The sequence below is a fragment of the Triplophysa rosa genome, linkage group LG21 (assembly GCF_024868665.1).
Source record: "Triplophysa rosa linkage group LG21, Trosa_1v2, whole genome shotgun sequence".
In the NCBI taxonomy this organism is placed as follows: Eukaryota; Metazoa; Chordata; class Actinopteri; order Cypriniformes; family Nemacheilidae; genus Triplophysa; species Triplophysa rosa.
Genome location: NC_079910.1, coordinates 13,736,862 through 13,881,040, shown reverse-complemented (window position 1 = coordinate 13,881,040; position 144,179 = coordinate 13,736,862). Strand labels below are relative to the sequence as shown.

General features: G+C 37.8%; 5 protein-coding genes across 10 annotated transcripts; 4 read left to right on the top strand and 1 right to left on the bottom strand.

Moving 5' to 3' along the window:
• The first annotated feature begins 38,991 nt into the window (after positions 1-38,991).
• On the top strand, positions 38,992-46,713 carry gata5 (GATA binding protein 5). The gene is made up of 7 exons (XM_057319636.1): positions 38,992-39,953; positions 40,525-41,208; positions 43,034-43,203; positions 44,644-44,772; positions 45,068-45,152; positions 45,477-45,604; positions 45,978-46,713. The coding sequence occupies exons 2-7, from the start codon at positions 40,689-40,691 to the stop codon at positions 46,095-46,097; spliced, it is 1,152 nt and encodes a 383-aa protein (XP_057175619.1). The 5' UTR covers positions 38,992-39,953; positions 40,525-40,688; the 3' UTR covers positions 46,098-46,713.
• Positions 46,714-69,358: 22,645 nt separating this feature from the next.
• On the top strand, positions 69,359-77,979 carry rbbp8l (retinoblastoma binding protein 8-like). 5 transcript variants are annotated; one of them, XM_057320153.1, is made up of 16 exons: positions 69,359-69,541; positions 69,707-69,749; positions 71,499-71,611; positions 72,790-72,824; positions 72,941-73,036; positions 73,104-73,216; positions 73,384-73,459; positions 73,570-73,754; positions 74,556-74,608; positions 74,724-74,761; positions 74,847-75,561; positions 75,696-75,849; positions 75,938-75,972; positions 76,062-76,164; positions 76,250-76,337; positions 76,442-77,979. In XM_057320153.1, the coding sequence occupies exons 3-15, from the start codon at positions 71,594-71,596 to the stop codon at positions 76,333-76,335; spliced, it is 1,707 nt and encodes a 568-aa protein (XP_057176136.1). In that variant the 5' UTR covers positions 69,359-69,541; positions 69,707-69,749; positions 71,499-71,593; the 3' UTR covers positions 76,336-76,337; positions 76,442-77,979. The 5 variants fall into 5 exon arrangements, with proteins under 5 accessions (XP_057176136.1, XP_057176132.1, XP_057176135.1 ...); XM_057320149.1 differs by having other exon boundaries at positions 72,782-72,824; XM_057320152.1 differs by lacking the exon at positions 69,707-69,749.
• Positions 77,980-78,948: 969 nt separating this feature from the next.
• hck (HCK proto-oncogene, Src family tyrosine kinase) lies at positions 78,949-86,640 on the top strand. Of its 2 annotated transcripts, none has more exons than XM_057319778.1 (13): positions 78,949-79,730; positions 80,806-80,930; positions 81,753-81,777; positions 82,358-82,472; positions 82,544-82,639; positions 82,815-82,918; positions 83,083-83,232; positions 83,383-83,535; positions 83,981-84,163; positions 84,237-84,313; positions 85,040-85,193; positions 85,289-85,420; positions 85,756-86,640. In XM_057319778.1, the coding sequence occupies exons 1-13, from the start codon at positions 79,574-79,576 to the stop codon at positions 85,956-85,958; spliced, it is 1,674 nt and encodes a 557-aa protein (XP_057175761.1). In that variant the 5' UTR covers positions 78,949-79,573; the 3' UTR covers positions 85,959-86,640. The 2 variants fall into 2 exon arrangements, with proteins under 2 accessions (XP_057175761.1, XP_057175762.1); XM_057319779.1 differs by having other exon boundaries at positions 78,950-79,730; positions 82,376-82,472.
• A 307-nt stretch (positions 86,641-86,947) lies between these two features.
• Positions 86,948-95,237, top strand: tm9sf4 (transmembrane 9 superfamily protein member 4). Its single transcript, XM_057319133.1, has 18 exons — positions 86,948-87,009; positions 87,933-88,040; positions 88,607-88,706; positions 88,823-88,991; positions 89,116-89,248; positions 90,905-91,028; positions 91,392-91,510; positions 91,606-91,717; positions 91,804-91,874; positions 91,958-92,090; positions 92,210-92,291; positions 92,378-92,453; positions 92,574-92,657; positions 92,774-92,949; positions 93,040-93,103; positions 93,367-93,486; positions 94,171-94,260; positions 94,402-95,237. Exons 1-18 carry the CDS (start codon positions 86,977-86,979, stop codon positions 94,549-94,551), a joined length of 1,944 nt encoding a protein of 647 aa, XP_057175116.1. The 5' UTR covers positions 86,948-86,976; the 3' UTR covers positions 94,552-95,237.
• A 130-nt stretch (positions 95,238-95,367) lies between these two features.
• On the bottom strand, positions 95,368-141,171 carry plagl2 (pleiomorphic adenoma gene-like 2). Its single transcript, XM_057319134.1, has 4 exons — positions 141,007-141,171; positions 105,410-105,486; positions 104,812-105,224; positions 95,368-104,330 (listed from the first exon to the last, which is right to left on the bottom strand). The coding sequence occupies exons 3-4, from the start codon at positions 105,105-105,107 to the stop codon at positions 102,863-102,865; spliced, it is 1,764 nt and encodes a 587-aa protein (XP_057175117.1). The 5' UTR covers positions 105,108-105,224; positions 105,410-105,486; positions 141,007-141,171; the 3' UTR covers positions 95,368-102,862.
• Positions 141,172-144,179: the final 3,008 nt, after the last annotated feature.

Genomic DNA, 144,179 nt, shown 5'->3' with positions numbered 1-144,179 from the left:
AAGTCTATTTGAAGGTGTTTATCACGGAGTAGAGCTTGTAAATAACAGCAGAGAAAACAAACAGTGATGTTTCTCACTCTCAGTCAGGAGCTGACATAAAGGTCTCTGTGAGGAGAGCTCTGGTGCGCTTTCCACTGAGTTTACAGTCAAAGAGCAACTCCTGCATTGCAGTAAACAGACAGTAGAGAAGATACACACGAGAGTGATCACACCCGCCCACCAACACACACACATTAAGCTGTGCCGTATTCATACACTGAACTCTCTTGATTTTAGAAGGACACATTATGAAAAAATGATACATTTGTAGTTTACTGTAATTACAGAACAATAATAATATGATGCTGGCTTGGCTTCTGTCAAGCTATGTAAGAGAGTTTTATTGCCCGTTATTACATCTTATTACATCATTTCAATTAAAAAAGTTATACGATTTTTTATTAGAATGCTGTTATATTATTTTAATAATATTGTGCTTTTTGTGCATAAAACCCACACTTTCTGTTAAGATATGATTTTCTTATAACATAACTGCCATATTTTACATTTGGTAAAGTGACAATTGACTCATTAATCTCATTTATTTGATAACATTAATGCATTAGTTAACATGAACTAACAATGAACAATACTTTATACAGCACTTATTAATCTTAGTTTATGGTAATTATGACTACAGAATCTGCTGATCTTGTAGCAGCAGGCAGATCATTCCACAAATGTGGAACCGATCCAGAGAAGGTTTGTGAGAGCGACTTTTTTACCTTTTTGGGATGGCACCACAAGACGTTGTTCATTTGCAGAGCGTAAGGATCTGGCGGGTACATAAGTCAGTCTGCATTATTGAATGAAGATAAGGGGGTGCCAAACCAGTGGTGGTCTTGTAGGCCAGGAGCAGAGTCTTGAATTTGATGCGAGCGACTATAGGGAGCCAATGTAGCTTAATGAAGAGAGGGGTGACGTGTGCTCTCTTCGGTTCATTGAAGACCACTCCTGCCGCTGCATTCTGGATCATCTGTAGAGGTTTGTTGTGCAAGCAGGAAGTCCAGCTAGTAGCGCATTGCAATAGTCCAGTCTGGACAGGACAAGAGCCTGGACTAGGACCAGCATAGCATGCTCGGATAGGAAAAGTCTAATTTTCCTGAAATTGTAGAGGATGAATCTACAGGACCGAGTGGTGCTGGCAACCTGATCTATGAAGTTTAGCTGATCATCGATCACCACTTCCAGGTTTCTGGCCGTTCTGGCAGATGTGATGGTTGATGAGCCCAGTTGAATGGAGAAGTTGTGATGGATCTTAGGTTCGGACGGGATTACAAGCAGTTCTGTTTTAGCAAGGTTCAGCTGCAGGTGATGGTCCTTCATCCAGAACGAAATGTCGCTCAGGCATGCTGAAATGCGTGCAGAAACAGTCGGATCGTCAGGCTGAAATGACAGGTGGAGTTGTGTATCATCAGCAAAGCAGTGGTAGGAAAAGCCATGTTTCGAATGACAGAGCACAGGGATGTCATGAATACGAAAAAGAGCAACCGCCCAAGCACTGAGCCCTGATGCACCCCTGTATCGAGATGTTGGGACTCAGAGACCTCACCTCTCCAGGATACTCTAAATGACCTACCTGAGAGGTAAGACCTGAACCATTGTAGCACCATTCTGGAGACACCCATAGCCTTCAGGGTCGACAGGAGGATGTGGTGGTTAACGGTGTCAAAGGCGGCAGATAAATCCAGTAGGATGAGTACAGATGAATTAGAGGCTGCTCTTGCCAGTCTCAAGGCTTCAATGACAGAGAGCAGCGCAGTCTCAGTGGAATGACCGCTCTTGGAACCTGACTGGTTGCCGTCCAGGATGTTGTTTTGCGTGAGAAAGGAGGAGAGCTGGTTACATACAACACGCATAAGAGTTTTAGCAATGAAGGGGAGAAGAGATACCGGTCTGTAGTCATCTAACAGTGCAGGGTTAAGAGTGGGTTTCTTCAGTAGCGGGGTAATACGGGCTTCTTTGAAGACTGTGGGAAATGTACCAGTGGTGAGAGACGAGTTGATAATGTGGGTCAGAGTGGGTACAACCAATGGAGAGATTGCCTGGAGGAGATGAGTGGGATGGGATCTAGCGGGCAGGTCGTTGGGTGGTTCGAAGACATGACCTTGGAAACATCATCTTCAGATAGGAGGGAGAAAGAGGGGAGCGAGCATGTGTCGGGGGTTTGGGCGTGATCAAGAGGCGGCGGCGCAGAGAACTGACTGCTGATGGTGGTAGTTTTCTTTACGAAGAAAGATGCAAAATCATCAGCTGTTAAGTCCGATGCAGGTGAGGGGGAAGTCGGGCAAAGAAGAGCGGAGAAGGTTTTAAAGAGAGTACGCGAGTCAGGCGAGTTGTTGATTTTAGCGTGGAAGTACTGAGTTTTCGCAAACAAAACATCAGCAGAGAAAGAAGAGAGGAGAGACTGATAGAGACCGAGGTCAGAGGGTTCTTTAGATTTTCAGCACTTTCTCTCAGCAGACCTGAGCGTGGTGCGATGCTCACGGAGAACATCAGATAACCAGGGAGCAGAAGGGGATGCACGAGATGGCCTAGATGTAAGGGGGCATAAGCTGTCTAAGAAGGAGGTAAGTGTGGAGCAAAGAGTGACGGTGGCACTGTTAGTATCCAAGAGAGAGAGCTGTTAAGAGGGAGGGAGCGTGGCAGAGACCGCAGAGGATAAGCGGGAGGGAGAGAGTGTACGTAGGTTGCGTCGGAATGTGACCTGTGGGGAGGCATGTGTAGTGTCTGGAGAAGTTAGGTCGAGATCAAGAGTGATGAGGAAATGATCCGACATGTGCAGCGGGGTGACCTGGTAGTGAAGAGTGGAGCAGTAGCGTGTGTAGATAAGATCTAGTTGATTACCAGACTTATGAGTTGCTGAAGTGGGAACTCGCTTGAGGTCAAACGATGCAGTCAGGTTGTTGAAGTCGGCAGCCTGCGGTTTTTCAAGGTGGATGTTGAAGTCTCCAAGTACCACCAGAGGAGTACCATCCTCGGGGAAGGATGACAGAAGCGTATCCAACTCCTCCAAGAAATGTCCAAGCTGACCTGGGGGACGATAGATAACCACAACATGAGTTTTAACAGGGTAGATTACAGTAACAGCATGTGACTCAAATGAGATGTTGTCACATGAGGGTGCCAGCTGTTTAAATTTCCAGTGGTTAGGGATAAGTAGACCGGTTCCTTCACCCCTCCCTGATATGTGTGGGCTGTGGGAGAAAGTGTAGTTATTGGAGAGGGCAGCCGGTGTGGCACGGTCCTCTGGCTTGATCCAGGTTTCAGTAAGTGCTAAAAGAGAAAGACCAGAATGTTTAGCAATAGCTGTGATGAAATCTGCTTTGTTTACAGCAGATTGGCAGTTCCATGAACCAATGGGAAATGTAATTGAGGTAGTTGTGGCTGCTGAAAGAGTGAACAGATTATTAGCATTGCGTTGCTTTCTACGTGATACAGGAGATTTACGAGGTGTAGTGACAGTAGAAATTTGAAAATCCATGGTAAAAAGCGGGGAACAAGGAATATACAAAACAAATGACAAGAAGAGACTAAAAAATATGGTGCAATTGTCGAAGCGCAAAAATGTAATACTCAAGTGCCTTGTCAGTGTCCTTGCTCGGTGGAGTCGCACAGGTAGAGTTGATGGTCTTTATGCTCTTCGGTCTTCACGCGATGAAGGCTGCACGCGGTGGTTAATCGCACTTAAATACCCGTTTTAATCACGCAATTGAATTCAGCAGGACATGCCTTCAAAATCTCACAATAACAAGCGAAACCAGCACGAGAACAAACGCAACTTCGACACGTGACACGGCGGAAGTAAACAAAGCAACGACACTGCATTTAAACTTAATAAGACAATATTAATCAATTACACTTACGCTCTTCTGTTGACTTCTGCTGCAAAATGCTTCTCACTTAATTAATTTACTAAAGGTAACAAAAGTGTTGCTGAATTCTTTCTATTACAGTATTGTGCACACTCTTTATGTGTGTGTGTGTGTGTGCGTGTGTGTGCGTGCGTGTGTGTGTGTGTGTGTGTGTGTGTGTGTGTGTGTGTGTGTGTGTGTGTGTGTGTGTGTGTGTGTGTGGTGTGTGTGGTGTGTGTGTGTGTGTGTGTGGTGTGTGTGTGTGTGTGTGCGTGTGTGTGCGTGTCTGGGTGTGTGTGTTTGTGTAAGCAGAGTCTGTATTTGTCATATGAGGGGTTTTCCCTTTAAAATGCATTTACTGCAGTAGTTTAAATATCAGGGGCTGTGCTGGCGTGGGGCTATTACTCATGTTCAAAGAGGCAGGGTTGGAAGTTTAGGGGAGCTGTCAGTAACTTCAACTGTCCTGAAATCGCTTCATTAATCCGGACGATTTTCATTCATCTCTTCAGTCGCAGTGCTCCAGCCTGAGGAAGGGCCCTGGAATCCGCTACTGCACCAAAACAGTCCAGTGAGCAGACGCTGAATGAAAACAACTATGCCAGAAGCTGTTTGCTAAAGAAAACATAATTAATGGTAAGAAACATTGAGGAATAGTCCAAACTATTGACTGATAGGAACCGACAGAAAATAAATATTGTATATAGTGATAAAGAGATCATATCTGGCAGGGGAGTGGAAATAAAGCAGGATTCGGTCACCTGACCTTTTTCTGACTTTATAATTAGCTGGTTGTCCCTGAGGATTTGCCCCGTTGCATATTCACTATGCCAGGTTTCACGTATCCCACAATCCTCCACTCCTTTGGCTCTCCTCTGGAGCTGTCTTTAGTTTTCTTTCTAGGGGTTAGCAAGCAGCTTTCCTTTCTTTGCCATTGTGATGCCGCAGTAAAGTGCCAGCTGTTTCTCTTTGTCGTCCTGTTACGCTGTGTTCTTTCTTCGCCTCTGTCCTCCAGACGTCGGTGATGAACTGCTACAACTGCCACCCTCCCGCAATCTCTCTCTCTTTAAACTAATTCCTGTGAGTTTTAGTAAGGATTTCAATGCATTCTCATTTAGAGCTACAGTCAGGGTTTTGGCATCAGACACTTTTAGAAATCATAGTTAATGCCCTTGACATCAGACGATTATCTGACTGCTAATTGAAAGAGGGGTTACTTTACGAGCTTGAATGCCCCCTGAGATTCAGTATGTTTTTGGTGTATTTGAATCTACTGCCCAGGATTTAATGTGACAAAATGACTAATGATTTATAGAAAAAGAGCGAAACAAAAGTCAATAGTGATTTTCATCTTGCAGGTAATTGAACCATTTGGAGCACCGCAAAATTAGGGCAGAGGTACATCATAAAACTCCATGAAAAGATCAACAGATTTAAAGAGATCAACCAAAGATTAAAATGCTGTCATTATTTATTCATCCTTTATTCAAAACCTTTATATGACTCTTTCTTTCGTGCAACACAAACGATATTTTGAGAAATGTCTCCGTTGTTTTGTGTCCATACAATGGAAGTCAATGGGATCTGTTGTTTGGTTACCAACATTCATCAAAAAATATATATTTTGTGTTCTGCAGAAGAAAGTCATACAGATCTGGAATGACATGAGAGTGAGTAAATGATAAAAGAAGTTTCATTTTGGGGTGAACTATCCCCTTAACACTCATTCTTATTCTTTTCTACATGAAACCTCTCACTTATTTGCTTGTTCACCATTCATAACAGAGAATGCCGCAAAAAAATTGTTGAAATATGATCTTAACATTCTAACTGAAAAGAATTTCTACACAGACGTATGGATGTGAGGGATGGATTTGAGGTCAATGGCCAGTGTGGTGCCATCAAACGGTACATTGTTGCCTTTTTAGTTATTTTGACCATCCCATCCTCCCACCAGTGTTTGTTCCTAGAGCATTAGATGAAATGAGATGTGCTAAAGAAAATGAGTTTGATGTCACTTACTGATGAGCAGCGGCTCTGCTGATGTGAGTGTGTGTGTTTGTGTGTGCGTGCGTGTGTGTGTGTGTGTGTGTGTGTGTGTGCGTGTGTGTGTGTGTGTGTGTGTGTGTGTGTGTGTGTGTAACAGCGTCCCACTGGGAAGAATGAAAATGTCATGTTATCTTCATTTCCTGTTCAAAAGCAGGATGCAGAATACTAATAGGTTCTTTTAATGTTGAAGCAGTTGTCCACGAGGAGAGCCGTGACAACTGTCTGTCTCGAAAGTCTGTTTAATAAAGCACACAGAACTGTGACATTGGAAGCAAAACTGTATTAGCGGATAGTTTTATTTGTGTGAATATCATGAGCATACGTTGCATATTTCTGTTTGTGTTAAACCTATACATTCGGGATATTCAAGACCATGTGTTTTGTTAAGTATTTTTATTCATGATTTCTGTGAAAATAACTAAAAATCCAAGTTATATTGTTGTGAGGTAAAGATAAACATTTTGTTACATATCTAATGAAATGTATCTTGTTTTATACATGTTTAGATATTTTTTATTGGAAAACACATCTTTCTTAATTGCCTTTTGAATTTTCTTTTATTTCCTCTTCCTTTGTGTTTCCTATCATTCTCTCTCTTTGCAATAAGTTAGTTGTAAAATAACATTTTTAAGATAGTTGGCTGGGGCAGAGGCTCAAGTCATTAAAGCCTCTTTCTCGTCTTCTATTCTCACTGGGTTCAGCAATATTGATACCATGCATGCCAAGTAAGTACGAAGAAGGGACGGCAAAAAAGTTTCCTACGCTTAGAAATGTCATATGGTCCAAATTTATGAGTCTGGCATATCAGCTCCTTTTTAAAGTTCACATGCTGCTGTTTTATACAGGGCTTTTACGCGTGTTCTTGAGCGCTTTAAAGCTGCTCTCTGCCACTTTAAAAAATTCAATAGGGTTTGATGTAGCAGATTTATAATGCATTACCTGATTGTAACACTGAGATGTGTGTGCGGTGATAACCCGTCTGACTGCCGCTGCCCTTCATTACAGTTCAGTACATTTCACGTACTGGATCGCTCGGCAGTGTTGTTTTATGTGTAATAGCTGAATCAGTTTGCTGGACATGAAAAGGTGACTGTTTACAGTCTTATTGAGAAATACCTGGTATATTTACAACCGCAGACCTGTTCCATTAGGTTTCACTCAAAGGAATTTTCTGGGTTAAACTGGATGCTCTATAGACAGCATCTGTGGCAAAATGTCAAAGCAAAACAAAACTTGTAACAACAGAAAAGAGTGCTGTGTCACATCTTTTTGAAAGTTTTAACCATTGCGCCACCTACAGAATATATGCCCGTGTTAAAAGGGTCATTTGGATATTACTACTCAAATATTGAAAAATATTATTAGTGCTCGGGTAAATTGAAAAAAATTTTTAATTAAAGATACATTTTCAAGCTCCACCCCTAAAGTGTGTATAGTAAACTTTTTTCCTACAAACAGAGGAAAATTATTTTCTATATGACATAATGTTTGTGTAAAATTACCCTTTCCAGCACATTAGACTCGTTTTTGTATTTAATCAATTATATTTTCGTTTTGTCAATGCTTTTTTGTAACTTTGTCGTTTTACAACACTGAAGGTATAAAGGCAATAACAAATAGGCCCAGTGCCAAAAAGTTAATAGAGTTTTCTTTAACAGTGTTTGTCTTTTTTCATTATTCAAGAAACATCTGCAGTTTATATTTTTATTGTTTATTTTGCAGTAAAGAAAAACCTTTCATTATTCAACTTGCGTAAACTGAAAGAAAAGGCAGTTAATGTATTTACAGCATTTTTTCCAATAAAAACCATAACTCCAAATAATGTTTTCTATCCATTATTCAACAGTATTATGTGCCAACATCTGGCAACAACACTGATTACCATTCATAGAAAGACAATCGGACTAACTTACATGTAAAAAAGAGAACACAGCAAGATTTGAGATATTACACATAACAATGGAAATATTCTGTTGAACCAAGGCATAAGAGTTATGACATAAATTATTTTTTGTTCATTTAATTAAATTTTTGTTCTGTTAAGCCAATCATTTCCTGCACTAAAGACGTTGTCGGTGTTATCCATGTTCATTCTCTATTGCAAGGCCTACACAACCTTTGAAGGCAACAAAAAAATCTGTTTTCTATCTATTTATTTTGCTACCCGCACAATTATACTGTTGTATTAACACTATTTTACAACTCCTGTCCTGAACAGACCCTCTGGTTGAGGACTATTTCTCTTTCATCACCTTAGTTCCACTTTAAATTAGAGAGATTTTTATATTAAATGGGGTATGGGAGTTTCCAATGAAACTGTAATGATGAGATTGACAATGAGTCAACTCTACTGCGTGCTCCTCAACCCCTGATTTGTTACTCTTTTTTTTAACTTCTATTCTATCAGCTAATTTCCCCCGTTCTCTTTCTCCCTCTCTCGCTCTCTTTCCCTAATTTATGTTTAAGCACCTAAAAACTTCCGCATTTTTTAAGAGCATACTATCTGTAATTTGGCCACCGTCCAATTTGTCTTTTTGGTGGTCTCATATTGATTTAAGTTCCAGCGTAACCGTGCGTTAATCAGAGGAGATCGCTGACACCCCAGTGTGTTCCTCTGCCAAATCTTTTCCATTCCAAATGCTTGCTTTCATTTTTTAATCTCCCTCTCTTTTTTATACGCCTGGGGAGAGCGCTGAGGCTCATAATGAATGTCAGAAGTACAGCGTTAATAAATTAGCCATGCGTGTATTTCTGCTTATTAATGGCTGCAGTGGCAAACCCAAGCCACTTTAATGCGTTTCACTTAGTGTTGCTTATGAGTGCGTTTCATAAAACATGGCAGACTTGTACATGCTTGTTCCTGTTCGAGATTTATCTCCCCCCGCCCCCTTTTTTTTAAACAGACACACACTCTTTCCCTAGATGCCTCAGTGAAAACCCATAGAGAAGGCCATATACTCTATGAGTTTGTATGTAATTCGATACGCAGAACACAAAAGAAGATATTTTGAAGAATGTTGGTAACCGAATAACAGCGGTACCCATTGACTTCTATTTTACAGACACAAAACCAATGCAAGTCAATAAGTACCCCATATAGTTTTGATTTTAGTTTTATTAATAATTTAAATGAGCTTTTAGTTTTAGTTTTTTATGTTAATTTTAGTTAGTTTTAGCAATTTTGGTGTATGCTTTTGTCATTTTGTAATTTATATGTTTATTTTGTATGTTACTTTATAAGATTAAATCAGTTGTATTTTATTTTTTGTTTATTATTATAAATTTAGTGCTTTAAACTTATTTCAGTGTATTTTTGAGGCAACATTTCAATTTTCCATTAGTTAAAGTTTTTCCAATAATTTTTAGATCAATATTTTATTTGATTTCAATGAAAAGAAACGATTTCAAAAATGTTATTTTAGTAAACTAAAACTGACAAGAGGGTAAGTAAACAATAACAGTATTTTAATTTTTGGGTGAACTATCCCTTTAACAAAAGCATATTTTTAACCTCCGTTGCGCAACTACTACTCCTATTTTTGGTTTCTCTGTGATAAATTGCTTGTACTTTCCCTCATTTGTAAGTCACTGTGGATAAAGGCGTCTGCTAAATGATTAAATATAAATGTAAATTGGAATAGATATCTGGGGAAGCTGGCGTGTACATGTTCGTGTGTGCCTTCATTAGTTTAATGCCTTATTAATGTTAGTCTTCGTAATTAGTTACCCATGGGCAAAGTCCTAGGTAATATTTTATTTACAAATGAAGTCGCGGTTTGTTGTGTTACCCCAGTTATCCATATGCTGAAAATCCCTTATGATACCAGCCCTGTCTTACAGACACACAAGGAGCACTTTATGAAGCAGGAGCACAGTGTGACGTCCTGGTCAGTTGAATGCCTTTGTGAGGACAGACGTGACATCTGTATAGATTTTTCTATACATTTTTTTATCGTATTTTGTCTTTGGTTCATCCTTAGGTCATCTCTCTTACGTGGAGGTCATAAAGCTACAGGCAAAGGTTAAAGAGGAGAAATGAAGAAAAGAAGTAAAGAAAGAGGCGAGGGCAGCAGATCAAATAAGCCGTTGTTGATTCTCTGTGACCTGCGCCCTACCATTTGTGTAAAGCCATTTCTTGCAGCTGCCAATGGCCACCCTCTCTTCTCTTTCTCTTCCTGTAGCCCTTCGTCTAGCCCCGCCTCCTTTTCTCACCCCTGAAGGTCAGTGACTGAATCGTTGCTTATGTTCTGCTGACTCTGCCAAACTCTGACCAAAGAGAGAGAACACAGGAATTGGGTGCAGGGGGGCCAGAAAAAAAACGGAGAAGCCCAGCGACCCAGCTGCCCACTGACTTCTATATAACAAACACAAAATGACAGGTGTCACCCAATTTCCTCCCCTTCCATCACTCCTTTTCCTTCTTTGTGCCACACGCCTGGATGCCGTTTGATAGTTTATTGTTCCGTGTCGCATTTCAAGGTCGCTCTTAACACGGCCAAACTAGGCTCATGAGGAATGTAGCATGGCATGTCTGCCAGTGAGACTGACTGCTGCTGGCAGCGCTGTCTTAACAGGGAACCCTCCAGCTGGGGAAGAGTCTAAATCCAGCCTGCGGCCTGCTGAGGCCTCTGTGGTCTACATACGACATAGCAATGACCTGATGCAGCGTTACTATTAAAGACGGAAATATTAACCAGGTAGAGACAGACTTTATAAAGGAAGTTCTGCTATTTACCACTCAGCATTTTTTGTCATTTTTATTTATACAGCTGCGGGGAAAATTTAGAGGCCATTCCAAATTGTATCTGCAGCAATGTGCAAGACTGACAGCATGACAAGACACATTAAAACTGTGAGAAAAATGGAGGTAATTACATAAAATAATAAAAGAACTACACAGGAATCAGGAAAGCAAACAACCAAAACTACAAACTAAAAGTCCAAAAGACAGGGGAACACAGACTGAATCGTGACAGTATGTAAGAAAAGGTAAAAGTAAGAAAGAAAAAAGACTCCAAGTTGTTTTCCTGCATGTGTGCTGTAGTTTAAAAATGTATTTGATTTATTTGTCATTCTTTGTGGTACATCTCATTCGTTTCCATTAATTAAGCTTATGAGACCATTGAGGTGGTTGTTGTTATGATTCCCATTATCATTCATCAATGTCAGATGAATATGTCTTGCTGATTAATGTTATAGGAAGGGGTTAAATTGTAGGTTACATGACCGTCACATTTTTGACAGACGACTGAAAGGATTTCATTAAGTCAGTGTTACTTGTGATCTGGATTTTATCCAGCCTGATCTTATGAGAATTACTACTGTATTTTACAAAGTGGCTATATGAATGCATATGAAGTAAATCATACAAAAACATACATGAATAGAAAAAATTACAACGAAGCCCTACACCAACCCTAGCTGTCAGATTGTACCAAAATCTACAAGAGATGATAGAATTTAGCCACCTCGTAAAATAGTTTCGAATTGCATGAGACTTTGTTTTAGCATTATACCAGACAATATACGTAGATTTGGATTTTTATGGATGCTTATTGTAACAGTCCACAGATGATGGTGACACGGAACGGATGGTGAGTTCAAAAGTGTGAACAGGAACAAAACTGGATAATCCAATAAACACAACATACACGGAACAAGAAGAGCAAAAACATACACGGAACAAGGGGTAATCCACAAGAGCAACACATGAACCAAGCAACATTGCATTAATAATCGACAATGAACTGAACTAAGGGGAGAACTTAAATAGAACAGATAACAAGGGCTAAACAGGTGATGGGGATGAACTATGATGGGGTGCAGGTGCAAAAGTCAATGAGGGACTCGTGAGGGAGCGTGGGAAAAGGACATCCTAGCAGCAAAACGGGGAAAACAAGACTAGGGACCAACGGGAGCGTCACACTTATATGGTAAGTATAATGCTTGTATAAATATAATTTATCATTTGTTTTGGTGCTTTACACACCGTTTGACTGATTCAGTGTAAAGGAACTAGATTTAGTGAACTAGATTTTAAAAACGTAAAGTGCTTTGGAATCACTCAGTCCGATCAGTCCGTATAGTGTCGTATTAAATAGAACAAACGTATAATGAATGAAATATTTTTAGCCTCTTGTTTTAAAATATCAAATACTTTTACTCCAACATAAGGAAAAGTTGGAATATATAAGGACCCTCTCTGTACCTAACTTCCATGATGTTTATGAGCGCTTTTCGCCATTGTGCTGTACTGCACGGTCTGGAACGGTTACAGTTATGTTTCCACGTGAGCCTGGTTCGACACGGCACGATTACAAACTGTTCTCGGCTCAGAATTTTTGAATAGAATTGTGCTAATAGAATGTGTACAGAGACGTTTTGTCTTGCGTTACCAAGGCAGCGCGTGACGCATTTGTGTTTACATTCTAAAGATTTCCGTTATCAGCACTGCGGTGGAAAATGAAATCATTTACGATAGGCACGAGGTGGAACGATTAAGCAACGAGAACGATTTGGCGCGATGGTGGAAAATCGCTTCATGTTTCAGGCCTGCACTGTAGAAAAATCTAATTTTCCAATGCATTTCAGTTGGCGCAGTTAAATGTTTGTAAATTTAAGGAACAGTCTGTGATAATTGATAATTGTGACAGCTGTTGCCATCTGACACCAGTGAGTATCATAAACAAGAGAATTTCATACGGTTATTAGAAAGAATAATGAAAGTGTGAATAGAGAAGCAAATTGAGTGAGAGATTTCACGAAAATGTGTAATGTGCTGCATATCCTTATAGATTACATAGTTTTATATATGACCCATAGCAATTCCCTGTATTCCATGATACAAATTAAATGATTATCAACAATGATAATTCAATTTTTGTAACAAAGATTGCAATGATTTGACTTAAAAAATTATGTCAAGGCAAAAATGACAAAGACCGTATAGACTGTAGTCAGAGTGGAAAGGATCCATCAACACATCACATCAAACTAGACGACAGCCAAATACACATAACCTGGACAGAAGCTATCATGGATTTCTCTGAGGGGGAGACACTTTCATTTCCTCTCTCTTTTTTTCTCATTAGCTTGCAGTTTAGCTTTATTTATGTCGCTTGTTTCAATTTAAAAGACATGTGGGTGTGCATATAGTGTGTGTATCTCAGAATGTATAGGCTCTGTGTGTGTATACATGAGAGGAATTTAGAAACAAAAGCGTCCTTTAAAGCAATAGCTCATCCAGATATGAAAATTCACCCTCATGTCATTCCAAACCTGTTAGATGTTTTTTGTAGAACACAAAAGATATTTTGAAGAACACTGGTTGCAAAATAACCCCCCATTGACTTCCATGAACGCAAAACCACAGAGACGTTTCTAAAAATATCATATTTTGTGTCATATACAGATTTGAAAAAAACATAAAGGTGAATAAATTGTGACAGAATTTTTACTTTTGGGTGAACTATCACTTTATAAGAGTGAGCTAAATCTGACAAACACTTCATGTTGGGGATGTCCTCATAGAGATGCTATAGAGCAAACATTTTAGTCGCCAAAGCACCATTTAGTCAGAGGTTCTTATTGGAACCATGTCTGTCTTTTTTCAATCTCTTCTCTATTAATAAATGTCCTTAGTCTTATTGTTTCTGCTACAGAAGGGACACATTTCAACATTTGAATTCCTAATGGATCTGAGAATACATATGTTTACTGCGCTGTGATGCCGGTACTCTGTGTGCTGCCTGTACTCATTTAGCACAAACAAACAAGAATGTTGCGTCGGGTTCTCCTTTTAGTCTCTCATCTTCCTCTCTCCTAACCGCTGTCCCCCTCCCATCGGCTGAAATTTGCGTGTGAGTCTGTGGTCTTACCTGCAAGTCCTGTCTGAGTTTTCCAGGTCACTCAGTCGCTGAAGATAACGTGCTCTCCCCTTCTGCTCTCTCTCCTGTCCCTGCTGACTTTACATTTTCTGTCCACTGTTTTACACGGTTGCATAAACATTTTGGCCCATGTTCGCCACATATTGTGCTGTTAAAATGTAATATCACTCAACCATAAGCACTGCAAAATGCTTTTATGTCTAGTTGTTGGGCAACTTTTGCATAAAAACACGTTGATACATCACAAAAAATGCAACTGATCAAAGACAACAACCTCTTATGTTTTACAAATTTCTGACTGATTTTCAAGTAATTTCTTCCACACAGTGGAACTGTTCAGAGCGAACACACCTCAGAGAGCCTGTAACCTTCACCAGCAGTCGCCACAGAACCAACGGCATCGTGCATGGTGGAGGAGGGCCCGTAGCCCGGGGTTTATTTAGGGGACATTCTAAATTTATGCCTGTTTGATGGAGCATGTCAGGCTCTCTCTGCATGCAAAGCGGAGAGATTATAGGAGCAGCGCGGGAGGGACTGGAGGGCAACCCAAATGTCAGGGGCAGCCCAATTGAATGCTAAAGCAGCCTGTAAGATGAACTCATTGGAGCGTGAGTTATTGACTTTTTGTACAGCGCTTTGTTTTACAGACAAATGTCAAGCGACTGTTTTAGTTCGGCATGTGTTTGTTTTAGTTGTTTCAGCTGCATTACTGAACGGTCTTGTAATCTTATTTAGATTTAGAATTTTTTGTATTTGTTTGCAGACAACATGAACCCAGTATAATTAAATCAGCGGGTATGTTTTGTGTGGCCACATGTGCATTTAGGACATCCAGGTATTGATGGAGCCTTTAGAAATCCGCCGAGAGTAGCAATAGGGTGTTCGATGTATAATCATTCAGGTGGCTATTGAAAAGGTCAGGGGTCAAAGCGCCAAGCCTGATCCTCTGCCCAAAGGGACCATCTAATGAATGACTTTACACAGCGCTCCCTCAAATTCCCCTGAGTAAACAGAGAATAAGCTTTATTTATCACAGCGAGCTTTTAATAAATTATTTCCCAACTGTTTCTGCCTCGGAAAGAATCAATCGTCAATCAGAGAATGGACAAACTCTCTTGAATGTGTATCTCCTTTGATATTTACTGTTATTGAATTAGCACAGTAAATTTGGTTATAGAGAACACCAATATTTAATTGCTTGTCTACTAAACCTAATTAGGTTTCTTGTTGATATGTATTGATTGTAATTGTTTAATGTTGCACGACGGGTTTATTTATACTGTAAATCTGCAGGACATTAACCTCCGGAAATTATAAGCCCATCTCATCTTTCCCTGTATCGTTGGACAGACAGAAACACACATTCTGATCGAGACAGCGGGTTGCGTGGGGCAAATACCATTTACATTTTACCTGGATCCACCACTTCTCACTCTCTCTCCCGAAGCTCTTCAGCCTTGAGCTTAAGCAATCAATGCAGTAATTAAGAAAGGAGGAGATGTAGATGTGTGTGCGTGTTAAAGAGAGAGATTGAGAGAGAGAGAGAACGAACGGGAAGGCCTCCACTTGGCTTGAGTCAGCACTCTATTTCTCATTCCTCCACAGCATCACCCTCTTTCCTGCGGGACTCTCTGTACCTCGTCCCTCTTTTCTTATTTTTTGGTTCCTTTTTCCATTTCATCCATTCATTCGATTACACTTCTCTGAGTTAATTACGCATCTTTTGAATCGTCCCCTCTTCATCTCACTTTATGCAGTTGTTAGTGAATGCAAGGTGGCATTTGCGTTCATTCAAAGGGTGCAGAATTTTCTACAGTAAAAGGCATCTGTTTGAAATGTGTTCAATTGTGTGGAAAGCCAATATACCTGTAAGACATCATGACTAGATAATTACAATGGATTAAATGTGGGCGAATCCGCAGCGCCGTATCCCCTTTAAAAGAGGTTTGAGGTTGATGCTGGTCTCCCTCTGCTGGCCACCAATTGACATTGAAAGTTTAACATAATTGGAAGACACTCATTAGATGTCAGAGATCTTGAGGTCTGCCAGAGGTATATCTGGTGACATCCTATATCTATGAACAGATGCAAACCGAGAATGAACCGAGATGAGTTAAATAGTATGGTAGGCCTTTATAAAAAAAGCATATCCTGTAAAGCGCATAGATCTTCAGTTTGCATGTGAGGTTGTGCGTGTCCTTGTGTGTGCATGTAAGTGTGTCAGTGTGCATTTGGATCTCATTTACCAGCACTGTGCACTGGATGAAGGGTTTTATATTAGAGAGAAACGATATATACATCACAGGAGGGTGTATCTTGCTGCATTGGGAGTGGAACGTCTGCATTAAAGACTTTTCACAACAGTATGGAGAACACTGCAGTAAAACTCCTTTAGACTGGAGCTCCGCAATACACCACACCACATGATGATGTCACTCATGCCTCTGTGAATGCTGTTAACCTGCTTACATGGACAAAATGCCCTTGCATTGGTCACAATAAATGAAAATCAGTTCATGAAATGTACATTTATTTATTTATTTTTTAAATCTAAAGAAATTTTATTAAACGTTTAGAAATGTAATACAAGTGGATATTTTGAATATTACAATTTAAGTAATCTTTTTATCATTACAAGATTATTGCTTCCAGATAATCCGCTGTACATCTCTTCGATTATCACAATTACATAGCACAAAATGACAGTGTCTAACTTTTTTCACTATATCAATATATTTTATTAAAAGTTTCACATTGGAAGAGATAAAGAATGAAAGTGAATAATAATTACAAAAAGCTGTTGTATATCATTCAGTTATCTATTTCAAAACTACACCAAGCATATGATGCACATGCTATGGCATATAAGTCTTTTTTTTACTTCCATCAGGTTTTTTCATCAAGTTTTTATCAGGTTCTTTTTCTTGTGTCGTTAGATAGGTTTGTCGTCTTTTATAATGTGCATTGTCACGGCATCCAAACTCACAAGTAAAAATCATCATCTTGGTGTTAAAGCAAACGACACTCACGTCCCACCGCATTGATCTTGTAATATAAACCAAGTCACCCCAGAGAGCTATAGGCATTTTGGCCATCTGGCCAATGTAAACGAATGTAACCAGTGCTAAACAGCTTGCACCATGTTGTATGTAATGCATGTTATTTATATTGTTAATATTTTATATTGTTTATATGGCACTATTAATATTACACATTTCTGCTTTTTGCTTTATAGACCATTTTGCAAAATGTAAACAACACTGGTCCAGGAGCATTTCCATTTTAAGATTTGTAACACTACACAATTTTTACATTTGTTTCTCCAGTTTTCATTTTCTGCAAATAAAATCAATATTTTAATTTGAAATTTTGTAAAAAATATTGTTAGTAGTTATAACAGATTTAAACAAAAATTATCGTTATACCGTAAACACATAAAGAGTAAATTTTGAAATCAGAAAAACTGATTTTGAAATGGTCTCTTTATTTTTTACCGCGGCTGTATGTGAAATAAAAAAACATCTGTCTAACTAAAAATGGAGTGTTTTTGGACCAGTGTTGTTGGTCTGTAGATTTTATTGTTTTCCTGACACTGTTAAAAAGGTTTGAGCGAAGTCAGTCTAGATATTGTCTCACCCTTAATTCTAATCCATGATGTCGTCTTGACAACAGTCAAACAAAGATTTAAATGTCAATAAAAGTTTGTTGACGGCAACGAAATACCGTTTTAATACAAATAAAGTCGATTGGACACTGTATTTAAACAACAATGTAATAAAAAAGAATAAAAAAGAATATTTATCAAACAGTACCTTTCGTGGGCTTTGTATTCACTTCTGGGATGGTCTCTTGCTAAATATGGTTTGACATTGTCTGTATATGATACAGTAAAGCCTATGCACTTTTAAAGCATGTTTTTACCTTGAAACACATCATGTAAGTGACAGTAAAAAAAAAAGACAGTAAAAAAAAGACAGTTGACATTCACAATCTGAATCTAATAGCTATGTAAAAAACTGGATAGAAAGTTTTATCTTAGCTCTTTGTGATGTCAGTTGAAGCTTTGACTGAATGGAAACGTGAATCTGCACTGACCAGTTTACCAGGTTAAACTGAGCTCTCACAGCATTAGAGACCTGAGACCTCAGCAGCGGAGGTGTGTCTCGCTGAAGCAGGCCTACTTACAGCAGAGAAAGACCAGAAGAGGACTGAAAATAGAAATGAGACCAGCAGAGCTGTGAAAACAAGAGCAAAGGAAGCCAGAGAGGCTGTGTAGAGAGCATGGGGCACAGAGTAAAGTGACCACAAAAAAATGTTTTTTGGTGAAACCTGGTGAAAGGTTTGAGGGTTTCAGTGACTTTGATATCAACTCCCTGTTTATATGAGCAGAATTTATCACTAATGGACATTAAGAGGACTTCATAGGTATTCAATAAGAATGACATCAGTCCCTGGTCTCAAGTGCTGAGCCTGCTGTTTTTTTTGGCTGGCATTGACCATGGTTTGACTGAAGGACAACAGGCGCTGTGTTTGGAATGCTAAGGGTGCTGATAGCAACTTATGATCTCATCACTGTGATATACACATTCAAATCTATACCGCATCATTATTATCTTTTAAAATCAATGCAGCCATAAAAATGGGTCATACAGACCTTAACACCACACAAGGGTTAAAGGCATAGTTAACCCAAAAAAATAGTCCCCTTTGACTTTCCATAGTAGGAATAAAAATTACTATAGTCAAGTCAAGAAGGACCATTTTTGGGTGAACTACACCAAAGATGATGTAATTTGCTGAGTTAAAAGACTTTCTTTTGATCCAGCTGAATTTAAAGAGACTTTTGGATCTATTAGTAAGGTATTTCTAAGTTGATTTAGGAGGCTTTCACACTTGAAGTTGTGAGTTTAGTTCGGAATGGGACACGGTTCACGTGAAAAATCACTAATGTGAAAGCTGTCAAGCGAACTCTGGTGCGCACTGAGGTACCGAACCCGAGACTACCTGAAGGAGATGGTCTGACGCCCCGTTCAGACCGCCAGCCGACAAAGCGAGGCGATGTGATTCATTTCAGTGGAGAGCCGGCGACACAAGCGACAGTGACCGTTGTGACAGGAAGTGGGCGTGTCTAGCGACGCGACAAAGTTGATTTGCTCAACTTTATGCAAATGATGAGTGACTTTCTGGAGCCAATATTCGCCAATAGTTGCTGGTGGTTTGAACGCAGCTTGAGTCCAGTTGCACTTGAACTGTGACAAGATTCGTGTGAATGTGAAAGCAACACGGACCCGTGTGCGCACTTGTTCGCACTTGCGCACTTGCATGTGATTTAGCCGATTATGATGTATTTACTTCAATAAAACACATGTAAGAGATAATAGCGTTGATGTTTCACCTTGGATTTTGAGCGAGAGTGAGCCTGCATTATATTTGTGTGTAGCGAGTGCAGTCAGAGCGGCAAATGAATGGCGATACACTGTTTCCCAAAAAAATTCTGTTTGCAAGCAGCAGAAAGCCGTCTGCATGCAACGTACATAAAGTAAACCGAAGTTCACATAATAGCACCAAATGAATAAAAAAACATAAATTATTGACCCGTGTTGTGTTTTCTATCATGCGCCATGCACGTTTGTGATGACGTAAGATGAACGCAAATGCACCAGGGTTCGATAGAATCAATCTTGAGTGTGAAACCAAACCTATGCTGTGGGAGGTTCCGGGAACAAGCGCGATTGCGTTTGGGCCCCAGCAAACGTGCCCAGTCTGAGAACGCCCTTAGTTAAAGGAATAGTTCACTCAAAAAATGGTCCCTATTGACTTTCAATAGTAGGAATAAAAATTACTATGGTCAAGTCAACGGGGACCATTTTTGGGTGAACTATTCCTTTAAAAAGTATAAACACAGGTCTATAAAACAATGTATGCATCAAAACTAGCTCCACAGTACCATTAACTTACCCAATAGCATGAGTTTAAAGGTGTGATGAACTGGGCTTGTTTTATACTGTTGTCTGAGATCTACTTATGACGTTCGTGTGGTTTTTACATTCAAAAACATCAAAATCAATAAGTAATAGGCTATTTTCTACCCGGGTTTTGAGGCTGGCTCTACAAACGCTCGGTTTTAATGGGCGTTCTGCCATGAAGGCATGGAAGTAAACGCCCACTGCTATGATTGGATAGCAGTTTGCATAGTAAACTTAGTTGGAGCCTTCTGTGAATTTGGTTAGAGACGTAACGTTAGGTTACACATTCGCCCTATTCGCACGAGATTAGCATTATCTTGGGACCTCGTGTGATTTATAAATTACCTCCCCACATCAGTATTTCATGTGACACATTCGCACGGGATAAATGAAGCCTGTGATTTATTTCCCGGATGTGATGGCAAGGCTTTGCGTATAGTTTGTATAGCCTATAGTTGTATGGTGTTTAATGATATCCGTACCTGTCAGCATTTGAGACCCGTGATCGTGAACCGGACAGAAGATCACAGCAATGGCGGGTCTCAAATGTTACGAGAGTTCCCATGATAAATAAACAAATGGGAGACTCCCGGTAATTTTTAGATATGACCCAGCACCCGAAATAATTCCAACCACACTTCAAAACACCTCTTCACAAATGGTGGATAAAACCTTGAAAAATTATATATGAGCCCGCCAAATCACAGAGATGCCGATTCCCACGGGACTAATATTATCACAGGACGTTGGTGTTTGTCAAATATGGTAGGTAAATTGTGGGGGAATTTTTACTTTACAAATTACCGACATGGCCAATTCACACGGGATTAAGATCACAGACAACCTCTGCAATTATTACAAATGACTAGAGTTACCCGGGTAATACTAATCCCGTGCGAATAGGGCTCAGGGCATATCAAGCGATCTCTAACAAAGCAATAGTGACGCATAGTACAAAAATGTTTTACTCACATAAGATTGCTGCGCCATTCCTATCTGATCCAATATTGACGGCACAGCGCTGCTTTTTAATTTTAGTCTCCACAAATCCAGCGTCAACCTCTGCCTTGTTCACAAAGGAATCCGCGGTAATGTTTTACCCATGTGAGCTGGAACGTCTTTAAAAATAAACTTCAACCACGCATTACTAATGTCAGAATCCGAAGGAAGGTTATGCAGTGACTGTGTTCTTCCACAACCAGGCACTGCACAATGTTTTGCGATCTTTAACGGCATGTTTATTGCTTGCTCGCTCTATCTGGTTCCGCGCCACTTATGTTACTTCAGTACTATCATGCGCGAACCAGTGGGCGGGGCTAGAGAAGTAGTCGTTGATATTCTTCTGTGGAGACGGTGTTCGGGTGCATTCCAGAACCTGCCGTTTGCTGGGCCTGGTGTCAATAACAGATGTAATCTCAGTAACAAGGGCGTTTTCAGTTCTGACACTTACAGGATGTTCGCGTGAATACGATTCCCTCTTATACAACAAAAGCTCGGGTTAAAATTGTGGTTTTAATTCATGGCACCTTTAAGATTTTGTTTGCGCACCCAAAGGCTGTTCGGAGGTGTATACAGGAAAGTTTTTGCATTTCCATCACATACACATACATTACATACTGTATAGTGTGTGGAAGAATCCAGAATCCATGTGAAAAGTAATGCACCCTCAGTAGTTGTCACGCACCCTTTGCCTTGATATAGAAAATTCCAAATAAGAGACATACGAAATGAAGTGTTGTGTACTGGCACCTGACCAGAGTATCATTAAGACTAAACATGTCTTTGAAACCTATAAAACCCAAATGTTGTCTGGAATACAGAGGGATATCCGAACGCACGGCGCTCTATCCACCTTGGGATAGAAAGAGAGGGCCTGTGACTGCAGAGAAACTAAACTGCAGAGCAGCATTTTTTTACCCTTGGATTGCCCTAATTATACAGTGCATTGATTTTACAATGCATCCATGGATTGATTAGCCATGCCTCTGTCTCTCTGTACACCCTCCACCTCCTACAGGAAGTACTGTGCATGCTGGTACTTTCTGATCTAGTGCAATCTCTCCCAGGGGTGACTGACCTCTCTTGTTTCGCTGCCTCTTTTCTCGTTTCCTCTCGGCTGACGGTCTCTAGGTTTGTCCTCTCGGTGGCGGCAAAAAGGATAGAGAGCGTGTAAGTAGAAGAGAGGGTGATAATGAAAAGGAGAGCAAAATTCCTCTTTATCAGACTCTTTATCCTCTTCTTTATGAAGTGGAGGGTAGGGAGGAGAACAGGCGCAGAGAGATCAATTGCTCTGGGTGGGGAAACAGGAAAGGCGAACGAGATGAAGAATGCATTTAAAAATCAATTACACAGTAAATATGACACAAGTCAGCCATGACGGCCTCAGGGGAGGATGGGAAAATAAGGTTCTTGCCTGTACTTTGGTAAATTCATTCTCAATGAATAAATTATTATTTTGATGTGGAGGGCATTAAAAAGAGAATACACACGGTGCCTGTGTTAACACAATGTTATTCCCTGATGACAGCGGGTTATTAATTTCTTCTATATGTTTTTGCTTACAATCCTCTTTTAAAAGGCTTAAATGCAAGGTAGTACCGGAGAGAGCCTTGCGTGCGCGCGCACACACACACACTCACGCATATCCTGAGCACGCGCTCTAAAATGAAATTCTTTATTTTCCCCACCACAATTCAGATACTACTGAAGAAGAAAAGTTCTAGTTTAAACTCCTCAACTAATTTTTAAAGACTAATGCGCTGTCACATTTGTGTTACGCCGCACTGACAAAACGAGGCAATCATAAAAATGAATGAATGGCTCTGCATTCCTCGATATCTTTTTAAAAAGCCATTTCACCGCAAACAGCTTTGGGCGATCCTGTATTTTAAGCATTTATTTAGAGAGGAACGGCACACAAGGTAATGAGGGCATCGATCCCGGTTGCTTTATTAACGGGACAGACCTCTGAAGCTCTAATAGGACCAAAGCCGCTTATTCTGTGGAGGTTTAATTAGCCTCGCGCGGAAAATGTGCTTACGGCGCGCGCTGCCACTCTGCCGTCACCTCGCGCTCATTTCACGGGCCGCTGGGACCGGGATGAACACAGCGATCCCTTTCTTCATTCATCTATAGCGTTCATTAAAGAGACGCTTAGTTTGTTCCTGTGTGTGGGCTATATAGAGCGTCCTTCTGTCCATCTATTCGTCCGCGCACTGACACTGGATGCTGATTCTTCGTTATTGGTAACAACTGTCGCGAGAATTGGCTTGCTTTTATTTAGTGGGGCAATTCCGTGAAAATGTCAACCTTACCACGAAAAAATTAAGTTTTTACCAGCGGTTTTTACTATGGTAACAGTACAGATTTTAACATTTGGTGGTTCAAATAACCATGTGAGATCTCTCTTCAAATTTGTAAAGCATTTGTTTTATTTTTAGTGCATGATTTTTCATAGTCAGGTAAGTGCCATTTTCAGGATTGTCACATCCATAACGCTACATATTCCTCATAAATGGACACATGAAAATGAATATAAAGTAACTATTTTATGTTCTATAAAGAGGCATCCCTTCTCCATTCATTGGGTATTATTGCTTCAGGATTGTGCATTTTATTTTATAGAAATCCTACAAAATCCTCCCCAGTGGCCAAAGGCGATGTCCAAATTTGATGAATTAATGTCTTTTTAACACTACAGCACATAGGGGGAAACCGGGGGCAATAGTAAAACATTTAACATTTTCCTTCATAACTCACAGACTACTTGAAATACACTAGTCATCCTTTGATACAAGAAAGAAATACAGGTGCTCTAGATAATAAAACAATTTTATATTTTCACTAATAAGGACAAGACTTTAATATTAAACTAAATGCAAGAAGTCAGAGTGTTACAATAGCCCCCAGTGTTTGGGGCAATTGTAACACTGAAATATTAGTCAAATGAACCCAATGTATGTCAAATAAAAGCCTACCTCAAAGTAATAACTTTACTGCTGTAGTATTTAATAACATTATTTAATTTTTTTGTGTATGATTCAAATGACAGAGAAAGTTCTGCCACGAAACTCTAGATGGCGCAGTCCTATAGTCTAACCCAATCTGACATAATTTTACCACACAGCGCAACTGATTGGTTCCTTCTGTATCAGCAGCCAATGAGCTTGCTGCTAAATGTTTAAATCTTGGCTGGGTATTGTCGCAGCAGTGCAGCGGGATTCAGAAACCCACCTCCTTCCCCAGCTCCACCTGTGCTACAAGGTGATCATGTACGCTATACGGGGGTTATTCATATATGTTATATGTGCAGCAGCAGCAGCATTCCTTACATGCACAAAGCAGCATGTTGTGGATGTATTGGTGGTAGCAAGTCAAGTAATACATTTATATGTCATGTACACTACCATGCTAAACCCGCCGAGAGAATATTGCTACAGGAGAGGATTAACAAATATTAGTAAAATTTACTAAAAAGACCCTTTTTTTGATGATATGCTGCTTGCCAAATCATTTTGTTTAATAAATACAGTTAAAATTTAGTGTTTTGTGAGTGTTTCGTCCATTTCGTAACATACACCCCATATTTTAATAGTTTAATTTCACCTAAGAGGCATAGGGCTGTGCAGTTAATTGAATATTAAAGGTGCAGTTTGTAAAAACAATGATCAAAACAGCAACAATGCCATAGCTTGATGATGCTGTGAAGGAGCGTGGAATGATGGGGTCTGTTGTCTACAACTCCACCGCTGATGGCTATCAATCAGACGGGAACGAGAAATCATGTTAGCGGATGAGCCTTAAAGTTTTCCGCTATATTTATTTGATTTACTTTTGAAATTTAACCGTTGCTCAGCTTCCGTGGCATCATGGGATAGATAAGTGTCCATCCGATCCACACTCACGAATCTCGGAGGAAGTAGTAGACCATCCGGGTATTTCTCGCCTACTGTTTTTTGCATACTGAGGTTTCGGACATACTACTCCTGACTCATACTCATTTTCGCCTATACTGTATAGTAGCAGTAGGCAGTTTCGGACGCAGCCCGTGTCACTGTTTAGAATGGCGACTTTCTCACGATTTACATGTAGTTGGAAACATTTGAGATATTGTAAGTACTCAGCTGAACAAAATATATAACACTAGCCTAGTGGTTTTTAGATATTTTACTGCAAAATTGTTACAAACTGCACCTTTAAGCGTAATAGTCCATGTTGGCCTCCAACTATACAAAAACAAAATAATCGAGGTAAATAGATTATTATGCTGCCTTTCATTTTGCAAGGACCTCTCTGTGATAAATCCACAGCGCACCCCTTTCTTTAACAGCGGTGTTGCTGTGCTATTTCTTTACATTAAATTTTTAGATGAATTTACAGTTTAATGTTTTTAACACAGTTTTTAAGTGTTTTCGGAGTTCTACATTGTTTCAATAGTATATGAGTAATCATGTTAAATATTTGTGATTACAATATTGGCCTAAATAATCGTGATTATAATTTTGTCACTAAACATTTTATGAAAAATAAATCCTATTGAAATTGAACCTAAAACACTCTAAATAAAGTTGCTTTTCTAAAGGGATAGTTCACCCAAAAATGAAAATTCTCTCATCATTTACTCACCATCATGTTATTTCAAACCTGTGTGACTTCCTTCTGCAGGACACCAATTAAGTTATTTTAAAGAATGTTTTGGTAACTGAACAACGGTGATACCCATCGACTTGCATTGGTTTTGTGTCCATACAATAGAAGTCAATGGGAACCATCATTTTTCGGTTACCAACATTCTTCAAAATATCTTCTTTTGTGTGACTGCGGAGGAAAGAAAGTCATACAGTTTTGAAATGACATAAGGGTGAGTAAAAGTGGTGTAAAGTATTGGAGTTAATGTAATTAGTTACTATACTTCAGTATCTTTTTGGCTACTTCGTAGTTGTACTGAGTTTTAAAGATATCAGCAACTTTTACTCTCAACTTGACTACATTTTTAAATAAGCATATGTACTCTTTAATCCACTACATTTGTAATGACTAATGCAATTACACATGACATTTTGCATGGCACCTAACCTTATCTGCAGCAGTTTGTTTCTACTACAGAAGAAGCAATATTACCATTTACAGGGCATTGAAGGTACTATATCTTGTGCATTTTGCCCTTACTAACTGAAACTTGTCAACATGGCTTCTTTATGCGAATGCGGGTGCATTATCAGGTACTGTACTTGACACCATTGGTGTCTTATTTGGGAAGAGGACATGACTACAGCCGGCGATAAGGCCAAAACCAGCATGTCCAGTACAATAAGGCTTCGACTTTTGTAATTTTACTTAACATTATTTTATTTATCCCTTTCACCGAAGAGACCTTTTTGAAGGATATTGGTTTCCTTATGAGCACTTGAGCTTAACTGAGACTTGGGTGTTTGTAATAGACATAGGCTATGGTGTCGACCTTGATTTGTTGCAATTTTGAGGTGTTCAGTTGGATGCGATTGCTCTCCTCACGAATAAACTGATTCTTGTTTTTCACTAACATGTCTCCTAAGTGTTGAGGACTAGTGTTGCTTTGAGCCTACATTCAGTATGAGTAAAATACTCAAGTACTGTTCAAATCAGAAGTCGTTTTGGAATTTGTGACTAGTAACTTGTACAGTTACAGTAACTTTTATAGTAACAGTTAACTAAGCGTCCTTATTTAAAAAACACAATTTTCTTCTTTTATATTACACATGAGCATGTAGCTACAATCCTGTGGTACTCCAAACACTGATCCCTTCATTATTCAGATCAAAAAGGGCCCTTCTCACGTATTGATTATTTGATGACTTCTTCCAGGAAACGGCCCGTCTTCTGCTTTTGACTTTAAGTGATTTCTGAAGCAGCTGATTGGATTGTGTCATTAATCACGAAGAATTTAAGTAACAATGGGTATATTTAATGTGAGGTTAATGCGTGTACGAGTTAGTGATTTATGTTGTCTCAGTCAGGCCAGTTGTCACATTAATTTCTTCTCGTGTCCACCAATCAAAGGTGGCACCGGAGTCATCAGATTCCTGTTGTGAATATTCTTCTCTGAGTGAGGTTATGTACAGCTGACCCCTTACTGACCTGAGACATCAGGTCTGCAGCAGTGCCGTTTTTCAATCTCAGACTACCGCGTGTGTTTCTCGTCCACACTTTCTCATAGAAAACCATTGTTTATTACCATGGAAACAACAGAAACTCCTACTTAAAATAGTTTGTATTACGAGACTGGCATGTTTCTACAGCCCAAGTGTAGCGATACAGTGCTTACTAAGTAAGAAGATGTGTGTCTGTTTGTGAGAAAGACAGTTTGTGTGATGTGTCTCTGCAGACTCAGATGTGCTTACTAAGGTGCTGTCCCAAAATAGATAGACAGAGAGAACTCCCTCAACACACACACACACACACACACACACACACACACACACACCAGTGGTCTGATGAAGACCATCAGGATCTCTGACAAACTGCAAACGTACCTATTTTGTGTTTCTCATGTGGACACTCGTCCAGCTTGGACATATAGCTCTCTTATAATCTGCATTTCAAATCTGCATTTGAAAATGTGTCACCGTGGCAACAGGGATATGTTATGGAATGTGTGTTGTTTGTTGAGCAAAACCATATGCTCAATCCCAATAGGAATCTCAACTTCAAGATAAAAACTTCCATTTTTAAATTAGTATTGGATTGTTTGTCGTGTTTTTAATTTTAACTTTCAATTACCGAAAACCTGAGACTATATATCAGAATATGTACTGTATTTGTTCTGTGGAAGTTATGTTGCACAAGACATTAAAGGGTTGACGGGTCTAAATAACTTTACTTCTTAATTTTGTGCATTGCTTTCTGGGGTACCATGACTGCTTGCAGCTGTTTCTGATAGTGTCCGGGTCACTGGTTTGTCCTGGGTAGTGCCCGTTGTTCTTGAGAGGAGACCTGCAATGCACTTTGAATGCACTGCGCCTCTGCGTTTGTGTGTGTGTGTGTGTGTAGTTGGCTTAAAGGTATATGTACTATGACGATGGAAATCAATTGAACTCTTATACATCTTTTCCACCCTCCCTGTTTGATGAGGTTTCTGAGGTCCATTATGTGTTGGTGGTGATTTGCTCGCTCTAGGTTATCTGGTGAAGTGCTGGCTAATATGATTACAGAGCATTTGCTAAGCACCCTGTTCTCCTGTCTCAGCTCTTCACACGCACAACCATTTAATCAGTCTCCTATGACCAGAGAGAGAGAGAGAGAGAGAAAAAGGATAGATGGTGACACTAAAGGCTTATGACTTTCACTCATCTTAGCACTTGCTTTTTCTTTTTTCTGCCAATAGACCAAGGAGCAGAGCGCAATGATGAAATGAAAATAACTTTCTTTTACTCTCATTGTTGACAGATGGTCCTTCTAAACTAAACCTTTTGCAGCCACATCACCAATATTAAAACTATTAAAATTAATAATAAGGAAATTATAATTAATAATTATAAAAATATCATTATTATGCTTATAATAGTTTTTTTTTTATCTTATTTAGTCTGTGTTTTAAATGTAAGCTGTTACCGTTAACTAACCTTATCACACCTACAGTTCGAATTTATTGCTTTAGAATAAAAATACTCATTCGTTGTTGGCTACAATGAAAGCTATTCAGTGTAGTGTAATGTGATCATGTCATTCCTGTAGTGCAGAGTGAGCCCAAGACTGCGTCATCATTTCTGCGGTAAATACTGTGAAAGCGCGTCACCTGCTGCTAAGATAAGGAAATGATCTGCTTCATAACGCTGAAATGCAGAGCCAACTAGACCACTAAACACCTAATGCTATTTCAAATATAGATATTAAAATAAACTATCCAACCAAACTATTTTATTGGAAGAATGTCACATTAATATGTTGTTATTGATCAGTAGCTATTTACAAAATAGCCCAATAGGCACTCTTGCTAAAAGTTGTCAATATTTACGTTTTTATTATTAAAAAGTTTAAGAAGTATAATGAATGGGAAAAGTAAACGTGTGGTTAAGAGACTGTTTGAAGAAGGATGACGAAGTGAGGCGCTGCGTCGATAAGCGCACGTGACCGAAGAATAACCTGCGCAAGGACACGAGAGACCATCATAAATGAAACACGAAATTTTAATAAACGTACATTTACATTTACATACTCACATTTTTTTCTTGAATCCGAAAATAGATAATGTAATTAGGCTAAATAAGATTATTTTTTATTTTAAAAAATGATGACATTGTCCGGCGTAAAGTAATAGCCCTATTTATTTAAAAAGAAGAACATTTTAAAACTTTGTGGGCCTATGACATTTAATAGTAATTCTTAGTAAACATAAAATAATTGTTAGTTACTAATTAGTTAATAGGCCTATACTGTTGATGACATGTTTTGTTTGGCATGTTGTTAAACAAAACTAGGCAGATACATAGATGATTAAAAATCCTGCGTGGACACACTAGTGGCACAAAGTATATATTTAATAAAAATACTAAATCTAATCTATGTATATTTTTAAATGTTCTTTGTTTATAATGTTATAATAAATATTTTAAATAATGTTTATAATGTAAATTCAGTCAGATACAATGTTTTGGGAGCAGTCTCTTGAATGGCATAGGTGCAGGGACCAAATCTCAGAAAATATACACATCACTTGAGCATAAACTACCAAGAATATGTACTGTGCGTGCGCGTGCATGATAAAGAATGTAAATCCTCAGCAGAATACCGCAGTAGTCACAATAAAGGGGCAGTGACACTTGCATAACTCCTCTTGCTTCTCATTGGATTGATTTACAGTAACAAATCAAGTAAACTCCTCCTCTGCCTCACTCACACCCTCTGTGAGAAGACAATAACTACACACACGAGTTACATGGGGTTCTTTATAGTGTGAATTGTAACTAGCAATAGAGGGTATGCACGTGTCGTCACTTTCCCACGTGAACACGCCAGAACGCGCCTGCTTGAGTGGTAAAACACTGGGCAAAATGAATGGTTACAGTATCGTTAAATGCAATTCCGCGCAACATTTCAGTGTCTAAGAACACTTGATTCCATTGTAATTCATAAGGTAGTCGTAAGGATCACCGTCGAGTCCAGCTGCTTGTAGTTTCAGCAAATAATTGCGTGTTTTTTGTTCCTCCTACTAATGAATGCAGCCATTTTGCCTTAGTTTTACCACTCAAGGGAGCGTGTCCCGGCGTGTTCACGTGGGAAAGTGACGTCAACGCATACCCTCTATTATACATAAACCTCTTTATTTCAGTCAAACATGACCTCTCTTTTTCTCTGTCTCTCTCTTTCTCTTTCTAAGGGGGCATGGATGGGAAAGTAAACAGACGTGGGGATATTTAAAGCACCAGTGGGGAAGGACATCATTCTACCTCCATTCAATGCAAATTCACTTCTCTCTCTATCAATGAGTTACTATTGTCACTTTAATTAAGCAGAAGGACTAGCAAAGCCTGAGAAGTGTGAACTTTAACATTTTGTCTTTTGTAGTGAGACGTTTACACACAGTTTATTTTCTTAATGAAAGGTTACCTCTTGGACCCTTTCATATAATTAAAGACAACAGAGTCAAAGGTAATATAACCTTTGACCTTAAAGGGATAGATCACCCAAAAATGAAAATTCTGTCATCCTTTACTCACCCTCATTGTTCCAAACCTGTATACATTTCATTGTTCTGCTCAACACAAAGGAAGATATTTGGAAGAATGTCAGTAACCAAACAGATGTCATCCCCCATTGACTCCCAGTGTATTTATTTTCCCTACTATGGTAGTATAAATTACTTGGCTTGGCTTAAATTAAATTAATATTATTTTTTAAAAGAATCTCTTCATTTCAGTGCTTTATTGAAATGACTTGTACATTTGTATTGCCACAAACACATGCTTTATACCTGATCTACATAATAATAATCCTGATCTTATTTTCTGTTGTTTATGTTGTATATATATTTATATCTTTTTAAAGTCTTGTTTTCTAACTGTATGCACCAGCCTAGGCAAATTCCTCGTACCTGTGAACTCATTGTACTTGGCAATAAATGATTCTGATAAAAAAAATGTCCATCAGTAACAGTGCAAAACAATATAAAATAAGGACAATGTATATTTGACAGGTAAGGTATGAAGAATAGGCCTACATAATTATTTTTAAATGTAAATGTAATTGTAGGTTTTAATGTAATCTGACTATATACTTTATATCAAGGTGGCTAAATTTTAACATTTTTTTCTATAAATAGCATATTACAACTCTCATCATGGTTAACAACTGATGGATATATAAACTTGTGAGATTTGTTATGTCAGTATGAGTTGAAGTGTATTGACAGCACTCACTCAGGGGGGGCAGTACAGAGTAAAGATGATGCTGAGCCTGTTGGGAATGGAACAGATCTGGGCATTTCTTTCTTATCAGAATCTGACTCTAAATTGAAGATAGTGCTTAGAGCTGTTCAATATAGATGTTTAATGCAATGAGTGTTTGTTATGTGCATTGGTCACATATACAGGTACTCTGTGCTTGCATTCTTCTGTAACTGATCTGGTAAAGTTCCCGTTTGCGTAGTTTACAGTACATACAGACCTCCTCTATGTGATCTGTCTGTCTGTTTTATTCCTAACAATAATGAACACATATTGTACATCGCTCTCTTTCAATTTCTCTCCTACAGATGTACACAGAAATGTGAATGCATTAATGTGGAAAAAACCTGGAAACGGTTTATAGCAGCAACATATCAAAAACATCAAAGGCCATTTAATGGTCAGTTACAACTCTTAAAATGTCATTTTATTAAAGTTTTGAATTATGTTTAAATATCTGAGCAGTATTGTCTGAGCTTTTAAATGGGTTTTACCTTTAGGATGTCTACAGGTCACACAAGTTCATGGAATTTCTTTTATCAAGTAAAATGTTTGTGTGTTATTAAAATAAAATTGTGAATATGGAATATAACCCCAAAATCATTGTGCCATTCTCCAGAAAATCACTCAAGTAATGCTTTACCATTTTTATTGCATTCTATTTCAGTTCTGAATAGTGCACATGAGCATTGCCAATCTGAGATCTGAGACTTCTTTAGATAGATATAACATGACCTCAAATCATCTCACAGGTACACTCTTAAAAATAAAAGTGCTTTAAAAGTAAATTAAAACTAAATTCATCCATCAGGCTGCCAGATGGTGAACCGAACAGGTTCATTGGTATGGACGATTCTTGTGCCAGTTTTGTCATGAGAGAGTTAGAGCAGTGGTTCTCAAACGTTTTCGTTATAAGGCCCCCTTTGTGTAGAGTGCATCGCTTTGCGGCCCCCCAAATATAGACTTATAATCTTAAATTTAACATTTTTATTTAAACAAAAACATATTCGGTTATACAATGCTGAAACATCAATTCTTATTTTTTCTGATGTTTGATTGCATAAAATCTATGATCAATTTCTATATTTCATAAAATGCCACAAAATCTGTGGCCCCCTGGATACATCTCGGGGTCTCCCCAAGGGCCACGGCCCCCAGTTTGAGAACTACTGAGTTAGAGTATGCATCTTTTAGCAAAAAACCCTTGAACTGGTAGATTTTCTGTGTATTGTCATACATTAAGTTGTTGGCCTTTTGACAGCTGGTCCTGTAGGCTGGTGTGTGCTGGTGGTTAGGTTAAATGGTGTGTATAAGTTGTTTTTTATGGTACCACAGGGGGAGATATTTCACACCCTATTTAACCGTTCATTACAGCCGGTCACTTTACTAGAGAAAATGCTTCATCTTTGGACAATTATGCAATCAAGTAATAATGACAAAGGGCTTTTAAACTGCAGAGAATAAAAATGAACAAAGAAGGTTCTTTAACTGATTACTGGGTAAATGAGCTTAACAGTTTAGACTGCTCAACTTAATTTTTCCCCATTATGAGACACACCGTATGTGCAACAACCTTGCAAGAATGTTTTGTTTACAGCTCCCTCTCTATGGTGTGTTTAAGTAGTTTAGCTGTTCAGTTCTAGAGAGAGACACTTCTGACCTCAAAGTCAAACGCTATTATTAGTGACCTCATTGTTAAAAGTCCTCTTACCTCATTGCTGAAGTAGACTCCATCTTTCTTTCTGTGTGCTGGGGTCTGTTTTCCTTCTTGTCATTGAGTTGCGCAAGATAACTCGAGTTATCTAGTGTACGCTCAGAGAACGGAAACCTCAAAAGGTTCTCACAGCGTTTAAGCAATGTTTAACACTTTCTCTGTTGCTGAATGTCTCATCTAACGTGTCGTTTCGCTGTCACAGTTTTAATCACATATAATTTTGGTAAGGGAAATTTTTGAAACCATAACACTAAGATTTTTACACTAGTTTATAAAAATGTCCAAAACAGACATTATTGAAAACATGAACAAATTGGGTTGCCTTTAAAGAAACTGTATGGGACATTGATTGATATCTAGAGGCTGAGCTTGGTATCGCAGTCTAAAATCCAAATATTGGACAGACAAGTTTAACTGTTTCTCTTGGTTTCTTTTGCTTGTTATCAGAATTAATCTACAGACACTATTATTTGTGAATGTGTACCGGAATTTACGGGCATACGAAGTAACGTTTGTTTATGTGTTGCTTTGAAATCGTCTATGATAACCTCCAAAAAAGGGACTATACTACTTTTTATACTGTAGAACAACAGCTATGTTTTGTACAGTAGTGAATGGTTGATAAATTATGCCTGGTTACATGGACTTTAGGAGCTCAGTTGTATTTAAGAGAGACCACATATTTCATAGTTCTTAATAAGTATATCTATTCAGTTCAATGTCTAATACACATCAGGTGTTTCAGAAAGAATGAATGAGTCAATGAAAGAATGAGTGTTTGTGTTTTTCCCCAGACAAGCAGACCAGGTGAAACAAGAAGTAATATTAGATTCCTGACGATTGAATGCCATGCATGACTCTTTTACCTTGCACACTCGATACTACAAATACAACATATGTACTTAAAGTCACGCACAGATACTTACAAATGACATTCTTTGGCTGGGAAATGCCTGCTCAGCTAACCTATATCCCAGTGACCCCCGTGGTACCTGAGCTCTGACTCACCCAATCACAAGCTCCATACCTGTCTCACCAAGTGCTGACCTCGTTTCTGGCTGGCCCGACAAACAGCACATTCACAACACTTCTACCTCCCTCACACCCAAAGGAGTAGCCTCAGTCATTGTGGCTGTCAGTTACACACATTTCTAATTGTTTAGAAAGGCAGAGGAACTTCCTCTACACATAGACCACTCTGCGATTCTTAATCCTATTGAGCCGCTTAAACAATCTGCCTTGATGTTGTGCCAATACGCTATTGCAAAAACTGCCCATTAACACATGTTCCCTTGATCTGAATTAAAAAAAATGGTATGGCATTTGTTAGTTGATGTACCGGTCTCCCTTATTGGAGTAAGGTTAGTAAAAATCTCAGTTTGTGCAGAATTTTCTCTTGTCTTGTGTTGTTGCAGTTGCATTTGCATTTGGAGTTGATGACTGTCTATCCATCATGGCTGTACGGCTTTAAATTCTGTTACCTGGTCTCTAAGGTGTACAGATTTGACATTAACTTGTGGTAACTTTGACCCATGGAGTCTACAGATAATGACAGGTAAGGTCCCCACCACCTTCCTTAATCGTTTGCAAAACATAAGGAGGTTCCAAAAGTCCACATTGGAAATCAGTGTGTTCTTATTTCATTTAAACCTGAACAGAAATATTTAGCATTTTAAAACCTGCGAACAATAAGGTGATTCTGCCCTGTATTTCTTAATTGTTCTGCGTAATAATTAAAGGTAAACAAATTTGTTAGGCATGTTTACTTTATAGTTACTTTCTGATTTCACTGAAACACAAAATGCCCTTTGGAACATTATGCTGAGACGATGTGAATCAGATATTTTAGAAAACAAATGCTTAGAAATGATCATATCGCTGCTGTCCTTCTTGAAACCTTGTATCTCCATATTTCGTGATTTTTTTGTTGTTGCCATAAATCATTATTATTCGTCACCCTTTATGTGTATCACTTGGTTTTGCAAATATCTAACCAATAAAAAGCATTAAAAAGTGCTTGTCAACTTTGACAATACAGTATTTAATCATTTTAAATGTGTTTTTTTGTATTTCCTGAAAAAAATGGACATCCAAGGATTGGAAGGACAGCGACGATATGTAATATTTTGAATTAAACACTTTACTGCAATATGTCATTAAAGGCTTGACATTGAATTTCACAAAACTCTAAAATAAAGTATTTTAATAGTGGTCCCCAATATACATCCGATCTTATCCTGCTTTTAGACAGGCTCAGTGAATTTTCGATAGTCGTGAAAGGTGTTGTTTTCAACACATTAATGGCAAGGCAATAAGCCCTGTCTCTGTGCGTGATTATATACACATTGTGTTGCCTTCTACTGCTTGCGTATTGGGTATTTTAATGATATTTTAAAATATCCTTTTTTTAAATCATGTTTTTTTTGTGCATTCCAATTAATATCAATCAAACTGCAGTTGGTTTGTTTTGATTTAAGCCATAATAACTAAATACAGCTAACTAAAACACAATAAAAACATGATAACATAATAAAAAACATGATTTTTTTTAAACTGCGTTATCTCATTTTGGAACCAAACTCTTCATATGTTTCTCTGGAAGTCTGTGAGTCTCATATAGCAGTGATGATCTGGATTTGTTTGTGTATGTATACACATAGTCCCTAGCCCTGTGGAGGCAGAATCTCATGCTGTGCCCCAGCACTGCAGTAGAGATAGGGAGTGAGGGTGTGAACTGAGACGCACAGATAGGGCCATAGCAGACAGGCAGACAGGAGCCAGCCTCTCTGCTCTCACAGATTAGCCTGACTCCAGCTCTACATTCCCCAGTTCGCCTGCATCATACCAAACCGCACACCAGCAAAGCCAATACACCAGCCATACACACTCACAGGCCATGGCAGTTTATATTCTATAGCATTAACACACAGCAATGTAAAGAAAGAAAGCCCAGTAACAAATATAAAAAATGACAGATAACACACATTTGATTCGTGATTTGTTCTATCAGTTCCCAAATCAGAACATTTAATTTCATAACGCAGCTGTTTGGTCTAATTCTATATGTCACACAATATCTTTTGATTTTTGTCAAGGTAAAACACATTAACCCAGCACAGGCAAACAATCTTAGAGACACACAAGCGTCAAATTAAAATCTGTGGGATCTTCCAATCTCAAAGAAAACTAAAACATAGCCCTCATAATCTTTGTGGCAAAACCATGCTGTCACAACACAAGCCATAACTGGCCCACACTGTGTCATAAACTTTGATTAATGGCTGTATTGTCTTAATGTGATCATGCATTATTATCTAAAAACCACAATAAAGATGAACACACATCATTTTGATCAAGGCCAGTATTTCATTTAATCCACATATTGCTTGATAAATGAAATAACACCAAAACAAGGAGAACTTTATTTACGTCACACATCAGATAAAAGGAATTAATTAGGCCACATGTAATGGTTAAAGTTAAAAATCAGATTAAGAATTAAAGTAATACAAATATTTAGTTTAATATATTATCAACTTTTAAAACATATTTATAAAAACAATCAAGTTTATATTAAAAAATAATAAGCCACGTATAAAAATTGTATGATAGGAGAGTGACATGAGGCTTTAAAACTTGTTTATTGAAAGATGATGTAATCCTTTATCTGTAATTTAAAAGAAGAAAAGAATTTAGAAAAACCAGAAGCACAGATTATAGAAATTCCTAACATAAATAAATTCCTATGCAAACATACGTTTTAAAGTGCCATATATGCAGAAAATACTTCAAGGCATTCTTGAGTTATCTCTCACACTGTTTAGTCGCATAAATTCCGTTTGCCTCAAAAGGATGCACTCTGTATACAAATAAAGTTTGGGGTTATGGTCAAAATATTCTTGTATGAATGACGAAAATAAATGTGCGGAGGATTTATTAATTTAAATGTTTTTTTTAAATCGAGAACACCTGGTTGTGTCCTTACAAAAAATGCACAAATAAAACTGAATGGAAAAGAAACAACAAAAAATAGCCGAATACTATTTTACAACTATTAGCTACTGCTGTCATCAAGATTAAAATGATAGAAAATGCCTTAAGATAAATCACCAAATGAACACTGTTTGAATGAGATCCCTTGTCAATTGATTATTTAATCGTAAATACTAACTTTAGGCAAAACAATGGGTACAGCTATAATTGTATGTATTTACATAACCAGAGACTGACCGGGGGAAGCGCGCTCTGGCGTGATGGACAGGTAATGAGGCTCGCGCGAAGAGGCCCTCACTAGACACCTCATTCATAAGCGCGCGGTATCAGCCGTCCCCTCGTGAGAGACAAGCATTAAATCGAGCCTTAACCCCCAGAGTTTGGTAGCCGCTGAAACGCTGAGGTTATGAAGGCACGCACTAAACCTGTTGCAAATCATGAATGGCTCAACGTGATATTAATAATGCTTAAAGCGTATTTATGACGATGCGTAGACACACTTAATAGTACGGTTCAATTGTGCCTCGTAGGGATACTTTTATTATTACACAAATCTCACTTTAGGATTAACACTATAAATGTTTGTATTACATAGGTTTGGTATAGGCCTAAGTGTACAGGTTTCGATAATTATATAGTGCAAAATAATTATTAAAATGTAAAAAATATGTCAAATTTCAAATGAAATTAAACCAAATTAAAAGTACAAAAAATCAGATATAAATTAACCTGAAAATTTGCTGATGTTATTTTCCAAAATAAGTCTTTCAGACAGATCTAAATGACCCAATGAAGGTAAAATTAGGCTTGGTGTCCTGAAAGATAAAATGCTAAATCAATTAGGCTAGTAGCCATTCGGCAGTTAATAAAAGTAATTAGTCTGGTCGATTCATAACTGAAGTTCCTTCTCCTTCTGAACTTGATCTGAAGTCACCATCAGCTCCAACGTTTGACGTTATTCAGAGAATTTCTGACAGTTCGACCTAACTTTATTGCAGTATCTTAACAAAATATTATTACACATTATTTTTGTAAAAAAGCATTCGGTATATATAGGCCTATACATTTTGTCTATTTGTTGTTTTCATTACTTTTAAATTGGGCTGGTCATCTGTTTAATTTAGTTACAGGCAAAATGATGCCCTTCAGTCTGAGTAATATAATAAAACACATTAATTAAATAGCCATTTCGATGGCGGGGGCAGCAAATCAAAAGACACTTATTTTATAAAATAAATATATGTTTGCAATTGCCTATTAAGACCCCCCATGAACCACCCCCACCACCAATAACACAAACAAACAAACAAACACCTGAAACACTCGACATTGCCTGTGGTCGTTCATGCAGAACAGAATTTACAGTTCTCTGCGTCATTAAGTCGTTGCTTTGCATGTCTGACACTGTAGCTCTGTGTTGCAGTGTGATGTTTTTCTTTCAGAATCCCGTTGAGTGTAAATAAAATTCAAAGTAGAAGCAAAAAGCAACCTCTTATTTCATTTCATTGTATTTTCTAATAATAAATACTGTGGGTTTGGTTTAGCCACCAGACATTAATGTTTGACCATTTTATTTAGTATCCACATGCCAGACGTTGAAGCAAAGAGAGACTTTGATTAAAAGAAACGTCTTAGAATTTCTTGCGGGTTCTGCAGTGATCAAACAGTCTCTGCTTTGCTCGATGCAGACAGGGTGTGCGTTCAATTGTCCTTTCCACGCGCTTGTGGCGCGAGTTCACAGGTCTCAACATCACTTATTAATCTCATTATCAGCGGCCTGTCGAGGAGACGAATTGGCGACCACCTTTCTGAAATATAAGAGAATCAGACAGAAAATAAATTTGAGCTAGAACTATTTACCATTAATGATCAGAATGGTGAAAATGTATCTTTAAGATCTTTGCGTCGTGTAGAGAAATATTTCGTTAAAGTTCTAATTGAATCCCATGATTAGGCAAAATGAAAATGAAAGTTCATATGAAGCATTTTTATAAACTCCTACTATTATTTTATGCGATTATTATGTATTTTTTAATATATTGCGTCATAATGATAATCGATTTATTTACATGTTTAAAAAGTTAATATCTATTTTTATCCCAAAAAAGGGAGGGGTGATAACTCAAACAATACCGCTAAAATAACAATATTTCCAACTGAGTATAATGAGTGTGATTATTGTTGTATCATCATACTAAGCTGTCGCTCGTATCTCTTATCTCTCGTCAGCTTTTATAGAGAACACATCCAGATTTATCGGGCCATAAAATTTAGCTTTACATTCTCGCACAGACCCAGAGATTAGTTTACTGTGACATTTATATTTTACAAGAAAGTACAATCTAAACTAAAGCCACTACTGTAGGACACATCCAATGTAGACGGTATGGAAAAATATGACGTTGGCTTCTGACGTTAATGCACTGATTTTATATACGGGGATCCTTACGTTTTACAGCTACTTAAACATGTGCAGGCTTTCTCAATTGTCTATATACGTGTATCCTAAATATTTGCCCTGGTCACAGAGATTTTCCAAATCTTTAAAGTGTCTCTTAAAAGTTACCTTTTATTGACCAAAAACAATCATTTAAAATACAGCGGACTCAGCAAATATAGATCTTACAGGTTGAAGCACACCCCCTCCTCCGCAACACACACACACGACTTAGCTTATCCCTCTCATTCTTCTCCTCCTCCATGGGTCCTACCTTTGGAGCGCGTCACGTGGTTCTGCTCTTACAAATAACTCGCACTAAAGTAGAGAACAAATCAGAGAACAGTTATATTAGGCATTATCTGGCGCAGCAGCTATCTTCAGATACAGACAAGGCACGGTGACAAGTCGCAACGCAGAGAGGACAACTGCAACTTTTGGCGTTTTGTATAGAAGTGTGGAAGTTTGAATTCTTACAGATTGAGTTCGTTGGGATAAAACCAGGACAGACAGAAGAGAGGGGACCATCAGCAGCGATATTCAATCAACTCGCTTGGAAAAGAGGCTTCCAGACTTTATCGCTTACCGTCCTTATCTGGTGAGATAATACAACGAGAGCTCTTGGATGAAAATGTATAAGTCCCTTGCTTACAGCTATCAACGTTTTTATGTGATCTGTGTTTTCGATGATAAAATATTGATGTTACAGAGATTACAGTGCGGCTATCTGTTGTGTTGTGTTGCTTGATTTGATCGTCGCAGCTATGATTTAATAGTTATGGTTGAAGGATATCTCAGACTGCTGCTGATAATAATTTATATCTCCAGGCAAAGATACGAAAAGTCATTAATGTCATTTTAGTCTATTAAATTACAACCCGAAGATCTTGACAGTTTTAACAATTTGACTAAAATGACTGTGGCTACTCTATGCATTTTACATTACAAAAAAGTGCGTTTAAAAACGCTCGACTGTTATTGCGAGGATTCTTTCAATTATTTTAATTAAATCTACGTCACACAATTTATATGAAATAACTGTATTTAGACCTATGGACTTTTGCACAAATAGCATCGAAAATAATAATAATTTTATTATGATTATAAACCTAACTAATATATTTGTCTGTCTGTTTATTAATCAGATTTATTTTTTCGTCTGTCATCAGGAGTGCATTCCCTTTTTCGCGGCCGCTGCTCAAGAATCCTTTGGATTGGAAATTTTGGACGTTATCGAGACTTTTACTCCAAGCAGCTCAAACACTGGTGTTTTTGTTACTAGGCCATTTTTTTTTTTAAGATCTGAAAGGAAGGCTTAGTCGTTGGATACAGCATGTATTCGAGTCTGGCTTTATCTTCCAACCCGTCCCCCTACGCACACGACTCCGGGAACTACATCCATCCGTCCGCCAGCTCACCTGTTTATGTGCCCACCACCCGCGTACCTGGCATGCTGCAGACCTTGCCCTACCTACAGACGTGTGAGTCCACCCATCAATCCCACGGGCTTGCCAATCACCATGCCTGGCCACAGACTGGCACGGAAAACGGCACTTTCAACCCCGGCAGCCCTCATCCTCCTCCCGGTTTCTCCTATTCGCACAGCCCGCCGGTGAGCAGCAGCACGGGTAGAGATGCATCGTACCAGAATCCGTTGGTGCTGAGTAATGGTGGTCGGGTAGATCAGTATGGAAGTGCCCTGGTGCGTTCTGTGGGTGGCTCCTACTCCAGCCCGTACGCGGCCTACATGAGCCCGGAGATGGCATCCTCATGGACGCCAGGGCCCTTCGATGGCGGCATGATCGGTCTTCAGGGACGGCATGGAACTCTAACTGGAAGGAGGTCTAGTTTAGGTAAACCTGTTAATCTCACATTTTAGGATACTAATAAAATAATCACAGTGGTTTTTCATTTATGACTATTTATGGAATGAATTATTCATATGAACGTTCTGTGGTGGCACATAAGTGTGCGTTCGGTAACCCTGATAGCAAAGACAATTTATTTAATGTCGAATTAATGTTAAAAATACTCGATTTAGCATAGTTTTAACATTAAATAAATAATCTTTGCTATCTGAGGAAATACAAAGATTGAAAATGTGTTTTAAATTGTGATAAACATTTGTATATGCAATATGTAGCACATATCTAGCATATATCAAAATATTTATTTTGTAAAGACAAAAACTTTTAGTTGGAATTTGAGTTGTTGTGCATATAGACTGTAAGTTATGTCATGTTTAAAGTTTGAAGTTGCTATATTTCATTTGAGTCGTTAGTTTGGCAATAGTTTAAAATCCATCTTTCAAGTCAACAGGCAAAAATGGTTGGAATGGAGGGGGTTTCGTTTGATGCTGTGATCTCACAATTTATAGCAGGGTTGTAAGGGTTATTAAATGGTGCCTTGGTGTTTATGTAAGACACGTATCGTTGTTAAAAGGCACCAGTCAGTTTGTGGGAGTCTATACAGGCTTTAGCAACTAAGCAAAACCTAACAAAACAAAAACAGCTGATCTTATTCTACTAATACACATCCTTTAATGGGAAATGCTCTTAAATCACTTTAATTTAAATGTTAATTTAATTCCCAACTATTGTCTGTGCACATGTGGATTGATGAAAGGGTTCTAGGCACACCCCATAATTGTGAGAACTGTCACCTTGATCAAACTTTTCTAAAAAGACCGTTACTGTCCGATACACATTTCGCGCCTCTTTGAGGGGCTTTGGCTGACAAGTGTTTAGGTACTATAATAGTCGTCAGATCTCGTTCAAGAAAATATGGACTTTTCTACTTTTGTTTGTTCAGGCATGTATAAAGTACTTTGATATTGCGCATCTGCGTGTTTTTATGTTATAATAAACCTGCATTTGCAGTGCATGCATCAGAGAAACACAACCATTTGAGTCTTAATAAACGGGCAACATCATGATCAAATTAATAACACTCACGGCGTATTTTAAGTGAATTGTTGGAGGCCGTCGCATGTCAGAATCGTGATTAATTGGTGACCCCTGGATCTTTAACACTGATAAGAGACCCATTGACATTCCGCGCGCCTAAGGCTCTCGTGCCTCGCCAGTCGCCCTATAGACACCCCAGTGACCCTGAATATGCTCGCATTAATTCATTCTTCATTCCGTCTAGAGTTTTTGTCACATTCCGTACCAATGATGCCCGGTAAAATCAAGGCCTCAGTCTATTTGCGCTAAACTAAAATATTGTCAAAACATGCAAACGCACAGTAAAATCGCCAGTGTTAAAAAGGGTCAAATTAACTCTCACAGTGTTTATATAATCCACACTTTGAGAGTGTGGATTATATATACACCGTGAGTGTTAATTTGACCTTTTTTAACACGGGCGCGTTTACACATTATAATTTTTTATTCAGTTAGTGGGTCAGAGAAACATTCGAGTTATTCTTGAGTTTCTAACTTGATTTTATGTAGGTTCAAACTGACCTGGAAATCCCGAAAAAGCCAAGATACACCTTAAAAATACTTAATGACACGGCTCGCTCTTAATTTGAATTTTACGTTCATTCTTTCTTGCGCTGGTTTCATTGTTAGGAGCATTTTTTTATTGTATTTTATTTGATGCATTGTGCTGTCATAATCACCTGGAACCCCTGGAAAATGAAGTGAAAAGTAATATATTTGTCTGTGCTTTCAGACATGCTGGAGGAGCTGCCATGTGAAGGGCGGGAGTGTGTTAACTGCGGCTCTATCTCAACCCCGCTGTGGAGGAGAGACGGTACGGGCCATTACCTGTGCAATGCGTGCGGCCTATACCACAAGATTAACGGGATCAATCGACCTCTCATCAAACCCCAGAAACGTCTGGTAATTGCCCATTTGTTAATCAATTTAAATGATTTTTAAATGCTTTAGGTGTTGGCTTTCATGTGGCTTTTCAAACAGTGAAACCTGCAGTTGATCTTTGTTATTTTCTACCCGACTTGACCATTAAAATGTGTCTAATTGGTGCAAAATCTTGTCAATTTAACTCTGTAATATTAAATAACGTTTTTGGCTCTCATTTTCAGTGATTTTTAGAGTAAATCATAAAAATAATGTTTAATCTAACAGGTACTTGTGATAATTACTTGAACACTATTTGTTTTGTTGAAAAGAGCTTAAAAGCTCACTTTTAATTGTAAAGTGAGTTTAATTCAAGTTAGAAACGTTCAAAAGAAAATGAGAAAGTTCCGTCGAGCTTTAATGTCATTCTGATGACATAAATACCAAAGGCACAAAAATGGAAAAAATATAACCAGCTGAAAGTAATCCATATATTTGAATAGGCCTAAATAATTTACATATACATAAAACATCTGCTGCAAACTCAATTAGTATAGTCAAAAATATTACAAATGATTTTTAATTCATTAATCAGTTTCCCAACAAATTCTTTTATATTTTATAATATTTATACTTTGTTCTTGTAAGAGGTAGAGGTATGATGCAGGGCTGGCACTGAAGAAGGTCGTTGCAAGGCAGAAACTGCATAAAGCCTTCACTGCTGTCTTGTTTCCCAGGCGTTAGTTATCTCTGTCACACATGCTCTCTCTCTCTTTTTCTCTCTCACATACACAAACTCTGGCTCTCTCGCTCTTCTCTACCTCTCTGTTTTCATTTGTGCCTTAGTTGACCTTGTCCTTGGGTTCGTCTGTTTTTAGCACAAGCAGCTCAAAACTCAAAACAACGCCAAACTGTGCATTTGGGCTGAGAAGTTTCACTCTTACTCTAGTAGATTATTTATGACGCCTTTGTTGTAAAATCCCTCTCTGAATTCATAAAACAATGACTGGGTTGCACAGGCCTACGTTTTGCCGTAGTCAGAGTTCATTCACTCAAGCCTAAAATAATAAACGGTTTATTATGTTTTTAAGCGTGACACATTTATTCAAATATATAGAACATATCCATGCACAAATAAAAATTAAAAGGTACAACAAATAGCACCACCTTAGTGGACCCCCATTACCAACATGCACCCTCATCATGGAAAAACCTTCCCATCGTTTTAGTATAGAACTCCTTTGCATCTTATCTTCTCAGGCTCTTTTCTAGCAGCTCAGGCTGCAATCCCCACCTTTCCTCGTGTTTGGTATATTGAATGTCTCCGTTTCTCTCATTCCCTCTCTCATAACCGTGCCTTTGGCTCCATTTACACCCGTACAGTCAACAGTTTTGTCATTCAGATTAATGATTATGACAGCGTTAAGAGTGCCAGATGAATCACCTCCCCATATTTCTCTCTCTTTCTGTTTGTCTCTGCAGCAGAGCACGTCTCGGCGAGCGGGTCTGTGTTGCACTAACTGTCATACCAGTACCACCACGTTGTGGAGGAGAAACGCAGAGGGCGAGCCTGTCTGCAATGCCTGCGGCCTGTACATGAAACTGCACGGGGTGAGTGCGTGATTCGGTGCAGATCTCATCCTGAGGATTGTGCGTGTGTAAATGTGTATAAATGTGCATAGGTGTGTTTTATCTGAATTTATTCCGTAAATTCAAAAAAACAAGATCATCACATTTTTAGGCATTACTTGTATTGTATTTTACAACTTATACGCCCTTATCTCACTTCAATCACCATCATTCGTTTTTTATCACCAAAATAAATTGTTAATCAAATTGAACATCTAACGTCGCTAAGACAACTGCCACAAGTGTAACTTTGCTGTTTGCTTTGTCTTGGCTTTAGGTACCAAGGCCATTAGCAATGAAGAAAGAAAGCATTCAAACAAGGAAACGCAAACCAAAGATGCCCAAGACAAAGGTATCCTCAGGTAAGAGTGGAGAAAATAATTTTAAAACAGATCTTAAAAAAACATTTCTTTAAGAAAGTGGAGATGAGTGATTTTGATGAAAGTGTGGGAGTGGGCGAGTCAGAGAATGTGTGGAGAGAAATATGGGGTGAGTGAGAGAGGAAAGGGGAGGGGATGGGAGTGAAAGAGAGAGAGAACAGTGACATCATTTTCTCTTCTTTCGGTAGACTCGAGGCACCGACAAAAATATGAACAAATGTCTGACACTATTAATTATTTGCAAAGAGTGCATTCAATTTTAGCGGTTAATCCCAATTTGTCAACTAATATTCTCTTTGTCTTCAGGGTCAATAGTGTCTGGTGCTAGATCTCCCCCTTCCTTGCCTGTGTCAGAGAACGCCTCTACAATAAAAAGTGAACCCAACATCGCAGCTTCTCCATATGCTGGTCAAACTGTTGTCTCAATCACACAGGTATACACTTCTGAACCCACGATATGATTGGTGGATGAGCTTATCAACCAATCAGCGCCTCCCTGGTGCTTAGAAGAACAGCCCAGCCTATCCTAAAAGCGTAATTATATTAGCGAATAAATCATAGTTAGTTCAAAAGTGGAAAATATTCCACACATGTGTCAGTAGTAAACAAAGCAATCTTCCTGTTGTCTAAGTGTTTTTTTCATATATATAGCTAAAAATATATTTTAGATGGCTTAAATCTGGCCTTTGACTTAATAAAACGTACCACGTATTTGTACTGTAGATATTACATGAAATGCAATGATTTTGGTGACATTCTTGATTTAAGGATGATAATAACAAATGACTCTGGTTTTTATATTTTAAGGCATCAACACAGCTAGACAGCGCCAGCGCAGGGCACGTGGACATCAAATACGAGGACTACACGTACACACCTACATCAATCACCCCACAGAACTCCTGGTGCGCTCTGTCTCAAGCATGATGTGATCTGAGACATGAGACCTCCACTGTGCGTGGGAGAAAAGACTTTTAACAAGATCTACCTAATTGAACTCAACTCTACATATAGACGGACGGAGCTTAGGAATGCAAGAGATCGACTGTATTTGTGCTACTTCGCCCTGTTCGTTTATCACGGCATATGTGACATGACGGCCAGTTCATGCTGTTTCGCCGAAACACGGTGGCCGAGAAGCAGAGACCCAGCAAGCAGATTTCAAGATCTATAAGCGACGTTCGGAAGGACAAAAAAACCTTGTTTTTTATGGCTTTTGAACATGTTTCATGGCTTAGATGTTAATGATTCACTTTTAAGATACATTATTTATGCTAAGATAAGAATGGTAGAGGCACAAGTGTCTCCCATAATCTTCCTTATCCTTCAGGGAATTTGTGTCTTTATGGTCACTATGACTTTGGATCACATACTTTCCATGGATGAGGTTTTAAAAAGTTTCCTTGTTGTCTTTGCTGATTCCAGACAATGTTAATGCTGTATTGTATTCATGCAATGATCTGAAGTGCAATGACCCCCTCACTTTTCAGCAATTTTTGAAAAGGGAAACGTTTATTTTAATTGTTGAAAATTTTGTGTTTTGTTTTGTCGGAATATGTTAACCTAAATTTATTTGCTGTATTTTGTTGATATATATTGGAATTATATCTTTGTTTTATTGCATATAAAATTGCCTAAAAATTGTATTGTCTCCGAACTTGTTTGTGGATATATTTTTTTATAAAATTTACTATAACATTTGTATTAAAAAACAACAAATTTTACGTATTACACAGTAATATTTAAAGAAATGGCACACAATGATAAACAAAAAACAAAACAAACAAAAGACAGATTTCTTTTAGGCAAAACAAAAATATGTTATATCTTATATCTATCGTAATTTGCTATGCAGGTCATACATTTTCTCTTATAATTAGATGCATTTTCTTATTATTAGCATCCACAAATAGCCCAGAAATCATTACATTTTAATCATTAAATTATTTTTTTTATTGTCTTCATGCGCTCTTACAATATTTTGTATGACTGTACTTCACACAATTTAAACAAAAAGCTTAAATCTTTCTGTCCCACTTGTTTCTTTTTCAAAAACATGTGTAATGCCCTGACTTTATAATGCGAGACCATTTAGGCCATATGAAGTTTATATGAATGCTTTGATGTTTATGGCTTTATGTAATTGTTTTGTGTAACCTGTATCTTCATAGGTGTTGCTGAGTGTTGAATGAATGACTCTCCGTGTCTGTGCGTACCTCTCTCCGAACGCTGTTGGCGATCAAAGGTTACACTCCAGCTTGGCTTTATGGTGCTGAGGTTTTGGGTTGGGCTTGCACATGTTGGCTCTGGGCGGGCGCGTCAGCATGCAGCCCACCCGCTTTACAGCCCCATGGCGACAGAGAGGCACCGCCATCCACCTTTATTGCTATTGGCCAAATTAGCTTGTTATCTGTTGTGTCATAGTTTTCGTCGCCCAGGTGATGGATGCCTGGTCAAGAAACATGAAGTTCATAACCTCAGCCTCACAGGTAATGCTTTACCAGCAGTATTTCATTCCCTTTTGCTATAATGTGCAATCATGTTTTATATAGTGAAAAAATATCAAAAGAATAGGATTATATAAAATTATGCTTTTACACAGTGCATCTCTTCCTCAGGGTATCTATTTAAAAGCGTAACAATTATCATTATGGTGTTTTTGTTATTATTTTGCCTAGTTTCTATTTTTTTGTCATCCCATTTTACCCCTTTTCCTATTTTCCGTTTGAGTTTTAAGACAAAAATGCATTTTTCCCAGGGTCATCACCCTCCTTCATTCAGTGCAAAACAGGATATTGTAGTGCAAAAGTTCTGACCATGATGGAGTAATGATGGAGGTAACAATTTATCTTTCTGAGAGACAGCTGAAGGGTTGTTGTTGCGTGACTTTGCTGATGTGTGTCTTACTATGTTTTACCTTGCATTTGCAACTGTAACCACTTAAGACATACTGCTGAAACAGCCAGAATCCCAGCTGAGAAATTCTAGGATTCACAGGGAGGAGAAAGACCAAACATGGTAGATAAACTCAGGCTTTATCACAAACTCCTTATAACAACCGCTCAGCCAAACCCAGTCCTACCGGCATGAGAATCCACGTGTGCGCACACACACCCAGAACTACTGTATGCAAGATAATATTCATTTTGCTACAATGTTACTGTTATATGATTACAATTACAACTGTAAATTATTTCAATGGATGCATGAACGAGAACAGCATTCAGGACTTGAAGTGTTTCATAAAAATAAAGACTATAAGAATGCATTTCTTGAACACGAAGCAGTGCGTGCATTTTTTATTTACTTTGTGCGTGTGAGTTTGGTGTGTGTGCATTTTCAGGCCAGATCGTGTCGGGGATTTCCTCAGAAGTAATCAGATAATGAAATGCTGCCAGTGCTTGTACGCTGTAGTAAACTGTAGTGTGTTCTTATATAACCCCACTATTAGGCCCCGGCTAGAGAGCAAGCCAACCGCGGGGGAGTCTGACAGACTACAGCTGGAAAAAAGAACTGACAATACTGCAACAAGAATAATGAGTCTTGCTTTAAGGAATATGCAGGTAAATGTCCTCATTCAAATACGCTCGAGTTGAGAAATGTTCTTGCAGGATCATAGAAACGAATGAGATAATTAAAGCAACCTTATTCTCCTTTCTTATACTTTTTTGGCTGTGTCAACACTTCTGCCAGTCTGCAGTGCTTAGAGAACACAAGGCCACTGGCTTTCAGAACACACTATCAGTGAAATGACCTCAGAGTTGCCCTATGTAAGCAACAGCATTTGTGAAAAGTTAAATCTTTCCAAGTCTCAAAGAGGCAGAGACATAATAATGCATATGTGCACAGCCTCCGTTTAGCCAAGATAACACACTACAATTAAAAGTCTCTTGCACTTGTGAGTTACTTCGATACAAAACCCAATAGGAAAATGCTGATTTATATGACATATTTGATGATGAGAAATTTATTGACCTTTTTAAAAAGCACTTAAAATTGTCAATCCCTCTCTCTCTCTCTCTCTCTCTGTCTGTCTCTCTCTCTCTCTCGCTCTCTCTTCACAGTACTACACCGGCTGACTGTCTTATTGACCCCCTGCTACTAAAAAAACAGCCCCACATTCTCTAAAGACGCACTCTTACTGGCACTAGTGTGTTTGTGTTGGTAGCTCTTGGGGGTTCACCACAGGACTCCAATTATATTGTAATTGAGTACTCTGTTCTTGAATATGACCCCCACCTTTCACATTCTGAGGTTAGAACGAAGAGAGTAACTGCGACAAATGGTGCAATTTAGAAAGGTCAACTGAATCTATTCTTCATGAGGCAACATCGATTTTAATGGCATGTTAATTTGATGTTTAACGATTTATGATTTAGTTTTTATCATCCCAAATTGTAGATTAATTTAAATAAAGTAATATTCACGTTATCACTTGATACTATAATAAAGTGCTGTCCATTCAATTTCAATTGTCAGTTTTGGTGTGCTTTATTTTATGCAGTTGTAATGTGAAAAGAATGCCGACATGGATCTGTATGTTGGGAGACAATTGTGCATTTCAATTTTAGTAGTGCAAAAAAATAATAATAAAGTAACATAAAAGTGCATGACAATTTCTAAGCAATTATCCAATTTAAAAGAACAATGTTTTTAAAAAAGAATATTCCAATAAACAATCATCAAGACGAATAAACTAAAGACATAGAATCAAACTAAATGTCCAGTCTCTTTGAATGTGTCCTAAATGATGGTGATTAAAAGCGTGTGTGTTCCTATACCCTGTGCACTCGCAAAAACTAAAACAAAGAGCGTGACCCCACCAATCCAAAGGTCAAGGTGCGCACGGGCCAAAGGTTGTGTTACAACCAAAACCCCATAAAACAAAGTGCATCTCTGCACATAATTATCACAGAATGGCACATGCACCAGACAAATCCAGTACAAATGCAAGCACACAGACATACATGTACTGCAACACACACACGTACATTGTAGGGCAGGTGTTCTGTGCCGGTGTTTGCAGACACACCTGTCCAACACTCTGCTTCATTAGACACATACAACACAAAACCCACTGTGTGTTACACCAACACAGTCAACAGGGAGTTACACATTAACATGTTTAAAATCATAAAACCACAGTATTTATGAGTTATTATGAGTTACAATGAGTTCAGAAATTAATTGTTGTGAGTTAAGAAAATGTGATGTATACTGACATGATGCATTTCTTTTTAACATACACTAAACCAGATATTCCCCCAGCAGATTTCAATACAGTTTATTGTGAAGGACACATCTGTGTTCATTTTTCCATTCATATCACCTGCAATGCTCTGACCATTTAGCACTTATGTCCACAAGCAGGAGTAAATGTTTAACTAACTTCGACGACCTCGTCTTAAATCGAAGACAATTGTGCGTGTGTGTTTGTGTGTGCGTTTTTCCTGTTATGGGTTGCCTATTATTAGAGTAGCCATTACTATACTTAGCTTCATTCTCTGAATTATTCATTCTCTAAGTTCTCTAAAAAAGAAACGGCAACAAATAACAAAATTTGACATTTGAAAATGTCAAAATAAGAAGGAAAATAGCATTGTAAACCACGAAACGGAGACGTTTGAGAGCGATGGCTTCCGTGGCCGGGAGCGAGATTGTTTCCTTGCTGTGGAGAAAGAGCCGGAAAGGAAAATAAAGAGTTTAAGGGTAGCCTAGGTGTGCGGAAAAAGGGGGGAAATCTCGATCTATGTCTAGAATCAATGCAGCTCCCGCCATCTCTCTGAATGTCATTTACGACCACGCTGAATAAAAGCCGCTTCGCAGCAGCGCGCGCGGTTGAATATCGGCCGCTCGTTTTGAGCAGGTATAATATATACAAGTCTCATGTAAGTCCTATTTATTGTGTACTGGCACGGAAACCTGGCGTGGGAAATAAAATAGTAGAGCGCCTGGGAGAGAGATTCATTACCCTTAAGACAAATAACCACGGTTTTATTATAGTAACCGTGTAATAACAATGGCTTTTTGGCATATTGATACCGTTAATGTTTAATATTATGGTTAGTGTGGAAGTAACGCATAGTATTTCTGGGTATGGTTTTACCTCACATAAAACAAAAAATAGTAACTACAGTAACCATGGGTAATTTTTTTTTAATTGTTAAAGAGTCTTTATTGTGTAATTTACTGCAATGGACATCTTTTTTTTTTATTAAATGTTTTTATCATTTGCATGTGGTTGAGTTTTTTACAGCTCTTTATATGCATAGCATCACCTCCACTTCAACTTTGAACCCTAAAAAAAGTTATTGGCTGAGCTTCTGTGCCACATGCCAAAAGAGACAAACTGAATCTCCTATAGCAAGACAATAAGAGAAACATTAAAAAGTGCACATTTATGAACATCTTCAAAGCTGCAGAATTATGCGTGTGTGTGTTTGTGAGCCTTGTGTACGCATACGTTACGTGTGTGTGTTTGTCTATTCATCTGTCATCAGGGAGGCTTGGTGAGGAGACTCGGTGGAGCCCAGAACTCAGGGGTCAAGTCCAGGTTTTCCCAGCCCCCAGCAAGCCGCCCGCTCTCCTCCGCTCTTAGAGAGATGGACAGAATCAGGGAGAGGCGTGAAGGGATGGGGAGGAGAGGACATGAGCCCGGAGTGATAGATTGACGCTGAGGACGAGGAACAGTGGGAACGGATATTATGGACGAAAAACAGTTTACTTTTTCATCTAGCAGCCAATGTGTTTGGCTTCTACACGGGTTAGTTGAATGATTATGTTTTTGCAAGTCTTGATTTACCATGTCACCGCTTAAGTTAAAGTCTGTGAATTTAAAGTGTATCTTCACGTTTCCACTCGCCAATCATTTGGATTTTTATGTGTTTATTAACTTAATTGATGTAAGCTGAGACCCTATGCCACCCTGTGACCTTATAGTATGACCCTATTGTCCCCCATGCCACTCTATCTGTCTCTCTCCCTCTCTTTCTTTCTGTCTCTCACTCTGGGTGAAGTGTGGAGTGATGCAACCAGGGCGGCTCTTTCTCTCACCCTCTCGTCTCCAGAGCGCCCTGCGGTTCAGAGACACTGCTGAGCTGTGTGTTATTCTTTATGTCGACCTCCTGCGAGGAGCAGCAGTCAGCACAGCTAGTTACATACACAGCACCTTCGGCCTGTCAATCAATTCATGTCAGATAATCACAAGCCCTTTGGTTTCAAACACATGCACACACACACTTAGAAATACATGGTATGCGGCTATATATGGTGGACCTAGAACGAATGTGAATGTAAGTTCATAAAAAAAATTAAGCTCACCTTTCAAGCATTACATTTCACCAAAACAAGTTTAGTTTGGTTTTAAATGTTGCCCTAGAAACAGCTGATTTCATTGTAACTTCACCCCGTGTGTGCACTTTATATGACTAAACTACAGCTATTGCATTCCTGTCTTTATTTAACAGCAATAATCCATGTGTAGATAACAATTATTAGGGCAATCAATGACTGAGGAGACACTCTTAATAATAAAGGTGCTTAAAAGTTTATTCACGTTGATTCCATAGAAGAACTTTTTTGTCTCAATGGTTCCATAAAGAACCTTTAACATCTGAAGAATCTTTCTGTTTCACAAAAAGTTCTTTGCAGTGAAAAAGGTTCTTCAGATTATAAGAGATGATTCTTTAAAGGAGTAGTTCACCTTCAAAATGAAAATTCTGTCATCATTTACTCCCCTTCTTGTCATTTCAAACCTGTATGACTTTCTTCCGCAGAACACAAAAGAAGATATTTTGAAGAATGTTGTTAACAGCCCCCCATTCACTTGCATTGGTTACAATAGAAGTAAATGGGGGACTGTGCTGTTCTGTTACCAACATTTTTCAAAATATCTTCTTTTGTGTTCTGCTGAAAAAAAGAAAGTCATACAGGTTTTTACAGGTATAACTTTAATTGTTTTGCTTATAGTCAATATGTCTCATGTACAGCTGCTTTGTAACGATGAAAATTGTAAAAAGCGCTATATAAATAAAGTTGAGTTGAGTTGAGGTTTGAAATGACAAGAGTAAATGATGACAGAATTTTCATTTTGAAGGTGAACTACTCCTTTAAAGAGGCTTTGACTGAATGGTTCTTTGTGGAACCAAAAATGGTTCTTCTACGGCGTCGCTGTGAAGAACCTTTTAACCACCTTTATTTTTAATAGTGTTCTTTGAAGAACCATCTCTTTCTTACCTTGTTATAATTGGAAGAACCTTTTTCGCCACAAGAACTTTTGTGAAACAGAAAGGTCCTTCGGATGTTAAAGGATCTTTATGGAACCATTTAGACGAAAAAGGTTCTTCTATGGCATCGTGAAACACATTTATTTTTAAGAATGGACTGCATGCTTTAGGGATGTATTGTTTTAGGCCAAACCACACTGGTTCCCTCAACAACAAAAAAACTTGAATCTAAAAAATTTGCTTGTACGTTTATGTGACTCTGACATCAAAACCACCACCAACCAGCTTTCGACAGCTCTTTAAAACTTTATTAAAAACATGTTCCCTGATAAGTAACTACTCCGTGGATGAATCTCGATCCGTGCTCTTTTGAGATTTGTACCCATGGTGCATTATCTTTGAGATTTTGTTTTGATTGATGATGTTTAATCTCCTTGACAACGTCTGTTAGCAGCTTGTTAGCGACAAGTAAATGCTTTTAAAAATCAGAAGTGGGGCATTATTGGTATGTTTTATGTCATAGAATAATACATAAAGTACATAGAGCTTTTCTTAACCACAAACCTTCAGACATTTGACCAAAAACCCTTACAAAGAAACCCACTGACTTCAAGACTACAAAAATCTATTATACCTTCCGCACTCTATCCACAATATTTGGGTAATTGTGAAACATATGGACATTTTGTTTCAGCCAAGGCAGATTTTTGCTTGGTCACATTCCATTAGAAACTTCTTCGTGAGTGGAATGAACTTTGACCCTGCCCCGGTCAGCTGAACTCTAGCCCACTCATTAATTTATAGACTCTGTGCCATCTGATTGGTCGTGCACTGATGATGTCAGCCCCGAAACAGCAGCACTAAATTATAATCATAGCCGTCGTAAAGACAAGGGCCTGCTGCACATGTGGAATTCTTTTCTCTCTCTCTCTCTCTCTCTCTCTCTCTCTCTCTCTCTCTTTCGCCTTCTCTTTCATTATCTCCCCCCTCTCCCCACTCCATCGTCTCCTTGCAGGATTTCCTCATTTTCCTGTCTCTCTATCTATTTCTTTTTCTTTTTGTCTGTCTGTGTCTCATGTTCCTACGTTCAGTTAATCTCTCATCTCGTTGTGTTGTTCTCTCTCTCTTTTCTCTTTGCTTCTGAACATGCACTTTAGATAACCCTGGTTGAAGACCCTTCGCTGCACTTTGCAGATAGATGCAGTCTATTTGTTTTACTGTAAGAATAAGGCAGATGTAGAGAGCCAGAGAGGGAGAGAGAAAGACATACGTTCTGGTGGGTGAAATCCAAAAGAAGCGGTCTGAGAGTGTGTGTGCGTGTGTTAATGTCTGCCGACTGCATTTTCAAGAGAGCCTTCTAGATTTATAGAAGTGGCTCAAGACCTTGAAATATTTTTAATCGTGATTTGTTTGATTATGTGGGGGAGTCAAGAGAGCTGGAAGTACTTTAATACAACATTCTCTCTCTCTGTCTCACACTATGCCCCCCTCCTTACCCCTAACACACAGACACCATCCCTCTTTTTCTTACATATTCAAGCTCCAGCAGTTCTCTGAATTCTCTGAATCATCGTTTTCTCTGAGTTAATCACAGACATTGATTACTCTGGTCTTTAAAGGGATAGTTCGTTTTTCTTCAATATATCTTCTTTTGTGTTCTGCAGAAGAAAAGAAAGTCATCATACAGGTTTGAAGGGACAAGAGGATGAGTAAATGATGGCAGAATTTTCATTTTTGGGTGAACTATCCCTTTAAATCCTCCTGGGATGTTTGTAGTTACAAGTTTGGAAATTGTAATCACAACTTGATGCGCTTGCGTAAAATAAACTGCAATATTCTTGCTCTTCTTTACTCATTCTTTTTGCAAGCCATTTTCCATCAACAGCACATTAAATGTGCTTTGAATTGAAATCATATTCAATTTAATTTTACGTTGTTCAATCGGCATGCCTCTGCCAGGGGTCGTGACTCCGTTTGACACACCGCAAGGAGAGAAATATTTCACTGCCTAAAAAATGGCTTCTCTCTCTCACTGTAAGGGGTTTGATAAGCTCCTCTCTGATGGCCTCCTGGCCTGATGATGTGGACACAGAGACAAAGGCCGACAGCAGCATTCTTCTGAAACAGGAGTTTAACACACGCTCAGATAACAGAGAGGTATTTACAGCACACTTCACTGTTTCCTTCTCCTCTCCGTTACCTCTGAGCACATAAACGAATATTGCATAGAGCCCTTTCAAAGACTATTGTGTGGAAAATATTTCAGATGCTAGTATAGATTGGATGAGGCGGTACCATCTGCCCTTTACTGTTCCTGAGTAAGAAGAGGAGATGAGATGAAAGGAGATGAAATGAGAGGATGAGAGTTGGGAAAGTTGGGTTTAGACAGCGTGAGGCTGGTGAGCGGGAGTTATTGCTGTAATGTGATTTGAATGTGTGGAGATTAGGCTGCAGTCAGTTTGACTGTGTGTATCAGTGACAGGCCTGTCCATCTGAAGTCCCACTGGGATTCCTCTAGCTGTGTCTCATTGTGCTGGGTCCTGTAAGACAAAGGGTTAAGTAAATGTTTGGGGAAGATAAGGCCACTCACACTGACAGCATGCAGACTTCACTGACTGGGCTCCACTGCGGCCAAATTACGCATTCACGCACTCCTCCTCCTCACTGTTAATTTTTTTTCAGTTTTCTCTTTGCTTCCGCCTGTTTCAGTTTGAATTAGACTTTTGTGGGACGGTTTGTGTGTCTCGGCCATGTGAATGCAGGCAATGTGTTTACATTACTTGTTTGATTTAACTGATTTGATCCCAATTAATTACCTCATAATCATGTGTGATTCTCTTCTGTCATATATTTATTTTTATAGTGGATGAATTATAGAAAATAAATATTTTCGATAAATAATGTTAGTAATTTATTGCGACATAAGAACTGTGATTTTGTCATTTCAAGGTTGGGGTTAAGGGGTGGCTTAGGTTATGAACAATATTTCAAACAAAATGTGTTTCAATTCTTTATCAATTTTTCTAAGTTCTAAATATCACCTTTCATTCTGTGAATCTATGCGTGACATCTGTTTAAAAATGTCTTAATGTTGTGTTTTTCTCAAACATTTTGTCCTGTTTGATAAAATGACACAAGGCATTTCCGTACATTCATTTGGTAATATTAAAACTTTAAAAGACATTAAAGGGAAAGTTCACCATAAACAAAACTGTCATTATTCACCCTCATGTCCTTGGGACTCTTTCCTCTGTGGAACACAAAAGAAGATATTTTTAGAAATGTCTCAGTGGTTTTGTGTCCATACAGTCAAATGAGTCAATGTGTTACCATGTTGTTCTGTTACCAAAATTCTTCAAAATATTTTATGTTCTGTAGAACAAGAAAGTCATACAGGTTTGTAATGACATGAGGGCAAGTAAATGATGAAATTCTAATTTTGGGGTGAAAATCTCTTTAAAGCCCAAATATTACTATACAATGGGTAACTTCAGCTTTTAAGGTTATTGACTTGTACCAAGAGATAAACTGCAAAGCAGGAATTACTCATTCATACAGTGAACAATATGTGATGCTTCTTTGTGCGTGTGTGCGTGTGTTCATGTTTGTATATCCCGGTGGGGACCTAAACCTGAATACACACCAACACATGGGGACTCGTGTCACCGTGGGGACCAAAATTGAGGTCCCCATGGGCAAAAAAGCTTATAAATTGTACAGAACAATATTTTTTTAAATCTAAAAATGCAAAAAGTGTTCTATGATCTTTAGGTTTAGGGATAGGGTTAGGGATAGGGGATAAAATATACAGTTTGTACAGTATAAAAAACATTACGCCTATGGACTGTCCCCACGGAGATAGTAAACCAGACATGTGTGTGTGTGTGTGTGCGTGTGTGTGTGTGTGTGTGTGTGTGTGCGTGCGTGCGTAAGTGGGTGAAACTGCATGTAAAACTGTATTGGCATCCGGTCAAATAGTAATGAAACACTTTGTCATGTTGGAAAGCATTGTCAAGGTGTCATTTAATGCCAGGTTGTGAAATAAAGGTGGGTCTACACATAAGTTTAAATTTATTTGGCATGTATCCATATGATGGCGACAAAATGTAAAATAAAGTAAAATAAAATAAAATAAAATAAATAAAACAAATATATTGATGATATACAGATATATTGATGCATCTCTAAAAATGTATATAAAATTGGAATATATAAAGCCACTATAAAAATTAAGAGATCATTTTAAAGACCATTTTCAGTTTTTCTGAATTTACTATTTATAGGTATGTGTTTAGATAAAATGCTCATTTTTGTTTCATTCTGTGAACTAACAATATTTCTTCCAAATTTAAAATTAAAATATTGTTCCTTTTTGCATTTATTTGAGTAAAATGAAACAGGTCAAAGTAACAGAAAAGATGCTCCGTATTTTTTTCAGACCTCAAATACTGCAAAGAAAACAAGTTCATATTCACTTTTAAGCAATACAACATTTGTACATATAGGAATTTTTTTTTTAAGGTGATAACCTCGATTTTTATCACAGTTTTCATGTGTCTTGTCATGCTGTCAGTCTTTCACATTGCTGTTGGATGAGTTGATGTCACTCCTGAGGTTGGATTTTGTTGAAATTTAACAGACACTGAACTAGAATGACCACAATACATCAAGAAATGCTGATTAAATGAACATTTGGAATAGTCTCTTAATTTTACCGGAGCTGTTTAGTGCCGTTGTAATGCTGTGGTTTTTCCAAAATGCACCATGGTAATACCATGTTTAATACTTTACATGAACATGGCAACCTTTCAGAAACAGTGTATCCCATCACAGGCTCACTAAACCAGTTTCAAAACAGTAAAAATCGGCCCTGAAAACACATAAACCACCCTCTTTCCGTTTACCCCTTACTTTCACACATATTAAAATTATAGCCCACTTTTACACAAATAGGAGCACATAAATTAAACCACAGATGTCAAACTACACAAAGATGTGTTGCCATTGATGTGTCGTTGCCATACACAAACAGTGAGCGCTCACTGTACACGGTTAGACGTTTTGTTTTTCTCCAGAATTGCCCTATAGAATAAACACAGAGGTTAGGTTATGGAGCAAAGATGTCAGATAGTTTACGCAGACTTCCTTCATGTACGGTCAAGTGTGATTCAGCCAACAGCTAATAAGTACGACAAACATCCAGTCACATTGTCAAATTGTCGTCCACTGTGGCTCGGTTAACCATACACAGTCTGTGATTTGTGCGAATAGTAATGACAGATACTTGTTAGCATGTATATCAAACGATGCATCACCTGCTGTCTCAGTTACAACGCGGCAAAAATGGGAGAAAAGAGTAAAGTTTGTTTAAAAGTTTTCTTGGATCAATATGAATCATAACACATGAGGGGGGGGTTAAGGGGTTAAGGTGGGTATCGTCTCTCAGCCAGAAAAGATTTAGGTGGACATCTGTTTGAATCAGGGGAATGGATTCATGAACCTTTAAATTAGCTGGTGCTCTTTGGATAATCTACACCTTCGGGAGGACTGGGAATCTAAAAACACACTCCCATCCTTCCTTCACTCCCTCTTTCTCTCTCCATCACACACACACACACACACACACTTACACAAACACATTCAGACTTTCTTTATATTTCTTTTTCCATTCTCTGTACCCACTGCCCCTCCTTGCCCATTACCATGACCCTTGTGTCTTCTCTCTTACTTTCTCTCCATTCTCTCCCTCTGTCTCTCGCCCTCCCTCCTGCTAGTTTTATCAGTGGTCCTGCTCAGTGTCCTACTGTCATGTCTTGATGTGATTTATGTCATGGGCTGTGAAGTTTACTTATCTCCTCCCCTTACACACACACAAACATAAGATCTGGCTCCCTCTTTCTAGGGCTCAGCCAGCCTGGCTCCTCCGCTGACCAGCACCCGGATCGGGACAAAATTAGTGGGCTGGATGGGGTGTGTGTATACATATTTGAGTAAGCAATGAGTTTAAGGTCCTGAAATGAGTTTTGGTGCCATCCTTGTAAAGACGCTTTTACATCAATAAAAACTGATACTTATAAGTATTCTATCATATCTTATCCTGTCTTGTACCGTCCTGTCCCGTTGCATCCCTATCTCATCCTGCCCTGTCGTATCCTCTTTTCCAAATTTCCTTCTCATCTGTTCATTCCAGGCCACAAGTCTGATTTTTCACCCCCGACTTTCTGTTTACGCTGACCAGAATCATCCAGCACCATATTTGTCATTCCCTCCATCTAGTGACTTATAGCGACTCCGGCTCCATTTATATGTCACCATTCCGTCCGTAATTTTGAAATACCTTCATCCATGTGTCTAATACATATGCGTGTGATATTTGTGAGGTGCATATGTGATTTGTGTATGTGCGTGTGCGCATTGGAGAGGTCGTCTACATCTCTCCACATGGCTCTTAGCGTGGAGCCTTTGATGTGCTTTTAGAATGGCCGTACAGCTCTCTGCTTTACCTCTCGCTTGACAATTGTTTATTAGTTTTGAAACGGCTTTAGTGGACATCAGGCTCTCTGGGATGGCGAGTTTTAGAAGAGGACAACTCACAATTCACCACGACTCCTCCTCTGGTGCAGGAACCTGGACGGAGGCTCGTGGAGACCATTGGAGGGCCAAGGGAGACTCTGGGACGGATGAGGTAGGGGTTTTGAGGGATGGTGCTTTAGTTAGTGCAGGGTTAGGCATCATTCAGAATTTAAAAACTGGATTCCTTTTGTTTCATGAATTGGAATTTGAATTGGCATGCCCCAGGATGCTGAAGTGAATTGGAATGACAGGAAGTGGAATTTAATCAATTGAAATTGGAAGGAATGGAAGATATGCTATATCACAATAAATTAATTGAATTAGTTCAATTGAATTATTAAAATAACATAATCAAAATGATAAAATAATAAAATGTTAAATGTATAAATAATAATTCTTAATTCAATTTAAATTTATTTTTTCTTTTCTTTTATTTAATTTTTTATTTGAAAATTTATTTTAAAATAAAATGTAAATGAAACAGTTTTTTTAATAATTAAATTTTTTCCAACTTCAGCAATTAGAATTCAATTTTGTTTCTAATTTTGGATTCTATTACATAATAATATAAAACATACAAATACATAAAGTGGCATTTTATTAAAATCAACTAATGTTTCTAAAAATACCATGTGTTTTTTTAATATGCTTTCTTAAATTCCAATTTTGCATCCTCTTTACCACCTTATTTATAATTGAAAAGCACACAGTCCTGTTGGAGTGAGTTAGCATTTGAGACGGTCACAGAAGTGAGTGTTCGAGAAGACAGAGAAAAGAGAGAGGACCACCCCTGTGCTTAAGAGCTCATTGTGTGTGAGATTTATAGCAATGGTTACTGGTTGTGAGAGGTCTTTGAGAGTCCTGTGGAAGTGCTGAGAGAGCTCTGTATAAACGCCTCAAGAGCATTATTTAAGGGTCGTAAATGAATAGGGACTCAGCGACAAAGTATAGTGAGAGGATTGGTTAAATTATTTGAGTGTTATGAGTATAGTGTGCAAAAGCATAGACCTAATGTTTATTTTACATGAATCAAAATGAGTCTCTTTGGGATAGATGTTATCGTAATGCCTAATTTTTACAACATACAGTATAATGATTGCATGATCTTCATGCTATCTGAGGCTGAACCATGAGAGGTTCAGCCTTGCAATCCCATGATTGGACAGGTAAAGCCCCTTTTAAATTCGTGTTTAAAAAAGATAATTTAATGATCGTTGTTTTTGACATATATGAGGTGATTATTTTTGTCCACTTGTCATGTGATTTTTGTCATGTGGTTCTGTATAGTTGTTTTAAAAACACAAGTAGTTTTGTAGTTTCATGTCATGTCATTTGTAGTGGTAGGTAAAAGTAGTTTTTGTGTGTGTGTGTGTGGACATGTTTTTTATATCCCGGTGGGGACCTAAACCTGAATACACACCAACACATGGGGACTCGTGTCACCGTGGGGACCAAAACTGAGGTCCCCATGGGCAAAAAAGCTTATAAATTGTACAGAACAATATTTTTTTTAAATCTAAAAATGCAAAAAGTTGCTATGATCTTTAGGTTTAGGGGTAGGGGACAAAATATACAGTTTGTACAGTATACAACTCATTACGCCTATGGACTGTCCCCACGGAGATAATAAAACATACGTGTGTGTGTGTGTGTGTGTGTGCGCGCGCGTGCGCGTGCGCGTGTGCGTGTGCGTGTGTGTGTGAGAGAGAGAGAGAGAGAGAGAGAGAGAGAGAGAGAGCCTGTGTGCGTGCGTGTGTGTGTGCGTTTGGGTGTGACAAAGGGAGATAACTGTAAGAAAAGGTCACTAATTTATTTGGCTATTTTTGTTTGTTTACCCAATGCAAATTTCCTGATTTTACCTCTGAGACCATCATATTCCAAGTTTTCTCCATGTATTTCTTTATTGGTAAAAAAAAAAAACATTGTTCAATTTTGACTCTGTATAATCATTTAATTTTTTCTGGTTAAATCAGTCCGAATACAAGAAAAAGCAATAATTATTTTGGTTTAAATTGCTATTTTTAAAACTGTAAAACTGTAACTAGTATTTTTGTATGTATTTTCAGGAAATATCAAAACTGTATACCGCAGCAGCTTCCATTGAGAATGAATTAATTTTAAATGTTTATAACATAATACAACAATTCTTTCTTTCTGATTCTCGAATCTGATTGGCTGAGAGCCATGCGATATTCCACCAGTATCATCACGGAAACCACTTTAACGTTTGTATCACTCCGCTACTTAGCTAAGTTAGACTGATTAAACACTCCTACTTGAGCGATATTGCAATAATAAAACTGAATATAATAAGTTAAATGTAATAACTATCTGTACTTTCTGAGGTTAAAAATATAATCATTTTTTAAGCATGGTTTTTCACTGAAGTCACACATTAACCCATCACAACAGTTTCTACAGTCTGAAGCCATGGATACTGTACATGTAAATTACAGAAAAATATGCAAATAACCAACCAAATGTAGTATACGGATAAAGTGCAGTCCAAACATATGGGAGTTTATCAAAATCTAATTTTAACATGAAACTAAACAGAAAATGTTAGCATTATAAAATCTTATGAAATCTACATGAAAGCTAAATAATTAAAATGTTGCCAGTAAGCCAATAAGCATATTACATTGACCATGTTATTGCCTTTGTATTAAAGCTCAGGTTTCCTTGTTTCCAGTGAAGCGCACAAGACCCAACAAGGAACAACATGAATCATCTGGTTTCTTTCTATGAAAAATATCACACTTTGTTAAGATATTTTATATGTTTTAAGCATTTCAATGGCATTCTGTGAAGTGATGTAAGGGATCAGTCTGTCTCAAGATAAACAGTGTTCTATATTGGTTTTAGATTAATAATCCAGATACAGCAATTCTCCAGAGCCAGTTTTCACTTAATTTTTCACATCTCAGTCCCAAGAGTCCAAGAGTTACTGAGAGTTCAATTCATTCGTCTTCTCTCAAATAAAGAGAGACTCCTTACAAACAAGTCTAATCTGCTCTTCTCATAACTATCACTTTTCCCTCACTGCTTGCGACGTGATTCAGTCTCTCTGTCAGCTCGCGTCTTATCGCTGTATATAAAGGCTAGGAAAACACTGTGATGTTTGGTTTCTAATAGGTCTGTGCGGTGTAATTGGCTAATTGCTTTATTTTTCTCTCAAGGGTTCTGTGTTTTGTCATACAGGCAGTAGACCATAAACACACATGAGCATCTTTCTCACTGTCAAGGCATCCTGGGCTGTGATTGGTTGAGGGCTGTACTGGCACCCCAGTCTATTGGCTGGGCTGAGGATGAATGGCTGTGCTGACAGCCAATGGGGCCAAACGAGGGTGAGCTGAGTGAGATATGGACGTCCACATTCTTGAGCACTAATCAAATCTTATGAGCTTTCACTGATGCTTGTGTGTTATGTTTGTTGATTTCCCATCATTAGTCTCACGATGTGCTACGGATCACGCGCGTGCGTGCATGCGTGTGCGTGCGTGTGTGTGGGAAGGGTAAACCCTACAGTATGGGGACAAAATGTCCCCACATAGATGGCAATATCCAAAATCCTTGTCCTTGTGGGGACATTTTTTTGTCCCCATGAGGAAACAAGCTTATAAATCATACAGTAATATTTTTTTTGAAAATCTAAAAGAGCAGACAGTTGTGTGTGATTGTTAGGTTTAGGGGGTGGGTTAGGGGTAGGGATAAAAACCATTGCGTCTATGGAATGTCCCCATAAAACATGTAAACCCAACGCGTGTGTGTGTGTGTGTGTGTGTGTGTGCGTGCGTGTGTGCGTGCGTGCGTGTGCGTGTGTGTGTGTGCGTGTGTGTGACTGACTGACTGAGAGGGAGAGATGAATCATATTCATAGACATCTGTATAAATCCTCATTGTGTAAGTACAGAGGGGGGGATTTTAGCCTGAGAGTAAATCACCCTGTTTCTGGAGTTCAAATGCAGGAGGAACCCAGACATGCCTCAGCGAAACGCTTCAAACACACACATTGTTGAAAATGTGCTCCTCACAAGTCAGGCTAAACCTGCATGTATACACGCACACACATTTTGTTGCAAGCTAATAAAGTTGATATTGAAGAGGTTCCGGGGTCAAAGGTCACACACTGCCCTCTGCTCAGCCTCCCCTAACCACTCCATCTACTGCTCCAACAGGACTGCCGAAAAATCCTGTGATGGACGCAGATCTGAGCCTTACCCTCATTGCCTCCCCCTCCCTCTCTCTCTCTCTCTCTCTCTGTCTCTCTCCATCTCGCTTTCTCTGCTCTTCAGACCGTCTCTCGTCATCCCTATTAGTCCAGATGAAGATAGATATGAGCAGTCAGTTATTTATGGATGAGGGCGGAGCTCTGGACCTCTCTTACAATTCTTTAATGTCCTAACTGAGACCTGAGCATGTTTCACATTACCTGTTGAAGTATTATTCATGTCCACAATGGAAATTGTTATTTTTCTACAGCTCTTTTATCTTTGTCTTTTTTATTAAGGTTTAAGATTTACAGTGAAATATACATTTCGTTACTCATTCAAATGGCAATATGTTTCAGTAAAAACAGATTGTGTAAAATGCAAAGCCCTTTTTCCACAATAATGTCTAATGTTCACTCAAAGCTACGTAGAACAAGTAGAATATATTTCAAAAGCTACATGAACCACTTTTATGTCGTTTTTGTTTTGTTGTCTAATGGATCATGTTTATTATGTTTTTTTTATGAAAAAGCAGCATTTAGCAAATAGACCTTTAGCAAAATTTAGAGCAAAAAGCTGTGGAAAATGTTTTCGCTCAAATGTTGCGTCTTCATAGCTCAGGTTGTGTTTCATTCAAGTGTCAAATTATTTAGAGGTTTCTCCTAAAATTGCTGAAAAAAAACAGAAACAAAAATTGTTCAAATTCATGAAGAGTATAGACGTGTTTAATTGATTATACAGATAAAAAGATCTGGCTTTTGGTAAATTGAACGAGAATTATTTGAGTTGGTATTGAGATCTTCAATATTATTAACTTTCTGAAACGTTTCCCTACACTTTCCGTTTAATCTTATTGACGTCTGGGAAATAATTGAGATAGTAAAGAGATCTTTTTGATGTCTGATTTCTCTTTCGTCTGGAAGACTCTGCACTTTTTATAATGTCATTTCTACATCTAAACACATTAAAAGAATCAAAACATGGCCGTAATCTAGCTCACTCAAAAATGTCCTTATTTACTTCACGTCGTCATCATTTCCTTCTTTTGTAAAACATAAAATTTGCCCTAAGAGAAGTCGAAAAAATACTTTGGAGTGTAGTATTTCTTCATTCAACATTTGAATGCCTTCACGTTCTGTAAAATACTCTTTCAGACACACGTGCTTACAGAAAGACGACGTGTCTGGAGGTCTGTTGGGCGGAGGTGGACAGATATGTCTGTCGTGTGTAAGGCAGACACACAGCGTGGGACACAGGAATCAAGAGGGGGGTTTGTGTGCTCTGTTTGAGTCAACTTCCTCTCTGTGCCACAGAACTTCCTGTTCTGTTAAATACAGACCCGCCAGCTTCCCACCACTGCCCCTGAGCCGGAACAAATGTGTATGTGTGCACGTGCGCACAGGTGCCCATCTAACATGTCTTATGGCCTCCATACTGTTTCTTTACACCTTGCACCATGTCAGTGTTTGTCTAGGGGGTGTAACTCTTATTAATGTGTCCACTTGAACGTGTTAGACTCTGAAACTAGAGACAGAGGTTAGGGTACCAATACATTGCAAGCTGGGTAAACATTTATCACACATACATGCATTCATACAGCCACCCACGCTTAACACTTAAGAAAAGCTTTTGCCACTTAGACTGAAGGGCAAACAGAGACTGTCTGGAACAGTGAGGTCACCTGACCTGACTTGAGCCAAAGCTTGTGACAGATTAAAAGATTTTAAATCTATTGCATGACCAAACAAACTCTCATATGATTTAGAATATGGGCTTACATTTGAAATACACACATAATGAAATATGTCTATTTATGCTGTGGCCATTTTCCATCATTAGACTTGAATCTCGATTCAAGATTACAATATTCTTTGGGGAATGGAAACCAAAGCTGTTTCCAGACCCTGGTTCTGTATCTCTCTCTCTCTCTCTCTCTCTCTCTCTCTCTCTCTCTCTCTCTCTCTCTCTCTCATTTGATGTCGCTGTAACTGGAATCTTTGGGTGGGCTTGGACAGTATCAGGTCCTCCACTGACCAACTGCTCCATCATGTTTTCTGGCAGCACTACAGACGAACGATGATCATTCTTTTGCTCCATAGTGGAACACAGAGCGATCTGGCGATCCTGTTCAACAGAAAGGACCCTGGTTTCCATCCCAGCAGCATCAGGGTTGAGGACACATGTTGAGCTCATCAAAAGTAGTTTTATGTGAAATAATTTATGGCTGCCTATGATGAATACATGTGTGTGGGCCTGGTAAACTAAACACAAGGAAGATTTGACCGGAATGTGAGGAAGGAAGCCTGACTCCGGACAGGTGAACTACTATGGAGTTAAAATCTATAGTGCCCTCTATTGACTGACTTTAAAACTGCAGAGCACCTTACCTACTATAAAGTGAGCTTTTGGCTGTTTTGTGCATGTGTGTTTTGCTTTTTAATATTCTTAGATCAGATGGCAAGAAAACAACATTTTAAGTATCAAAGCCCTCCATGCTCCACAAGTCCTGCAGTGAATAAACTACACATTTTGAATCCATTTTATAACCAAAATAACATGCTATTTTCGAGAAAAGCACAGGTGACCCCATTGTCCTTCATGTGAGTTACAGTTTTATGGGGCCAGGCTTGTTACTACAGTGTTAGACATCTTTCAAATTATATCAACATTTATGCAGCAGTATTTTGTAAAGGGGGGTTCTCTGTGACTTGTAAATCTGTCTTATACTTTGAAGTCTTATCTCTTTCCTGACATTGATCCTGATGCTTAAGTTATCCAATGGAATCCCAGTCCTCTAAAAGGGTGCGTGCGTGCCTGTGTTCCCACAGAATTAATTTGCACCACAAAACTCTTATTATTAATAATAACCTGTCTAGTCATGCAACATTTTTCGACTGTAAATTAATGTATATAAATTAATAATTTGACCTTGACTCTCTACATTTTTTTAATTAATAGAATATGTACAGAACTTGTTCAAACAACAAAAAACAAAAAAAAGAAAGTTTCAGCGGCAACAAGATGACAAACAAACATTATGTGGCCCAAACTTAACATCCGGCAGACCTCTGCGAAGAATCTGTAACTGTTAAGTAGTTTTAATTTAATTGTATATACAAAAAAATGTACAAATTAATTTTAACATAGATGAAATATAAAATAAATTGTTATATTATAACCAAACACAGACCGGAAAGTAACTTCGCGCCTGCATGCGTCAGAAGAAACTGTCTATACAGGCCTATGAGAGACAAAACAATTTATGCCAGGGGTAAAATATTTATGTAAACAAATGAAAGTAACATAACTCTTTTCCCCTTTTGTTTGTGCTATTTACACAAGCCACATTTTACAAGAAATGTTTTTTTGTTTTTTTTACAAGCCTGTGAATTTGATGAGATTATAAGAGATGTAGGCTACTGGAAGATGAATTACTTTTTACATGTTTGCAACTTCCATTTTTCCAACTGCTACTATATCAACCCGTTTATGTTTAAAAGATGTTAGTTAATAAAAGAAAATGTGCAACACACTCTACCGCTACAGAAACAACCTTTCTAAGTTAAACTTTGATTCCATTAATGCAGGTAAACAGCTGGACTGGATTGGGCAATCTCTTATGAATGAAAGATAATTGCACATACATTCCTACTTGTGATGTATGCTACAACTGCTATAGGGTATATAGTAGACCGCTTAAATTATTAAATAAATAATTAAGTATATTTTTTATTATTTTATAAAATAAATTACTTAAGTCTGTTAATAATTGTAGCTCATTTTTTCATAATTCGTCGTCGTTTTCTGGTTCCCTCTAGTGGCATTATTTGTTTTATTGCATAAGTACGGTACATAATTCACAGTCATGCAACATTAAAGCATGCGATTACTGCCCCCAGTGGAGCAGAAGTGAACCACATCACTAAACTTTCAAATTAGATACATGATTTTGTGCTTAGCTTCATGAACCCAGAGAAACCAGTTTTCACAGATCTGTCATCATTTATGCTCTAACAGTGTTGTATACTCTTTTTGGCCATCAGGCCCATATATGGTCCATTAGGCTTTTATCTATTACATAAAGACACGTTTTGAGTTTCTATTATTATTATCATTAGTTTACTATCATCTTCAAAATGATATGTGTTTTTTTACCAATTCGATTCCATTTTATTTATATAGTGCTTTTTACTATTTTAATTGTTGCAGTGCAGCTTTACATGCATTGAAAGACCTAGTTTATATTCAATAGTCAGTAAGTGATGAATACTGTAAAATGCAGAGCAGTCTGAACATCTTCTGTCTGTCCGCAGTGGGGTGTGGAGAAAAAGCTGTTTAACCTGGTCTGTCTAGTTCTGCAGAATCAGGAACCTAATCGACTGACAGATATAATCGTAATCTGCTCTGCACATTCCTGGTGTCTAAGATCTATTACATGTTTTTGTATGGCTCTGACAAAAGTTTTGCCAGAGCTCTGCCCTGTCTGATCATACATAGGCCTTCCTATCATATACTGTATGTGTCATAGTGGATACATGATGATGAGGTTTTTGCAACCTGTTACTTGATGGCAGGTGGAATTACAGGGAGGGGCTTTCTTATTCTATAGTGAGAATCTGATTGGTCGAAAACAACAAAAAGTCATCACTATTTTAGGTCCAGAAAATAAAATCTTAAATGCATATATAAGGCTATATATGCCAAAGGTTTGTTTTATTATAATAAAAAGATGGTTTCAAATCTAATAAAACTGAACAAAAGGCCACAAAATTTCAAAATGACATACCTAAAAACTGTAATGACAGACACTTTAAAAATATAACATCCTAATAGAGTTCAATGAACAAAATATTGCTAATGTTATCATGAAAGATAACAACATATCTAAAAGGCACCTCACAATGTTTTTCACACGGCAGTGAATTTCAATGTCAATACAATAAAGTGGATACATTTGTTTCCTTTAGATTAAAAGAGCAAATCAATGCCAAATAAAGCGGCTTTGTGTGTCTAAAGGATCTCTATTTCCACTGAGAATGTTTTTTTTATTTGTGGCTGGGCAGGTTCAGTGGGATTTCAGCAGGACCGGTTTATCCAGGAGAGAACTGGTGTTTGTGTGTTACAGCGAGAAACCGCTCAAACCTGTTCTCCTCGTAGGGAGAAGAAGGAGGGGGTGCTGGGCCAGGAGGAGGAGGAGAGGAGCACAGGGCGTACAAACACTCTTTCGTTCCCAATCTTTTCCCATCCAATGTGCCTCTTTGGGGGACTCAGAAGGAAAGCTTTTTGATATAGAGACAGAGTGAGTGGCAGGTCGTGAGTGGTGACTCGGCTGGGGGCGTCCGCTGTCCACGAGGTGGCACGGGGTGAGTGAGGCAATAGTTTGGACTGTGAGAATAAATTGACGTTCGTATCAGCAGAACTGTTGATCTGATGTGGCTGTCCCATCATTCTTACATTGGATTGTATGGTGGGATGTATTGAACTTTCGGTCATTATATTTTAATGCATTTTCTTCTGTTCATATGCAGATGAAACACCATCGATCATCATTCAAGCTATTTCAGATCAAGGGTGTGGTGGCATATTTGTCTTCATATTATTTTATGCTCTGATCTACCTTTATAGTCTATAGTCCTTTTAATGTTACAACAGCAGCAATCTGTGCAGTTTTAAATGCGCATTGTTTCCCTGTTGTGTTGTTTCTTGATTATGGAAATATGGAGAATGTTAATTTCAAAATTGCCAATGTTTTTGTGCAAACTACGTTTCTAAGCAAAACTAAAAAAAAAACAAGTAATTAATCTTTAAGGACGAATTTTATCAGCCAAATTAGGTGCATCCTGAAATAATGCAACTTCCTCTTTCTATCTCCCTCTCTCTCTCCCTTGTTGGCTTTTTGTCCTTCTCCAATTTTACTTGATTTCCATGCCCGTGGTAAGACCCTGTAGTCATCAAGCAAGATTTTAACACGTAATACAACTCTCATAAAGCATTCAAAACAAGGCTCAACTGCCTTAAAACAGAAACCTAACAAAATCATTGAAAGTAATTGCGCAACAGCAGATGCATACTTTCCCATGTATTTGACTAATTCCAAAAGCCTGCGTTAAGACTCTATGTCTGTCTGTCCAGCAAATATTGTGTTTTACTAACTGAAGTCATGCAGGTCTGCAGCATGAGACCTCAACGAACCTATGAGAACACAATGTTTGAACTCTGACCCCAGACGTCAAGGTCAGAGATCAGATCCATATGCTCGTATCCTAAATCTATAAAGTGCGTTAATGAACAATGTTTATGAATGAAACGTACAATTGTTAAGTACATATGCAAAGTCAGCACAACCGTACGGGTTTCCAGCAAGTGTGCGTGTGATGTGTGAAAGTGTATTTTGCTGTTCTGACAGACAGGTTCCCTCTTGCTCTCGTCGCTGCAACGTTAGCTAACATATCCCGACATGCACAGAGAGTTCGGCAGCAGGCGAAAATCACACAGATCAAAATGCAAAAAAAGATTGGGGGGGTGAAGATAGACCGCACCCTCAGCAGCACGCTATATCTCTTCTTGCAGACAGCCTTGATCTTCAAATATCTGATCTGTTAACTATAATGAAGTGTTACGACCAGATGTTCCTTCATTACCTCTTTAAGACACACAAACGTTCTTCCTGGAAATTGTGTTAATTGTATTGGCAGGTAAAAGTTACAAGTTTAACAGTTGTAGGCCTACAGTACATGGAAACGTTTGTTCAACATTTTTATCAGCATGTTGCATGGTATGCCAAAAACTAAACTAAGTTCTCATTTTGTCTTACACGTATCGGCATACAATGCAGTTCCAGGTCTTTACAATCACGTATAAGAAAAAAGCAAGACTCTAAAACACAGGTCACTGAACTTGTTTCATCATATTCAGAAATTGACCCATGTGAGATTGTTTGTCCTGACATTGAGATCATATTGTAATGGTCAGAAATGAACTTCCTGATCCTGTTTTAAGTGCAAGCACACAATGTTGTCTCTCCTTATTTAATACTCTCTGTCTTTCAAGCGCGCACACACACACAATCACGTGCAATACACAAATAAAGTTAGGCCTGCGGTGCTCACCTTGCAGAACCAGTATGGCAAGGCAAGGTTTTAATAGCTTTGTTGTATATGAGCGCAGAAATTCAGGCTCATATTGTGGTAGGTTAAACATGGGCAACAGCAGAATGAAAGCTGCTGTACCATAACATTTATTGAACATGTATCGCTTATGTCTTTTCATTTTTCCTTTCTGTTCCCATCTCTCTCATTCTCTCTCTCCCGCTGTGCTTAGGTTAGGAAGAAGACAAATCAAGTAGCAGGTGTAGAAGAATAGCAGCATGGCTGTGGAAAGCTTCTCTGAGCTTTTGCAGAAACTGCGGGACGTCCATGAACACGAGTCAGAAGGTAAGAAGCCTGTCAGAAGTCATTCAGTTTTTGTTTTTAGCGCTTACACAAGAGTTGTGATGTAGTGTGCATCTACACTACAGTGGAAGTCTGAAAGGGAATGTCTTGTAACTATCCGCAAGGTATTTTTAAATGGGGTTAACTCCGCCCACAAGATTTGTGTGGTAACACGTAACCGGAAATTTATGAGCTTAGCACAGCGGTTCTTAAGATTTAGAAATGTAAGACTTTATGTCTTCACTGTAAAAAATGGTTGGTTCAACTTAAAAAATAAGTTACCTGGTTGCCTTAAAATTAAGAGAAGGACTAGTTCACCTTCAAAACGAAAATCCTGTCATTATTTACACTCCCTTTTGTCATTTCAAACTTGTATGACTTTCTTCTGCAGAACACAAAAGAAGATATTTTGAAAAATGTCGGTAACAGATAACCGTTGGTCCCCATTGACTTGAATTGGTTTTGTGTCAATACAATAGAAGTCAATGTGGACCAACGGCTTTTGGGTACCAACATTTTTCAAAATGAAAGAAAATCACACAGATTTCAAATGACAACAGGGTGAGTAAATGAGGATTTTTTTTCCTTTTGAAGGTGAGCTATTTCTTTAATTCAACTTGATTCAATATTAGTTAACACAATGAGATTGTATCAAATTCAATGAGTTAACTAATATTTGAGTTGAATTATGTTGAATTATCTCAACATTTTAAGGCAACCAGCTAAATTATTTTTTATGTTGAACCCATAAATCATTTTGTACAGTGTTGTATAACACATTTTCGTAAGGAGGATTTACTACATGCCAAAATTCAGCTATCGAACCCTTTAGAGTTCCTTGTTGACTTCCGTTGTTATGTGTCACTGAAACGTGGGTTTTGTTTCCAAAAGCTGAAGGACGGGTCAACATTTTTGTGTGAAGGCACGCTAGAGATGCTCGATAGAGCTCAACTTTTATTGAGCGTTCCATCAGTGTTACTGAAACATTTTGCTTGCTACTGAAACTCCTAAATTAAATAAAAAAGCTCTCTCTCTCTCTCTCTCTCTCTCTCTCACTCTCTCTCTCACTCTCTTTCTCTTTCTCTCTCACTCTCTCTCTCTCTCTCTCTCACTCTCTCTCTTTCTCTTTCTCTTTCTCTCTCACTCTCTCTTTCTCTCTCACCCCATATCAAGGATGGCAGGAAAAATTGGTAGAACTCACAAATAAAAAGAATATGTAAGTTTGAAGATCTGATTTTATACAATATTATACAATAATAATAATAACAGCGAATGATTGTTAAGCTTAGTTGCGTTGTTTGCAAACCTGTTATTAATAGTATGTGTGTGTAGTGATACAAAGCGCATGGAGGAACTTTACAACAGGAACCAGCAGCTTAGAGAACAGCAACGGATGCTGACTGAGAACATCAAACAGCTGGAAAACAGGTTTGTGTGCGTGCGTCTTAAATCCCATCTACCGTAGACCACACTTGATATGTCTTTTGATTGTCAGGTTGCGAGCCGGGTTGTGTGACAGGTGTACAGTCACTCAGGACGTGGCTAAAAAAAGACTGCAGGAGTATGAAAACTGTCAACTGCAGAGTTTACAGCATATCTCTATCCTGGGTGAGCTATAAATACGTAGACCATAAAATACATATTGATATTATTCATATATCTATATTTGAAATGTTCCAGTCAGTCACCTTGTGCAATATTAACTTCTCTCATGTCTTAACTAGGTCACAGTTATATGACTATTAATGAAATTTCCTGTTTGTTCACTACTGCAGTGAGTGAGATGAATGCACTTAAGAAAGAAAATGACAATCTGAAAGAAGAGGTAAAGAGCCTGAGGGATCGTACAAAGTAAGTGTTTATTACGTGTTTATGTGTTTTGTCCTTTGATTTTCCCCAAAGTGTTTTCTGCATCAAGTGTTTTCACCCTGGCGGAGAATACATATTTCTTGTGTCTACAGTCGGCAGAATGGTCTTTCAGAGGACACGATCGCTCCAGAGGTCAAGATGTCACCTGACACAGCAGTGGCTGCAATGAGTCTACTGACCTCAGCGTTAAAGTCTAGCCAGCCACCACCAGGGGACACCACTTTACCTGCAGCCACTGTCAAGCGTGAGACCGAAAACAGTCCAACTGAAAGTCTGGGTAAATTAAAACACTGAAAATACATGGAATGTTAATAATTTTTATATAAAAAGTGCCAGTTAAAAAGTTGAACAATACTAATATTTGAACAATATTGTGGAATAATATTTTTAGTAATAGAAGTCTGTAACTCTAAATATAACTATGAGCTTAAAATTATTTAAGTTGGAAAATATGCAGTGACAAAAAAAGAAAAAATGTAAACTTTTCGCTATTTTTCTTTGTTAGTTTGGAAAATATATTCATAGTTTTTTTATTATTTTTTTACATTAATGTTTCAATTAGATTAGGCTATATTAAAAAATTCTCCGTTTTTAAGTAAATTTTACTTTCAATTTTTTTTTAAATGTTTTTAGACTGTTTTTTAAAGTAAATCTTTCTTTATTTTTTCGTATCAAGTTTTTGCACACAGTTGTTTTAAGCAAAATATACTTAAAAAACTGTGTGCAAAAACTTGCACTAATAACACAAAAAATTAAGTAAATCTTACTAGTTGTTTTTTACAGTAAATCTAAAAATATAATTCTGAGATAATAAGCATCAAAGTTTGATTTAAACCATTAATTTCACTATGATTTACATTTTTGACATGTTCTTATACTCAGTCAGTATTTAAGATATCAGAGTTATATTTTCACAGAATGTTCTTTACATTATGTGGGATGATTTTATGTAGAAAACAGTAAATCACCAAAAAATGACCCAAAAAATGGGTTTTCACAGACTTATAGTTAAATATTTAATTAATTTGATTTAATTTTACTGATGAAACCATTTGTAATGATGCTTTTATCTTTACAGATAAATCGTCTGAACACAAACTTATGCAAAGCTGGGCCAGGGCATTTTCATTCGTAAGCAATACTCACATTCTTTTAAAAATATGTATTTTAAATTAGTTGCTGTAAAAAAATGTTTCTGTTTATTGCAGTTCATGGTTGTTAAAGATGTGTGTGTTTTCTCTGTCAGGAGTCCAACAAGCCCATATTGTATGGATCGGAAAGAAGGTGAGACAGCCTGATAAATATAAATCCAAATAGTACCACTTGACGCTTACAACCTAAATTTTCTGGTCATATACTGTATTGATAGAGCTGCCAGTGTGGAGTCGGTGGAGCAGGGACATTCCCCTTTATCTCCTTCACTTACATCTGCCCTTGGTCTCCTGAAGAGCAATTGTGTTTTTTCATCTGCTGCCCCCGAGGAACGGAGCAACCGGCAACAAATCCATGCCCCTGTCCCTTTCCGGCCGCTTCCAATGCAAACCGGTCACCTCCCCTGGCCACTCTCAGATTCCACGGATTGGGTAACAGTAACATCAGCCGCCTCTGGTGTTACTGGCGGTATGGCAATTCACCCAAGCCAGACCCAAATTTCAGGCTCACCTATCCTGCATGTACCCAAACAGATCCCTCCTATCAACGGCCTCCTGTCTCGCTCGCATGGCCCGAGCCCCAGCAGCCTGCGGTCTTGGTCAGATCGGCCTCCGCGCAGAAGCCTCTCAGAGCATGTTGACAGTAGAGAAAAGAGAGTTGCAGGAGGAGAAGCTGTTACAGCACCGCCCCAGTGGAGGGCTTCGACGGGGCAGCCGGAAAGGATTTTCGGCGAGAACCTCAGAAAGGAACAGGAGGAAGAACCGCTGGACCTGTCTGAATCAGGACGCTCCAAAAGCAAAGAGCAAGAGAAAACACAGAGCGACACATCTTCTTCATCTTCATCTTACTCACCACCTGCTCCACTTTCATCATCATCTCAATACCCGTCAAGTCCTCAAAGTGACCTGCAGACAGCAGACCATATTACACAGGTAAATAGCATTTTATATTTATAAACTTACACCTTTCTAACAGATTTCTTTCCATCTAACTATCAATCTGTACATGTTGTGTGCTTGTGTTTTAAAAGCATGCTTTGCATAGTTTGTCTCATCTTGCTCAATAGCATAGTTTGTCCCATCGTACACAGGAAGAAGCAACACAGGACAAATGTAAAGAACAAGAAGAAGTACTCAAAGATGAAAGTTCTCCCGCAGCTGAGACATCTATGAACTCAGACAACAGGAAAATCCCATCAGTCACCATTTCGCTCCAACCAGGTGAAGTCTTGCCTTATTTACACTGTTGTAATTGGGCTATGCTGTACTATTTGTGGCAAATGCGCTAAAAGTCTCTTTTGCCTTCCAGTTGTGCTTATGGAGTCACTTAAATCTGGAGGACAGGTAAAAGATCCTGTATGGTTTAAATAACTAATCTCAGATGTTGTGAGATCAGTTGTAATTTCTGTTTCGTTGTGTTATACAAATATTAGAAGGGTAAGGTTGCTGATCCTGGGAGCAAACCGGTAGAGCAGGAGGAGAAGGAGAACAACGACCATGAAACAGGCAGAAAAAGACCAGGGCAGGATACTGATGGTGAGAGATTTTTATTTATTCAACACTATACCTTGTAAACTGCTCTGAAATGAACGTTTTTAAGTCTTTTGTTGCACTGGCATAGCTCTTTCCCAGCGACCACTAAAGGAGAAGAAATTACGATTGAGGCGAGGAACCTCAGGAAACCACGCAGAACTAGAGCAAACATGAAGGTCAGTCTATATGTGTGTGTGCGTGTGTGCTTCTATATGTTGTTTGTGTGTGTGCTTCTATATGATATATTTACGTGTAATATATATATTATTTTTTTTTGCAGGCAGTATACTAAGGTCAAGTTACTAGTCTTCCAGCCAGCCATTTTGTCCAATGGCTGTCAAGTTTAGCCTCCAAAATCTCTGACAAAATCTCTTCAGTCTTTCCAAAACACCAACAGTACACTCTTAAAAATAAAGGTGCTTCAGTTCACGATGCCATAGAAGAACCTTTTTGGTCTGAATGGTTCCATAAAGAACCTTTAACATCTGAAGAACCTTTCTGTTTCACAAAGGGTTCTTTGTGGCAAAAAAAGGTTCTTCAGATTATAAAAAAGAGATGCTTCTTTAAAGCACCATTGACTGTTCTTTCGAACCAAAAATGGTTGTTCTATGGCATTGCTGTGAACAACCTTTAACCACCTTTATTTTTAAGAGTATAGACACCACAGCTTTGTCACATAAAGCTCATTTTCAAACAGAATTCATACTTCATGGGGTGTGAATATACTAAGCTGTGCCACTGAGAAACTGTCAACAACAAAAGAGGCAAAAGAAAAGAAAGATACATTCTGTATCTGCCTTGTAGAAAAAAAGTGTTAGCATTAAACTGCTTTAGCATCTGTCAATTACAAACAGCTGTGTATGACATAAAGCAACATGCACACTTCGCAAAATTAAGAGAACTGACACACAGTTCACCCTCAAGGCAAAATAAAATTAGATCTTGTGTTAGATCCAGGAACCAAACTTCCTTTTCTGTAAATAGTGGTGTTTCAGAATGCTCTTTCAGCTCTGAAGAGCATTTGTATTTGACTCTTCATTGGATATCTTTGGCTGGACCTAAACAGGAAGCCAGTAACTGCTATCTTCACTGACAAGAGGCTGTCAATGAATTATCAACAAAATATTCTTTCAATTTTGGTTTATACCATGAATAATTGGAATTGTACATAGCCTATACCTGTTTATATACTTCAGTTGTATTGTTTTTACCATTTTAATATCCTTGCTCAGTTTGTTTTCATTTGTTCTTCTGTGTAAAACTGCCTGTCACTGTTTAAGCATTATGTCCTGCTGCTTGTAGATGTGACAAAAACCCTCTGCTTCCCCTTTTGCCTTTTTTCAAGCTGCCGAGCATATATTTTGTAATAGCGAATTTTCCACTTGCAGCAGTGCTTTGAGAGTGCAAAAGGCGGAAGGATAAAACTGTGAAAATATACAGTACTAATAATAGGCTACTTTCTGTTTTTACTCTTAAACCACACGAGGTCACACTGTTTTTAACATTAATGCATACATTCAGAGTGGAAATCTGAACACGTAGATTCCTACAACTTTTGCAAATGTAAAACTGACGTAATTTAGGTATTTCTTATAGCTTGCCAAGCTTCCCAAAGCACTTTTAAAACAAGCAAATATTTGTAATGTAATGCCTTTAACATACTCATCCTGCTTTTGAATCACTGGAAAAAAATGACTAGAGCACAGATTACTGTATATATTTGAATAAAAATCTGAAATAAGCCGTCCAATTCTCTGAATGGTGAAAATGAATGTTGTACACATTTTAATGTAGAAACAAAATAAATGGTCCACAGACTTCCGCTTGTGTGCTAACTGTTGCATGAATTTGTAAATGCGATGCACATATTCGCTTGTTTCATTATGAATTATAATGTGTCCAGTTTCCCCTGCAAACTCATAGGAATGAAATAAATATGGATGTTCAACCTGTAGAGACATGCAGGGGATGGGGTAGGTTTATCTATTTCTTTTTTAATTCATTCTTCATTCATTTGATTCATCTCTTTCGAAAGAAGAGGGTGTTTAATCTGATAAGGGATTAGAGGTTTTTCAAAGTTCTTATGTAAGGTTCACATAGACCAAACAGTGTGTGTGTGTGTGTGTGTGTGTGTGTGTGTGTGTGCGTGCGTGCGTGCGTGCGTGCGTGCGTGCGTGTGTGTGTGTTTCGGACTGCCTTACTGCCTTACTGTTATGTTTTATTTATTTATTTTTGTGCATATTCGTGCATATTTGTACACGGCGTTGTTCTCAGAAGTGAAGTTGCTTAAACAATTTTTGCAATAATTGCGCACACACAAAAAGCCCCAGTTCAATAGTATTTGCATGAAGACTCATTGGGTGAGATATTCGGTGAAATCCTCATGACTGGCGTTTGTTTTTGTCTGTGTCCTAATACTTACTGAGCTGCCTATCATGACAGGTGTGTGGACGTCATAGGCATTTGTAACATTTTTTTGGCCACAGTTAGTTCCGCGTCTGTGTTTGAGAGAGAGAGAGAGAGAGAGAGAGACCGCTATGATAATTGAAACACAGCCTTTCAACTTCCTCTTGGGCAGTAAGAGTGCTTCAGTACAACAGTTTAGCTAACGGAGACGCAAAGGCGTCACTGTGATGGAGGAACCGGTGTGAAGCGGCTCAAAATATTTTCTCTATCTTTGAACATTGCAAGGATTTTGTAAATAAGGAAATATACTTTTATAGTGGATTAAAATCGAAGTGGTACCGTAAGTTCACTTTAAACACATACTTCTTTTCTTTGTTTTTTTAGACTTATATAGACATTTATGAACACATTTCTGTGATGATGAATGGCAGTTTTCGACTGAACTTAATATAAAAATGTCCAAGTTTGGTTATAGAAGGTTTACTTCACTAATATAGCTATTTAATATTATTTCAATATTTGTCTTTTTTTGACATGCTTTGCAGTCCGTTTGGGGATTCTCTGTTTATTCATTTCTATTTAATTTGCACTTGTCATATTAAAATTTTCAGTTTTTGAGTTTCGTATTGAAATAATTGAGTTTCTGTTCTTTACTTGCCTGTTTCATGACGCAGTTGCTGTGGTAGATTTTATGCATTTTATGTCACCTGTGTTTGAGGAACCCACATCACTTTGAAATGTTAGCAGGTTTTAGGTTTTGTACAGTGATGTGTACTTCCGCAGATAGTTTAACAGAACATAACAATAACGGTATCACATTTTAATATTTTGCTTCCTCCTTAAAGTTCTCATCTCCTCATATATAAATGACACTAGCCGCAGAACACTATAAGTTATCTCATAGTTCTCTATTGGTTGCTGTCCTGTTTGTCTAGGGGAAGCAACAGGATCATGCTTTTTAGGATCATAAAGCACATTATTTTTACATTATTAGAACAGACTTCATATGTGCGTCAGTTTGGAGAAATGGAAGGTGCCATGTTTCTCCCTTTCTGTACACCTGGAAAAGGTGATGGTGGCTTGTCTGTGGTCTGTGGGACAAAACAGTCTATGGCTGGGATGGGCGACACTGTCAAAAGGCAAATTTGAAGCATCTCCTCAGGGTAAAATCTGTTACCTACTCCTGAGTCGGAAGAAGAAAATGTACTAGAGATCAAACAGGCATAATGTTGAAAGGTTGAATCTGCCAAATGCCTGAAGAAACTGAACTTATAATACTATGTCAGTGAGGCTAAAGGTATAAGGTGTTTGAAAGCAAAAGCAACTTGAAGAAACACATGTAATTGCATGAGTTATTCGTCTTATTTATTCTTTTCATGTGTCATATAAATATGTCTTAAAGCTTATTGCTTCTACTGAAGCTGTTCATCAATTACAGATGGGGTTCTTTGAAATCAAGCTTAAATTGAATTGAAGAATGTTAGACAGAAACAGCATATCCAGGTTATCTTCAGGACTGTAATTGTATTTTGGTTGTGGTTTTGGATGGGAATGCGTATAGCCAGTCTGAGAGTGCATGAGTTAATAATCAACACCAAAAGAGATGTGCAGATCTAGGCAACAGCAATACACAAGTAGTTTGGCTCACATGAATTTGACTTGAGGTCAAATAAGAGCTAGCTGAATTCCTAAAGCGGAGAAGCAGTATTATTAATCCCATTGTATAATTTTTAGAAATACTGTTCATTTTGTAAAAAAGGTTTAAAAGGCAGTTCTGTGCATTTTGGCCGGTGAAATGTCATGTTACGCGTTTGGAGGTGTTAGGGCCAGCTCATTTGAATCAGCTTTGAACAGTAGGCCTCCACCAACCACAGTTTCCATTGAGCAGTTCCGCATGTGCATGTGTGAGCAAGTTAATGCCAAAACCACAGGCGAGTGAGATTGGGGGTGTTTGGCATCTTGTAAAAGTGTCTGCAGAATTATGATCCCTCTGACATCCTACTTTGATGATTATCTTATAATAATAAATACTGAATGCAACCACCTCATTTACAGAAACACATTCCCACATTAGTATGCAGTAGTATTTTAAGCAACAGACCTAGGCACTGTTTAAGGGAAGTCAGAGCAACATTTGCTTTGCATATTATTTTCTGTTATGAAAGAGGTGCGCTGTTTCTAAATGCAACAAAAAGGAAAATGAAAAAGCGTGACCTCTGCAGATATTTATGCTCTCAGGGTTCACCATGGGCTGTGTGGGGTCCAAGCCAGATCAGGATCCCATTGGCAAGACAGTAGGCAATGAAGATGGCCGCAACCCATCAACACATTATGTCCCCGACCCCACAACAGGCTTCAAATCAGTGAGTAGAAACCATATGAGATTTTCAAGATTTCCTGAACAAAACATTTTCAAGTTATTCCTGAGCATGACTGCTACAGAACAAGTTGAGATTAACGCAGTCATCAGTATGTGTACCTTGTTTCAGCAGATTTTGTGACCTAGTATAGTTCTGCTTTTTTTAAACTTGCACAACATTTGAAGGTCCAATGTATGAAATTTAGCAGCATCTAGCGGTGAAGTTGTGAATTGCAACCAACGGCTCACTCCACCCCCCCCCTTCAAAGCACTACGGTGGCTGAAACACATAGTTATGTATATTAAATTGCATTTCTGTCAATAGATCCTCCAAAAAATTGCACATTGGACCTTTAAAAGACACAATCGATTTAAATAGTATTGCCACCAAGAAAATGTATTTACTATAAATGTTCCGTGTGATTTCTTTATGTTCTACGTGTCATTGCACGCACAATACATTTTCTTTGGTGATGGAGGCTTCCAGTACACAAATCCAAGAATAACTTCAAGGCACATAATTGTAAACTTAATGACTTATGATAGAAATTTCAACATTTTTGTCTCAGCATGACTCTACAGTTTGTTAGCATTCCCTTTACATATTTAAATACGAATCATTTGTGTTTCTTTTTTTATAATGGCCCAATTTACATAATAATTAACCACACAAAGAGTGATATATAAATGAATATCTTCTACTTAGTTTCCTGGCTGGGTCAGTGTTTTTCCGCTCAGACAAGAGAACCGAGATGTCTTGCCTGGTGTCTGGTCAATTTCAAATAAAAGCTCAAAATTAAACACCTCTTTCTCTTTTTTTTTGCAGAACAGAACTAACCCGGGTACAGACAGTAAGTGACATTAAAACATACAAATTGTCTTTGGTTTGGCATACACAGAACAGTCTTACCAAATAACAATGTCAGTTTAGTTAAAGAATATGGATGTTCTTTCAGTTTATAACAATATCTGAAAAAACACGTTCTCAATATCCCAATATAAGACTCACTCTGACATTCATATTTTAAAGGGATAGTTCACGCAAAATGTTTAATTCTGTCATCATTTACTCACCCTCAAGTTGTTCCAAGCCTATATATATTCCGTTGTTCTGCTGAACATACACAAAAAACAATATTCGGAAAAATGTTTGTAACCAAACAGATATAAGACTATAGACTAGTAGGGAAAAAGTTGATGGTGCCCCAGAATTTCCCACATTCTTTAAAATATCTTCTTTTGTGTTATACACAACAAAGGAATTCATGCATGTTTGGAACAATTTCCAGGGAACATGTGAGTTGATAAAATGTATAGGATTTTTAATGCACTTTTAATATCACGAGGTGTGACACAAGTTTCCATTTAATGCGCAGAAGTTTTTAAATGTGTGATCGCAGCTCTGTTCATTTTTTACTTTTTCTTTGACAGCCTCTCTGTTGCCCTTAGGTCCAGAGAACATTGCCATAGCCCTGTATGACTATGAAGCTATGCATGAAGGTGATTTGGGCTTCAAGAAGGGTGACAGACTCAAAATCTTGCTGGAGTAAGTATGGGGGCTCTTGTTCTATTTAAAGATATACAATATACACTCCTGACTGATCGATGGATCTATAGGTCTGGTGAATGGTGGAAAGCAACTTCTCTCAGCAGTGGTCAGGAGGGTTTTATCCCCAGTAACTATGTTGCAAAGGATACCCTGGAAACCGAAGAGTAAGTCAATATTATTGTGTTATCATGCTTTCAATGCAAAGGTTTATAAATACTCATTTTAAATATTTTTTATATTTTTATATATTGCATCTGTAACAAAGACGAATTTTCACAACCATGCCCAGTACTGCTTTATGAAATTAACCCGTCTTAATGTCTACGTATGTGTCTTCAGGTGGTTTTTTAAAGGAGTCAGTAGAAAGGACGCAGAGAGGCAGCTGCTGGCCTCCGGTAACAAAATTGGATCCTTCATGATCAGAGACAGTGAGACCACCCAGGGTACGTCCCGTTCAGTCAACGTTTCAATGTTTTATACACTCAGAATTCAATCTAGAACAGCATCTACTGTTCTTATATCGGTCATCACATTTTTTTGCTGTAGCTGCAGACCTACTTGATCTTTATCTGCGTCTAATGATGTCATCTCTAACCCCTCCCATCAGGAAGCTACTCGCTGTCTGTCAGGGACTGCGACCCACAATCCGGAGACGCGGTGAAGCATTATAAGATCCGCACGCTAGATAACGGCGGTTTCTACATCTCGCCACGCATCACCTTCAACACCCTTCAGGATCTTGTCAGCCATTACAAGAGTAAGAGCTAATTCTACCGTTCATTCTACAAAAGTCTGCTCAACTCAAACAGACTCTATTATAGTCGTATTCATTTGTCCTATACGTACTCTAAAACCAAAAGAAATGGATATTCAGTAGAGTCGTTTGATTATTTGTCTGTGTCTACAGAACAGAGCGATGGGTTATGTCAGAGTCTCACCAGTCCCTGTCTGAGTCCCAAACCTCAGAAACCTTGGGAGAAAGATGCCTGGGAGATCCCACGTGAGTCTCTCAAACTAGATAAACGTTTGGGAGCCGGTCAGTTTGGAGAGGTTTGGCTGGGTAAGACTTTTATGACATTTGAAAAAATGATGAGTTTGACACAAGGTTTCACAATGTGTCCACTGAGTGAAATACATGTCCGAACACTGAAAAACAATAGAACCCTGCCCAAAAAACAATAGATTTAATGGTTATAATGGGAATTGTTTCGGTTTATTGGAAACTATAATGGTGTCTGTCTACTGGTATGTGATGGATTCTATTGGTGAAATCTGGTGAAATAATCCTATTGGAATAATGCTCAAAACACACTACAAAAAAATCTTGTAACGATTTGAATGGAAAAGCTAATGGTTCATAATGGTATTTTAATGGAAACCATTAGAATTTCTGTAATGGTTGTATTGGGTTTCTATTGTTTTCACAAGATTTTGCTAGATCAATGCTATAAAAAGTAAAGTAAAAAAATAAGAATACTAAAAAAATTGTCTTCGTTATCTTTTAGCCACATACAACAAGCACACAAAAGTAGCCGTGAAGACTATGAAACCTGGCAGTATGTCTGTGGAAGCTTTTCTTATGGAGGCTAATTTAATGAAAACCCTCCAGCACGACAAACTGGTCCGCCTCAACGCCGTGGTGACCAAAGAGGAGCCCATATACATCATTACAGAGTACATGGAGAAGGGTGCGTTTGACTCTAATATGCATACAAGGAATATGGTTATAGAAATATTTATTCACAATCTGTACTTTACCAGGTAGTTTACTGGACTTCCTTAAAAGCGATGAAGGAAATCGAATTCGGTTGCCGAAACTCATCGACTTCTCAGCACAGGTGAGACAGACCCGTTTGTTCCGTTAACAGAGGACTGTCACACCTTCATATAGAGTCATATTTTCCCTTGATGTGGAAGACAGGTTTGTCCTTGTAAATGCTGTATTTTAATATGCAAATGTGATAACTGACAGGCAGCAATATTTGTGTATAAAGGTGTGTGTGGAGTTTAGCATTAACATGGTAATCTATTCTTTTGTTCTTTGCTGTGGGTGTATCGAAGATGATAATATCAGTTTGTACTTTCTACTGCACAACCAGACAATAAAACAGCTAAAGTGTTTGGTTTGGAACCACATGTTGCCTTTCAAGATCAAACAGGGTCTTGAAATGCAAGTTACGTTAAATAAGCAAAAGAGTTACTTGAATTGATAAATAATGTGGTTGAAATAATGTAACATGATTGTCATTGATGTTTGTTTCAAATAGACATTTTTTAAAGACGTGGCGTTGCAAAAATATGTGTGACACTTAATTGAAAAGAGGAAGTGAACTTAACAAGACAAGTGAACTGACTGATAAGATCCACACGCATAGACTCATTATGTTTTATCATACGACCGCTGGTTATCAACCTAATGTTCTTTTGCACTCAGTGGCACAAAACTGTTATATGTACATCATTAAATAAGAGAGTACAGAACGCAGACATGATTCTTTTACCACCTCTGAACTGTTTAAGCAAAATAATTTGAATCTACTTCTCTCTCCTCCCCCCAACCACAGATAGCAGAAGGCATGGCTTACATCGAGCAGAGGAACTATATTCACCGAGACCTTCGTGCTGCCAACATCCTGGTCAATAAGAGTTTAGTGTGTAAGATTGCCGACTTTGGTCTCGCGCGTATCATAGAAGACAACGAATACACTGCCAGAGAAGGTTAGATTGTGAAAAAGCACACATTAATTGATATACGAATGTAGTATTGTCAGCAAAACGTGTGTTAAAAATAATGTTTTTTTTTGTGACCAAAGGTGCAAAGTTCCCTATTAAGTGGACAGCTCCAGAGGCTATCAACTATGGGTCCTTTACTATCAAATCAGACGTGTGGTCTTTGGGAATTCTGTTGAATGAAATCATCACCTATGGTCGCACCCCATATCCAGGTGAGTGGACATCACTGTGCAGTATGACTAAACTAGGTTTATTTTTTATCAAGTGATTTTTTTGTGTCCTCGTGATTTTCAGCTGATATAGTTGAAAGATTAGATCATGTCACTTGATTCTAAGGCTTGGTGTGAAATGCGAAAGAAACTGTAAAATACAACATTTATATGTCAATCTGTGTTTCGTCCGAATATCACCTTATCTTCATCATCTGTATTACATTTTATTTGGTCATATAAAATACTGTTTTACTTTTTTTAACGTATTTTTGCTGTAAACTGAGTTTGTACGCAGTTGTAGTACAGTACTTTTTATTTTTTACGTTTATGTTTAGGTATGACGAACCCAGAGGTGATCCGAGCTCTAGAGAGAGGTTATCGAATGCAGCGTCTGGAGTCCTGCCCTCAAGAGCTCTATGACATCATGTTGGAATGCTGGAAGAACAAGCCAGAGGACAGACCCACCTTTGAGTACCTGCAGAGCGTACTGGAGGACTTTTATACTGCCACTGAGAGCCAATATCAGCAGCAGCCTTAATACACACACACCTAAAGAGGTGTATGCCTAGTACCAGAAGCTTACAGATATGTCTATGCCACATCACAATGACTTTATATATGTAGTGATTTCTAATGTGACTAAATTGTGTTATTTAAATGATCATTAAAGTAACTGTTTAATACATCTATTAATAGCAGTTTTACTCCTATCGGGTAGGATATTTTGCCTTACAGTGAGTGTTGCACAGCGTATGCTACATTTCTAATGTTTATACAAAACTTATAGTGATATTGTCTTCTTAAAAACTTCTCTGATTTGCAAAGGCTGATTTTGTGTGTGTGAAATAGAGTAAGATGAGCATTAAAATGGATTTGAAAACTTCAACCTACATTAGGTTTCCCATTAATTGGAAATGAAGTCACATTGAAATGTATATCAATGTTTTTGTTCTGTGAAATCATCAACATTCTCCAACTGCTCCAGATAATTATTTTCTTTAAAAAAAAGAAAGAAATGAAATATATGTCAAGGTTTATTTGAAAGGCCTTTAATATTGTAATTTTATGTATTTGTAAGTTTGAACTTGCTTGATTTTTAGATTTTCAGCTATATTTGGTATTGCTGTTAGCCTATATGATACTTGTCTTTACATATTCCTATTGACTTGTTGATATTTGGTTGGATTTTGTGCAATAACAATAAAACGTTTTGTAACTTACTGCAATCAGATTTTGATGTCTCTCAACCATGATTTTTTCCAGTTAATTTTCAAACACATTTCCAAAGAAACAAAAGTTTAAACCAGCCCAGTAACAATAAATCTTCCAATTTAGTGGAACATCTGGTCGCTTTAATGAATTTGGCTTACTAATTCATGTGTGCATTTAGTTAGAGCTCGTGAGCAATGCTGTATAAATCTTAAATATATGTTTTAATAAACCAGTATATTAATAATACAACATCAAGAACCAAAATCTCTAAAAATCCCATGAGCATTGAAAGTGAAACGACGGTACCGCGGTGACGCCTTGAGAGTCTTCCTGTGACGTCTACAATGACACGTGTATTCAAGATGGCGGCGGTGAGGGTGAGTGCCGATGCTAAAGGCTTTTTTGTTTCTCTGTTTCACAAAAAGTTTTAGTCTACACCAGTAAAGATGGTTTTATTTCTTCCGCGGTGTTTTATTGTGTTCTACGTGAATGTGCCATATGATATGCTTTCTTTCTTCAGAACATTGAGTGGTAGTTAAAAACAACCGGTTAGCCTGCACAGGGAGCAGACAGCTAATTATCGATTGTTTGCTACGTGTTTATGTTCCAATGTAGCAGTAAATGTAATACCGGAGGCAGACAGTTCTCTTTACATTAGCATCCACGAGTGTGTTGCGCGGTTAACCACACCACATCGATGGTTAGGCACTGTTGAGAGCCCGTGTCGGTTTATGCTAATATGTTTGGAAAATCCAAACGTCACTCGTAATCCAAGCAGAGACGATGGTGAAAGTGATCAATTTGTCATTACAGTCACTATTATATTAACGATTTGTTAATATGTGTGGATTTCGCCGGTTGGGAAAGTTGTGCTTGTTGGCATCGACACTAGAAGAGATGAATGAAGTTCGGTTTAATATGAAACGTCAGGGTGCTGCCCATGTCAGTATGGATAACGAAAGTTACTGCTTTTATGCGTATCTTTTGAATTTTGTTTCATATTTGTCTTGTTTTGCCTGCAGAAGTGGTTTATGGGTTAATCATTTCCTGATTTATTGATTTACATTTTGTAATCGAGAAAGTTCTTTTCAACAGCCATCATTTCTTTGGCTCAGATGTTTAGTTGCAAGTCATTGGTTTTTAGTTTTAAATCATTAATGTGTGTATGACGGGTCCAAAAACTAGCCCATAACTCAGACAGGCTTCCCATATGGTTGAGTCCTGCACATTGAGTATTCTTTCTGTAATGTAATCTTGTTGGTTGTTGATCATGTTGGTCATGTTGCATTTGTTTTTATAGGAGATGTGGACACTGCTACTGGTGTCCATGCTGCCTTCAGCAACACCATTTTATGTACCAGGGGTTGCACCCATGAATTTCCTCCAAAACAGCCCTGTTGAAATAAAGGTGAGGCTTTTTAAAAGTTTGTGTTGAAAGAGGGTAATCTTTTTCTTAAAGGCATTCAGGCTGTTAATCCTTCTGTCACGTTACTCAGTCAATGTTTGCAGGTCTTGCGGGCCCACAGTAATATATAAGTCAATATAGTCATAAAGATGTATGTAAATAAATTTTCGAGATGTTTACTTTATTGCAATCATTCATGATAAAAAAGACGGCATATATGGGTAATATTTGTCATATACCTCACACACATTTATTAAAAAGGCGATGGTCGTGTTGTTGTTACTAAAAAGGAATTATTATATGAGTGAAAATGTTTCTGGAATATATATAAATGTATGACTCCGAGATTTAGAAAACAACGGAAATGACATCTCTTTTATAAACTGTGACAACTGGTCCCACTTTTTTTTTTTCTTGGACAATTGCAGCTTTTCTCATGTATTGAGCAGTTGTTTTCCATAGACACTTAGTTACACATTCTTTCCACAAATTCTTCCTCTAATCTATAGAGGAATTTCTAGATTTCCTTGTTGTTATATTTATCTCATTTACCTATTTTAAATGACTAGGCTGTGAAACTGACAAGCTCTAGAACCCAGCTGCCCTATGAATACTATTCACTTCCCTTCTGTAAGCCTGATAACATTGTCTACAAAGCAGAAAATCTTGGTAAGTTCCAGGACTGTTTAATGTATATTGTGATGTGTGGAATTGTAAGCATACCACAACCTAACTGTATGAAAATTGACTTCAAATGGCACGCTTCTCACTCTGATGATGACCAGGCGAGGTTTTGCGTGGGGATCGTATCGTCAACACGCTGTACACGGTTCTCATGAACCTGGACAAGAAGTGTGAGGTGTTGTGTAAAAAGCCTGAAGATCCCGTCAAACTCAGCGTGGAGGAGAGCAAGCTCCTAGCCGAGCGCATCCAAGAAGAATATTACATTCACCTGTGAGTCCCTGTCTGATTTCTTTTAATCCTCAAATGTAAGTGATCATCTACTAAAGCAACCATCACATATGTATACATGTGTAGTTTTGAGTCGGCCAGCTGTCAATAGTGCATTTACATACAGCATTGCAGATAATCTCCCCGTGGCCACTCGCCTGGAGCTTTACACAAACAAAGATGAAGGAACGGATGAGGAACAGAGGAAGGACGTTCAGTTCGAGCACGGCTACAGGCTCGGCTTCACTGAAAACAACAAGGTGCTGAAAAGCTTCTTTTCTTATCCGTGTATTTTTATGCCAGTTTAGTGTAGGGATGGGCATTTTTCAATAATTTCATATTCGAATATTTGAGCTCATAAAAAACGAATATTCGAATATTGGTTTATTTAAATTAAGTTAATAAAGATGTAATTTGTTACGTTTTTATTTAGTCACAATTTCACATCAAGCTTATATTCATAATGCATTAATATTATATCCTGTATATCGTATTGAAAAAATAGTAAAATACATGAAAACTGCATTTAAACCTGTGCGGAACGGTATAATACAAAAAGAAAACAGACAAAACAAAACGAACAAAACGCAACGTATATTGACAGTCTGTGATATATGGTTATCTTGTTTATTTTGTTTTACATGTTCTTGATAAGAAAAACAAGCATATAGGTCTATTTTACTCTGGTGAAAGTCTGTTCAACAAGCCGACGGTTAACAAGCCGACAGCGGAGAAAACGCACTGCTCTTCACTAACTCCCGCTAACAAAACCCAGATCTGACAAGAATATCTGGCTTTATTGTTTATAATGTTGATAATAAATAAAGTAAACGGGCTTGATACCTCATGCCGACTGTTAAGATCCTAAAAAATACCCCGCAACAAAGACAAAAGATCAGATTCGCTGATTACGTGACCGTCATCTGAGGAAGATATTTACTGCTGATCAGCACGCATATAAATATTGTTTTCCTTGTCGTTCACGGTCAGTGTCTGTCTTGTTTAGCTTTGCATTGGATTTGCATCAATAAATAAGGTAGGCCTATTTATTTCAACTAAGGTAAGGAATTACAGCGCGTTTTAAAACAAACAAAAAAAAAGCATCTGTGCAAATTTATTTAGGCCTACAGGCTGTAACTTTAAGGCGACGACCCTATTTGAACTTCTAGAAGGAAAATACTTGCTTTTAGGTATGGAAATATGTGCCAGTCTTATGTTAAGGCCAAATTCATTAACATTTGTTGCAGTGAAATGTACATTTTCATGTTTCAAGTTGTTGAAATTAGCATTACTTAATATATTTTTAACGAACGAATATGAATTCACTAAGAACAACCGCTGCAAACAAGTAATGGTAATAAATGAATTATTGTTGTTAATCATTTAATATTACGTTGATATTTTTATACCTAATGTAAGTAATGTTAACGAATTCTGTGGCTCACCAGTTTTGAAACATTTTAATATGGTGATGTGAGCCGAGCATAAAACGCGATCCGGGCATCCAGTGTGTAAACTTAAAATATTTAAACTAGCTTGCAATCTGAGTGAACAAAGATTTACACATACAAATGATTTTTTATATTTTCTGTACATTAAAAAATCATCACAGAAGAAGTGAAGAAGCGTTAAATAAGACCTGACTCTAAGGTCTTCTGTAACGGTAACTTAACCTTGTGGTGACGCAGTTTTATTCTTATGAAAAATAGGAATATTCGAATAGCATTTTTAATATTCGAATAGTTATTGCGGATCGAATATTCGAATATTCGAATATTCGTGCACATCCCTAGTTTAGTGTGGTAGACAACGTTCAAATATTCTGATTCTGAAGTAGGTTTTAGGTAGTTTGGTTTCCGTATCGATTCAATGAAGTCATTGTTTATTTTGAATTTACGTGTTGTTTTTCCCCGCAGTTCTATCTACACAACCACCTGTCATTCATCCTGTACTACCACAAAGAGAAGGTGGAGGAAAATGAGGAGCACAGTTACCGGGTTGTACGGTTTGAAGTGATGCCAAAGAGTGTCAAATTAGAGGGTAGGTGTCTGCAATTTTACAGTTTTCAAATCTTTCGTGGTAATGTGCAAATTCTATTAAACGAATAGTTTACCCAACAATAAAAACTGAGAACATTTTCATTTTGGGGTTAACTGTTCCTTTAAGTGATTACATTGGAAGTTTTCCAGAATATTGAATGTATACATCTAAAAACAAGAATTACTGGAAGCAAATTTCAAAGCAAAATATTCTTTCTCTAAAAGTCACTTGTGGCCTGGAATTCCTTTTATTTAAGGGCACCACTGTGATTTTTTTTCTTCTGTCAATCTCACATACTTTGTTTTGTTTATATTACACAACCTTGACATCATTCTGTCTATTTGAATCATTTTTCCTTTCTAGATATAAAAGCAGACGAACAACATACATGTACATTACCAGAAACCATAGCCCCCATCCCACAGGAGATCGACCCAACCAAAGAGAACAGCATCCTCTTTACATACTCTGTGCGCTGGGAGGTGAGACACACACACATCCGGTCTTCGTAACGTCTGTTTGTGATTCATGTGTTTATGTTTGGCTTCATAAATACCTGCATTCTTCCATCGCACAGGAAAGTGAGGTGAAATGGGCTTCTCGCTGGGACACGTATCTTACCATGAGCGACGTGCAGATTCATTGGTTCTCCATCGTCAACTCTGTGGTCGTGGTGTTCTTTCTATCAGGTGTGACTCATTTTCCTTCTATGTGATCTGAAGGTTATTCACTTGCATCGGTGTTTCGAGAGTACTAAGAATGGGTTTTTCTGCAGGTATCCTGAGTATGATCATCATCAGAACTCTGAGGAAAGATATTGCCAATTACAACAGAGAAGACGACATCGTAAGATGCTGCAGGTTGATCTCTTCTAAGATTCTGATAGCACCTGTATGATGTTATCTGAGAGCGCTCTCTCTCTTTTATAGGAGGACACAATGGAGGAATCTGGTTGGAAGAACGTTCATGGTGACGTGTTCCGACCTCCTCAGTATCCCATGATTCTTAGCTCTCTGCTGGGCTCTGGTATCCAGCTCTTCTGCATGATTCTCATTGTGATCTGTGAGTACTGCACCAGACCTTCAGGCTAGCAAATTCAGTTCAGATTTAGGAGTTTGCATTATTGTGAAGCATATTTAGCCTTCATGCTCATCTTCTACACGTGTGCGTGTGTTTTGTAGTTGTGGCTATGCTGGGTATGTTGTCTCCATCCAGTCGAGGAGCTCTGATGACGACATCCTGCTTCCTTTTCATGTTCATGGGGTAAATACATAATAAAATCAGCTTACAAAATATCCGCTTTTGCATTTTAGAACATGGCCATTTTCAAACTTTGTTTTGTTGTGCAGTGTATTTGGAGGATACTTCGCGGGTCGACTGTACCGCACTCTTAAAGGCCACAGATGGAAGAAAGGCGCTTTCTGTGTGAGTAAAAACTTAAAAACAGATGTTTTAACCTGGCGATAAAAATATTTTTGTTACATTTTGCTCAGGGTAAAAGTGTCTGTTTGCTAAATGAAAAACTGTTTTGTCGTCTCCCTGTAGACTGCGATGCTGTACCCGGCTGTCGTCATCAGCATCTGTTTTGTGTTGAACTGTTTTATCTGGGGAGAGCACTCTTCTGGTGCTGTAAGTATTTCTTCAGACAGGAAGTCACATGCACAACATAGCTTTTACAAACACGTAACATTTATTTCTGTGTACGTATCCGCATGTACTTACTGCTGTACTGTTTTAACTTTCAGGTTCCCTTTACTACAATGCTGGCACTGTTGTGCATGTGGTTTGGCATTTCTATGCCTCTTGTATATCTGGGCTACTATTTCGGTTTCCGGAAACAGCCATATGACAATCCGGTTCGCACCAATCAGATCCCCCGGCAGGTCCCTGAGCAGCGCTGGTACATGAACAAGTTTGTCGGGTGTGTGACGCTTTTCATGTTGTCTGTGACGTGACTTTGTCAGACTCTGATATCAATGCTAATGTCATTTTATCTGTTCTCTTCCTTTAGCATCCTAATGGCTGGAATTCTGCCTTTTGGCGCCATGTTTATCGAGTTGTTTTTCATCTTTAGTGTAAGTCAAACCTGCAACTGCTTTACAGCAATACAGTCACATAATGCTGAAGTATATGGTGCATACTCTTCCTGATCAAGTGTGCTTGGTAGCTCCACCCACTGTAAAATCTCATTAATCCACATTATGCATCTTCAAATTGGCTGTTGTTAAGCAGCATCACACACCATATTTTATTTTGGAGAAGACAGATTGTTGTCTGCAGCTGTGCTGTGAGTAAATGGATATTTAAGCTCATCGTTTCATGTTATTTTCTCTTTCAGGCTATTTGGGAAAACCAATTTTATTACCTCTTTGGCTTTCTCTTCCTGGTCTTCATCATTCTTGTGGTTTCCTGTTCTCAGATCAGCATCGTCATGGTGTATTTCCAACTATGTGCAGAGGTAGGCACGTCCGTGGTGTTGGAACCCGAGTCATTTTTTTAGAGATTTTAGATTTAGATTCAATTTATTGTCATTGCACATGTACGAAGGTACAAGGCAACGAAATGTGACCTCTGCATTTAACCCATCCAGAGAGTAGTGAACACACGTACCCCCGGAGCAGTGGGCAGCTATCACTGCAGCGCCCGGGGAGCAAGTAGGGGTAAGGTGCCTTGCTCAAGGGCACCTCAGTTGTTACCCGCCGGCCCTGGGAATCGAACCGGCAACCTTCTGGTCACGAGTCCGACTCTCTAACCATTAGGCCACAACTGCCCTTTTTGTACTGGTGCACAAAATGGCTATAAATAACATGCACACAATTTTTAAGTCACCACTGCACAAGTCAGTTTAATATTGTGTAAGTTTAATGCTGCTGTGTATAATTAGTTATGTTTTGTCATAGGCATTGATCCATTCAAGGGTTCTATAACCTTTGACACGCTGTCCAAACAAATACTCCCTTACAGGAAGATTAAAAAGGCAAATATTAGCATAACAACAAAAGCAAAGGTCAAACAATGGAAATGATGCAAACACTACGTGTAGAGCTATCTATAAAATGATGAAATTCCACCTCCAAACAGAATGTTTGTCTGTAGGAGTTGTGTAAACAAATGTCAATCATTCTGTCTCCTCCCCCTGCAGGATTACCGGTGGTGGTGGAGGACGTTTCTCGTGTCTGGAGGCTCAGCCTTTTATGTCCTAATCTATGCTGTTTTCTATTTTGCCAATAAGGTAACTCTCTTTATTTTTTACTACTTAAACGTCTTGAAAAAATAACACTACCGTGGGTAAAAGTTAAATAAGTTTAATGGATAGCCTAGTCTAGAAAGAACTGCAAAGAAATGTTTACATAGTTGTCTTTCTCTTCCTCAGCTGGACATTGTGGAGTTTATTCCTTCTCTGCTGTATTTCGGCTACACCGCTCTGATGGTTTTGTCTTTCTGGCTGCTAACTGGGACGATCGGCTTCTACGCCGCTTACGTGTTCATACGAAAAATTTATGCGGCGGTCAAAATCGACTGAGCCATCTCCCTTCGGTTTTTGTTTCCTATTTTTTTCTGTTTTGTGAAGCAAGCACTGATGTTTGTGTGTGAATTGCTGACATGTGAGGCGCAGCAGCGCCCCTCTGTGGAATGGAGGAAGGAACAGCGATGTGTTTTGTTCACAGTAGTCAACACCTTTTCTGTCCTGACGTCTCTGTAGAGATGCAAGGAAACATCATGAACAGTTCAACTTTTAATGTCTGTATATCTTTTTGCGCACACAACATGGGCCAAAGTGTCTATCGACTTTTTTCTGGGTTTTGTGTTGGGGATGTTGGATTTTTTGGGGCTGGGTCTCATGCCTTTGAAGAGATTGATGGCTAGTTGCATATAATATCATTTTACAGATTAACTGTGTGTCCTCTTTTAATATAACATTTAACTCAAATTTGTTCTCATGTCTTTGAATCAGATTGTGTGCGTGCGTGCGTGCGTGCGTGTGACAAGCCTGCTGGAAATGTGGTCACTCTGTGGTCATTGTGTGTTAAATATTCAGATGTATAACATTACACGGCAAGAACATTGTACATATAAACAAGTTACATTTCCATGATTCCTAATGCTTGCATGGTCTGTACATACCCGTTAGTCTCTGTATTGATTCTTGCCGTTTGAGAGAAATCTTTTTTTTATTGTCACACAATTAAATTTGATAATTGACTTAAAGCAGGTCCAATTCACTCTTTAATTCAAATCTACAATTCAGATACTTTAATAGGCGTTTTTCCACTTTACAAATGTTGAATTGTATTCTGGGGAAAGTCTCACTCATGCAATGGCTGGGAGTACTGTTAGACAAATTAAAGCTGTAGATTTAACTCAAAAGGGTTCAAGGCGGTCAACCGGTAGCAATGTATTTGCCTTGGGTTATGGTCAAGGCGAAGAATTGTTTTTAAAGACACTGCTTTTTAGATTTAAGATACAATGTTTCTTATTTATATAGGTTTTAATCTTGCATATCTTAAAGAGACAGATGCTTACACACAAAGCATCAGTGCTTGAGATGGCTCTAAACCGAAGATTATAATGCAAAAATATTTATTTTAAATGGCATTGAACATATTTTTCTGATATCCATTTTTGTGTCTGTTAAAATAAGAATCATTGGCTAAAAACATTGTCTGATTTATCGTAGACAGGATCAGGGAAATGTTATTGGTTGCATTGTAAGTTCCTCGTATACAAACATGGCCCGGTTTCACAGTCACAGCTTACCTTAAGACAAGACTATGCCTTAGTTGAATTTAGATATTTATGTCGCTTTTATAAAAATGCCTTAGAAGAAAACATTACTGGTGTGCGCCTCGAAACAAAACAATGGCACAGATATATGTCAAGACATTTCTGGGCAAGTTATATTAAGTTAAGACAAGTCACACATTAATTTTAGTCTGGGACTAGCCTTAAGCCTTGTCCGTGAAACCGGGCCCATATTTGGCTCTCTAATAGCTGCCTGTTAAGTGGGGCAGCTCCAGTGGATAGAGTGTTAAAACTGTTGGAAAGATTTTACACACAGTGAGCTTCATTCTTTCATCTTTAATAGGCCTTGGTCATGTATGTTTCTTGGTTCAGTAGGTTCTGTACAGGTGACTACGAATAAATGCAAGGACAACAGAATATATTTTCTACAGATATACTTTATTCTAATTGTTGTATAGGGTTGGTTGGCAGGTTTATGTATGTTTATGGTGTAAATACATTGCTTTATAGTGTTGCATTTTAGGTTATTGTGAGGCTCTGTATGTCCCGATTATATCTTTGTTTTTAGGCAAAAGCATGTTTTTCCTTTATAAATATTTATTTTCCCTCTCTCTCCCTTTATAATGTATAACAATAAAAGTGCCAATATGTCAAGATTTGAAACATTGTGCAGAAACACTGTTTATTTAAAATTTTCTGGAGCGAATTATGTTTCGGCACATTACGTATGAACATTTTCTCTAATTTGGCTGTTCTGCGCTTTCTCATAGATGTCAGAGCCTTAACAGTTCTTGGAATACAAGACATGACTGTAAAACCTCAAATTCCTTCAGATTTAAGTCATTCATACTCGAGAAATGATGGTACATTATGTATTTGTTGGTTTGGTAGCTGTGGGTGTTTTGGGCCTAAAACAACTCTTTTAAGATGTGAAAGTATAGGTTTGTGATACGGTGTTATAATTAAGACTGTCTGTTGCTCAGTTTTTTTATTACTTGGAATTGTGCCTTTCTTGTCTTTTCATTTGTGCACTGTGGTGCGGTTTCCTGTTCTGGCTGAATGGTGTGTGAATGGCAGTTTTCAGACATTACTCGCACCCTCTCCCATCGCTGTGAGACTCAGGAAATCAAACGCTGGAAATACGAAACCGTGGGTTTGTATTTTAATCATTTTAACATAACACATAAGTCAAATGGTACAATGTACTGTACAATAAGTAAATAGGTTTGTTGTAATGTCATCTCTTTGGATCAACCAATATACAAATCTGCCAACTTTACATTGCTGTAACTGACTGTAGGTGAACTGGGTAAGCGCACTGGTTGTGTCCGTTATACATTTTTTGTACAATTCATCCTGTCAATGATCTCTATGTTTTAGAAAATAGTGTAAGAATGAATATTCCATTTTTTCACCTTTTTCCCATAAGTCATGGTAATAAGCAAGTACTAAAAGTAAAACTATGATGCTAAACAAGTTACATAGAAAGCTTGGAATGCAGTACTTACATTACGCTAAAATATATAAAACTACAAGTGGATTTTGTCCTATGCGAACAGTACCCATTTTCTCACTATTAAGTCGAAGCCATTATTTAAGTTTTTTTTTTTTTTTGAAAAAAAAATCAGATGGTTTTGTTTAACATTATGTTGGTTACCTTTTAAAATTTCCCCTCAGTGTTTTTGTTAGGAACCAACTACTATTTGGGTAATAAAGGACAAGTGCATCCCAGGTACAAAAGAGGAAAATATCATTTTAGCTTGGTTAATCTGTCCTCAGCATGTAAATATAATGCTGCATGTAAAAATACCCTGATCACTTGCCAAAGAAAAAAAACATAACATATATGAGATTCTGAACTCCACCTATCCAGGCAGTTATTATGCAAAACTTCATTTAAACCAAAAGTGCTTTTTGGGGGCAAGGAGTGATTTCTAGCAGTTTAACCTGCCTGTTTATTATTATACTGTTGATCAAATCACCTCAAGTCGTAGTTGGAAATGGAAAAGCCATTTTTCTTTTGTGGCAATGATGGTGGCTTTCTCTAAAGTTTCATACTCAGGAGAACTATTATTTATAAGCATGTGTTACTCTACGTGGTCTTTTTTAAATATGAAATGACTCCCTCAAATGTATGACAAAGTAGGGCAAGGGCCAAGGCTGCTAATATTAGTGAAAATCTATCAAAAAATACTGTTACTCTTTTGGAAAAGGAGGAAAAAACAAATACATAAAGATGAATAAATTCTACACATCAAACTAATGGCACATACAAGATCAAATACAAAATTAAAAACATACAAACATACATGTCTGAAAAATACTCTTTTTTTTTTAAAGGTTTAAAAGTGCTAGAATTCAGATCAGCTCACAGAAAACCCGGGGAGGACAAACTCATAAATTGCCAACAGCCTTATTTTCTGTTAAACATCTGTTTATTAAGAATAAATTAAAAATAAATGCTTTCATAGCTTCTAAATGAGTTCAAGCCAAATGCAGTCAAAAATATGTTATATTTTAAAATGTTTTTTAAAAGATCTTTATTTTGCCTGAACACATTCATAATGTCCATTAAGTTAACTTTTCCACATTTTATTCATTTATGTTTTTTCTGGACATGTGAAATATTGAGTAATATATATCAATAAACATTCCAAATGCCTAAAAACTTAAAATATTAGGATGGGACGTACACTGTAAAAAACCGAAACTAGTACGATTGACTTAATTTTTGTTATTTGTGCAAGTTTTTGCACACAGTTTTTTAGGTAAATTTTACTTTTAAAAAAATGTATGCAAAAATTTGACAAAAAATAAGTACATTTTTAAAAACGGTGTAAAAAAACGTTGACTTTTAAAACTGTGTGCAAAACTTGCGCAAACTACCACAAAAGAATTATGTAAATCCTATAGTTGTTTTTTACAGGTACAAGTCAATTAAAATGTTTTTGGTTTTCTTCTGAAACTATTATTATTCATTAATCATCCTCAAAAAAACGATTATTCCTTAGCTTGCAATTGTGCAAAAAGAAGTTTCTTCTCCCCAGGGTTTTGGTATGAAAAACAAATAAATGAGGTGATGCGTTGTGTTGTTTTGAGGTCCTGTTTCAACAAACAGAAAATAATATAATGACAAAACGACTAGGCAATATCCCAATCAAACGTCCAATGCTTTGAATGTCAAAGAGCAGGCTGGTGACGTCTTTGTTCTGGAAAGTCTCTTGTCAGACCCTTTTCATAAAATGTTTGTTCGAATCAAAGCAGCTGAAGAACAGAGAGAAAACGGACAAAACGGTTCACGTGTACTACTGCTAAAAGATCATTTTCAGTTTCCAAAGTGGTCTACAGTTGCTGGCAACCATAGCACAAAAGCAGCATAATATTGTTTTGTCTTTCCTTATAGTTTTGTGATGTGGCCTCATGTTTGTTTGCGAAGGTTTTACCTTTCTTTTGTCTTTCACATTCACTTTACACACTGAGGTGGACAAAACCTTATGTCATGAGATTCACCGTAAGGGATGATTTGGAGAAAAATAAGAATCTGTTTGTTTCAGGCACGGCTTTAACTGCATTGATCAGCTTTCCCCTACAATTCATCTTCGCATGGCCATTGGTTACAAATGAGTATTTGGTTAACACTTGTGCAGTCCGCTTGCTGGAAAATGGCAACTTGTTATGATATGAAAAAACCTCAATAGATTTGTCTCTGTGTTAACCACTACACCTGATGCTAAAGCAATTGGAATCATGATGTCTGGGTTTCAGTGACAAACACTGATGGAGCAAATGATCGTGGAGAAACTGTACCACCAAACAGCAATAAATCTGATCCAATACTGTAATAAAACAATACAAACTGAAACCTGGATCACATTATGTTCTAAAGATTAATATCTAGTCCTTTCTACTGGATTATGCCACTATTAGTCCTATTATATTTCGGTAAAATTCCACATAAATCATTATCTTTGACTCACATGGAAATACAAGGTAGAGAGAAAGCTATAGGGAAAAGCTAATACTTCATCCATTTTTTATCAATATTATGCAAGATACATGATCATGTAAACCTGCTAGACATTTAAAAAAATCTATCAGCAATTTTGATACAACTATCTAAATTACAAAATGTACTGACAAAAAGCACTTATGATATATATTTTTGATGTGGTACTTCGTACACTGCAAAAAATATTCTTGTTTTTGTTTTGTCTTTTTTCATTCACATATACCAGGGCTATCGTTACAATGTATGTCTCTCTCTAAAATAAAAACCTGCCTAAAATACAATATATATACTTTTTGTTTTTAAAATATATGTTGTGATCTGGTGGGCAGGATGTGGAAGTGAGATCGTTCCCAGGGAGACGTAAAAATTAGTGCTGGAAGGAGTAAAACGCACCTTGACACGGTAAAGTGTCTTGTTTGAGTTAGTTGTTTCAACTTGTGCCTGTGTGTGTGTGTGTAATGTCTCTTTTCAGGAAGCGTGAAGCTAGAGTGGGTAAAGGGAGGGGATCTCAGCGGGTCACCATGGTAACCCAAAAGAGTCAAGTGCCTTCTGCTGTAAACAAAGTGCTTATTAAGAGGAAAAATTGTAAACCTGTCAAATTTGTTTTAGTTCTGTCAGTGGTCACATTGTACCAAATGATCAAATATTCTGTATTCTGCCTATTCTAGTCTCTCTGTTTCACTCTCAGATACTGTAAGTGTTTCCATAAAAAAATAAACACGAAGAGCTGGAAAAACACTTTTTTAGATGATAACTATGGGTGCGTTTATATTTGGCATTAACATGCGAACTGTATCTGGATGTTGTCCACATACACATTGAAAAGACAAGTGTAAACGCACTTCTGATCGGAATGTCATCCGATCAGCGTGTCCTGATCCAGAGGTAGTCGAGGACGCATTGTGATCGGATCTCAGTGTAATGTAAACGCAATCCAGACAGATTATCTACATTTACCGGTACAATTTCACAGAAAACCCCGCCCGCTATCATTATTCTCTCGTCTGTCCGAAACCTATCAGACTGCGGAGCAGATGACAAATACAGAGGAAAGTTTACTCTTGCTCCCGAGCATTGCACAGTCGTTCATTTTCCCACGAAATGATCATGGATACTTTAACCTACAGAGGATTTATGTCAAATCACACGAGATGTTTTACTTGACCACTTCAGCTGTATCATCACTGTATTTGTGACTGCCATGAATGGCGCTGACTCGCACACACAGCGCCAGTTTTGTTTTAAAACGCATCATTTGTTTATTTTCATGTCACAGACACGAATGGCAACACTATACCAGCTTGTTTCTAACATACGTGTGTGTGTTTACTGTAGCCTATACGGCGTAATCAACTGTCCGGTTCCCCGAGGGCTGCTGCCGCTTGTGTCTCATACGGCTCTCACTGAATCCTTGGTGTTTCGAGTCTGACGTCATCACCCAAACGTGTTTTTTCGTCAATTTTAACAATTATAGGTAGTTTAGATGGTTAGTGTAAGGTTAGGGTTAGGGTGTGGGTTAGGGTAAAGGTTTCGTAAGACTTGAAACACCAAAGATTTAGTCAAAACCAACAAGCCACGCCCACGGATCTGACTCGAAAGTACCGTTCCCGGAAGACAGATTAAGCGGCAGACGGGCAGCTTGAAACGGAGCTCTGAATACACCGTATATATCATTTACACACAGAAACAAGATTGTATAGTGTTGCTAATAGCTGATGTCAGTAAGCACGCTGTTTAGGGCGCAGACCAAAGAAACGACGCGCTGTCACTTTCAGCCGAACCAACCCAAATAAACGAGAACGATGTAAGTGGTCGGTTTTGATCATAGGAACTTCGGCCTGTGTGCGTGCGAGTGAAACCCGCCACAGCTCAAGTACAAAAGCTTGTGTCATTTTACAAACGTCCTCTGCTTATACTTTCACATATAAGATCATTAATCGTTTTAACCGCGGTTTACTTCCCACCGCTGCCTCGAGTTCAACATGGCTGCGTATCAAATGTGTAACATGCTCATCCTCCCCGTTATACGTGTTATGTGAAATCTCCCCGCACCAGGGATAGTTTTAAATTGCAGGCTTATTAAAATAATGGGCGAGAAACTATAGAGATCCGATCAGTTATCCAGATGTGGAAGCCACTTGATGACAAGTGTAAACGCGCTGTGTCCTGATTGTCTGAAGATCCGATCTGCTTGTTCGGATCACCGAGATCGCATGTTAATGCCAAATATAAACGCAGCCTATTTGATATGTAACTGCTTTAAAGTTTTACAAATTTTGAATCCTTTGAGATGATGACTATTAATCGCTTGAAAAAAAACTGCTTAAACAAGCCTTGCAGACCTTGAGGTCCATTTTAACTGGTTTAAGATGGTCTCCAAGCCTGACCACCTTAAAATTGCTAAATATTTTCTTTGAAAACAGCCAACAGACCAGCCTGAACCAGCAAACCAAACTATGCTGGTTTAAGTTGTTTTTCTTTCAGCTTTTTTAGTTTTTTAACTGATTTGCATTTTTGTGCCTTTTAGCCAGAACAAATTATATTTCAGACTCATTTCACTCCGTAATTCCTTCACTAATTCTTCCACACCTGGCAATGAAGACGGTTTTAGTTAAGGGCAAACAACTATTACCTGTTTTACACCAAGTAGAATAGAGACAATATAGCAAGAAAAAGAAATTTTTATACTGTATCACTTCAAACTAATCTTTCAGAGTCTCAAAGACAGATCATCTTTTCTACAATAATCTTTTCCAACTTCTACTAGTATTATTACTTTATAAAGTATGCAGTACCATGCCACAAGGCCTACTGATGCTGCCACCTAACTACTAAATTGTAGGAGAGGGGATGGTGGGAGAGGTTCACAACTGGGCATTTTTAAAAAGACATCGCTAAAATTCAGACAGCCTAAATAAAAGCTCTGTAATATTTCCTATCCTTATTTTTCTCATTAAAAAGCTCTTGTGCGCTTTTGTTAAGGCTTCTACGTGTTCAAGTGTTCTACCTTCCCACCCCTAGGGGGAGCACTAAAGGCACCTCAGCCCGAGGCCCTCAGCAGGCCAGGCTGGGGTGAGAAACCTCATTGAAAAGCCTGGTGAAAGCGAGGCAGAGTGGTCGTATTGAGGCTAGAGCTGAATACTGGTGGGAGCGGGTGCAGAGGCCCAAGACCGAGACCCCCACCGGAGCCTGGTTGCTCCTGAGGTTGAGGTTGCAACGAGGTAAGAGGCACCGCAGCTGTGATCGTGGCAGCGTGTGGTTCGGCAGCATGCGAAGATGCTGACGACGATGAGGAAGACGAAGAAGAAACAGTCGAGGAGGTGGAGTAACCCATGACCAGTCCCCCTGAACTCATGGGGGCGCTGTAGGGCGGCAGATTGAGTGGAAGAAAGCCCAGCAGATGGGAGAAGTCCATGTTAGCAGCACAAAAAGACTCAGCAATGACCGCGGGGCTCTTGGACATGAGGGGGTCCCCGCAAAGGTCATCCGACAATCCCGACGGAGGTTCCAAGCCCTCCTTGTTGGGCGAAGCTGCGGAGTGGGGGTCAGCTGAGGAAGGTGGGGGAACAGGGAGCCCACACTGTAGATCCATCAAGAAACTCTCCATCTCCACCTTCAGGGGCTTATCCAGCAGGTATGAGGTAGATCCGAGCTGGTACTTGGGCGGCGGGTGCTGTTGTTGTTGGTTTTGTAGGGAAGGCTGCTGCTGGTGTGACGGTGAAGAGTGGTGATGATGGTGAGGGTGGTGGTGATGGTGGTGATGGTGTGGGTGATGGTGGTGCAGTGATGAAGGAGGTTCCATATGGCAGCCCATCCCCATGGCAGTGGATAAAGACCCGGGAACCAGTGAATGATGGTGACCCACGGTTGGATTGGACATGGCTTGGAGATGATGCGGGTTGTACATGCCCATCGGAAAAGGGGTGGCGCCGGGAAAAGGCTTCACCATCATCGAGTCCTTGGTAGGTCCCATACTACACATCATAGGACTTATTTCTTCTTTCACAGCACAAGTCGGCGAACCGGACCCGAGGAAACCCAACATATCTGGCGGTTCCGTCTTGATCTTCAGCAGCTCCTGCGAGTGGCTCTTCTTGACGTGCCGCGTCAGATGGTCCTTCCGCCCGAAGCGCTGGGCGCAGTACTGGCACAGGAAGTCTTTGCGGCCCGTGTGTACCACCATGTGTCGACGAACGTCCTTTCGCGTATAGAAGCGTCGATCGCAGTGGTCGCAGGGGTGTTTTTTTTCCTTGGTGCCGCCCGAAGACTTGCCCGAGTGGCTCTTCAGGTGCTCCAGGAGTGCGGGCGTGCTCTCGTAGCTTTGCAAGCAAACCTTACAGGTAAGATCGCCGGCGGTGGCTGAGTGCATGGCCATATGCCGCTTGTATCCCAGCTTTGTGTTATAGTGTTTGCCACACTCTTCACACTTAAAGGCCTCTTTGTTGGGGTCGTGAGTCTGCAGGTGGTTTTTAAGGTGATCTTTACGGTGAAACATCTTCTCGCAAAATGAGCACTGGTGAGTCTTCTGCGGGGAGTGTGTGGCCATATGCCTACAAGAGAGACAATGGCAGCATTTTAACTGACACAAGCCAAGTGACACTGGAGATTAATTTAGCATATAACCCCAATTAAAAGGAAAACCTAAAATCTCTTGAAATTGTCAATTCTTGACAATTTGACAACTGTCACTTGTCAAAACAGTTTTTTCAAGAACAGTTTTGATGAGATCTCCTTTTTCTCCCAAAACAAAATATATTTATAGTTCTAATCAAATACCAGATATCTTAATACCCCCCCAAAACAACTCCACTGACATGATTTTTCCAAGTTATCCACATTCATTTGTATCTTTATGGGGCAGTTTACTTGTCAGGGATAGCTGCCCCATAAAGATACAAGTGTTAAGATGGTTACCCTAGTAGAATTAGTATGAAATGGTTCATTACTTAATTTGCAGCTGATGTATACAGTCATTATACTTAAGAAGTGCTTTTATATGTGGAGAAGCAGCAGCTGTTACGTGTGACCTACCTAAAGAGCTTATATTTGGAGCTGAAAGCCTTGAGACAGTGAGGCTGGGAACAGTGGAAAGGTTTCTCTCCTGTGTGACAGAAAGAGTGAAGTCGAAGCTTATCCTTCGAACTGAAGAGGGTACCGCACACCAAACACTCGTTCCCACTGCCTCTCCGTTCCCTCTCTCTCTCAGTCTCTAACTCTCTGTCCGTCCTCCCTGCAGTGGGACCTCCAAACACTTTGGTGGCGGTTCGTCGATCCTCGTCCTCCAGCGTCAGTGTGGCAATGTGATGTGGGGCATCGGCTGCTGCCATGGCAGCCCTAGGGAGGCGTTGCCATTGAAACGCGGCCGTGGCTGCCCTGCCTTCTAGGCTCCCGTTCGATATCGCGGCGGAGTTTGAGGGGGTGAAGGCTCCTAGGTCATTCGCAATCTGTGACCGAGAAAATGAAGTTTATTATAACAAATTACGTTACACACTTATAAAAGGTTGTGATAAGCTTGTTGTTTTGTTGTTGTACACAGAGGGAAACAGCTGAACACAATGCTTACCCCCTTACGTGCTGAAAACGTGTCTCCCAAAAGAAATGTAAGTGCTTGTCTGTCTTTTTCCTTTACCTTTATGCTCTTATCCTGTCCCACCTGCCATAATTGGGGCCCAGTAGGTGGCAAAAGTGCTCATCATTGTCTTCATCCTTCAAAACAAAACAGACAGACTGTTTGTTTAAAGTATTCAAAAATATTATATACTAATATATTTATACATTATTATATATGATATTATATACTGTTATTTATTAATATTTAACTTGACCAATTTTTTGAAAAGCTTTGGTTTTTAAGTTTTATATGAGACAGACAGATATTTCAACCATCGGGTGAGCTGGCAGAACAGATAGATACATGCAAGTTAAATGAGGGATAATAAATTGCAAAATAAACCCTGACACAAAGCACCGCTATTCTTGCCATATGAGTAAATTTGACGCGGAATTAGACACGAAATATTGGACATTGATTTTATTTTTTGTAAATGTAATCTCATATAAGTAATTAATTAGACATATTTATATATGCATAAATTATTTTTAAGGTTTTTAAATAAAATAAGTTGGCTAGATGTGCTGCGCTACTAGTTTCAGGCAGTGGTTATCTGGAAATATCAGACCTTGGAATGTCGCGACTGGCCAATCACAATCAAGAATTCCAGAGGGCCGTGTAATATTGAGCAATAGTATTTTTATTAAAAATATAAAATGAACATTATAAAGAAATGTAAAAAATACTTATTATTTATTCATTTAATTGTATTCACTTATTCATTGATTTATTACTTATCACTTATAATACTTAATTACGTAAATCTGGTTTGTTCTTGTTTTTGTTCATTCAAAAGGTCCAAATACATTTGAAGAACTTAAAGTAATAACTTTGCCAGACTTAACAATGAAGCATTATGTGATTGGGAACTCACTTCAATGGTCTAGAATTACCTGTGGGTATATCCTATAACCGCTCTAACATGTTTACTTTGTCACTATGCTAGCTAGAGGGCAGTAACGTACAAAACTGTTGACAAACTGAGCATTGACTGAGCAAGTTTGGGAGTTCTTTTCGATTCTTCCCTTAATTTTGATCAGCATATCAACTCAGTAGTTAAGTCATGTTTTTTCCATCTTAAACTTCTGTCAAAAGTCAGATCTTTCCTATCTTAACAAGATTTGGAAAGGGTTATACATGCATTTGTTCTATCACGTTTGGATTATTGTAACTCCTTCAAATGGCAAAATGCCGCTTTCTAAAAAGGGTTCGCAAACGAGAACACATTACTCCAATTTTAATGTAGATCTGACCCCCTCACCCTACCGTGCCACTTCTCATCATCGTCACGCTCGTTTTGGTACGGGAAAGGCAGAGGGAGGACATCGAAAGCTGTGAGCTTTATTTAGTTATCAATGAATTAACAAACTCATTCTACATGCATATTTATGTGTTGCCATGCAAGCAAGGGATATCTTTAAACGTCTTTTAACTGGCTTCTAGTGGAATATAAAATTGAATTTAAAATTGTATAATTTGTTTTTAAGTCTTTGAAAGGTTTGTCCCCCTCCTATTTATCTGATCTTGTTAATGTGAATAGGTCGACTAGATGTTTGCGATCCGCAAATAGTATTACACTAACTTAGCCAAGATCTAGAAAAAAAAGGCGACCGTGCGTTTGCAGTGGCCGGTCCAAGACTATGGAACAATCTTCCTTTATCTGTGAGATCTGCATCCTCTGTCCATGATTTCAAATCCAAGTAAAAATCTGTTTATCCGTGCTTTTAATTCACTATAACTTTAGATTTTATTCTTAACAACTGTTGTAATTTATTCATTTTGTATTATGGTTTTATGTTATTTTTACTTCGTATTTTTTTTATTTCACCCTTGTGCAGCACAGTGGTCAACCTTAGTTGTGTTTATTTGTGCTATATAAATAAATGAAATGAAATGATTGACAGTAGTTGGCATTTCACAGGTGTGAGAACATTTAAGAAAATTATGCATTTCTGATTTTATCACACTAAGAAAGACCCTTCTTTCATTTTGCTTATTGTTGTAATGCATGATGTGTCCCTGCATGTTCTGTCATGCATGTGTGTACATGTACTTTAGTGTTGGGAAACACTTTAATGCTCTTGTAATCCTAAAACAAACAACAGACACAAAGCTGCCCCTGGTTATGGCAAATAATTAAATGTCAAATTGAAAAAAGTATCACATTACTTCACCCTAAGGTAAAATAAATGAGATGAGTCAATATTGACAATTGCCTTTACGTTTTTAATCGTGGTTTATAATTTCTCTATTGTCTCTTTATTGGCATCATCTCACATAGTTTGGGAAAGTTCACACCTAGATACCATGCTTGGTTAATCTTGTGATACGTAGCCATTTGCCATTTTGCATACATTGTGTTTTTTAAGACTGTGGTCAACAGCCTTAGTTTCAAAGCGTGAGACGTCCACAGATTGCACTGTGTCTAGCTGCACTGTAAAACTTTGCTGTAATTTTGCAGCAGGTTTGCCAGTAACTTACTGTAGATTTGATTATTACTTAATATTTTCCTATTAATACTGTTTTTATTGCGTTAAACTTTACTTAAATCAAAATTAAAACACTTTGACTTTTGATATCCAAAATGAGCAAGAAGAGACTGGTCTCATTGCTGGCATTACACTGCAAAAAATGACATTCTTCCTGAGCATTTTTGTTTGTTTTCTAGTAAAAAACATGTAAAACTTCATAAATTACTATACATTAACATAACAAGAAAAGAAACCTAATATATTTTGTCTTATGTAACTAAAGAAAATATAAGAACCAGGTGAGTTTATGTTTATAACAAAATTGTAAAAGAAATCTACAGTAAGTTACTGGCAAACCTGCTGCAAAACTACAGTAAAGTTTTACAGTGTGTTTTTCAATGCAAGAATGCATCTTGTGTGAACAGCCCCTTAAAAATAGTTTAAAAAAATGTCTATAGGCCCCTGCATTCTGTTTCATTCTCCTGTGCTCTGTGCTCTGTACAGCTGTTCCTAAACACAAGACCATGTCCAATGTAAACGCCCCCCTACTAATTGGTGTTTAGCGAAGTCTAATTATACAGCCCTTTATTAAGAGTGACTAGTTGTTCAGTAAACCCACTTTGTTTTGTAGTTTTGCATCACCTTATGCATCATCCACTAAATACGTTTCTTAATTGATACTCCGCTTTAGAATTAAGCATAAAATGCACGATACTGGCTTCACAATACCATAGTAGTATCACAATATTTTAAACTAAATTAAAAAAACTGAACTGATATTTCAAATAACAGATTGATTTTTTAAAAAAGTTATAATTTTCATTACAAATATATATTTTATTTTATTTGTTATTTATTACTTATTATAATACTTAATTATATAAATATTGTTTGTTATTGTGATAACGATTTGAAAAATAAATACATTTAAAAATATTAATAATAATATAAATTAATATTACATTTTTTATACATTTTAAAATGTAAAAATTAACGATTTAATAAAATAACGATTTAACAAAATATTTTTTCTTTTTATACAACTGACAACATTCAAGGATCAAGTGAGCCTTCTTGTATATAAATAATAAATGTAATTTGAATTACATAAGTTAAATATATATTTTTTATTATTCATTAATCATTTAAATGATTACAAATTAATAAGTCTAAATAGGTCTGTCACAATTTTAACATAAAATTTAAATTAAGAAATTATTTAGGAAGGAAAACCCAAAGAGAGAGCTTCTTAATGCAGTAAAAGCACACCAAAAAATATTACACATCGATGCAGGTCACGTGTTAGCAGCTCAACCAATAGAATTCCGTCATATTGTAAGAAAATCTGCATATCTTTGCAATACATATAATTTTTTATTGTGACACAATATACAGTATCATTACACCCCTAATGGAGTACTATGGAGTACTGTCCATTTATATTCAATTCATTTTGTAGAAATTATTTTGGTAAGGCTGTTATGAATTTTAGTACAATAGTTAATTAAATAGTTGTTCAGGGCAAAACAAAGGTGGTTTCAAAACTATTAAGACCCTGTTCACAACAGTATTTTGTGATCAAATCATTCAATACTGAGCTTAACACCAGGTGTAAATGGAGTCTAAGTATGCATGGTCTATTCTGCGTGGTATAATTGTGTGTGTGCGTGATTATCCATATGTATGTGAATAAGAGGAAGTGACAGCTGTGCGGTACTACCGCAGTCGTCACGCAGCAGGGTGGGTGCAGGGGGGTGACAATACTCCATTCAGCTACTCCAGGGAGCCCTGCTCCATTGTGATGTTTGTTCAGTGCACACATTCCACATGAGCACATACATCCCATCCGTCACGCCGGCGACCACCGCGTTTAACGTGCTGTATCCATACGAACGCTCCGAAAACAACTCTACTTCCCCTCTACACATTTACCACATTTAATCCATTCTGAATAACTTTCAAAATAATGCAAAAAAGAGGAGTTAACCCAATAACAAAATCCTATAATGTAAACATTTATTCATGCCATGTAGTTCTAAACCTGTGAAACTGAGAATTTTAAAGCATCTTTATGCTACTCTTATCCATGTAACTGTAACATGGTCTTCTTATGTATAAAATTCTGCATAGATTTCATTCTTAAAGTGTGCAAAGAAGAGGAAATAACAACAGAATAATTTTTCAGCAAAAAAAGTGGCCATTGTTTTTTATATGTAAATCTGCAACATCCACCTGTGCTTCACTTTCATATCAGTGTAGGCAGGTGTAGAACAGCCCGACGGATGGGTTAATGGAGGTGGTGGGTTTATATACGCCTTCAGAAGGCCACACAAAGTATGCTGCTAAATGCTGCACAGGAGGAGGAACTGGCCATGCATATTGCCTGTGCGACTGTGTCTGATGTTTTGTTTTGAGATTAAAGGGTTTTCACATTCCTCTGGCCCGGAGGTCAAAGGTCACAGTGTACACCATGATTCCTCCTGTGTGCAGGTTTAACCCCTTCTGTCCTAAAGTAGGAAGTGAGAGAAGAGCTAATTCAAGGCCACAGACACATGAAAATATAGGCAATGTGCCTGATTCTAATCCTTATGGGTCACATTCACTGCAGATTTACTATAAACCATAATTTTTTAAAGGTTTTAAAAAGGTCACAACATGCATATTTGGTTTAAATTGTAATAAAAAAATTAATAAAAAACAGCATTTGTGCAAAACATAATACTATTATTAACCTTTTTTATATTTTTGACTCTTAGCTAAAAAGCTGCTAAATGGTCTTTTGTTGTTTTTTAAACATTAAAGATTATTTTATTTGATTATATTTTATCTTTTGATTATTATTTTATTTTATATATTATATTTTATATGTTGATTTTATTTTATCATATTTAATTTCATTACATTTTATTTTATATTCTATTTTATTTTATATATCATCTTATTATTTTTATTTTATTATTTTATTTTATATCCTGTGTTATATTTTCTATTCTATTCTTTATTATTATTAATTTATTTATTATAAAACATTAGCCTAAGTAGATTCTGGCCATAGACACCACTATTTTAGATTGATTCATTAACACTTTATTTAGAAAGTCCACTTTCAAATATTTTGCAAACTATACGTAATTTTTTAACTTCTTGTAAATTACCAGTCAGTAAAGTATTAGTAGACTGTGTCTCTAATATCTGCTAACACTTTACTATGATAGTCCCTCAAAAAACTTTGCAACTACATGTCAACTTATTCTCCTAACCCTTCCCCTATAGACGGTTTCAGCAGAAACAACTTAAACAAACATTATGTGGACCAAACTTAACTTCCGGTAGACCTCCGCAAGGAATCAACTGTTGAGTAGTTTTAATGTAATTTAATACAATTAATACACAATAAAATAGTAATATAAATTAATATAAATTAAATATGAAATAAATTGTCATATTATAAGCAAACACAGATCGATAGTTAACTTCGGGCCAGCACGTGCATCCGATGAAACCGTCTATATATAACCCTAACCTTAACCTAACAGTCTACCAACACTCTAATAATAGTTAGTTGTCATCTAGATGAAAATGATTAAGAAATAGTGGACTTATAGTGCAAAGTACTTTAACTCTTTGTATTTGCAAGCAATATTCAAAAACAAGTCGATTACTCAAGAAGACTAAATCACGTTGCCTTTTAAGTAAAGCTGCAACAAGAATGAACTGCAGAACTCACTATGATGTTATACACAGGTGAAGTTATGACTGCCTCATCATTGAATGCAGTTTAAAGATGAAAATGTTGCCAAAACATTTATCCAATCAGAGAGCTCATCAAAAGGTTAAGGAGTGCATCTATGGTCAACTTCCACCAGGTGGGAGGGACTTACAAACAAGAAAAAATCCGCTCAACAAACCTCACCTGTCCTTGGCTTGTCAACATAAACCAGAATTTATTCACTTTCATCATCGCATATTAAGACTCGTAAAACTCATGAAAAACATATTTGAAACACAAACCATGTCAGTTTATATTATGAATAAAACTAAACACGCACATGCACAGCTGAAACTTTACCCTTGTTTGTTGCGTGCCTGACATTTACACCAACAGGCTAATTAGCAAACATGCATAAACCCATTAAAAAACCTCACGGTAACTTTACTAGAACGTTTGAGTAAACAGCAAATGCACTTGCAGAACCTAGTGTCCAGATTATCATAGCATGTGTCATGTGAGGGTTTTATGAACACAGAAGCACACCACTGGCAACCTGTTCCGGAAAAGAAGTTCAGTTACCAAAAATAGCCCCTGAGTTCACCGCACTGAGCTAAAGTGACAACAGCCGGGCTGGAGCGAGGAGAGAGATGGTAGAACGTGAGAGATTACAAATGCATGTGGGTTAAGCAAAGCAACAGATGGCACGAGGAGTTGGGGACGGAAATGAATTAGAAGGAGGAAGGAGGAAAATGAAAGCGAGGGAGGAGCTTCTGGTCAGTGATGGTTACACAGGCTCCACAGTGTGACTGGTCATGCTTTACTGGCCACATTGACCAGGGATGACAGGCAGGGGAAGGGGGGCAAGTGCAACAGGAGATTCCAGATATGAGACCTGCAGGGGATCAAGAGAGTGTGTATGTGTGTATCTTATCTTTGCGTTCAGGAGATTAAACACAAACAAAGACGACTTTTTTAACCTGAGGGCTACAGAGAACCACAATGCACTGCCTTGTAAGAGTTATTTCGGACCCAACAGTAGCCCGTTTCAAGTGCACTGTTTGTAGGCCTATGCTCTCAGCCATTCAACTTTCAGATTCGCACTCTTTTGCCTCCCCCCCGATCGTGTTTGGAGTGACGGATGGGTTTCACTTCCTCTCACAGTGTCCGTTTGCAGCGTACAGAGTGCGGAAGGCCTCCCACGCCTTAACCACCTTGAAGCCTACCACTATCACACCCTCCACTGACACAGAGAGCCATGCCAAACCCTCAAATCCATGACAGTTACACAGGCCTGGCTCCGGCTACCAACACGGGATGTGGCCGCAATCTGCACCTACCCCGCCCCCCTCCACATTAAACACATCCACCAGCCCAGGCGAAAAGACAGGGAAATGGAGCTAAACTTAGTCGGCTGTGGTTGACCGTTAGAGCAGGGCAGCTCACCTCATCTGTGTTTGGTCCATTATCACAACAGATTCGATTGGTGCGTGGGTTTGACTCTATTCAATCGCTCAGGGTTCAATCGCTTTCTTAATGTCTCTATATTTTATTCATTGAATAAATGCATTGTAATTAATCGTTATAATTGTCAAAGCCTTTAAACAGACAATTAATCGCTATTTTTTAAAAGACAATTAATCATCAGCCAAATTTCATCATCGTGACAGCCCTACAGGTAGAACCTATAACTCCAAGGGGATGAATTAACAATGAAATATAATTGGGCAATTCCGTGAAAATGTCAACCTTACCATGAAAAAATAAAGTTTCTACCAACAGTTTTTAATTTGGTAACAACACAGATTTTAACATTTGGTGGTTCAAACAGCCATGTGCGATCTCTCTTCAAATTTGTGAAGCATTTGTTTTATTTTTAGTGCATGATTTTTCATAGTCAGGTAAGTGCCATTTTCAGGATTGTCACATCCATAACGCTACATATTCCTCATAAATGGACATATGAAAGTTAAAATAAAACAACTATTTTATGTTCTATAAAGAGGCATCCCTTCTCCATTCATTGGGTATTATTGCTTCAGGATTGTGCTTTTTATTTCACAGAAATCCTTCAAACTTTACGTCTCCCAAAAAACACGTCCTTTTTTTGTCACATCCGTAACACATGTTTATTTCCCTTTTTTAAAATAGAAAATTTGTTCATAGACTGACTTTTTTATGTTTAGACTCTATCAACAAGGGTTTAGTGAAATATAAACAGATGGTTCAATATATTTGTAACAAAATCATTCTCTGAGCATATTTATGTCACGTCCATAACGCAAAATGTCATGTCCATAACGTTGGAATTGCCCAATTGTCTTTCATCAGTGTAAAATTTAAGTAAGTTTATGTTTAAAACAAGCAAAAAATCTGCAAATGATTTAAGAAAAATAAACTACTTAGTTTAACCTGATTCTATTTGATTTTTCTTCTTATATTTTCTTTCATAAAAATAATCTAAATGATCTTAGGTCACTTTCCTTGTCACGTAAATATAATAGATTGTGGAAATGAGAGACCAAAGGGGGGGAAAGCAGAGAGTGATTTGTTCACCGAAACCATTCAGAGTTAAAAAATGACTGGAGCTTAGTTTGCCTATGACTAACTAGCCAACCTAAATAAACCATTATAGTCTCTCTTACAGTCTTACAGTTATTGTATTATAAAGTCAGAAAATGTTCAATAGAAGATTGATTCCCTGACACAAAAACAGCGCTATTGTTAACAGTTAGCCTCTATATGGGCGCTGTGTAGTGATATTCACAGTCGACTCGTTTGGTAAACCAGGTGCTTTTCTTTATAGCTATTACAGGTACTATGTTACATATTTTAGCATGACTGGAAATGACTTATCATCATCCTCCACTCAAACTTTCTGTTTCATAATTCAGAACACAATAAAAGCAACACAAAACTAACGCCAGTGAAATTATTGCAGTTGTTATAACTAATGACCATTTAGTGCACAGAAGCTGCAAAGTCTCAATCTTGCTGTCGTCTTTACATTTCATTAATTCTTTCTAAAGAATCTTGCCAAAACACGGCCACCTCTTACCAACATCTAGAGGAGAAAAAAGACTAATTATAAACTTAATCCTCGTTAATTTGAGGCCAAACAATGAGAAAAGCTACAAGCTATAAAACAGGAAGGGGCGGTACAAGACAACAGTGAGAGATGACGATCTGATTTTGGGGATTCTCCTTCTATGAATCAAACATAACGAACACGTTGTTTCCATATAAATGCAAATGAACAGATCAGAACAGAACAGACACAGATAAGAGGTTAAAGATAAAGCTCTGTTCAGTCTGTAAAAATTATTTACAGCTGACCCAAATGGCTTTACATTGTAGGTTTCCGTTGATGCAACTGTGACTGTGAATGGTGTGGGTGTGCGTGTGTGCTAAATGTTGAGGTGAGTCAGGGGAAACCCCTTCTGGCAGGGAGTCCTGCTGGTGACACAGAGCATGAGGCATCCTGCCAATCGGCACCATGCCAACTCACTCTCTCTCTTCCTCACTCTCCGTCTCTTTCTTCCCTATAACCTACTGCATCCTTTCTCTCATTTCTCTCTATTAGATCAACATTTAGTGTCTGTTTCACTGTACTAAGTCAGTCTTTTAGTCTTTGACATTGTTATCTTCTGTGCTTCCAGAAATTTCTCAAACCCCATAAAGACAAGCAGACACAATTTGTCAAGGAGCAACAACAATGTCCTGCAGTGTGACAAGCTATAGTTAAATGAAATACAAGGAGGTTACAATGTACAGTATTGTACTGATAATATCACAAAGACTATTTTGAAGGAAATATTTAGGAGTAAAAGGTACTTGATCGCCATTCAGATGAAGATCACGACACGCTCTTATTTGTGTTTTAAACACACTGAGCTGAAAAGATAGTTCTTCAGAGCACTCAAGTCAAATGCAAATAAAAAAGACAAAATATGAGAAATGAGAAACAGGTCACAACACAAAAAATACAACAGTATCTTTGTATTGGCAGATCCTTGGTGATACCCTAAAATCTGAACTTTAAACAACAAGCTTTAATGCTTATTTAATAACAATACATGCATTTTTATGACCTCGTTATAATAATGGGTATGTTTATACAACAACGTTTTTAACTAAAAATGGAAAACTTGGCTGTTCATTTATATGACAACGGCGTGAAAAATGAACCTTTTTGAGACAATACCATTCTTGTTTCTGTGTAAACCACAAAAATGTGAATTTATGAAAACATGTTTAGTCTAGAGCAGTGGTCGCCAACCTGTCGATCGCGATCGATTGGTCGATCTTTGAGACGTTACCTGTCGATCCCCGAAAGTAGGCTAATAGACAAATATATTGTGCCTGATCAATGTTCAGTTTTGCAAGCGCATCTCTCTTTCTCTTCATTCAGCGGTTGTATGTTTTTAAGTTCTGCATTAATCTTTTCACGGCTGTGTAAATAATGATTCCCTGCGTGAGTTTTTAATGCGACCGTTATCATTAATCACATTTCATTGTGATGCGCGACTGCGCGTGATCGCTCTTCAGCGTTTCTAATGTCGGTGGTCAGTGATCAAACGCAAAATGACTCGCGCATGCACTGGCGTAACTGTCATTTGGAGGTCACTATACTGTTGCGGTGCATTACACTTAAAAACTGTTTATTCATATGACATTAAAATGCCACTTGTTCGTTGGTGTACGCGGTGCATTTTAATGTTGAGCTCGTCTGAAAGACAACATCAGTCTATTCACAAAGTTGTAATTGTGAATGATGGTAAACTGCACAGTTTTCAGTACTATCTCATGCATGAGATGACATCTGCTGACGTCCTATTTATGTTTTCAATTAGCCTAATATGATCGCCCATTCCATACTACATTGTCAGACCTTTAGCTATTTTGTGAAACTTATTACCAAGACATTATTAGACGGGTAAAAGTAAATAGATAAATGATTTAACATAAATGATTGACCTTGTTGTTATTATTAGGGCCTATTTATAACATTTCCATCTATATACTGTATTTACTTAATAAAAGCAAACCAAATAAATGCATCATAAATAACAAATCTTTATACAGTAAATACCTAAATAATTAGGGTCTTGTCAAACTTATTCTTAACCTCGTTTTAATGTCAAGCTGTCATGTGTGAATTAGTCCTTGAGCTGGTGTTTGAATTGGTGTTTTTCACCTCATTTTGGCACACTGAAAGTGGCAACTCTACATGTTACAGAGTTTGCTTAGTTGCATCTGAAAAGTGGACCAAAGAATTTCAGGTAATTCAAATAGACCCACAATTATAGGCTAAATAAAAGGCCACAAGCTGGAGGTTCAATCTGGGCTGTTTTTATTTTCAACTTTTTGAGTGGTAGATATTGCCTTTCAACAATTCTGAGGTAGGGGATCATGGGCCCAAAAAGGTTGGTAACCACTGGTCTACAGGTATGCGTGAATATAACCAAAACAACAATAGTAGACTACAGCACTGTGTATGTGCTACTTAAACTTAAAACTTATTACATTGGTGTCATGTAAATATGGTTAGACTAGTTAAAAATCCACTTTTGTCACATTGCAGTGCTAATGTATATATTAATATACATTTGAACTCAATAACCTGCTGCTAAATGAAAAAAGACTATATTCATTTTATTTACAATTCACGTAAAATATATATATTTTTTTTGCTGTGTTTAAAATGTCTAATACTAAAGGCAATTTGGATATGGACTGTAACTTTAAACGGGGTAATATGACACGGTTAAAACTAATATTGTGGTTTGTTTTAGATGTAATGCAATGTGTATACATGATTTAAGATAAAAAAAACGCTGTATTTTCCACATACCGTGCATGTTTGTTTCTCCTCTTTGCTCCGCCTCTCTGAAACACGCAGATTTTTTACAAAGCTCATCGCTCTGAAAAGCGAGGTGTGCTATGATTGGCCAGTAAACCAGTGCGTAGTTAGGGTTGTGCACGATTAATCGCGATTACCAATAAATCATGCTGAAATCGAGCTGACTTGATTATGCAAGGCATCGATAATTTTTTTATGCGTAGCTTGTCCGCTCTGGGATCAGTAGGAAAATGCTGCTCGATCTAAAAGCAGTATGAGTTTGAGTCGCTTATAACGTTCATTTAAAAAAGCAACACCCGTCAAACATGATCATTATAAATATACTTTATTATCATGAAAATACCTGAGGAGGCTTAAAGGAACAGTGATAAAAAACATGTCCTTAGGCATTTCCTAGAACTACTGTTATGGTCTTCTTCTGCAGTGCGTATTTGGAGTTTCTGCACGAGAGCGCCCTCTGGCTTTCGGATGCAGCAGCATTTTACCGTACTTCACTCACAAGTTGTGCATAAATCACGTGATATATATTTCGGTTAATCGTGCACAGCCCTATGCGTAGTGATTGGTCGAATACTGTAAGCGTGTGATGGAAATGTAACGCCTCTTACCATATTTGGAACATCAGGTTCCAAAGCAATTGTGCTGACAGGTACACCCACCTTACTTGAGTATACATTTGGGCGGTCTTTGGGCGACACGCATGGGCAACCAAACACACAGAAAAACACGTATTCGCGCCATATGACCCCTTTAAAACTAGTACCTTTAGTCATAAACTCTCTCCACTTACTTATGCATTTAACTTTATAAGTTAAACAATAAAAAGATTATTTTACAAAAAAACGTATCGAATAACTGTAATAATCGAACTGTAATCGAATAATGTTTTGATTTCCTTTCAATGACAAACAAACTATTCTCTCTCTCTCTATCTTCAACAACTTCATTCTTGTTCCCTTTCATACACAGTCAGCAACAAAGCAATCTCTAAGTTAGGCTTCGTCAGCAACCCTTAAAACAACAGTCATTGTCCCGTCTGCACTTTTGTTTACAGATCACAGCCGCACTTTTCAATAGACCCCACTGTCTCATCCTGTCCGTCAACCAGATCCAAAGTTTGCTTATTTTTTGTTTACACCAGCTCTCACTCCTCTGGCCCGTCTGTATTTAGAAGGATGTGCAGTATAGAGGTGGAGAGGAGGAGGGGAGAGCGAAAATTGTAAAAATAACATTCCTGCATAAACAGGGTCTGAAAATGGTCGCCGGGCGGAACGCATTCCTCGCATTTCTTTTGAAACGTGATCAGGTTCAGCATCTCACTGCCGGACGTTCCTTCAGAGAAATGACAGCCACGGCAGGGGTGGTGGGAGACGTGTGTTTGCGTTAGTGTGGGACAGTGAGAATCGAAAAAAATCATTTAGGCATGAAAATGAACATACAAAGAGCAAAGGGAGATTTCACACAAATGCTTTTGAATCAATAGTTTTAGTCTCAAACTCTATTTTGAAGGGACTAGTTTTCTGCATTTGAATTACAATTCTTATCACCCTACGTGTGTGATTTTATACACTGATTAAGACGGGACAAAGATCTTTTTATTGCAGGCAGTGTTTGTTTTGAACACCTGGGCATTACAGATCACATGTTCTGGAAACATTTAATTTTAAAATTACTTATCAAAACAATTTTACAAATATTGTTTGAGAAAAAAAATCTACATCTGCAATCTACAATACCAAACTACATCTGTAAAACTGTTCCAGGAAAACTAGGCCCGTCCATATAGGGAGCCGAGGAGATGATGTATTTTTATGCAAACCCTGGAAGCGAGTTAGCATTTTAGGACTTCCGGTTACACCTCTCCAAAGTCTATGGGTTTTTTGAACGTGTTTTTGGTAAATCGCCCGAAATAAGGTCTGTGGTAAACAAAACAAATATTTTCATTTTTATTCTGACATAAAACACATCAATTATAACCTGTTTGTGATTTTTAAAGCCTTATTGTGTCTTCACAACGGTGGTTGCTAACAAGTTGCTAAAAGTGACTAATTCCTTTGGCGGGGACGTTAGACGTAGTCGCACATATAAAGCTTACAAATAATGCAACATATGGTCAAATCTCTTAAAGAGTAAATATTCCTTTGATTTTTAAGGTCTTATTTTGGTTTATGTAGTATATCCAACAACAAGTTTACGTACATAAAAGGTGTAAAAACACTATTATTTTGTAATAATAGGCAGTTATTCTTACCTTACTTCTTGACTGACTCTCAAATGATTCGTTCGGCGAATCATCCATCTAATCCCCTCCTTTCCACCAGCCTACTCTGATCTGATTGGTCAGATGGTCTAGTCTGCTGTGATTGGTCTACCGTGAATGAGGCTCACGAGCTACAGTGTTTGGGGGAGAAGAGTGAAGTTTTTGAGGGCAGTCCTAGCAAAACGTAGGCGGGGACTATATGTAGAGACGTAAATCCACGGCGGTTGGCGAATCGGACTAGGCACGACTCGTTAGCGTGATTCAGAGTCGACCCCCTTTTTTCCAAGCCAATAACTTAGTTATTCATTCAACTTCGGCTTTACAACTTGGCAGACTGCTTACTTTCAAACACGGCAACATTACACACTGCATGAAATGTAATTTACATGATCTCGTAATATGTACTCTAGGGCTGTCACGATTATGAAATTTGGCTGACGATTAATTGTCTAGTAAATCATTGCGATTATGACGATTAATTGTCTCTTTTAGGGCTTTGACGATTTTGGCGATTAATTGTCTGTTTTAGAGCTTTGACATTTAATTCTCATACATTTTTAATTCAGCTTTGAAACGACCATATTGTTCTGAATATAAAAAATATGGTTTTTTTTCTTGGAAATACATCGGAAAATATTGGTTTATCATATATTTTAGGTTTAGGCTTTTAACTGTCAATAATACAACTGCCATATACTTGTAAATTAAGTAAATTGATCCGGAGTGAAGCCACCATTGATATGCTATCAGTCATAGAATTGCTTCTAGTCTGTTTTTTTCTCACTTACAAGATACAATAAAATTTTACTTCTATGTTAATGAAATTTTGGTAGACTGGTTTTCACACTGAGATTATCTTAAATAATATTAAATTGTACTGCAGGTTATTTTTATGGAATATGCTTTAGTTTTTATTGTGTTGTGGTGGTACATTTTACAAGTATCACAATGCTTAAGTTACAATCAATACACTAAAATATGTAATATGCAGATACACTACAGCTCCCCCTAGTGTCTTCTATAGAGATGTGAAATAATTGCGATGATCTGAAACCATCGCGATGAGGCCAAACAATCGCGATGAGACGATTATTTAATAATCGTGACAGCCCTAATGTACTCTTTAAAACGCAGATGCGGATTCATTCACAGAGTAATTACTTACCAGGGAACACATTTTTAATAAAGTTTGAAAGAGTTGTCGGAGGCTTGGTGGTGGTGACGTTGATATCTAGCGACATTAAGTGTAGTCTGTTGATAGCATCGTGTTAACGTTTTACTTCTGCCGATTGTATTTCGGCTTCAAAAGTAACAAATGTTGTGTTCATTTGAAAAGATGATCTTGATAGACAAAACGTCATAAACCTTTGTTAATCACAGAGCTTATTTTTTGCGATCTTCCAAAAGTCTATGGGAAAAATGCATATGCTTTCGGTCGAGGGAACCACTGCAGCGCTAACTTCCGGACTGGCTCACAAACACACGTCATCTCTGGAGCTCCCTATAGGGCTCTAGTTTTAGTATACAATTCTCTGCTACACATCTCTTGCAAACCATCCATGTCAGACGAACAACGATGTAGCTCAATTAGTAGAGAGTTGCACTTGCAACACAGAGGTTAAGGGTTCAATCCCCAAGGAACAGAACAAAAATAAGTAATAAAATGTACATGTATACCTGCACTATAAGTTGCTTTGGTTATGTGCGTGCGAAATTCGTAAACACTTCAACAACACTGAATCTGTTTTCTAGTGAGTTTTAGAAAGTTTTAAAAAATTGCAAATGTGAACAGGTAACTGCAGGGGCAGAAGAAGCAAATTCGGACTCGACTGCGCAAATGAAAATTAAAAACAGCCTTCTACTGAGGCGGCACAACATCCAGGGTCAGAGGCTTCACCAGAGGCATCTGCAGATATTTGATGACTTGTCAGAGAAGAACAAGCGTGAATTGTGATGCAGGGGGGGGGGGTGGAGCCTTCCGTGGTATTCTGGAATCTCACTTGCCATCAGCTTCTCTAATGACAGAGAGAGATTGACTGCACATTGCATCTCCCCTCCTCGCTCACACACAAAGACATGCGTATTGATGTAGGTAACAAAGCTCTGGTGCATGAGTTCGCTGTACCGATGTGTGATGAAAATCCTGCGTGTGGATAAAGAGAAAGAAAAAAGGGTCGTGTAAAGAAAGAGAGAGATGTGTGTGTTGGGCGGGGGGGGACTCCCCGTAGGCCACGAGGTGAAAGACGCTGCAGCAGAGCAGTTATTCATTAAGACGCCGCTCTCTCTACCTCTATTCTCTCATTCCCCAGAGCTAAAAACACTTGTTCTCACTTCAATGGCTGTTCAACCTGGGGTGGTCTTCCAGCCCACTACCTACACCCACCAATCAACACCACAAATGCTGGATTGTGTGTTTTTTGTGTATGCGCGCAGATAAATTTGTTTCCATGTAAAACGAAGGAAAAAAACTTAATAGACTAATAAAGTTTTGGTATAAGCGTTGGTATACCAATAATTAGCATTGGGTCTCTGAAGAACAGAACAATACCATTATACAACTGCGTGTTCATAGGGAACAAATGTTTTCACTGGTAAAGTAAATTATTCTATTTAATGTAATTCGGTTATTCAAAGCCCAAAGCAAACCTTTAAAACATACACAGCTCTGCATTAAAATAACTCAAATATAAAAAGGAATAAATATAAAATCGCGTAAAAAAATAAAGAGACCATTCCAAATTTTCCTTTAATCATCATTTCTAGATGTATTGTGGCCATTTCAGTCCAGTATCTGGTGAATTTCAACAAAATCAAACCTCAGGAGTGACATAAAGTCATCCAACAGCAATGTGAAAGACTGACAGCATAACGAGACACATGAAAACTGTGATAAAAATCGAGGTGATCGCGTTAATTTTTTTTAAAAACTTTTCCTAAATACATGTATAAATATTACTGTTGTGTTGCTTGAAAGTGAATATGAACTTGTTTTCTTAGCAGTATTTGAGGTCTGAAAAAATACAGAGCATCATCTCTCTGTTTTCTTGACCCTTTTCTCAAATTTTCATTTTCTGCAAATAAATGCAAATAGAAAGATTATTTGAAATTTGGGAGAAACATTGTCAGTAGTTCATAGAATAAAACAAAAATAATAATTTTACCTAAACATATGCCTATAAATTGTAAATTCAGAAATAGGGCTGCAACTAACGATTATTTTGATAATCGATTAGTTGGGCGATTATTATTTTTTTCGATTAATCGGATGAAATGTAATTAAGTCTTTTGCTTATAAGTAAATCAGATATGGGGAAAGTATACACAACTGAACTCATTAGCCTTCTCCCAAAATGTTGTGAATGTCTCCATAATTAACACACCTGGTGAGTTGATTCAGGTGTGTCATATTAGAAGCAACTGACAATAGTCTCTCCCAAACGTGGGAGCGAGGGGAGGATCGGCCAAGGAAATCATTTTTTTTGTGCCATGAAAAGTGAGATATTTGTCATTCAAATGTAGTGAAGTACAGTAAAAAGTAAACAGAAAAAGTAATACTTAAGTACAAATACTCAAAAAGTGTACTTAAGTACAGTACTCAAGTAAATGTACTTCGTTACCCACCTCTGAACTAAATAAACCACCAAATCAGGGTATTTAGCCTATTATGTACTTTGCAAAGTGCAAACGCCACAAATTGGGTTTTAATAATATAATCTTTAATTTCGTCATTTAAAACACCTCTCCCCTTTAAACTTTAAAACTGCGTAGCTTGAAGAGATGCATGCAAAACACGTCTGACTTTAAAACTGCGCACCTCGCGCTGCACGGAGAGACGCATCCACGGAGAGACACGTGTGACTTTAAAACTGCGCACCTCGCACTGCACGGAAAGACACGTGTGACTTTAAAACTGCGCACCTCGCGCTGCACGGAAAGACATGTGTGACTTTAAAACTGCGCATCTCGCGCTGTACGAAGAGACGCATCCACGGAGAACCACATCTGACTTTAAAACTGCGCACCTCGCGCTGCACGAAGAGACGCATCCACGGAGAGACACGTCTGACTTTAAAACTGCGCAGCTCATGCTGCATGGAGAGACGCATCTAAAACGGTAATTTTAAAATGGAAGAAGATGCGCTTGATTTATAACTGCGCAGCTCGCAAGTGACGTCACAGACCAACTAATCGATAATGAAATTCGTTGACAACGAATTTCATTATCGATTATTATCGATTTTAACGATTAGTTGTTGCAGCCCTATTCAGAAACCTGAAAATGGACTCCGAAATGGACTCCTTCAGCGGCTCAATACATAATTTTAATTACATTGAAAAGCAACAAAAAACAATATTTGCTCTTACACCGTGTCTACACCAGACGCGACCTGCATGACGCGACACGACAAAGACATTAGAAACGCATTAGAACGCATTATAATTTTTTATTTTCTCCACACTGGATGCAGCGCGGCCTGTCGCATCCGGTGTAGACACGCTGTTAAAAGTCAAATACAAAATGGTTTTGCATATTGGTTTTTAGACCATAAACAATCTGTACAGTACACTCAAAAAAAATATGGTGCTATATAGCACTAAAAGTGGTTCTTGGCTCGTTCTTAATCATAGGGGAACCACTTTAAGTTCTATATAGAACCATTATATCTTGGTGCTTCAGTGGTCCTTCAGAGGTTGTTCAGCGGTTCTTTGGGATGATTGAAGTTCTATATAGAACCAATGAAGAACCATACAGCACCATATAAAGAACCTGTTAAGCCCCTGTATGGTTCTTCAGTGGTTCTGTATAGCACCTCAGTCATCCCAAAGAACCGCTGAAGAACCACTGAAGCACCAAGATATGGTTCTATCCAGCACTTAAAGTGGTTTTAAGGATGAGCATCCTCTAGCACCAGCAGCTTATTATGACGTATGGTTACATTTATTGACGTGCAGGATATTGCTTTAAGGTTGTTGACTATAAATGCATTTAATTCTTCGTATCTGTTATAGTATCAATAGTGTCATGAATATGTATGGTTTTTAAGATATTTTGGAGCCCCTAACCCAACCCCCACCCTAAACCTAAACACTTCTAAATCATACAAAACGCAAAACATGAGTGAAAGCACAGTCACAAGTATTTATTACATAAATTGACCAACAAACAGTATATTACAAAACAACTTGCTTTCAAACCCTTCTGAATTGCAACCAGAAGATAACTTTAGACGAAGATTATCCGTGTATGCAACGCATGTAGTCAGAACAAACCGAGAGCCAATGGGACGTCACATTCAGTGCCGACGTAATGAGACAATCGGTTACAAGATACAAGAGAACCAATGGTATCTCACAATCACAGCTGACGCATCACTTTGTCTGGCAGTAATTTGAAACGAGTGTTAAACCCGGAAGTTCACAGGATGTGAAGATTTACTGCAGATGGTGCTCACTTCTGCGTCTTTTCCTCATAAAAATCTATTGTTTGACCTCGATCGGCACACTTGGAATATTAACACTTCTTTAAAAAACAATTGTGACTGTTTTATATTCAGTGTTTTATGTTACATAATAAATAAATGTTACGCTGAAAATGCGTGAATGGTGTAATGTGTAATATAAATACAGTTCATCCTGAAACTTTCAATTGAAAATTCACACTCCAATCATTGCAAAACTATAGCGCAATATATAATTTTATAATGTCGGTAGACAAAAGCCTCTCCTGCGAACCAGTAGAGGCGCTAATTCAGTGAACGGTCCAGTGCGTCCTATTTGAGAAAAGCGAAAAACGACTTTTCTTGTCATATGGGTTGGAGGACATGTAGGAGAATATTTTGATCATTTCAATATATTGTGTATGTGCTGCCCTTTTTTCACCTAAAGGGACAAAAACAAACAATTTCTTGGAACAAGAACATCACAAAGAATTACTGGTGGCTTCTACGAACTTGGGAAACCAGCTAGCAATGACCGAGCAACCAAATATAGCAATGCGCTAAACAAGCACTCAAAACGCCTTAGCAACCATCCATAACATACAAGTATGTGGCCAACAAAACTACGCTTACACATATGAGGATTATTTAGAATTCGTAATGTATAATCACACACAGCCTTTATTTGCCTTGACTGACATGGCCCTTTCTGTGACAAAACTATATCTGTTCATTTGAACAAATGTCCATGTGTTGATATTGTGGTTACATATTTTACTCAATCCCAAGAGGGGGCGCTTGTTGAGCACTGTAAAGAAAATGTCACCAGCTGAGACAGATATACAAAACCTGAGATGAAACTAAAACAGTGCATGCTCTACATCAAGTAGTGGTTCTATGTGAGGTACAACCTGTAGTCTATAAGATGTTCTTTGCAAAACTGAGGCCGGTATAAACCAATATGGTTAAATGCTGTCTACTATAATGAGATTTTACTCGTTGAGCCTGATTCTAAAACAAATAGCCTGTTGGTTACAACCAGTGACAACAGTTGCCAACATATTCTGGTCTAAACAACATGCACTGAACAAGCACAAGTGCATGCACAGAACTCCCAATGGAAAAACAAACCAGCAGCTGAAAAGCAGGTTTTCAAAAAGAAGTCCTGACACATGAAGCTCTGAGACTTCATTTAAAGGTGATGTGGATTTTTTTTGTTATCAAACTCTCTCCACTTTGGCAGTGTGTGAACTTTCAGAAGCGACTCAATCAGACAATCAGAGATACAGTTGCGTAAATAGGAGGAAAGTCCCTTACTACTTTAAATGGCTCACACGTCTAAAATCTGCATAATACCTGATAAACAGATAAAAAAAGTTTTATAATATGTGTCTAGGACCTTGTAGAATGACATGCAGAACAGAGCAGCACGAATCCATAAACGTTTTAGTATTTCTTGCCAACAACACATAACTCCAGGAATATGGAATTGCTTGTTTTGAGAATTCAGTGGAGTGAAAGAATGTATCCTATGAGACATGCCATAACTTCTGGACATTAGTCAGAAAGCATCTCGGCGGTGTGGTTTTGAGGAATGGAGTGGAGACAGGTCCTGAAAAGATTTACACTTTTACTACCTGGACATGACCCAGAAACATCAGAAGGACCTTGAGTCCTTCCAAAGACCTGCAGGTTACAGCAGGCTGTGTATGTAGGACCACTTTTATATTTATTCATAGCTGTTGCACATGGACGTAAGGCTGCATGGAGCTGGACCTAAACCAGGAACTGAACGGAAAGATGAAACTTCTTACAGCAGCTTTAAACTTTACAAGGGGTCAAATTTACTACTGACAAACTAATACCTATTCTGACTTTTCAGACAATCTTATTTTTGTAATTTAAGCAGCAGGGCTATAGGGCAAAGTAACAAAGAAAACATACATTTAGTCAAAAAACTATATAAGAGTTTCGACCACATATGACCTTTACCACTCATTGAGATGATTTACAAAAACTAAGCAGGATTACAATTACAGGGTGAAACAAATACATAATCACCAAAAGCCTCAATTACAGCCGTCCATTTGCGCTCATTTCTGTGCAGTGTGTTTGGGCACCGGATACAGTGGCAAATCAGAGAATTAATACGTTGATGTGTCCTTTAGCTATTCGTTTTAGATTTTTAATTGACAACACAATTTTTCCATAATTATTTGTAATAATTATTTCCATGATTATTTGTTATTTACATATTATTTCATTTTGGATGTTTATAGAAAGAAAGAATATGGCACGCAGCTGCGTCGCAGAAAGTTATAAAACATTTAAAATCTTCAAAGTAAAATCTATTAATTGACAATAATACAATAATCGCAATTACTATATCGAGCTGAATAATTGACAATTATGATTTTTGTCATAATCGTGCAGCCCTACCAAATACTAAACTGATATGCCAAACTGAATAACCGAATATACAATAGCTCAAATTCAGTACCGAAAGCTCTCCTGTCAAGAAATATTTGCACTGCATGATAGAGAGAAGAAGGAATTAAAAACAATCCAGAAGTAGCTGAAAGACTCGACTAAATCATCCAAAACAAAGTACTAAACCTTATTTAAGTGTAAGTGCTCAAGAAACAAAAGCAACTTGAAACATTGTATTTCACATGAGCGTTTTATTCAAAACTTGAGAAAACCTGCAAGAGGTGAAGAGCACTGAAAGAGGTTTATAGAAGCTCAAAGCATCTGTCTTACAGGCCAGACCTTGAAAACTGAAGGCAAATTCAGACTACTGTGCTGGGTGATGAAGCTGAACAGACACAAAAGTCTGAAAGCAATGATGAGATCGACTAATGCTTTCCACATCCCACAACAGATCTTTAAACTTAAGTCGGTCAAGGTGGCCGAAAGCAGAATGAGAGAAAGCTAGTGGGACTAAAAGAGGAAGTTCAGCCAGAGCGCAGTAAAGAAGCAGAGACAGGTCAAGAACTGACTATTTTATGACATTTTTGACGCGATTAAAGGTGCATTTTGTCCCAGCTAGAAGTCTCCCCATAACATCAGCAAACAGACCCAAAGCAGGGCAGTAGAGTTACTGTAAGATGAATCATGCAAACGCTCTCCGTGTAAATAAACAACCGTTTAATTCTACATTAATTTTACTGGTTGAAACTAAACGAACTAAGAAATTCTGGAAAGATTCTTCTGGAAAGAATCTGTGGAATAGAAACGTTGATCAAGTCTCTCTATTTCATTTAGCCTCTGTTTAAATATACAGCACATACAGTATATTATATAAAGTGTTTTATCTACTTTCCGAAATGTAAACAAATACTTTCAGATCAACAGGTTTGTAAAGTCAAGAGAAACGTTTCACTTACCCTAAACTTTTTAACAGTATCATGATTTTATAATATCGGTTGCATTTTAATAGAATATATTACAGTTTATAAAATTACAGGTAATATTTATGAATCATAAAGAAAGTTTATCAATATAAATTCTTTCATCATTTATTCTCTCTCCTGTTGATTAAAACCTGTATGACTCTTTCTTCTGTTATGCACAAAACAAGATATTTTGAGAAATGTCTTAGTGGTTTACGTGTCCATACAATGGAAGTCAATGGGGTCCAATGTTGTTAGGTTTCCAACATTTATCAAAATATCTTCTTTTGTGTTCTTCAGAAAAGAGAAAGTCATACAGGTTTGGAATGACATGAGGAAGAGTTAATGATGAAAGATGGTTTTTTTAGGTGAGCTATCCCTTTAACATTTACTATACTTATTTTTTCCTGCTATTAAAATAACATGTAATACTGCCACGCTAAACAAAGGCTTGACAATATTACATCCCAAACATTTTGCTCACTGATGTTATTAGGGGTGAAACAAACATCTGACTTTCATTAAACAGAAAAGAGTGCTTCGCTAAGTGACCCCTTCTACGGTTACAGCTGTGCAGCCAAACCGGTACACCGAAAGTGCACGGCAGAAAATGTCCTCTCCCGTCAGTATCCGGCAGCCGAGATGAGTTGTGTGGGAGAGCAGGAGGATGTGCTGCGAGTCAGCTGCTCGCTAAATGAGGGCATCGGACCACATGGTCAGTGAGAAATATCCCTGCCGCCATCTGATTGGTCAGTTCTCGGCAAGGGAGGGAAGGGACTGAGTGAGCGGGCGGAGAGAGTCACGTGACCAAATCTAGTAGAGCACTTGATAATAGGACCCCCACTCGCAGCAGAGAGAGAGAGAGATAGCGAGAGAAAGGAAGAGAGAGAAAGTGTCCTGGACGAGTACCAAAAAACCCCTCTACCACACACAGGCTGTGCATTGTTGCCTATTCACTGGACTCCATCTAGGGCCACTTTATCATTCAATTAGGACAGCTTTCACACCACACAGCAGAGAAAAGCGGCCTTCAATCAAACTGAAAACCTCACGCTGCCACAGGAGGGCACACAGAAAGAGACACAGCTCTCTCTCCACTTTCATATCTCGCCCTCACTCTCTCTCCTTCTGTTGTTGTTGTTCTGGACTGTGCGAGGACGAGCGAGGGAGGGAGAGAGAAAGAGAGGAAGAAAGCAAGCAACAGAGGTCATTTGTTAACAACGGAGCTTCTCTCTCTTCTTTTTATTTCTTTTCCTTTGTTCTCTCTTATTTCTCCTCTTCTCACTCGTCCTCTCTGAGGGGGATCCAGCAACTACAGTTTTGCCGTTTTGCCGCTGGAGTGAGCTGTGGTTAGTAGAGAAAGAGAGAGATTTCAAGTTTATTAGAGAGAGAGATGAAATGTGTATTTGGCTGAAGATACTCTGCTGTGCAAAATTCATATTTGAGCTGCTCACAATGAAATCACAATCAATCAACTAACCTACATGTGGACCTACAAGCATCAATCGAGGCATTTAAATTGCAGATAGATTTTGTGTCATTTTTATGTATTGGCTCAGATTGATTTGACTATGATTCGATTTATTATGGATTTGTATTATACACTAAATATGCTGGGTTATTTTTAACCTATTGTTGGGTCAAAAAGAGACAAACCCAACCGTTGGGTTAAAGTAACCCAAAAAAAATGATATTTGACATAACAATGGGTTAAAACAACCAAGCATTTTGGGTAGAAACAACCCAGCACGTGTTATTTTACAACTCAACAGTTGGGTTCATCTTTTGACCCAACACTGGGTTGAAAATACGCCAGCATTTTATAAAGTGTACACTGTAAAAAATGATTGCGCCAATTATCACAACTTAACATTTTGAGTTAGGTTAACTTCTCTAGATTTAACTTGTTGAGATAACTCAAATATCAAAGTTTATCATGGCTGCACTTATCAGACTTAAAAGTATGAGTCAACTGAACTCAAACATATTAGTTAAAATAACTATGCTTAAATTATCTGGCTTTTACATAGTGCAAATGAGACTGTGCAAATTTAAAATACATTATATTTTATTATGTTAAAAAAAATTGTTTATGCAGTATGTCATACATGTTATACTGCACTGTAAGATCGAACAGTAAAAGTAAAATAAAGAAAGTGGGTTGTAAATACTCAAAAAAACAAAAAAAGTTAATTTGCCTTGAATCTTCTACGTACTGAATGATTTTTTAAATTTACAGTGCTCAACTACTTTGATGTAACTTTGTCATTACAGTTTAACCACACAGCGATCACACGTCATGACGTCACGAACGTGCATACGTAAGTGCTAGGCTCCAGCTTCATGGGGAACGTCCGCCATGTTTGCCCCGCTCGCCTCGAGTGATTTATGTAACGGTTAGAGAAAAGTTTGGCAGTTTATTGCCAAAAAAGTTTATTATCAAAAGGGAGATATATTCCTTTATGAAAATTTGCTGTGGGATCGTCTGTGAAGAGATTTGAGATGAAACGCGAGACGGTGCGCTCTCTGCTATGATGACCGCGCTTTTCATCGTTCTATTTAATCTTCTGGCAGGCCAATCTGGTTAATCACCATATTTCACTGTTGTGTTAGTGTTATTTTAGCATCAAGGTATTTAGTTTCTTAGCAGTTAATATGTCTTGTGCATGCGGACGACAGTGATTGATTTGAGGCCCAAAACGGCTAACGTTAGCTGTTACCTTGCGTGCATTTTCGAGTAACGTTAACATTTTAAGATGATAGTTTGCGACAAATCTCTTTAAAACAGCACCGTCATAGTTGGGTTTCAGTGTCTCACATCTATTATAACTTAAAACTTAGTTAAACATAAAGTAGTAGATATGTGTCAGGTAAAATGCAAAAATAGAATAAAGTTTTAAGTAGGTCAGGTCCAACCAGCAAAGCTTATTATTATTATTATTATTATTAGTCCACAGATTGTTCTGACGATCTGAGATTGTGCTAAATTACTTCCCATTCAAAACTAACGTTAACCCAAACCAGGCAGCACAATCTTATGTCATATGATTTTTATGTTGCTTTTCAACATGTAACATTTATTTTATTAAGCAAACTGTACAGTAAAATTAAGTAAACATTGATAATGTGTTTTTGCAAAAATTGTAACCTAACTAACTTTTCTATCCTGCCTCTTTTCAGGTGAAAACTGAAGCAGCCAGCTAATCCGTGGAGTTTTCAGTTAACTGTTAAATACATTGATAATAAATGATTCTGACTAACTTAATTGACATGCATATGGTTTGAATGTTATAGTTAATTTCTTTTTATGGTTTCTCAATTTAGAACATTAGTAAAATATATACACTGTACTCTCTTATACCCATATTTGTATCTCTGCTAAACTTTACAGAATAACAAACATCAACCAGAAAAAAACACCTATGTTTTGTGTTGGAACAACTTGTGTACAATTTAAGAGCTTGTTCAGGTAAAAGCGACTCACACTACACAGAAGTTCTGGATTTATGACCTCCAGGTTAGTTGGTTACATTTCTTGATGCCTGATTAACATGCTACAGATAGTTTTGGATTAGGCTATCTTTGGTTGAACTTTTGGGTGATGTAAAGTGTTATATGGCTGTGTGATTATTATCCACAGTGAATTAAAAATATCTTCTCTCTTAAAGGTGCATGTTGATGTCCGATTCAGACGGGTCGCTGTTCTTCGTGGTCTCCCTGTCTATATGTTTGAGGGTCAAGGTCTTTGCACATACAGTCCGAAATTTTCGTATGCGTTTTTCGTATTTGGCTCTTGTTTGTACGGTGTCTCTGAATTGTTATAAAAGGCCACTCAAAATGCTTGCTACGGATGCGAAAAACGCATAAAATCAAACCCGGTCCGAAATTTTTTTATGACGGACAAAAATATCGGAGGCAGTGGGTAAATGTGATTGACACAACGTGAGGTCATATTTATTTTTTAACGTGCGGAAATTTCGGACGCAAATTTCGGACTCAATGTGCAATGGGCTTCACTCTTCAGAAGATATGGTATGAAAGTGAGCTTACTGTTGAGAATTTATATGTCGGTTAATCATGGAAAACAGTTGATATTTTTCACAATTCTTGTATAATCTATGCACAATAAAAAATAATGACTTTATTCAATTTTTCTTCTCTTCAGCTTTACTCTCCGCCAAGCTCTTGGACTTTGGATCTTAATTTGTGTTCTGAAGATAAATGGAGGTCTTATGAAAAGTAATCCATGACAGAATTTTAATTCTTGGGTGAACTCAATAGGACCTGCAATGAATATTAAAGTTTTATTTTGCTGAAGTCTATAAAATTAATAATTATGTTTCTTATTTTTGTTTTGACAGAAAACCCTTCAGAGAAATTGTCAGACTGGCTGACGCTCTTTGCTGTGATTTAGGCCCTGGATATAGGCTACCCAAACGAGTTGTCTAACAAATTTGACTGTCCATAAAGACTTTGTGGGTATGCAGAATGAGAAGTTAAGGCCCATTACAAGTTAATGTGTAAGGTTTAAGTCAAGTTTTTATTTGTTTGAAAATATTTTACACATGCTTACAAAAGTATACTTGTTTTTTTTTTTATGTAAAGTTTGAGTGTGTTACTGTTGAATGATGTTAAGTTGAATGATGATGTGGACATTGGACATGGATGTATGCCAAGGATTACAGACACCGTGCCACATTGTAGCTATATCTGGGAAACCGTTGTATTGTTTATGTTTTATGGTTATTTAATAAAAGAATAACTTAACTTGTGTGGGTTCATCTGAGTTAAGTTAACTTATCGGGTTTTACAGTGTGTATGACACTGTATGTTTTATGTATTAATATAACGTAATTTGAATTGAATATGACACAATTGTAAAGAAAACACGTTCTGAAAGTGATTTGCAGTAAAAAAATATTTGAAATTACACTACTTGTTGAGTTCAGTCAACCTTTTTCTAACTTACAATAACTTAACATTTCAAATTGGCTAAACTTAAATTGTGTTCGTTTCACTTGTTTTACAGAGTTCAGTCAACCTTTCTCTCAGTTAAGACAACTTAACATTTTAAATTGACCTTACTTTAATAGTGTTCATTTCACTTGTTTTATAAAGTCCATTCAACTTTATTCTTAGTTCAGACAACTTAACACTTCAATATTACTGAACTTAAACTTTTAAGGCAGCACGAACACTTACTTTTTTAAGTTGAAACAACTAATTTTTTTACAGTGTATATAAAGTCAAAATAAAAACCTACATTGAATTACAATTAAAAACTAGCCTGACGAATGTGACGTGTAACAAAAAAAAGTATCATCAACCCCCGAGACATACACGCGCCTGTAGCTGAAGAAACAGTGTATACCTGTAATATAGCCAATATTCTAAGTTCTCAATGTTCCGTTTCTTGTTTTTTAATTAATTTCTATAATTTTTTTGTTCTTATATTTTTTTTGAAGTTTTCTTTTGTTGTTGTTGCAAACTTTTAGCATTTTTTTGCAGTTTACTTTTTTGCATTAACAAACACAAACAAACACTTATCCAATTTAATCAAGAGGTGTACTTGAAGTGGGCAGGGTTCTTGGACCGTGCTGAGTTACTGAGCTTCAAAAAGTGAGAGGAGTAGAAACTGTCCCTTATGTAGACCGACTGCACTTACAAAAACCAGCAGCGCATATGACGCTTTAATATAAATCACATAATATGTGTATTAGAGCTTATCCAAGTGTGCTGGGATGCTTTACTGTTCTGTACCCAAAGTTACTGAATTCTACGGTGAAAAAAACCCACAGCAGATACAGGTAATCACAAAAAACTTTATACAAGTTTGGAACAACCTGAGGGTAAGTAGATGACAGAATTTCCATTTTTTGGGTGAACTATCCCTTTAAGGAAGACATGTTATGTCATATTAAAGTAACTAAGGAGTAAAATAACTATAGTTTTAGAAAATCAAGTTCTTCTTGTTCATACATGTAAATTATGAAAAAGATTGTATTTTTGCTGTTCTGACAACTACATAAAGACAAATAAGATTCACTTCTCTTTGGGAAATTTTGTTATCTTTTGTATTTTTTGTATTATTTAAGAATTATAAGTAGGACTGCAACAACTAATCGATAAAATAGATAATAATCGATAACGAAATTCGTTGTCAACGAATTTCATTATCGATTAGTTGGTCTGTGACGTCACTTGACGTCACGCAGTTATAAATCAAGCGTGTCTTCTTCCCTTTTAAAATTACCATTTTAGATGTGTCTCTCCATGCAGCATGAGCTGCGCAGTTTTAAAGTCACACTTGTCTCTCAGTGCAGCGCGAGCTGCGCAGTTTTAAAGTCACACTTGTCTCTCAGTGCAGCGCGAGCTGCGCAGTTTTAAAGTCACACTTGTCTCTCAATGCAGCGCGAGGTGCGCAGTTTTAAAGTCACACGTGTCTCTCCGTGCAGCGCGAGGTGCGCAGTTTTAAAGTCACACGTGTCTCTCCGTGCAGCGCGAGGTGCGCAGTTTTAAAGTCACACGTGTCTCTCAGTGCAGCGCGAGGTGCGCAGTTTTAAAGTCACACGTGTCTCTCCGTGCTGCGGGAGTTGCGCAGTTTTAAAGTCACACGTGTCTCTCCGTGGTTGCGTCTCTCCGTGCGGCACAAGTTGCGCAGTTTTAAAGTCACACGTGTCTCTCCGTGGTTGCGTCTCTCCGTGCGGCACAAGTTGCGCAGTTTTAAAGTCAGACGTGTTTTGCATGCATCTCTTCAAGCTGCGCAGTTTTAAAGTTTAACGGGGAGAGGTGTTTAAATGACAAAATTAAAGATTATATTAGTAAAACCCAATTTGTGGCGTTTGCACTTTGCAAAGTACATAATAGGCTAAATACCCTGATTTGGTGGTTTATTTAGTTCAGAGGTGGGTAACGAAGTACATTTACTTGAGTACTGTACTTAAGTACACTTTTTGAGTATTTGTACTTAAGTATTACTTTTTCTGTTTACTTTTTACTGTACTTCACTACATTTGAATGACAAATATCTCACTTTTCATGGCACAAAAAATGATTTCCTTGACCGACCCTCCCCTCGCTCCCACGTTTGGGAGAGACTATTGTCAGTTGCTTCTAATACGACACACCTGAATCAACTCACCAGGTGTGTTAATTATGGAGACATTCACAACATTTTGGGAGAAGGCTAATGAGTTCAGTTGTGTATACTTTTCCCATATCTGATTTACTTATCATAAGCAAAAGTTGTAATTACATGTATATCCGATTAATCGAAAAAAACAATCGTCCAACTAATCGATTATCAAAAGAATCGTTAGTTGCAGCCCTAATTATAAGTGCTTTTGATGTTTGTTGCATTTTGAAAATGCAACTCGAACAACTGACTACACATAAATCACGAATCACTTGCTTTATCCCTCTTCTAGCTCTGATTCTCCCTCTCCTCGTTCAGCTTTCTTTTTCCTTTCTGTGACAGAGTCGTCTCTGTAAATCTAAGAACTTCTGGATTCTCAGCACATGACTGTTTAGTACAGTTGTACCTGTCAGAGACACACTTATTTTCAAAACTTTATAATCTAAATTTACATACTACCTAATAGTTTTTTTTGTGCTTGTTTGCTTTTTCCTTCAATTATCCTTTAAAAATATTTTGTTAATGCAAGCTCTTACTTTAAGGGTCAGATAACATACACTGTATAGTGTTTTATTTTTTCCTATTTTTGAGAGCCGCTCATGCTAAAGTAAAATTAAGCTGCAGTAAATACTGCAATAAGAATATTTATTCAGTAAAATAAAATAAATCATTATGCAATTTTATATCATTTCATTATGCAAATCAATATTGTCAATAAAGGAATGAGTACATCCACATAGCTAAATTCGATAAGTTATATTTGGAACGCTTTAGTTTTAAATGTGATTCCCTTGTCAAATTCCAACAAACATAACAGAATTTTTGTCTCCGGGTTACTTTTTAACACCCCAAAAAACGATTATACACAGCAAAGGAAAAGTGCATCAAGGATGCATTCAGAATCATCAGATAATGACTGCAATAAAAAAATGAGAAAAACATTTTTAAAAAGCTTGATATTTCCTCAATAAAGACTGTAAATCCTCAACAAAGGTAGCAGAGAGACAGTAAGAGAGTGATAAGTCACTCAGATAGGAAGAAGAACCATCTTTGGGGTGGAAAAATGGACGAGGGAGATCTGAAGGAAGACAAGGAGGGGTTGCAGCATAAGTGCTGTTCAGTGATGGATAGACTCGGGCTTGAAAAGCCACACCTGGCTGGCTGCTTTCAGGAGAAGAGCTTTACCCGTGTACAGTGGCACTATGCGCTTCAAACATCTAGCGTCTTCTTACTATCTAAAGGCAGCACATACTGCATGTGCGGTCAGAATGTGTACCAGCCAAAACAGCACTCTTTTCTTGTGCATGTGTGAGTTAAGCATGTGAAAGGGTCCTTGGTTCCAGTGTGGCATGTGCGCTGTCAGGACCACTTTTGTGTACACATACATTATTGCTTCATCTTTGTTACATTTTCATTTGTTTAATACACAAGGATCCTTTGCTTTTATAATGAGTATGGAGCTTAGATTTATAATCACAGGCTTGGTATTTGAACATAATGTGCCACTCCCATCGTTAAGTTTAGATCCTGATCTTATTCTTTAATTACAAACATTTCTTTTGGCTTCTTTCTCAACTAAGCTGCTGTTTATGCACGAGTAATGTTTGGGGACGGAAGAGCTGAAAAATATACCAGAAATAATTATTCATGACAGCTATTTCTTCCCTAACAATTTCTATTAGATTCTAAAGGGTCGCTGAGAAGGTTTTTGCTCTTTTTAAGTCTTTGCGTGAGAGTACAGTTTATTTAACATGTTACAATTGCTTTCATTTATCTACATTTTTTATTTTTTGTTGTTTATGAATTCTTAAGATTATTAACAGGTAAACTTTTACTGATTTTCTCAATGCAAAAGTTGAGAAAACAAACTATATTATATTTAATATAATATATTATAAATCTATTTTAATATAAAGTTAAATTGGAAAAATCCTTATTTCAAATTTTAACAACAATTTAAAGAATAATCATTAGAAATATAAAAATGTAAATACAAAAAAATAGTTTTTATTAACATTAAAATCTCATGAAACATTTTGACATCACAAAAATTCTACAATTATGTTAATAGTGACGTTTGATTTTAATAATGCATTCGTAAATGCTGAAATTAACATGAAATAACATTAATAAATGCTGTATTAGTGTTACTTCATTTTACCTAATGCATTAACTAATTGTTAACAAATACACTCTTAAAAATAAAGGTGCTTCAAAAGATTCTTCGATGCCATACAGGAACCTTTTTTATCTAAATGGTTACATAAAGAACCTTTAAAACTCGAAAAACCTTTCTGTTTCACAAAAGGTTCTTTGTGGCGAAAAAACGTTCTTCAGATTATGAAAAGGTAATAAAGAGATGGTTCTTTAAAGAACCTTTGACTAAATGGTTATTTGTGAAACCAAAAATGGTTCTTCTATGGCATCACTGTGAAGAACCTTTCAAGCATCTTTATTTTTAAGAGAGTACCACTTGTGACACTTGCATTTACAGTGTATTTATATGCAGCAAAAAATCCTAAATTCATTAATCTCATTTTAGTGATTAATGAAATTATTAATTTCTTGATTGTAACGAAAAGCTCAAACGTCAGATATCTCCAAACTTCAAATGTTTCCGACTTGAAAACTGAATGGAAGATTCGACTGACTGACACTGTCATGTATCATTGATAAGAATACAATTTTGGTGTTTAGACGCTTGGAGGAGTTACATTGCCCTAGTGAACTTGGCCTGATTTTATCTCTCACTCCTCCCTTTTTTATGGGCTGACTGAGTGACCAGGGCAGCCCCTGCTCAACAGCTACTGTTCATGAAAGATTGAACTGCCCACATAACAATCCCCAGAGTATGTTTAACACATGGAAAAACAAATACATACATTAGCTCATGACTGGAAAAAGAAACAAACATAAGTGTCCTACAATAAACCCATAGGCTATTACTTAATAAATGAATGTAACCCAGATATCAGACTGAGCATCTTTCCTGTTCTCTCCATGCTACTATAAGTGGAGGATATAAGCACTCATATGAGAGCTGATCCCCATTCTACACTGGGTATTAAGTAGCGTTTGTGCTTTCCAAAGCCTGTCCTACCTATTAACCCCTCTGATGTGCTTTCTCATGATAATCAGCCTGTTACCCACCAAGGAGCATGGAATTGTGGGATGTTTTCAGAGGAGAAACCCCCCTTGATGCACATGCTCTCTCTCTCTCTCGCTCTGAAACGCACTGAATCAAGCATGTAAGCTGTTTTTAAGAGAACACATGAACAGTAGTTCGCCAAAACGGATGAAAAAAAAACTTATGTTTGTTTGAAATGTCCCACAAATGTTTAATGTGTTGCTATACCAGGCACAAAGCAGGGAAACAAACAACCCACATCTCGCAGGAAAAAAGCAACTTTTTAAGATGCTGTTGAAAGTCGTAGGAGCAAATCATTTGTGTTTTGTTGTTTGCATGGCACAACAATCTCCAATAAGTTAAAAACACATTTTCAAATAATAAATAGTGATCAAACAAGAACAAGGGAAATGTTTTGGGTGAAACCCTACAGTTCATTTCATCATAACATAATCATGCAAGAATCATGCAAGAACACTTTATGAAGACACGACAGTTGCTTTCCTCAACCAAACTGTTCTGAAGATCCCATTCCTAACATAAAAAAAATCCATACCACTGCTAATGCAGAAAACGAAACGCTCTTACACACGACAATATGCGTTTCAACATGCACGAGACGGTAATGTCAATAACAAAAGCACTGTCTGTAACAATCTCACTTCCATTTCCTTATTATGCAGCTCGAGGCAGTGGAAGTGAAGGGCCCTGATGGAGCACAGCCTCCAAACATGAAGAACTCGTTCCAACGTGTTCTTTATCAGCTAGAAAAGATCATTTCACCTATTTATCCAATGAATCTGTCCAGAGCCGAATGTTTCCATAATATCAGTGATAAAACGTTAATAAATAATAAGTAATAAAAATAATAAGAATAAAAAGTTAATAAAAAACAAAATTATAGTCAGAAGTTTCACGAAAGCATTTATTCTAGATTATTTGTTTATACTATTACTGCACGTATTTGAGGAAAGATGTTGGTCTGAATGGCTACAGGTGTTTCAGCATGCGGCTACAGTGTAGCAATGAGGTTTAATGATGGCTGAATTGAAGACGGATATGCTTGTAAAGTTTCCAAATGAATTACAACGCGCATTAAATCACGATTTTCAAAAAGTAAAAAATTCTCTGATCTATAAATCAATCTTTTTAATGGACCATATTAGCACTCATAAAGTTTGCTGATGACTCAATGATCTGGACAAAGCCGTGTTTATTTCTTATCAGACCTATTTTTTATCAATGTGACATGCGTGATTTACAATAAAACGCTTAAAAGTGATGCTATTTCGAACAAATAAAGATAATAAAATAAGGTACGCCCCTGCCTTAGAAGAATAGGCTACCCCACACCTCTACTGCTTGACACTCTTGTTTAAGTACCTCTTCACAGGAACATACACACAAGCAGTTTTGAGAGAAGATGGCAAAAGACACAAAAGTCACAATCCGCCCAGGAACATCCGATCAGTAGCAAACAAATGTCGAACGAGCTATTGCAGCATGAAGCTAGCTAACGTTAAAGCATGAAACAGCAGATAAAGTCTGGACGAAAATAGTTGCGTCGCTGTTTAGAGTTCCGCATTATCTCATATCAAACACTGAATTATATATAGGCTACATAAATGAGAGAGGTAAACAGAAGAAGCCGAACCACAGCAACGTATTTGTAAACTAATGTTTAAAAGTTAACGGGGACGTTTCTATAACTTTTGTCCCTGACACAGCACATGCATATGCTCCCTGCGAACCATAAATATTCAGAAATTACTTAAAATTCAACCATTCGCAGCAAAACAACGCTGAACATCAATCGGCACAGTAGAGTCCGCGATCGATCAAATGCATTTTGTTTACAAACCGAAAGTTCTGCATCCGCAGCGTATTTATCGATTAAGTTTCCGAGCGAACGCGTAATTAAAAATTAAATACCCGGAGCCTCAACATTGTTTTAAAAAATAGCCTATGCCAAAAATAAAAGAAGTCGGCTCGAGAGAAAATAGCAACACGGTTTTTACAACATAACACTCGTAATCTTCCTCATCGATCACCGGGTGTACGGACGTACTAATTATCGGTAACTCATTAAAAAAACATGCACACATCAGAACGTGCAGCTACATTATGAGCAGTTGCCCACCAAAAACTTTCCAGCACCGCATTAGTCAATTTCACAAGGAACCCTCGTAACATTCCAGCACCGACTAAGCGCAAACCTACCGTGGGAGACCCACGCCACCGTTCCCGGTCTTTCTCCTCTTGATCTGTTGGTTTATTATTTTTTCCAAATTTTTTCTCTAATTTTTCTTTTTTCGGGGCCTGGGTGTCTCGCGCTCCTCAGGCTGCAGCAGCAGAGTTATGGGGCGCGCGAGCATTGTGGGAGTGTGACGTCAGGCCACTTTCACAAACTCTTTACAGGGGCTGGTAAACTGTTGTGTGTGTTGTTTTTAGGGGTTGTGTTTTACTCAGCGTTATGATTAATGATGGATAGTGGCGGGACTGATGAGCATCGCAACTGAATGGTTATCGAAAGCAAAAGGGAATTAGAAAGCCGATAGCGTTTTTAAATAATTGAATGCAGCATGTTTAATGCAAGGTGACTAAGTTAAAATGCACTCTCTGTTTCCTGCGCTCACGCGATACTACTGTTTCGTGATTCAATGCAAAATATGATCTTTATTTTTTTAAATCCAGTCATGTGTATTATTATTATAGCCTACTCATTATGAAATCATTAAACTCTTGTTTAATTGATTCATTTAATTAATAGGTTAAGAAAGTATAGAGGGACACTCAAATGTTTGCATGAACAATATACATCTATAATCTACATTTAGATTGGCTTACCAATTATCAATTAAATTAATACTAGATTATTGTTTGTTGTTTAACATGTATGCTTGGGTTAAGCAAATGTCAAAATAAATAACACGCTGTTTATTTACATGTTTCAATCTTGAAATTTTGAAAATAGTTAAATTTGTACTTAAAATCTAATAGACAATCGATCAAACAATAATGTCATTCCAAGTCAAAAAACTTGAAGGACTTATCTAGTCTTGATTTCTGTGCTCACAGTAAATCAGGTGATATTATTAGTACTTGTATATGTATGTGTATTTGTTTATTATTATTAAGATTGGATAGTTGTGTCCCTGCAGAGACTGCTTGACCTTAGAAGGATGAAGAAGTGAAGAGCGGGTTCCACGTGTAGTTTCCCGATGGTCCCATTTCATCTTGTGTTTTTTTTAGGTTGGGGGATTACTTCCAGGGCATACCAACCCGTTTCCTCACCACCCCAACCCCCTCCTCCGACCAGCGGATGGATGTGTGTGTGTGTGTGACACAGCGTGTAGGGGGTGGGGGAGCAAGGGTCTTCAAAAAGCTACTCAGCGTGTTCAGTGCTAAAGGGCGAAACGTTTCCAAGTTTTTATATAGGCTAGTGATTTTTAACCTTATAAACACCAAGAGAGCTCTCCTGCCACATGAGTGAAATTAAACGTTTCAAAAAGTGTTGTTGCATAACAGAAATTGTTGTATGAATAACTCAAAAAGATGGTGAAAACTGTCTGGACACATATTCATCATTTGGAGTGATAATATCAGGTAGTTTTAAAACGGAATTGTTGCGGCTTTCTCGATCAGAGGGGAAGTTCACGTGAGAGGGTCTGAATGCCTGAACGCCCGGAAGAGATGTTTAACTTAACGAACTTCAAACACTCAAAACTATATCTTGGTCTATTTTTTTTAGGATGTACATTAAACTTTGACAACCACGTGCATTATAATTATTGCGTTATTTTATTTTCCGATTTTGAAATAAATCCTTTAAAATTCGAAAACACTGTTTCTATGTTGTTTATTATGGAAATAAATATATTTTTATTTTTGTCTATAAAACAAAACAACTAGGCGCTTAAATTTTTTTTAAGAACAAATAAAAAGGGTTTCGTTAGAAATCAAATAAAAAGAGATCATAATATTTTAGAGGCATGTGATAAGTAACAGATTTCTAAATTGTAATAAGTAACTCGTGTCTTTGTTAAACAAAATAATTTACAAACAGTACATACCAGATTAAAGTGGAATAGTTTCTACATTAAATTTAGGCAGCTAGATGTGAAATAAAGGGTGCAGTCAAAAAGAAAAGATCTAAGGGGGAAATAAAAGACTATTGGTATAAGACATATAATAAAAGACATTATGTGGTATAAGATGATTAAAGGTTAGGAATGGAGGTTTTGTACAAATAAAAAACAAAAAGGACTAATGATCAAATGCCAAACAAATTATAAGTAGTATTTCCCTAAATGGCTTAAAGAATTACATATATGATAAACTTGTGTTGTAAATTGCAATGGGCATTAATTCTTTTTTTTAATTATATGAACAATTTAACAAGACACAGGCTAAAATGGTTACAGCTATTCATTATCAGAAAAAAAAGAATGTATGATTGTCATACTGTATAACTTAATGAACTATTTATTCTTTATTTACTCTATGTAAAAGCAACTAAAAGCCCTTTGTAAAAATCATAGATGTGCTTGGTTCATTTTTAAAGAATGTGATACTTGGACAAAAACTGAACAAAGATCATGAACTTCTGATTTAAACTAGCTATCATAATTTACTTTTATGAGCTTGTTCACAACAGAAGTTCATGCTATACCAATATTTAAAGGTATTTTTGTTAGCCAACAAACTGCCTATATATATTTGTCTTATTTAATAAACCATGAATACAAAATGTTTTAATGTTTTACTATTTTATCACAATGAAAATCTATAAATAGTAAGGATTGACACCATTATCACTCAATTGTTTGGTGATGCTTTTTGCTAACAGGCTCATATGGTTCTATAGTATACATATTTTCTGAAGCAGTGTGGAAACAGGTTTCTTTGAAACATAACTGGTCTTAGTTCAGTGGTCAGAGGCAACTTCTCCAAACAGCACACAGACGGATGTGAAGAGAAGGTCAGGCAAACTTCACACACCATAAAGTAAAGGTGAGTGGCTGGTGTTGAGTGAGTTTGAGAGCAGCTGTAGTTTATACAAACAAAATCATTTCAATTTCTACATAACACTGAATCAAATCTTCTACCTGAATAACTAGTGAACACTGGTGCATTAAATTGGATAAAGAGAAAAGGGAAAATTAGACAAACAAAAAGTGTAGCCTTTTAAATCAATCTGTCATTATTTACGCAATAAATGTATCATAGTTGTGTGCTATTTATTTATTGATAATGTTAGATTAAAAAAACTAAACAATCAAATCGATCATAAGAGGTGTTTCCTATCCCTCACAGTGATGAAGGAAAGTTTTGGGGACCATCTTCCTCCTAAAGTTCGAGAAAAGAGAAGACCATTTAACTGGATTCAGAAA

What these genes read in the sequence shown, in the direction of transcription:
- gata5 (XM_057319636.1), top strand. Translation starts at nt 40,689, where the DNA reads ATGTATTCGAGTCTGGCTTTATCTTCCAACCCGTCCCCCTACGCACAC. An exon ending in CAAGACAAAGGTATCCTCAG is followed by an intron (nt 45,153 to 45,476) that starts GTAAGAGTGGAG and finishes CTTTGTCTTCAG; the next exon opens with GGTCAATAGTGTCTGGTGCT. An exon ending in CTGTTGTCTCAATCACACAG is followed by an intron (nt 45,605 to 45,977) that starts GTATACACTTCT and finishes TTATATTTTAAG; the next exon opens with GCATCAACACAGCTAGACAG.
- rbbp8l (XM_057320148.1), top strand. Translation starts at nt 71,545, where the DNA reads ATGGCTGTGGAAAGCTTCTCTGAGCTTTTGCAGAAACTGCGGGACGTC. An exon ending in CAGTCCAACTGAAAGTCTGG is followed by an intron (nt 73,755 to 74,555) that starts GTAAATTAAAAC and finishes TTATCTTTACAG; the next exon opens with ATAAATCGTCTGAACACAAA. An exon ending in CACCATTTCGCTCCAACCAG is followed by an intron (nt 75,850 to 75,937) that starts GTGAAGTCTTGC and finishes TTTGCCTTCCAG; the next exon opens with TTGTGCTTATGGAGTCACTT.
- hck (XM_057319778.1), top strand. Translation starts at nt 79,574, where the DNA reads ATGTGCGTCAGTTTGGAGAAATGGAAGGTGCCATGTTTCTCCCTTTCT. An exon ending in GTTTGGAGAGGTTTGGCTGG is followed by an intron (nt 83,536 to 83,980) that starts GTAAGACTTTTA and finishes GTTATCTTTTAG; the next exon opens with CCACATACAACAAGCACACA. An exon ending in TACAGAGTACATGGAGAAGG is followed by an intron (nt 84,164 to 84,236) that starts GTGCGTTTGACT and finishes GTACTTTACCAG; the next exon opens with GTAGTTTACTGGACTTCCTT.
- tm9sf4 (XM_057319133.1), top strand. Translation starts at nt 86,977, where the DNA reads ATGACACGTGTATTCAAGATGGCGGCGGTGAGG. An exon ending in CATGATTCTCATTGTGATCT is followed by an intron (nt 92,091 to 92,209) that starts GTGAGTACTGCA and finishes TGTGTTTTGTAG; the next exon opens with TTGTGGCTATGCTGGGTATG. An exon ending in GGAAGAAAGGCGCTTTCTGT is followed by an intron (nt 92,454 to 92,573) that starts GTGAGTAAAAAC and finishes GTCTCCCTGTAG; the next exon opens with ACTGCGATGCTGTACCCGGC.
- plagl2 (XM_057319134.1), bottom strand. Translation starts at nt 105,107, where the DNA reads ATGGCAGCAGCCGATGCCCCACATCACATTGCCACACTGACGCTGGAG. An exon ending in TCCAAATATAAGCTCTTTAG is followed by an intron (nt 104,331 to 104,811) that starts GTAGGTCACACG and finishes TCTCTCTTGTAG; the next exon opens with GCATATGGCCACACACTCCC.